This window comes from Budorcas taxicolor, chromosome 11, assembly GCF_023091745.1.
Source record: "Budorcas taxicolor isolate Tak-1 chromosome 11, Takin1.1, whole genome shotgun sequence".
Lineage (NCBI taxonomy): Eukaryota > Metazoa > Chordata > Mammalia > Artiodactyla > Bovidae > Budorcas > Budorcas taxicolor.
Window position 1 is genome coordinate 30,436,052 of NC_068920.1, and position 138,085 is coordinate 30,574,136.

The 138,085-nt window shown below is 40.8% G+C and overlaps 5 protein-coding genes, 15 non-coding genes and 1 pseudogene across 20 annotated transcripts; 7 read left to right on the forward strand and 14 right to left on the reverse strand.

Moving 5' to 3' along the window:
- Positions 1-9,479: 9,479 nt before the first annotated feature.
- ZSCAN23 (zinc finger and SCAN domain containing 23) lies at positions 9,480-11,246 on the reverse strand. The gene is made up of 3 exons (XM_052648041.1): positions 10,842-11,246; positions 10,445-10,592; positions 9,480-10,093 (listed from the first exon to the last, which is right to left on the reverse strand). Exons 1-3 carry the CDS (start codon positions 11,217-11,219, stop codon positions 9,480-9,482), a joined length of 1,140 nt encoding a protein of 379 aa, XP_052504001.1. The 5' UTR covers positions 11,220-11,246.
- An 8,656-nt stretch (positions 11,247-19,902) lies between these two features.
- Positions 19,903-19,975, reverse strand: TRNAF-GAA (transfer RNA phenylalanine (anticodon GAA)). The gene has a single exon. It is a non-coding gene; the product is annotated as a tRNA-Phe (tRNA).
- A 1,276-nt stretch (positions 19,976-21,251) lies between these two features.
- Positions 21,252-44,107, reverse strand: LOC128055557 (olfactory receptor 2B11-like). Its single transcript, XM_052648169.1, has 4 exons — positions 44,012-44,107; positions 43,316-43,555; positions 42,848-43,082; positions 21,252-22,216 (listed from the first exon to the last, which is right to left on the reverse strand). Exons 1-4 carry the CDS (start codon positions 44,105-44,107, stop codon positions 21,252-21,254), a joined length of 1,536 nt encoding a protein of 511 aa, XP_052504129.1.
- TRNAT-UGU (transfer RNA threonine (anticodon UGU)) lies at positions 28,314-28,387 on the reverse strand. Its single transcript has one exon. It is a non-coding gene; the product is annotated as a tRNA-Thr (tRNA).
- TRNAL-AAG (transfer RNA leucine (anticodon AAG)) lies at positions 32,014-32,095 on the reverse strand. The gene has a single exon. It is a non-coding gene; the product is annotated as a tRNA-Leu (tRNA).
- TRNAM-CAU (transfer RNA methionine (anticodon CAU)) lies at positions 35,967-36,039 on the forward strand. The gene has a single exon. It is a non-coding gene; the product is annotated as a tRNA-Met (tRNA).
- Positions 38,794-38,867, reverse strand: TRNAT-CGU (transfer RNA threonine (anticodon CGU)). The gene has a single exon. It is a non-coding gene; the product is annotated as a tRNA-Thr (tRNA).
- On the reverse strand, positions 39,356-39,427 carry TRNAA-AGC (transfer RNA alanine (anticodon AGC)). The gene has a single exon. It is a non-coding gene; the product is annotated as a tRNA-Ala (tRNA).
- A 3,994-nt stretch (positions 44,108-48,101) lies between the features above and the next one.
- GPX6 (glutathione peroxidase 6) lies at positions 48,102-54,860 on the reverse strand. The gene is made up of 5 exons (XM_052648039.1): positions 54,774-54,860; positions 52,283-52,436; positions 50,335-50,452; positions 49,060-49,159; positions 48,102-48,308 (listed from the first exon to the last, which is right to left on the reverse strand). The coding sequence occupies exons 1-5, from the start codon at positions 54,858-54,860 to the stop codon at positions 48,102-48,104; spliced, it is 666 nt and encodes a 221-aa protein (XP_052503999.1).
- An 18,391-nt stretch (positions 54,861-73,251) lies between these two features.
- LOC128055470 (epididymal secretory glutathione peroxidase) lies at positions 73,252-81,248 on the forward strand. Its single transcript, XM_052648040.1, has 5 exons — positions 73,252-73,332; positions 76,142-76,295; positions 79,239-79,356; positions 79,837-79,936; positions 81,042-81,248. The coding sequence occupies exons 1-5, from the start codon at positions 73,252-73,254 to the stop codon at positions 81,246-81,248; spliced, it is 660 nt and encodes a 219-aa protein (XP_052504000.1).
- A 4,224-nt stretch (positions 81,249-85,472) lies between these two features.
- Positions 85,473-85,566, forward strand: TRNAI-UAU (transfer RNA isoleucine (anticodon UAU)). The gene is made up of 2 exons: positions 85,473-85,510; positions 85,531-85,566. It is a non-coding gene; the product is annotated as a tRNA-Ile (tRNA).
- A 2,850-nt stretch (positions 85,567-88,416) lies between these two features.
- On the reverse strand, positions 88,417-88,489 carry TRNAR-UCG (transfer RNA arginine (anticodon UCG)). The gene has a single exon. It is a non-coding gene; the product is annotated as a tRNA-Arg (tRNA).
- A 5,188-nt stretch (positions 88,490-93,677) lies between these two features.
- Positions 93,678-93,751, reverse strand: TRNAT-UGU (transfer RNA threonine (anticodon UGU)). Its single transcript has one exon. It is a non-coding gene; the product is annotated as a tRNA-Thr (tRNA).
- A 3,131-nt stretch (positions 93,752-96,882) lies between these two features.
- On the reverse strand, positions 96,883-116,496 carry SCAND3 (SCAN domain containing 3). The gene is made up of 4 exons (XM_052648170.1): positions 116,077-116,496; positions 104,559-104,706; positions 100,744-102,239; positions 96,883-98,799 (listed from the first exon to the last, which is right to left on the reverse strand). The coding sequence occupies exons 1-4, from the start codon at positions 116,494-116,496 to the stop codon at positions 96,883-96,885; spliced, it is 3,981 nt and encodes a 1,326-aa protein (XP_052504130.1).
- On the forward strand, positions 111,885-111,957 carry TRNAK-UUU (transfer RNA lysine (anticodon UUU)). Its single transcript has one exon. It is a non-coding gene; the product is annotated as a tRNA-Lys (tRNA).
- Positions 116,497-119,358: 2,862 nt separating the features above from the next.
- On the forward strand, positions 119,359-119,430 carry TRNAQ-UUG (transfer RNA glutamine (anticodon UUG)). Its single transcript has one exon. It is a non-coding gene; the product is annotated as a tRNA-Gln (tRNA).
- A 6,106-nt stretch (positions 119,431-125,536) lies between these two features.
- Positions 125,537-125,618, reverse strand: TRNAS-GCU (transfer RNA serine (anticodon GCU)). The gene has a single exon. It is a non-coding gene; the product is annotated as a tRNA-Ser (tRNA).
- Positions 125,619-126,146: 528 nt separating this feature from the next.
- LOC128055467 (40S ribosomal protein SA-like) lies at positions 126,147-127,101 on the reverse strand (annotated as a pseudogene).
- A 2,688-nt stretch (positions 127,102-129,789) lies between these two features.
- Positions 129,790-129,861, forward strand: TRNAA-AGC (transfer RNA alanine (anticodon AGC)). Its single transcript has one exon. It is a non-coding gene; the product is annotated as a tRNA-Ala (tRNA).
- Positions 129,862-132,234: 2,373 nt separating this feature from the next.
- On the reverse strand, positions 132,235-132,306 carry TRNAA-UGC (transfer RNA alanine (anticodon UGC)). The gene has a single exon. It is a non-coding gene; the product is annotated as a tRNA-Ala (tRNA).
- Positions 132,307-136,028: 3,722 nt separating this feature from the next.
- On the forward strand, positions 136,029-136,100 carry TRNAA-UGC (transfer RNA alanine (anticodon UGC)). The gene has a single exon. It is a non-coding gene; the product is annotated as a tRNA-Ala (tRNA).
- The last annotated feature ends 1,985 nt before the right edge of the window (positions 136,101-138,085 follow it).

The window sequence follows — 138,085 nt, forward strand, 5'->3', positions numbered from 1 at the left end:
AAGTAAATGGCAACCCACTCCAGTATTCTTGCCTCGGAAATCCCACAGACAGGGGAGTCCGGTGGGCTGCAGTCTGTGGGGTCTCAAAGAGTTAGACAAGACCTGGCGACTAAACCACAAATGGAGCATCCAGCCTCGGGATGAACCAGGTTTCCACCTACTCCCAGTTACAGTCCAGAGTCAATCAACGAAAGGGGTGTTTAAGCCACAGCTCACACCAGGAACTGGAAATCTGTCACAATGCTCAAATGCATCTCTGTTGGTTCCTCAGCCACCTCTCTAGGAAACTTGGAGGACCTGTCATTTTGGTGGCTGGTCTTAAATTCACCCATTCCAGTCCATTTTAGTTCACTGATTCCTAGAATGTCGACATTCACTCTTGCCATCTCGTTTGACCACTTCCAATTTGCCTTGATTCATGGACCTGACATTCCAAGTTCCTATGCAATATTGCCTTTTACAGCATCAGACCTTGCTTCTATTACCAGTCGCATCCACAACTGGGTATTGTTTTTGCTTTGGCTCCATCTCTTCATTCTTTCTGGAGTTATTTCTCCACTGATCTCCAGTAGCATATCGGGCACCTACCGGCCCAGGGAGTTCCCCTTTCAGTATCCTATCATTTTGCCTTTTCATACTGTTCATGGGGTTATCAAGGCAAGAATACTTTAGTGGTTTGCCATTCCCTTCTCCAGTAGACCACATTCTGTCAGACCTCTCCACCATGACCCATCCATCTTGGGTGGCCCCACATGGCATGGCTTAGTTTCATTGAGTTAGACAAGGCTGTGGTCCGTGTGATCAGATTGGCTAGTTTTCTGTGATTATGGTTTCAGTGTGTCTGCCTTCTGATGCCCTCTTGCAACACCTACCGTCTCACTTGGGTTTCTCTTACCTTGGACGTGGGGTATCTCTCATGGCTGCTCCAGCAAAGCACAGCCGCTGCTCCTTACCTTGGAAGAGGTGTATCTCTTCATGGCCACCTCTCCTGACCTTCACCATTATATCTACTACTGTGGGCAGGAATCCCTTAGAAGAAGTGGAGTAGCCATCATAGTCAACAAAAGAGTCTGAAATGCAGTACTTGGATGCAATCTCAAAAATGACAGAATGATCTCTGTTCATTACCAAGGCAAACCATTCAATATCACAGTAATCCAAACCTATGCCCCAACCAGTAACACTGAAGAAGCTGAAGTTGAACGGTTCTATGAAGACCTATAAGACCTTTTAGAATTAACACGTAAAAAAGATGTCCTTTTCATTATAGGGGACTGGAATGCAAAAGTAGGAAGTCAAGAAACACCTGGAGTAACAGGCAAATTTGGCCTTGGAGTACAGCATGAAGCAGGGCAAAGGCTAATAGAGTTTTGCCAAGAGAACACACTGGTCATAGCAAACACCCTCTTCCAACAACACAAGAGAAGACTCTACACATGGGCATCACCAGATGGTCAACACTGAAATCAGATTGATTATATTCCTTGCAGCCAAAGATGGAGAAGTGCTATACAGTCAGCAAAAACAAGACCGGGCACTGACTGTGGCTCAGATCATGAACTCCTTATTGCCAAATTCAGACTTAAATTTAAGAAAGTGGGGAAAACCACTAGACCATTCAGGTAAGACCTAAATCAAATCCCTTATGATTATACAGTGGAAGTGAGAAATAGATTTAAGGGACTAGATCTGATAGACAGAGTGCCTGATGAACTATGGACGGAGGTTCATGACATTGTACAGGAGACAGGGATCAAGACCATCCCCATGGAAAAGAAATGCAAAAAAGCAAAATGGCTGTCTGAGGAGGCCTTACAAATAGCTGTGAAAAGAAGAGAAGCGAAAAGCAAAGGAGAAAAGGAAAGATATAAGCATCTGAATGCAGAGTTCCAAAGAATAGCAAGAAGAGATAAGAAAGCCTTTGTCAGCGATCAATGCAAAGAAACAGAGAAAAAGAACAGAATGGGAAAGACTAGAGATCTCTTCAAGAAAATTAAATATACCAAGGGAACATTTCATGAAAAGATGGGCTCGATGGACAGAAATGGTATGGACCTAACAGAAGCATAAGATGTTAAGAAGAGGTGGCAAGAATACACAGAAGAATTGTACAAAAAAGAGCTTCATGACGAAGATAATCACGATGGTGTGATCACTCACCTAGAGCCAGACATCCTGGAATTTGAAGTCAAGTGGGCCTTAGAAAGCATCACTACAAACAAAGCTAGTGGAAGTGATAGAATTCTAGTGGAGCTATTTCAAATCCTGAAAGATGATGCTGTGAAAGTGCTGCACTCAACATGTCAGCAAATTTGGAAAACTCAGCAGTGGCCACAGGACTGGAAAAGGTCAGTTTTCATTCCAATCCCAAAGAAAGGCAATGCCAAAGAATGCTCAAACTATCGCCCAATTGTACTCATCTCACATGCTAGTAAAGTAATGCTCAAAATTCTCCAAGCCAGGCTTCAGCAATATGTGAACCATGAACTTCCAGATGTTCAAGCTGGTTTCAGAAAAGGCAGAGGAACCAGAGATCAAATTGCCAACATCTGCTGGATCATCAAAAAAGCAAGAGAGTTCCAGAAAAACATCTATTTCTGCTTTATTGACGATGCCAAAGCCTTTGACTGTGTGGATCATAATATGGACAATTCTGAAAGAGATGGGAATACCAGACCACCTGACCTGCCTCTTGAGAAACCTATATGCAGATCAGGAAGCAACAGTTAGAACTGGACATGGAACAACAGACTGGTTCCAAATAGGAAAAGAAGTACGTCAAGGCTATATATTGTCACCCCTGCTTATTTAACTTCTATGCAGAGTACATCATGAGAAACGCTGGGCTGAAAGAAGCACAAGCTGGAATCAGGATTGCCAGGAGAAATATCAATATCCTCGGATATGCAGATGACACCACCCTTATGGCAGAAAGTGAAGAGGAACTAAAAAAGCCTCTTGATGAAAGTGAAAGAGGAGACTGGAAAAGCTGGCTTAAAGCTTAACATTCAGAAAACTAAGATCATGGCATCTGGTCCCATGACTTCCTGGGAAATAGATAGGGAAACAGTGGAAACAGTGGCTGACTTTATTTTTGGGGGCTCCAAGATCACTGCAGATGGTGACTGCAGCCATGAAATTAAAAGACACTTACTCCTTGGAAGGAAAGTTATGACCAACCTAGAGAGAATACTGAAAAGCAGAGACATTACTTTCCCAATTAAGGTCCGTCTAGTCAAGGCTATGGTTTTTCCGGTGGTCATGTATGGATTGGAGAGTTGGACTGTGAAGAAAGCTGAGCACCGAATAACTGATGTTTTGGAACTGTGGTGTTGGAGAAGACTCTTGAGTCCCTTGGACTGCAAGGAGATCCAACCAGTCCATCCTAAAGGAGATCAGTCCTGGGTGTTCATTGGAAGGACTGATGCTGAAGCTGAAACTTCAATACTTTGGCCACCTCATGCAAAGAGTTGACTCATTGGAGAAGACTCTGATGGTGGGAGTGATTGGGGGCAGGAGGTGAAGGGGATGAGAGAGGATGAGATGGCTGGATGGCATCACCGACTCAATGGAGGTGAATTTGACTGAACTCCGGGAGTTGGTGATGGACAGGGAGGCCTGGCATGCCGTGATTCATGGGGTCGCAAAGAGTCGGACATGACTGAGCGACTGAACTGAACTGAACTGGCAACTGACCCGACTTCGCGTGCTCAGAAAGTCAAAGTGAAAGCTGCTCAGTTGTGTCCGACTCTTTGCAACCCCATGGACTGTCCATGGAACTCTCCAGGCCAGAGTACTGGAGTGGGTAGCCTTTCCCTTCTACAAGGGATCTTCCCAACCCAGGGATCGAATACACGTCTCCCGCATTGCAGGCGGATTCTTTACCAACTGAGCTAGCAAAGTGCGTGCTCAGAGGTTTCCTCCTAATTGCTCAGGCAGGCAAGTCGAGGAGGGTTCGTTTGATCTCTGGTGTCCAGGAGCCACTCAATCTGGGCTTTTATCTTTCTACCCCAATGAGGCTACCTAGCCACTCCCACCGGATGCTGTGCAGCCCTAGGTTCCCTTCGCACCGGGTCCTCTGAGCTTCCAGCCCTTAGGATGGCTCTACCGAAGTCTCTTAAGATACCAACTGTCAGTTACCTTCACTCGGTTCCCAGGGCCAGAAGCAATAATCAACACCCACCTACGGAAAGAGCGGCAACAAAAAGGGCAGAGGACGGCTTGCCCTCCACTGTTTTAATTCTTGGAATACTTGAGTCCCTCTGAGTAACCTAACCACTGATTTTGTAGGTCTGGGGTGGGGCTGGGAAACTGCACTTCAAACAGCCCAGGTGATTGTAACACAGGTAGACACCTAGAAACAGTGGCTTCATCATAGAGCTAAGGTAGCTAGCATGGAAATCTGAATGTGGGTCCAGAGACCTAAAAACATCACAGGGTAATTTACAGACTGTGTTCTTCTCCCAGTTCTCCTTTTTATGGACATTATTAAAATAAATGAGAACCAAAGGCAGAGATTACCACTGCTTGAGACACTAGTACCTAAGACAACTTGAAACAACTGAGATGGAGGGATTTCTAATACATACTGTGAGGATGAAGAACATCACTTGGTAAAGATGTCTCTGCATCTATCTTTTTATTTTTTGCCCTTTGGACACAATTGTTGCCCAGAGTTTTAGGGTCTGATTTTGCCTTCTGATTCCTTTTTATATTCTCACATTTTGGCCATCCTTTTCCTCTTTTCATCTTTTTTTTTTTTTTTTTGCTGATGCCTAAAAGGTGTCTCAGGGCTCCAAGTCTAAGTGTTCATGAAAAGTGAAAGTGAAGTCGCTTAGTCATGTCCAACTCTTTGCGACCCCATGGACACTAGGCTCCTCCGTCCATGGGATTTTCTAGGCAAGAGTACTGGAGTGGGTTGCCATTTCCTTCTCCAGGGAACTTCCTGACCCAGGGATTGAACCCAGGTCTCCCACATTGTAGACAGACGCTTTCTGTCTGAGCCACCACTTGATCTTAGCCAAAAAGCCAAGAAGTGTTCATGAAACTACATATAATTCATAGTGATCTTTGTTCATATTTTTTTAATGTGGCTAAAAAACAGATCACCATAACCACTTGGGTTTCACTTTTCTCAACTAGTTATGAAATGAGATAAACTCCAAAATTTCTTTTCAAATCTCAGTATTTTTTGATTCTTAGAATAGGAGAATCAGAATGGCAACCCACTCCAGTATTCTTGCCCGGAGAATCCCACAGAGAGAGGGGCTGATGGACTATGGTTCATGGGGTCTCAAAGAGTCGGACACAACTCAAGCAACTTGCATGCATGTATGCGTTCTCTGACTACATACTGAAAAGCTCCTACTATGCCTTTGATGATTCTACACTGCCTATCAAAGACTCAATGCATTAGAAAAGTGTTCAAGGCCCTCAGTCTGGCCCCCACCTACAATCTCCCACTCCTGCACTTCCCTGCAGGAACTCTGTGACCCAGACAAACTGGAAACCCCCTGCCTCTTGAACATGTCTTAAATTGGAGTCTTACCTCACCCTAGTCCTTCGGCCAAAAACACTTTCCTCTATCCTCCATCTCCCTCTGCAAAGAATCTACATTTCTCTCAATTATTAACTCAATATTTAACCAATGACCCACATATGTTGGTATATATTTTATAATTCAAAATTCTAAAACAGAAAATCTTCATATTTCATAAAATTTTGACCTTAGGTATACTTTTATTTAGAATCTCTTCAGAAATAACTTGTCTTACTAGGAAAATATAAAAACAACTTCTACTAGAAGTTACTTTTTTTTAAAGGAAAGCATTGTCAGATACCGAAAATAGGAATCATTTCCAAATACAAAAATATGGACAGAGTCTTGATTCTCCTAGGGTCCTGAACTTCAACTCAAAATTATAGTGAAAGAATCTTCAGGGCTCTATCCACAACTCTAGGTAGGTTTTCATTGCAAGATACTTAGCCATTTCTTCCTCTTCTTTTTTGGTTGTACCTAAGGCATGCAGGATCCTAGTTCCCTGACCAGGGACAGAACCACGCTCCCTGCAGTGGAAGCAGAGTCAACCACTGGACCACCAAGGACATCCCACTGAGCCATTTCTTGATGTAGTGTCCACTGTCCTAACCGCTCAAAGGGGTGCTGGACTATCCTTCAAGAACCAATAAGCCTATTTAATTGGATTTGAATCAATATTTCTTATACCTTGCTCAATCATAAAACTGAATTTCTTACACCTTGCTCAAACATAAACCAAAAATCTCTTTCAGATTGGACTTTCCAAGGGCACAGGGAGGGATGGATACTGGTCCAGGGAACATTTGAAATGAGTTCAACACTAGAGACTTCACAGGTTGAGTAAAAGGAGCCAGGATGGGAAAAGAGAGAAGTGAGGGAAGTTTAGAAATGTAAAGAGACAACTAAGAACTTCTGGTCTGGAAGACTGGAATAATCACAGAAACAGCCAAGGTCTTCATGTCACTGTGTCCATGCTCAGTCGCTAAGTCATGTCCAACTCTTTGCGACCCCATTGCCTACAGGTTAAGTCAAATATTATTTCTCAAATAATGAGGAATATGGATCCTAGATAAAAGAATTAGCATAAGAGCATTAGTACAATCAGTATCAGAAAACAAGGAAAGTTAGTTTGGTGAACTGTAAGTCATTTTAATTGCGTGAACCATCATTGCATTCTAAGAGTACATCTGTCTCTACAGCATATATAACATATTTTGTTTCTTGGTGTTTTACCAGCTGTTGAGAAAATTAAGAATTTTTGAAAAGCTATAAACAAAACAAAAAACAAGCACAGAACAAATCAAACATTCAACCTTCAATTGCAAATGTAAAAACTCAGTTCATTGGAAATAATTCCTCTAAAATCCTAATCTGTTCATATTTTAAATATTTTAAAAGCTGATATAACTGAATTATCCAAACATGCTGCTTCTGCATATTGGAGAAGCATTTAAAATACTTATGAACTCAGATTATAATAGTATATATATCACTATGTGCTCAATTGCTTAGTCGTGTCCAACTCTTTGCAATCCCATAGACTGTAGCTCCTGTGTCCATGGGATTATCAAAGCAAGAATACTGGAGTGGGTTGCCACTTCCTCATCCAGGGTTCGAGCCCACATTTCCTGTGGCTCCTGCAATAGCTCTGTGGATTCTTTACCACTGAGCCACCTGAGAAGCCTATTATATCACTATATGGAGTATATATTTAACTTGAGAAGTTGATTTTATTGCAAACTTATGCTACTATATTTTCTTTAACTTCATCCTAAAATCCCTATGTATTTCTATTGGATATAATTTAAACCTCAAGACACAAGAAACTATATACTCTTGAGGAAATTTAAGTTTTTTTTTCTTTTAAGATTGTCAATAATACCTACAATTAGTCACAGGTAGTGACACTAACAGTTTGAAATGTTAGGTTTAAGAATATATAACAGAACAAAATACATGAAATCAAAAACATCACCTATCACTTCATTTCTCCACATAAGCATTATGTGCAATTCTTGTCATCCAAATCCTGTTTTCAAGCTCATGTGGAGGTTGTTAGCTTTTAAACAGAAAGAGTTTGACTTGGACCAAACTAGGGAAAAGAATAAAATAATATATAATATTTTGAAATGGCAATTTTTCGTCTGTAGGAGTACGTTGAACTACGGAACACCAACAAATGATATATCACCAACTTGTAAACAGAATAAGGAAGCTTTCTGTTATAAGGCAGAAATATCTGAAGATTACACTATTTCATGAAAACAAAAAGATGTAGAAGGGTGTGAATAGTATGCTATCATTCTGTGTAATCAAGGGAATAAAATTATATATTCATATTTTCTTGTATTTACATAAAGAAACCCTGAAAAGTAGTAAGAAACTAGTTAAATGACTACCTACAAGGAGAAAGATAGAGACCTTTTTAAATGTTGTTTTGCTACTAGAACCAGGTGCAGAATGAATTATCTTTCGTAAAAACTCCTTCTAAGTAAATTAAAATTTAAAAGTTAAAAATAATCACTCATTACAAAAATAAATTAAATGCCTCAAATGAGATATATAAATGGGAGGAATCTTTCTTGGCATTCCATTGTAAATTAAATAGGCTGTGCGTCTATTGAAACAAACAAACAGGCAGGTTTGTTGAGCTAAAAAGCAAAATTGTAATGCCTTGTAAGTCCTCTAAGTTGCATATGGCAATACAATGCTTCTGATGGCTTAGCAGAAAGAGCACTGCACTAAGAATAAGGAGAGAGGGTTCTAGTTCCAGCTGCATTAACTAGCTGTGTGATGTTACACAGTCACTTCTAGAGCTTCTGTATCCGTATGTTAAATAAGGGCATGCAGAAATGACATTGAGGTCCCTTATTGTGTTCTATTACTCTTAAGTTACCTGCTTGTGTAGATGATATTCCAATCCAGATTGTTATCACCATAGATATTTCACTTGTTTGTCTCCTGGCCTTAGTATAAGCTTCGTAACACTCAGTGTTAAGGGAAAGGAGTTTTTTAATGTATGACTTTGGTAATAATCAATAAATAGCAGTGAGAAGCATAGAGGCTATAAAAAGCAATCAGCATGGAAGACTGATCATACTTTTCTCTCTATTTTTGTATATGTCTGAAATTTTCCTTAACAAAAGGCTTAATAAAGAAAAACCCCAAAATGCTCAAAAGTCACAGGAAAAATACAGTTAGGCCTATATTTTCACAACAAAGATCTTAAGTGAGATATTAGATTTTTAAGTTAAGTATCTTAGTCTTTGTAAAATTTAAAATCATGAGCAATATTTGTTATGAGTAGACACTGAGCTAGTAATAATATATGGTTGCGTCAATTTCTTGGTTTTTAAATGAAGGCTGAATTTCTAAACCTCTATAGGGAGAAGCCTTTTGTGTATGGAAAGATCCAAGTGCCCCCTTTTGTAGGTTAAAAGGCAAATTTTCCTATCTTATGCAAATAGAAACTAATCTAATGGTTTACATTATAGATTTTACTGAAATTATTTTTAAATTAATTTTTAAATACTACCTTTGACTTTTTGTATTCAGGTTGCATATAATTTTTTTTTCAGGTTGCATATAATTTTTAAGACTTAAAATAAGTTTTAAAAAACTAGGATAAAGTTTTCCTGAAGCATATCTAGAAAATTTTTTGGACAGATATGTGTGAAATTATGAAATCAATATGATAATAGTGTTGCAAAGTTATGGATGTCACTAACCAAAGAGACTTTGACAGCTGCATTTAAGATATTATGCTTCTCTCAGCATAAAAATCAGGACATTTTCACTGGCTTTCTCTGGAGCTTCCTATTACTAGAGGATTAAATTATTAATACTATTCTTCTCTCAGGGATAAAGTAAGAACCAGGACCCTGGCTTCCTTGCCTAGTGGTCTGGCATCAGGAAATGCTGCCCTACCTGTTCCAAGGAGCTAGCTGGATTCAGCCATGGGGTGGACTTTCCGATGTTGGATGAGGTTGCAGTGGTAGATGAAGTTCTTGCCACATTCATCACATTTATAAGGTCTTTCTCCAGTGTGAATTCTCTGATGCTTAATGAGGACAGAACGTCGACTAAAGCTCTTATTACACTGATTGCACTGGTAAGGCTTTTCCCCTGTGTGGATCCTGAGATGATGAAAAAGCCCAGCATTCTGGCTAAAGGCTTTGCCACAAACGCTGCACTGGTAGCGCTTCTCCCCAGTGTGGAGTCTCTGGTGCTGGAACAGGCCTGATCGCTGGCTGAAGGCCCGCCCACACTCATCACATTCATAGGGCTTCTCGCCCGTGTGCGTTCTCTGGTGCTCGATAAGGATGGAATTCTGGGTGAAGCTTTTCCCACATTCACTACAGATATAGGGTCTTTCCCCTGAAGAGCTTCCCCGTTGCCTCTCAAATCTACCTTCATGGTCACAGGTCTCTCCATATTCAGGCCCTGGAATAGTATCACCATTCAGTTTGTCAGGTGCCTCCACAAGAGACTTTTCTTCTTTAGACAGCTCCCTCTTTGGGGCTAACTCCACATTCCAAGTTCCAGTCTCATTGTCTGAAATAATACATGGATTACATGAATGTTGTGTTCCCAAAGAAAGAAAAATACTGGTCAGGAGAGTGGGTGGAAGGGGACAAGCAACCATATTTTCTATTTACTTTCCCACTCTTAACAATTATACCTGGGCTTCAGTGAGAAGTGCCCTGTATCACAACTGCCTGTTTACTGTCTACTCTCCCCAGAATGTAAACTCCCTAAGGGCAAGGACCATGTCTACCTTGCTCATCACTGTTTTCTCCAGTTCCCAGCACAGTGCCTGGCCCACAGTAGACACCAAGTAAACGCGCTGAGTTGATGACCTTTCGGGGAATGACTTAGGCTTCCTAAGCAAATTCTAATCCTCACCAATCTCCTGAATCGGGCACACCCCTCGCAAGTTCCACTGAGGCCGCTCTTCCAAGGTTTGGAGCTGGCTGCCTGATGACTCCTGGGCTGTTCCTAGAGCTGCTTTCTCCTTCATAAGCTCCTTTTGTTCATGATCACGGGCTGGGACCTGGCAAAAATTAAGGACAATTGGGAACCAAATATCAGAGAAGACACTGCAAGGCCTTCTCAGGATCAATGGATAGGAAAAGATGGATCAAGAAACTGGCAAAGAGAAAAGGTAGAGAGATGAAAGAGTCTAGTATACCTGATCAAGTCAGGTATAAAGAAATCCATCTTTTCCTCCTCTTTCTCTCACTGCACTGAAACCCCATGCTTCACCATGCAAGCACAAATCCTTGTTCTCCTTTCTTCCCACCTGCTCTCTTGGTTCATCCAGCTCTCTCTCCAAATCCTCCAGCACAATTACCGCCTCTTCTCCACTCACTGGGCGGTGCTCTCTCACCCAGGCCTGGAGCTCCTCGGGCAGGATGGTTAGGAACTGCTCCAGCACCAGCAGCTCCAGGATCTGCTCTTTGGTGTGCATCTCCGGTCTCAGCCACTGATGGCAGAGCTCCTGGAGTCTTTGAAGAGCCTCTCGGGGCCCCGGTGTCTCCTGGTAGCAGAACTGTCTGAAGCGTCTACGAAAGATCTCTCTGGTATGAGGGTTATCTCTTGACAGGCCAGATTCTTGGACCATTCTTGTGTGGTCCCCCTTTTCCTCTTTTACTTTCACTGCTAGAAGTCCCTTGTGCATCTCTGGAGTCTGAAGGGCCAAGGCTGTGGCTATTCAGAAAAAGACTCTAATCTTGATAATTCCCTCTTGCTCTTTTCTTCTGGAAATCCCAAAATCTAAAAAATAATTTGCAGGGAAAAAAATGAAGAAAATCCTTTTTGCTGGTAGGCACTGGAAGTATTTATACCCAAATCAGTAACTCGAATGAAGAACATGAATGCATGATTAATAATAATAATGATTATGCAAATACTGGTGAAAGTAAGATAGGAAGGGAAACAAAAACAAAACAATGCCCCCTCCCTGAATTTTACTGAAGGGACTGTTTGATCATCCTGAATGAATCAGCTCAAATAAATCATTTGAACATACTAGGTTTCCATTTGAATGGCAAGATACTAGACTCAGGCAGTTTTTAGTTGAATAGAGGTATACAAACACTTTAGTTCAAAGATGTCACAGAGGACACTAAGAATCAAGGAGAAAAAGGAAAGAAAAAGGAGGAGGGAGGGGAAGTAAAGAAGATAAATAAATAGAATGAGGAACAACAAAAAAATGTGCCTGGGGAAAAGAAGCTGAATCCCTTGAAGCAGGTTAGTTGTGGAGGAAAGAGATGTCTGCTTGGAGCGGGAAACCTGGAATTGAGACTGATCCCCAGGTACCCCCTCCACAGTCTTGGGCTTCACCTTTTGTGCTTTAGTCTACTTAATCAGTAACATAGGAATCCTAAAGCCAACCTTGTCTACCTTTCTAGGTTGATGTAGAAATTAAATAAGAGCACAGATAAAGAACACAAAGAAGCAGGCAGTTTGGTAAACTCCGTCTATGGGGTCACACAGAGTCGGACACGACTGAAGCGACTTAGCAGCAGCAGCAAAGTATTATAAATTACCATAACTGTGGGGCTTCTCTGGTGGTTCAGTGGCAAAGAATTTGCCTGCCAGTGCAGGGGACATAGTTTCAATCCCAGGTCCAGAAAGATCCCACATTCTGTGGAGCAACTAAGCCCATGGGCCACAACTACTGAGCCTGTGATCTAGATCCCATGAGCAACAACTATGGAGCCCAAGTGCCACAAATACTGAAGCCCATTTCTATGCAAAAAAGAGAAACTATAGAACTGAGAAGCTTGAGCACCACAGCTACAGACCAGCCCCCTCACTCACTGTTAGAGAAAGCTTGCATGCAGCAGTGAAGACCAGAGCAGCCATAAATAAATAATCTTTTTTTAAAAATTACCACTATTACTATTTTTCTTATAAAATTTTCAAATATTTTTTCTTATAAATTTTATTGAAAGATTAAATGAATATCCTAGTGATCTAAACACAATGGCAAAAAGAATCAAAAAGTAGTCAACTGGAGTGGTCTTAGATAGTAAAATGAAGAAAATATTAGTTTTAATATTTTTAAAATACAGAATTTTAGCTCTTTTTTGCCTTTTAATTTCTTGGAAACTGTTTCTCTTTGAAGCTCCTCAAGGATGGAGAGTGGGCACCTGTATGTAAAATAAGTGCTAATAAAGAGACAAATGTCAGAATTTCCAGTGGTGCTCCAGTGACTAAGACTCCACTCTCCCAATGCACGGGGCCTGGGTTTGATTCCTGGTTGGAAAACTAGATTCCACATGACACATCTAAAGATCCTGCATGCTGAAACAAAGGTCAAAGATCATGTGTGCTGAAACTAAGACCTGGAACAGGGAAGTAAATGTAAATATTTTTTTACAAAAGAGACAAATGTCCATGACCACTTACGAACAATCTTAATCAGGACAGTAATTAAGGCAATTTTCTGAAAGAAAACTCATTATGTGACCTAGTGATTTCCAAGCACCTTTTTTGGGCATAGGCTTTCAAACTTTTTTGACCAGGGCCTTTAGTAAGAAATATTGTATATGGTGACCCAGAACACACATACATGTACATATGAGTATATGCTTATGCATGTGTGATATACACAATACAAAAATGGAAATAATTGTTTTCTTTTACAAAATACCATGTATACTTACCTTATGTGATATATACTCTTATTTTCAAAAACCTATTTTGTAAAATGAAAAAACAAAAAACCCGGGTCATAACCCACTATATAGATTACATGACCCACATACGGATTATACCTATAGTGTTTTAAACATTTCTGTTCTAATTTTACGTAAAATTACTGTAATTCACTGTAGAAATAACCCTACATCATTCATAAGTATTGGCAGGCATCACAAAATTTAAAAAACTAAGGATAGATTATTTAAGTTGTTAGTAAACATTGATCATACTACAACTAAAAGAAAAAGTTAAATTCATATTGCCATTACTGGTTATAGTCATCAAAGGAAAAAAAAAAAAAGCACATTGGTATGAGACAGCATCCTTCTGGGTAACCTGTGAACATTATCCCTTCACAAATTTCTAACACCTTTGGCTTGTTTGACTTCTATAGACCATCTCAGGAAGAATGGAGACAGTTTCTACTCAAAAGATAAGGTCCCTGAGCTCATGTTTCCCCAACTCACCACCACTCTGACTACCACATTATCTTTTTCTGTTGAACTTTTCATACACCAATTCATTCATTTAGCAAATATTTACTCAGAGCCTACCATATTCCAGGTACTCTTCTGGGCTACAAACAAAAATAGTTTTCACTTCAAGGAATTTACAATCTTATAACATAATAATAATTGACATTTATAGTGCTTTTAATGTACCAGGCACCATTTTAGATGCTTTACATAAATTAACTCAATTAATCCACAAAGCAACCATGAGTTAAGGTACTATTATTAACCCTATATTGCAGATAAGAAAACTGAGGCATAAACAGTCTATGTCATTCACCTAAAGCGTCACAAGTAGTTAGTGGTGAGGCTGCAATTCAAACCCAGAAAACCTTTAGAATTCATATTCTCAATCACTATACCACTATCTCTTCTCTATGTAGGGGGAAGAAGGGGACAGGAGGACAAAAGGGGGTCAGAGGAGTCAGATGATAATCAAATGTATGTTAAGTAGTGATAAATCCTATGCAGAACAATAAATGTAAAGGATATAGTAAGAGGGAAGAAAGGTTTCTATTTTATGTGGATTAGTCAAGGAAGGCCTTGTTGATAAACTATTATATGAGCAGAGACCTGAAGGAAGTGAGGAGCAAATCATGGAACTATCTGGAAAAAGACTGTTGCATGCACGGGAACACTGAGTTCTTGGAGGCAGGAGCATGTATGCATTTTTCAAGAAACAGTGAGTTAACCAATGTGGCTAGTAGAGAGAAGGCAAACAAGACAGGAACAGGAGATGAAGTCAGGTTACGGACAGATCATGAAAAGCCATTATAAGGGTTCTGCCTTGTACTCTAAGAGACAAGTAAAGCTACTGGAAGTTTCAAGCAAGAGGAGTGATAAACTTTTACTCAGTTTTAATATTAAAACATAACTGGCTGCTGCTACAAGAGACTATGGGGAAAAGCAGAAGCAGGAAGAGAAGCTAAAGTAATAATCCAGGGGCAAGATGATGGTAGCATGAACCAGGTCTGCTGAGCTTGTTCTAGGGTGAGAAAGTTTTAGGGTACAAATTACTCAATTAACCAAGATTGGGTTCAAAGGAATAAACAACCACTTGTTTAGTCAACTTTTCAGGCCCCTGAAAAATATCTTTTCCCTATTTGCTACCTACTCATCTTGGTTTCAAGTCAAAGTTTTTCTGTTCAAAGACAATGCAACTGAAGCTTTGAGCTCTGCCAATAGAAAACCATTTCTGATATGCGCGGGTGCTAACTTCAGTGTGTCTGACTCTTTTCGACCCTATGGATTGCAGCCTGCCAGGTTCCTTGTCCATGGGGTTCTCCAGAAAAGACTGCTGGAGTGGGTTGCCACGCCCTCCCCAGGTCATCTTTTCAACCCAAGGATCCAACCCGCGTCTCTGTCTCCTGCATTGGCAGGCAGGGTCTTTACCACTAGCGCCACCTGGTGCTATTCTGGTATATGGTGTTTCAACTCTTGATTCAGTTCCACTAAGATCAATTTCCCTCTTCTCTGTCATCTTTTCTACTGATCAAAGCGCAACACCAGCGAGTGGGTGGGAAAACAGGTGTACGCACACAAATGAAATGGCTGTTTCATCAGGTTTGCAGACGGCACACGTCCTCAAATATATTCCTCTCTCTAAACTTAAATCCTAACTAGAAGTTCAGGATTACTAAAGTGTAAAAGCGGTAGGACCATATTCAAATAAGGGAACTCACTTCCCTTACAAAAAAGCTAATACAGAAAAAAAGAGCTGAGTCAGCACGGCAAAGGGTTTAAGAAAATGGACTCTGAAGTCAGACTCCTGGATCTGAATCGTGACTACATCCCATTACCAGCTGTGGAACCCGGGGCAAGTTACTCAACTTCATTTTCTTCCTGGACCTTAAAAAAAAATGGGGGAGGGGGGAAGTAACATACTACTAGTGTCTACCTCATAAAGTTATTAGAAGTAACTAAGTTAATATTGGGAAAGTGCTTTGAACAGTGCTGGCGGACACATAAGTGCTATTTAAATATTCGTGTTTTGTTTTTTTTTAAATCAACAGTTGGCAAAAGCCTATACATTCTTGAGTGAATCAGACTAAAAGAGGCTGTGGCAATGTTATAAAACCATCGTGCTCATTGTTTAAAATAAGCCCCCAGCAGAGAATGGCAGCCGTGGGAAAATACAAACCATTCTGGCTATCGGAACCTAATCTTATCCTAGGGTGCGGGGAAAGAGAGTTCCGAAGGACACTGGTGCTAGGACCGACTGTTTGAAGGGCTCAGGAACAGACGAAGGGGATGGGGGTGGGGGCATGGACGCTGACTTTCAACTAACAAGGCCCTTCCAGGTTCCGGGGCAACCTCCTCTGCCCTCATCTTTCCAGCCAAGCCCTGGCGAAGAAGACCCGCTGCCTCCTCCCCACACCCAGTCCAGAGTCACAGCGCACAGTCCGGACTTTTCAAAGGCCCTGCGGTAGCCCGACTCCGAAGCTCACCGGGCAGCCGTGGCACCACCTCTGAATCCTTGACAACCGCAGCCTGGATAATGATAAACTACAAAGGCCGGAAGTGCGTCACACCGCGGCTCTCAGGGTGTGTTCCTTCTAGTAAGCCCGGAGGTTTTCACACCTCTGTGGTCGCCGCTCTGAATCCCCCGCTAGGCGTAGGGAGGCGCTGGCTTTCATAGTCTCTTTCAAGGGGCTGGCGTGGGGTATACAATAACTGTCCAACACAGTGTTATCTGTACACTATTTCATTTACACATACTAACTCACTTATTCTACATAACAGTCCTGTGGGTTCGGTATAATTATATCCCTTTCAGTTCAGTCGCTCAGTCGTGTCCGACTCTTTGCGACCCCATGAATCGCAGCACGCCAGGCCTCCCTGTGCATCACCAACTCCCGGAGTTCACTCAAACTCACGTCCATTTCCTTCTCCAAGAATAAGCTGGAAATCATCCTAAATATGTTGATGGAAATAGTCTTTTTCTTTTACCGTGACATGGTACTTCATTGCACTGGAAAAGGAAATGGGAACCCACTCCAGTATTCTTGACTGGGAAAATCTCATGGACAGAGGAACCTGGTGGGCTACAGTCTGTAGGGTCGCAAAGAGTCAGGCACGACTGAGCAACTAAGTGCACACACTATTGGTTTTTTAACCAATCTTTTAGGGATGGGTATTTGGATTCTTTCCAGTATTTTTCTTTAACAAATAATGCTGCAATGAACAATGAAGAGAGAAGGAAGGTGTCTTTGTAAGCATTGTATCATTTTGCACTTTCAACAACAATGTGAGATAGTGCCTGCTTTCACACAACCTCCCTAATTGTATGTTTTCAGGCTTTTGAATATTGCTGATCTGATAGGTCATTAGGTACTGTATGCAGGTCAGGAAGCAACAGTTAGAACTGGACATGGAACAACAGACTGGTTCCAAATAGGAAGAGGAGTACGTCAAGGCTGTATATTGTCACCCTGCTTATTGAACTTCTATGCAGAGTACATCATGAGAAATGCTGGGCTGGAGGAAGCACAAGCTGGAATCAAGATTGCCGGGAGAAATATCAATACCTCAGATATGCAGATGACACCACCCTTATGGCAGAAAGTGAAGAAGAACTAAAAAGCCTCATGATGAAAGTGAAAGAGGAGAGTGAATAAGTTGGCTTAAAGCTCAACATTCGGAAAACTAAGATCATGGCATCTGGTCCCATCACTTCATGGGAAATAGATGGGGAAACAGTGGTTGACTTTATTTTGGGGGGCTCTACAGTGGAAACAGTGGCTGTCTTTATTTTGGGGGGCTCTAAAATCATTGCAGATGGTGACTGCAGCCATGAAATTAAAAGATGCTTAGTCCTTGGAAGGAAAGTTATGACCAACCTAGACAGCATATTAAAAAGCAGAGACATTACTTTGTCCACAAAGGTCTATCTAGTCAAGGCTATGGTTTTTCCAGTGGTCGTGTATGGGTGTGAGAGTCGGAATATAAAGAAAGCTGAGCGCTGAAGAATTGATGCTTTTGAACTGTGGTGTTGGAGAAGACTCTTGAGAGTCCCTTGGACTGCAAGGAGATCCAACCAGTCCATCCTAAAGGAGATCAGTCCTGGTGTTCATTGGAAGGACTGATGTTGAAGCTGAAACTCCAATACTTTGGCCACCTGATACAAAGAGCTGACTCATTTGAAAAGACCCTGATGCTGACAAAGATTCAGGGCAAGAGGAGAAGGGGACGACAGAGGACGAGATGGTTGGATGGCATCACTGACTCAATGGACATGGGTTTGGGTAGATTCTGGCAGTTGGTGATGGACAGGGAGGCCTGGCGTGCTGTGGTTCATGGGGTCACAAAGAGTCAGATACAACTGAGCAACTGAACTAACCTGAAAGAATTACAAACTAAATGCTAAAATCTCTGTTAAAAATGAACTCACAGTGCCAAATGTTGCCGAGGATTATGGAGCAATGGAAATTTGCATACACTGTTGGTAAGAGTGTAAAATTGGCAACACTATTTTTGGGAAATTCTTTGGTATAGCTACTGAAGTTGAATGTGTGCATATTCTACGACACAGGAGTTTCACTTTTAGTTATATTGCTGCCAGCAGTGTATATATATTTACTTATGAAGACACACTTTAGCCGCATTTTTTATAATTCTAAACCAGAAGTGAAGTCGCTCAGTCGTGTCCAACTCTTTACGACCCCATAGACTGTAGCCCTCCAGGCTTCTCTGTCCATGAATTCTCCAGGCAAGAATACTGGAGTGGGTTGCCATTTCCTTCTCCAGGGGATCTTCCCGACCCAGGGATCGGACCCAGGGATCGGACCCAGGGATCGAACCCCAGTCTCCCGCATTGCAGGCAGATGGTTTAACCTCTGAGCCATCAGGGAAGCCCTTACAGCAATCCAAAAGTCCATTAACAGCAAGATGAATAAAAAAATGGAAGTTTATTCATAAAATGGTATGAATGACGAAAGTGAATGAACTACAGCTACAAGCCACAGTGATAACTTTCACAAACATAATGATGAATGAAAGAAACCAGACACAAAAGATGCATATTTCATGATTCCATTTATATCAAGTTTAAAACAGGGAAAACGAATCTCTGTGTTAGAAGCCACAACAGGGAGAAAGAAAGGAATAGTTTGGGAGCGAGCACAACCGGGGTCTTCTGGGGAACTGGTAATGTTCTATTTTTTGATGTTGGTGGTAGTTGTGTGGGTGATTTCACTTCAGGAATTTCATTTAGCTGTATACCTAAGATTTGTGTACTTTTAAAATAGATATACTATATTTCAATAGTTTGTATTTTTTAAAATCAAACCATTTCTACAGATGAAGAAACTGAGAAATGGATTTAAGTTATTTTTCCTCAAGGTTTTTAAATATTATTATTATTACTGAAAAATATTGTCACTACTGAAGTTTAGTGAGTTTAAGGACACTCCAACTCAGGAGTTTCATCAGTTCTCATTCTCCAGTTTCCTCTTTTCCTTCTCCTTATTCTATTCCTCCCCTCTTAATTACCACTAGACCACTGTATCTCCGGGTTCTCATTTTGTTCCTTGCACCTGTTATCATTCAGTCATCCATCGATTCACTGATCTTTTAGCACACATTCATTAAGAGCAGGTACATGCACTTTAGGACTCAAAATGCCATGACTTTATTTAGAACTGAGGCAGGCTGTTGATTGCTCACTAAGTAAGTAGCTCCTTTTTATTAGATATCAGAACTCAAATTTTTTATCTGTGTCCATTGGCACCTGGAATAAAAATTAACAGAGCAATGAAGTTTGGAGAGCTTCCTAACTGGTGACCTCACTGAGATGCAGGAAAGGCATGCCCTGAAAGTGAATGGATGCTCTGCCCACTGCTCCTCCCTGTCATATCTTGCCCTATGCATATCTTGAATTTGGCTATTCCTGAGTTATATTTTTTATAATAAATTGGTACATGTGTGCTAAGTCATGTCTGACTTTTTGAGATCTATGGACCATAGCCCTCCAGGCTCCCCTGTCCATGGGATTCTCCAAGCAAGAATTTGTTGGTTGGGTTGTTGGAGTGGGTTGCTGTGCCCTCCTGCAAGGGATCAAACCGATGTCTCTTAGGTCTCCTGCATTGGTAGGTGGGTTGTTTATCACTAGCGGCCTGGGAACCCCCCAAAAAAGTGCTTTTCTGCCAAAACCTGGGATTGAACCAGGCACCTTTAGATTTTCAGTCTAACGCTCTCTCAACTGAGCTATTTCAGCCCCAAGATAAGTTGGTAAAAGTATGTAAAATGTTTCTTTGAATTTTGTGAGCTGTTCTAGCAAATTATCAAATCTGAGGAGGGAGTTGTAGAAGCACTTGACTTTATAGTTGGCTGGTCAGAAGTACAGGTGGCCTGAATTCGTTATTGGCTTCTGAAGTGGAGGTATGAGAGCAGGCAGTTAACTAGATGTGAGCTGAGAAAGGGGGTGGGAGCAAGAGCCAGGTGACTGGAAATGGTCCATCTTGTGGCGACAGGAGTCCTAGAGGCAAAGAAAGGATGCAATAGATGGGAATTTCTGGTCTCTGAGTGTCACCTTTTGCTCATTATGCCCTCATTACAATAAAGTTAGCCTTACAGAAAAGAAGTGCCCATTATGTACTGACACCATGACACTTCTGCTCAAGACTAAAGAGGGGTGAAAAATCCCTCTTGCCCTGGGGAAGGTAGAGCTGGGATGAAAATCAAGAGATTTGACCTGAAACCCCTGCCTCTTCAATGAATATTGTCTGTGCAATCATTTTCACATTCCATATAACCAGCTTGCCAAAGAACCTCAGAGCAGCTGCTCACCTGATCCTGCCCATTCTCCCTCCTGAGAATGTACTACTGCTTAACAAATTCTCACTTTGCTGTCTTAGCTTCTCTGTCTCAACTCTGAATTCTTACTGCAACAAGAAGAGAACCTATTCTCCAAGAGTAAAATTTTGTGGAATTGAGCCCTTAATCTGTGAGATCTATGCTAACTCTGGGTAGTGTCACAATTAAATTGAGGGGGCTTTCCTGGTGGTTCAGTGGTTTAAGAGTCCACCTTGCAATGAAAGGGACACTGGTTCCATCCCTAGCGTGGGAGGACCCCACGTGTCCAGGGAAACTGAGCCAGTGCACCACAACTAATGAGCCTGTGCTCTGGAGCCTATACTGAAGCCTATGCACCCTGGATCCCATGCTCCACAACAAGAGAAGCCGCTGCAACGAGGAGACCTCTCACTGCAGCCAGAGAGAGTAGCCCCCACTTGCCGCAGCTAGAGAAAGCCTGCACTGAGCAAGAAAGACCCAGCACAACCAAAAAATAGAAGTGAACTGCAGGACATCCAGTTGGTTTTAGAGAACTGGTTATTGTGGGGAAAAAAACCCAATGTGTTTGGTATCAGAAGTGGTAAACAACACACAAAGGTTTTCTTAACTTGACTTTTGAGCATGATTTTGACAGAACATCTATTTAAAGGAGGATATATTTCACGTTATTGTTGAGCTTTCCTATTCAGAATAAAGCGTCATATTCTCTTGGACAAAATGGCCCTCCTCAGAAGTCTCCTCAAAGCTCCTTTAACATCCTTGTTCCTCAAGGTGTAGATGAATGGGTTGGCCATGGGAGTAATAACACAGTAAAACAGTGTCAGAACTTTGATAAGGTCTTGCGGGCTGTCCCCTGAAGGCTGCATATAGATGTAGATGCCAGGGCCATAAAATAAAGACACCACTAATAAGTGCGAAGAACAAGTGTTGAAGGCCTTAAGTCTCCCATCAGCAGAAGGGATTAGAAATACAGCTTGTGCAATATAACTGTAAGAGACAAGAATCATAGAGAAGGGACCCATTATCAGGAAGGTGGCCACCACCGCTAAAGTAAGCTCGTTGACTGTGGTGTCCACACAAGCCATCTTAATTAGACCAGGCAGTTCACAAAAGAAGTGGTCCAGTTCTTGGTTCCCACACAGGGGCAGCTGGACTGTGAGTGTGGACTGCAGTAGTGAATTGGCCAGACCAATGAGCCAAGCAGTGCTGGAGAGCTGTCGGCAGAGCTTGTGGTTCATGATTACAGGGTATCTCAGAGGCTTACACACAGCCACATAGCGGTCTAAGGCCATGGTGCCAAGCAGGACACATTCAGTACAGCCTAGCCAGTGAAATACATAGGCCTGGGTCATGCAGCCAATGTAAGTGATGTTCTTGTTGGGTCCACCTAAGTTGAACAACATTTGGGGTACAGTCGTGGTGGTGAAACAGAGGTCCAGAAAGGAGAGGCTTGTGAGGAAGAAATACATAGGACTTTGGAGTTGGGAATCTAGTTGGGAAACCAGAATAATAGCAATGTTTCCCAATAGTGTGAACATGTAGCAGGTTAGGAGGGCAAAGAAGAGAGGAACATCCAACCATGGATATTTGGTAAAGCCCATGAGAATGAAATCCTCTGCAAAACTTTCCTTCATGTGCTTCACTGAATTTTGATGGGAGACACCTGCTAAAATGAAGAAATAGAAGGATGACTTTAAAAACCCTGATTTGGGACCTCCCTGGTGGTCCAGTGGCTAAGACTCAGATATTCCAATGCAAGGGGCCTGAGTTCAACCCCTGATCAGGAGTTGCCACAACTAAGACCTGGCATAGCATGCAAAAATGAATGAATGAATAAAAACATATCTTTAAAAAAAAAACCCTAAGTTGGCAGAAGTTTTGATGATACCAGGGGAAAAATTATACCTTTATGGGGGAGCAATGGAGTATATCCTCAATAGAAACATTAAGGAATATAATAATTAAAATTAATATTAAAAGTCACACTTGAAAAAATCCTCTCAGTAGAGAAAGTGGCTTCATTTCCCCCCCTCCCCATATCAATGCCCTATGTGATAGGTTAGTGGACATTCATCACTTGTTTTGGCTCTTCTGTATGATTAAAGAAGCCACTGGGAGGCGGTCTTCTCCTAGCTACCTTGCAGCTAAACGAGTGTACGACCTAAGAGGTGGGGGCTTGGGCAGGTGCTTAGATCATGAAGGTAGAGCCTTCATGTAAGGGGTGCTATTATAAAAGAGAACCCACAGTGATTCCTGTTCTTTCCACCAGATGAAGTTACAGCTATAAGGTGCTATCTATTAACCCAAACGTGGGCGCTAATCAGACACTGAAACTGCCAATGCCATGATCTTGGATTTCCCAGTTTCCAGAACTGTGAGATAAATGTTGTAAATAGGTCCCCTGGTCTCTGACATTTTGTTACAGCAACCCAAATGGACTAAGACATACGTCATCAGGGAAATGCAAATTAGAACAACAATCAGATTCCACCACACACCTATTAGAGTGCATGGAATCCAGAACAGTGATACCAAATGCTGGTGTGGATGTGGTGGGAATACAAAATGGTATGGCCACTTTGGAAGACAGTCTGGCAGTTTCTTAAAAAACTAAACATACTCTTAATAATGTGATCCAGCAATCACACTCCTGGGTATTTACCCAAATGAGCTGAAAACTTATATCCACACAAAAGCCTGCACAAAGATGTTTGTAACAGCTCTGCTGATAATTGCCAAAATTTGGAAGCAACCAAGATATCCTTCAGAAGGTGAATGGGTAAATTAACTGTGGTACATCCAGACAATTCAGTGCTAAAAAGACACAAGCTGTCAAGCCACAAAAAGACATAGAACTTCGAATGCTAATTACTAACTGAAAGAAGCCATCTGAAAAGGCAACATAATATACTGTACGATTCCAACTATCATACAGTATCTTTGGAAAATGCAAACCTATGAAGATAGTAAAAAGATCAGTGGCCAGTGTTTAGAAGGAAGGGAGGGATGACTAAGTAGAACACAGAGGATTTTTAGGCAATGAAACTACTCAGTATGATATAATGGTGTATGCGTGTCATTATACATTTTTTCAAACCCACAGAATGTACAGTACCAGAGGGAACCATAACATAATTATGGATTTGGGGTGATTATGATTTCCTGGGTAAGTTCATCAGTTGTAACAATTGTACCACCCTGGTGAGAGATGTTGATAAAGGAGGAGGTTGTGCACGTGTGGGGAGTAAGGGTTATATGGGAAATCTCTGTACTCTTGCTCAGTTCTGCTGTGATATAAAACTGTTCTAAAGATAAAATCTTAAAAATGCTAATACTTCCTTACTGAGTGGGATGCAGAGTAAAAGGAACAGTTCTCCTCATGGCCCTCTCCACCAAGTAAACAGGGTTAAGATTGCTGCAGGCTCTCCCAGGGCAAGAAACACTACAAGTCCTTGCTAATTTGGGGCAGAAATTTGGAGACAGTATACGAGAATGAATTCTGAGATTGTTAGACCAAAAAAATTAGTTATGAATTTGTTATCATTGTTACCTTTACCAGAGAGGCTTGTTTCAATTTACTGCCTGGAGCCATGGGTATGATTTTAATTTTCTTTTTCCTGTTGTTTTAGTTAACACTAAAATCTGGGTTTAAAGGGTCCCACCTAAATAATGTTGACTTGTCAGAATTCCCTTAGCATATAGTAGAAGGACCCCGAAGACATGCGTGGGTTATGTAATATTTGCATTAACTTGATTGATGAAAACAGACTGGTGACGAAGACAAGATTCCTTGTAATGTCTCCAAAAACAAACAAAAACAACAGGAATTGTACAATTTTATCATCTATGAGAACTGAGAGATTTATTTTTTAGGTAACAATAGTTCATTACATGATTCCACTGTGGCTAATGTTTATAAGGTCGTGAAAGTGTATACACTCCACGGTGTAAGGTCATGAAAGTGTATACACTCCACGGTGATCAAACCAAAAAGATAAGAGGATCTGGAGAGTGAAGCATAGATCTCTCTCTCACACAGTCACTTTTGCTCTCTCTTTGTTATGTAAGGGTTAAAAGTTCTCATTTTTTGTAGTAAGTAATAAATCATATTTAAAACTAAAAATGCAGATAGAATAAAAGCATGTTATTAAGAAATATGGGTAAATAGAAGAAAACACTAAGTTATTAAAAATGTGTTACCTCAGGAGAATGGGAATTGAGAGTGAGAAATGATGAGGAAGGGAACTGCTCTTTTTCATTGTAAAATACTATTTTATTTTTTGAACTTTAAACATATATGTCTTTAATATAAAAGAAAATTGAGTATGAAGGAATGGAAGGGATCTGAATATTTACCCATGATGGTCAAGGCACTGGAGGGATATACATTATTTGAAAGCATGGAAAGCACACATCATCAATTATTGCAGCACAGGGTACACAATGTGAGGTGGTGGAAAATCAAGTTGTAAAAACAGCTTGGGTCCAGGATACAGAAAATCTTGAATACTAGGCAAGGAATCTAATCAAATTCCTTTAAAAAACAAATTTTTAAAATTCATTTTTTTTAAAAAAGAAGAGGTATGAAATGATTAGAGCAGCAGTTTAAAACATTTTTTATGACTGAATAACTAGCGACTCAAAAAGAGACCGGAAGCTGGGAGGTTACTACAAGAGTCCATGGGAGAGAGTCTGAGAATGTTAGCTCTCATAGTGGTAGTGGGAATGAAGAGCAAATTAAGAATGTCGGAGAGAGGAAAGAGCAGAAAGAACGTTTGAAGTTTCAATCTGAGGTGCTGAAAGAATGAAAATTCAGTTAACAGAAAGAAGCATGTATATGAGAATTGATAGGAATACATGATTTAACCAAGAAAAGAACTCAGAAAAAAAAAAAAATTTAAAACTTGACCTTTAACAATTGGCCCTGAGGATCTATTCACCAGAGGATGGATTCCTGCTTCACCCAGACACCTCTAGTTCAACTTGACCAACTGCCCATTTATAAAATATCATACAGCTACCTGAATTCATGACTAGGATGGTTTGTTGTAGCCATTTAACTACCAAGGACAGGGACACAGATAGAAAGAGGCAGAAGCAGAGACAATGGAGTATGTCTCCAGAAAAGATAATAGACTATATTTGCCAGGAAGTTCATACATTTGAGTATAAAATGGCTGAAAACCAAGATCCCATTGCCCCCACTCCACTTTGAAAATCCTCATTTTTTTAACCATTGGTTGTTTATATTTTTGATCCTCAAATTTATCTTCAGAGTACTGGCCTTCATTCATGCATTTTAAAGCAAAAAGATAAAAATTTTATTACTGAGAAATTCTTTCTGATCTTCACATTGGGGTGTAACAAAAATGACAGTATTGGTCTTTAGAGAATTGCTTTTTGGTGGCTTGACCTGCCTTCTGACTCCTCCCCATCTCCTAGACAATTGGATTTTGTTGGACAAAATTCTGGGATTAACATAATTTTGAACAAATGACAACCATTGGTCTGGCATAATGAGAAACCATTTAGCTCATAGAGGTATCTTATCCTGCCTGATCTTGTCCAAAACTCAGAACCTTCATTTTCTATCTCAAAACAAAACTGAACAAAACCCAATATCATCTAGGATGGTATGAATAGACAGAGACATCACTAGAACTTACCTCTTCTTATTTGAATTTGTATTTAGGAGATGTCTTTAGCTATAGAAGTTTAGTCAGGAGAAAGGTTGGAAAAGAGTTGGATCCAAACAATCCTGAGAGAGGGAAGCAAATATGATAAGGTCAGGGCTTCAGTAAAACTCACTAAGGGTCTTGATATGCAAGTAGGGTGAATGTGATTCTGGAGGCATCGAATAATCTGTATTGGTTCCAAATTTGATTTAAAAGCAGATAAAACCAGTTTGCATCCAGTGTGCCAGTGATCCCATAGGGGCTGTCATTGGTGAATTAATCTCCTTGGAGATACTGTCTATCTTTTGTTTACACTTTTGGTCGCAATTGAAGGTTGCATCAGTTCTTCCACTCATTAATTCCATCTTAATAGGGCTTCCCTGGTGACTCAGACGGTAAAGAATCTGCCTGCGATGCAGGAGACCTGCGTTTGATCCCTGAGTCAGGAAGATTCCCTGGAGAAGGGAATGGCTACTCACTCCAACCCATTCCAGTATTCTTGTCTGGAGAATTCCATGGACATAAGAGTTTGGCTAACTACAGTCCACGGGGTCACAAAGAGCTGGTCATGACTGAGACACCATCATTTTTCACTAGCTGAATAATACACTATGTTTAAATCTAAAGAATCAGGCATGAAGAGAGCATGTCCAAGGCAAAAAAACAAAAACAAACAAACAAAACCAAAACCAACCAAATAACAGAGTCTAGGAGATGGAGAAGATGAATTCAATTTGTCTATATGGCCTGCTCATTTTTTCATGGAGAACCTCCTACATAGACTTCTGAGGTTTTATATTTTCCTCCTCCCTAAGTTAAATGCATTAAGCAACTGTTCACTGGGCTGATTATCTTCCAGCAGAAAACAGAAAGTTATCTCAGGATCCCTAACCAATAGGACTAAGGATTGAGATCAGTCTAAATTGCTTAATTTTATTTAGCTCTGTGGCCAAAAACTTCATTCTTGACTCTAATGAAATTAGAAGATAGATATCATGAGAAAAGCATGGATTCCAGAATTAGATCTGAATTTGACATTTATTTTTGTCACTTTGTTACCATGAATATTATTGAATTTGTTTCCTTATCTTCAAAGAACTGATTATAACACATATTTGACAGGATTGTTGGGCTAATTAGATGACAGCATGTCTGGAATGTAGCAGACTTCCAATAATGGTAACTTGATGATAATGAGAGTAAGCAGATGTTCATGAATCAGTACAAAAGTGCTAATAGTGTACAAAAGTGACCTCACTTTCAGTTCTGTTGTGTGTGCAATATTTTAAGCTGGATACTTGCAAATGTGATTCACTTACTTCAAAATCACTTGTAGTGCTTGTGAAAAACACACATCTCTGGGACGTCCACCAAAACAGAATTAAAACCTCTGGGGATGAGTTTTAACTAGTTCCCAAGGCAATTTAAATGTATATTGGGCTTGGGAATCATTGCATTATAGAATCATTTTGTTGGTTTCTTTTTAATTATAAAATTAAAGTTCAGGTTCTAAAGGGGCCAATTTATGTATTCCCTTTGGGACTAAAGCCCTTCCATGAAGACTGAAGGAATATAAGTAAATGTAAATTACCATTATTATAATGTAGTAATATTTGGAAAATCATATATAAAACAGATAACATAATGCTGAGTTCCCTAAAATCACTAATAAGTTGCATGAGCTCAGAAATAGGCTTTAAGAGTTGGTACAGTTTTGTCACCACCCTCTACTCCCCACCTCCCAGTAAGAAATGAGAGGACAGGGAAAGATGAAAAACAAAAGGCCATTTTCTTTGTTTCCATAAAGTGACCCACCATCTTCTCTTCCAAGCTTTGTTTGTTTGTTTGCTTGTTTCTGGCTCCAACCCTGCAAGGATGAACCCTCATCTTCTGCATTGGAAGGGCAGTGTCTTGAGGCTGGAACGCCAGGAAGTCCTGCCTTTTCTTTAGAACTGAGAATTTTTGCAGTTACAGCTGCTTCTGCGTGATTGAATCAAAATTTACAATAGTACCTAGTACACTGAAGAATTAGAAGCAGTGGGGAGTTAATGAAGAATTTGGGCCCCAATGAAGGAAAAAAAGCAGAGGCCCCACTGGGATTCGAACCCAGGATCTCCTGTTTACAAGACAGGCGCTTTAACCAACTAAGCCATGGAGCCCGCACGTAAACCCGCGTTATACTCGGTCTGTCCTCACTGTGAGACTAAATATTCTTGAGGCAGTTTGTGGGATTTAGAGCAGTTTACTGTGAGAAAAGAGACAAACTTTAAGAAGACGTTTTGCTTACTTAGACGCGCTGCAGAACAAGCTGGAAAAGTTTCGGGCAGCTTGAATGTTGGAACCAACAGGACTTCAACTAATTCAATGGGAATCGTCAATAAAAGTCGGAGCTACTCACTTTTTCCAAAAGGGATAAATTCTTCTAAAAGCAAACTTTGCCGTTACTGCACCTCGACTTTTGTAACTGAGTTTCTTCATTCCAGTAACCTAAGTGACGGGCTCTAAAAATGGAACTCCACTAACGGGTCTAAGCCCGTTAGACCGCCGAGTCGGGGCACCTAGCGTTCCTACACGTTTGCACTCAGCAAGCGGTGACTTAAAGGGGAAGGACCGCGAGCGGAGAAGGCGGCTGAAGTGTAGAGTTCAGCTAGAGTCAGGCACATCGCTCTCTAAAAATCCAAAAACGCCAGCGTCAAGGTGGTTGTAAAGACTCAGATCACACAACCACAGTTGTAAAGCCCCTCGGAATGCTGAACGGGGAGAGGGCCTAACAGTCCCCTGCGGACCACAGAATGTTCACTGGATCCAGGTACCATCCTTCTTAGGTGGAGAGCCTTACAGTTCCAGAGAACCACCCACTGAATCCTACCCACCAAGGGCCCGCTTTCCAGGGCAATAGGTCCTCAAGTCGCAAAGAAGGCAACGCCTTCTTCCCTCTAACCAGGTTCCTGCACTCCGCTATGACCCGCCCTTCCTTCTCCCAAGTCGCAACCCCGGCGGGGACAGGCCGAGATCTAGGTCTGAGGTTAGTACCCTGATCGTGACTGCGGTCCACCTGAAAGTCTGGAAGGCGACAGAGGTAGCTGACTGGGGGGATCGTGGTAGGATACAGCAGGTGAGGCTAGCACATGGGCCTCTGATATTCCCAAGGGTAGGAATCAAAGCTCCTATTTTGTACAAAGGAAGCAGAAGCAGCAGTCTATTTAAACAGACTACAGAAGTTTCTTAATATGTTTTGGAAATGAGAAAAATGTTTAATTTAAAGCCCTTTTTGGAGGTAGTGTGGGAGCCCTTCTAGGATGCAGAATTAAGTCTCTCATTTCTTTAAAAACATGGGTTCAGACCCCACTGCCATATCCCAGGCCCCACAGGTCTCCAAATGGAACCTAAGTAAATAGGCTCTTCCTTAAAAGCTAAAGGAAAACTCCTGCTTCCGGAATTAGTTTAGATAAGAGTTCTTTCACCGAGGGCAAGTAGCTAAAGGTGTGGGGGTGTGTTTGTGCAGCTCAGTCGTGTCGGACTCTTTCTGACCCTATGGATTGTAGCCCACCAAGTTCCTCTGTCTATAGGATTCTCCAGGCAACAATACTGGAGTGAGTTGCCATTTCCTTCTCTAGGGTGGGAAACCTTCCTAATCCAGTCCTTTCCTCTGGTCCTAGTTCATGGAGTTTCCCAGAGACATTCAAACTAAAGAACTACAATGAAATAATATTTTCTATCAAGCAGACTAAACAAAAATAATTGTAGTAGTGTTGCCTATTAGCACTTGAAGTCATTGTATGAGTTTCCTGTGGCTCCTGTAACTAATTACCATGTCTCAGTAGCTTTAAAGAACAGAAGTGAATTTCCCCACAGTTTTGGAGGTCGGAAGTCCAAAGTCAGTATCACTGGGCAGAAATCAAGGTTCTGACAGGGTCATACTCCCTGTGGAGGCTGTAGGGGAGAATCTGTCTTTGTCTCTTCCAGCTTCTGGTGGCTACCAGCCTTCCTTGATTTGTAGTTGCATTTCCTCTGCTTTTGTATTCACATCGTCTTCTGTTCCATAATCTCCCTATGCCTCTCTCCTTTAAGAACACTTGGCATGGCATTCAAGCTCCATCTGGATAATCCAGGATAAATTCCCCATCTCAAGATCCCAAACTCAATCCCCTCTGCAAAGATACTCTCATTTTTAATTTTTTTTTTTTTTTTTGGCCATATAAGGTAATATTGACAGCTTCCAGAAATTAGGATGGAAATATTTTTTGAAGGATCATTTTTTCAGTCTGCCCTGCAGTAGTAACATCCTGATTCCTCCACCTAGAGACAAGAGGTTAACTGGTTATAACCTCAGTTTCTTTCTCCTAATAAAATAGGAATAATAATATGAACTTTCTTATATATTACTGAGAATATAAAAGAACTATGACAATATCTGGGGCTTTGTAAGAATTTAATGGCTGTTAATTCTCAATGTCACACCAATGTTCTGTGTGGGTCATGGTGTCAAGGAAACAAGCCCTTCCTTGGCTCTCTGGGGATAAATTAGTAACATTTAGGAAAGACTAAGACAAGAACCACCGAAATTACCATCACACATATTTAATTTAGCAACTGTATTTTCAGAAATTTCTATAATACACACACTTATGAAATATGGATCTTATTTTTTGTGTTGTTTATATTGTTAAATGTGGCTTGTTAAATAAAAATATATCCATATTTTTGAGACAAAAGAAAAATAAGCTATTTCTATGCTGATATGGAAATGGAGGCTTAAAACTCAACATTCAAAAAACGAAGATCACAGCATCTGGTCCTATCACTTCATGGCAAAAAGATGGTAAAACATTGGAAATGGCTCCAAAATCATTGCAGATGGTGACTGCAACCGTGAAATTTAAAGACTTTTGCTCCTTGGAAGAAAAGCTATGACCAACCTACACAGCATATTAAAAAGCAGAGACCTTACTTTGCTAACAAAGGTCCCTATAGTCAAAGGGTTTTTCCAGTAGTCAGGTATAGATGTGAAAGTTGGACCATAAAGAAAGCTGAGCACCAAAGAATTGATGCTTTTGAACTGTGGTGTTGGAGAAGACTCTTGAGAGTCCCTTGGACTGCAAGGAGATCCAACCAGTCCATTCTAAAGGAGATCAGCCCTGGGTGTTCTCTGGAAGGAATGATCAGAAGCTGAAGCTCCAATACTTTGGCCACATGATGAGAACTGACTCATTGGAAAAGACCCTGATGCTGGGAAAGATTGAACGTGGGAGGAGAAGGGGATGACAGAGGATGAGATGGTTGGATGGCATCACCGACTCAATGGACATGAGCTTGAGTAAGCTCTGGGAGTTGATGATGGACAGGGAGGCCTGACCTGCTGCAGTCCATGGGGTCACAAAGAGTCTGACACGACTGAGTGACTGAACTGAACTGAACTGAAAGGCAAGGTGCAACAGAATAGATTTGAAAAGTGCAAAATATGAGAAAAATAATAGGCTTCTTCTGGTTTGTAAGCAAAAAGCACACCTTTAACTTATCATTCCTTATACCTTTGCGTGAGGAATCAGAATCCAGTGCTGGAGTGGAATGAAGTAGGATGAAGACTGATTTTCAATTAAAACATCCTAATAACTATCAACCAACTTCTGCTTATCTAATAACTTACTATCAAAGTTCTGCTTATTTCTTATTTTTATTTCTTAAATCTGTAAGAACATTTCAAAACCAGTTGACATACTCTCTTCCGTAGAAGCTTTTAAAGGGGTCAAACGACTGCTATAAAGAAGTGAGTCTGCAATAGAGATGGCAGCGGTGGGATTCGAACCCACGCCCCCGAAGAGACTGGAGCCTTAATCCAGCGCCTTAGACCGCTCGGCCACGCTACCACGTAAGTACACTGCTCAAACTTCTTCTTAGCAGTTGAATAGACTTGCACAAGCCTGTGTTATTTTTCCTAGCGTATTTTCCCCCTCCACATACAACTCTGTCATCTCATCCACGAATAAAATCCGCAAACAGGTTCCTACTTAGGGAGATTCACATTTGCCTTCTGTGCTACTTTTCTGATACTTGAAAGTAAAGGGAGACGCAGCCAATGCATAACATCCCTCAAACTCGAAGTCATAAACTCGAATCAGTCACTAAAAAAAAAAAAAAAGAAAAAAGATTAGAAATCGCCAGCACAGCACCCACCGAAACTCGAGATGCAGAGATTAGGAGTCTCCAATTTGTCAACTGCGTTTGGGAGTCAGCAGTGGGAAGTGATTTTTTATTTCTTCACCTAGAAAACAGAGACGCTCTTCTCCCCGCTCACACGGAACTTGGGTCAGAGTTTGTGTGTCTGTGTGTGATTTTTTACTAAAGAAAACAACCGCGCAAACCGACCTGCTTTTCGCTGAATGTGATCATGGCCTTAATTTACAAAGTTCAGGGAAGGGATCAGTTTGCTTTCAGTACGTGGTGTAGCATACTCTCCAAGCCCAGAGACGACTTGTTCTACCCGCTCCAACCTCAGCTATGCGAACTTGGCGAGTCCCCGGGTCTCCTCCCCCACCTAATCACTGTCTCCAGACCGCTCATCCTCTAGCTGAACAGCCTGATCCATTATATGCTGCACCGTTTAAGTGAGCCCTACTATGATCAGGGGAAGTGGTGTGTAATTCTTCAAAAGGTCTGATTATATTCTATACAGGGAAGAAGTGGTCTTTTTTTTTTTTTTAGAAAAATGAGATTCAGTTCAGTTCAGTTCAGTCGCTCAGCCGTGTCCGACTCTTTGAGACCCCATGAATCGCACCATGCCAGGCCTCCCTGTCCATCACCAACTCCCGGAGTTTACCCAAACTCATACGCATCGAGTCGGTGATACCATCCAGCCATCTCATCCTCTGTCATCCCCTTCTCCTCCTGCCCCCAGTCCCTCCTAGCCTCAGGGCCTTTTCCAATTAGTCAACTCTTCCCATGAGGCGGCCAGAGTATTGGAGTTTCAGTCTCAGCATCAGTCCTTCCAATGAACATCCAGGACTGATCTCCTTTAGGATGGACTGGTTGGATCTCCTTGCACTCCAGGGAACTCGCAAGAGTCTTCTCCAACACCATAGTTCAAAAGCATCAATTCTTCAGTGCTCAACTTTCTTCACAGTCCAACTCTCACATCCATACATGACCACTGGAAAAACCATAGCCTTGACCAGACGGACCTTTGTTGGCAAAGTAATGTCTCTGCTTTTTAATATGCTATCTAGGTTGGTCATAAGTTTCCTTCCAAGGAGTAAGCATCTTTTAATGTCATGACTGCAATCACCATCTGCAGTGACTTTGGAGCCCCCAAAAATAGTCAGCCACTGTTTCCACTATTTCCCCATCTATTTCCCAGGAAGTCATGGGACCAGATGCCATGATCTTCGTTTTCTGAATGTGGAGCTTTAAGCCAACTTTTTCGCTCTTTCACTTTCATCAAGAGGCTTTTTAGTTTTTCACTTCTGCCATAAGGGTAGTGTCATCTCCATATCTGAGGATATTGATATTTCTCCTGGCAATTTTCATTCCAGCTTGTGCTTCTTCCAGCCCAGCGTTTCTAATGATGTACTTTGCATAGAAGTTAAATAAGCAGGGTGACAATTTACAGCCTTGACGTACTCCTTTTCCTATTTGGAACCAGTCTGTTGTTCCATGTCCAGTTCTAACTGTGGCTTCCTGATCTGCATACAGATTTCTCAAGAGGCAGGTCAAGTGGTCTGGTATTCCCATCTCTTTCAGAATTTTCCACAGTTTATTGTGATCCACAGTCAAAGGCTTTCTATATTTTTTAGTTAAAGAGAAAATGTATAGAAAAGTATCAAAGAAAAGTGCCTGAGAGCAATTTGAAAGTAGAGACTAGTTAGGATATATTCAGTCTACTACTATTGCTGACATCACTAAATCCGTGATGGAAGAACAGGGATGTTTTTTAAAAGTAACTGAAATAGTTTGTGAAATATTTGGGATCTTAGGGTAAAAAGTACAGCATTTTGAAGATAAACTTTTGTTATAAAGTGTTGCTAAATGAACTAAATTATGTAGAATTTTAATGAAGTAATCACATAACATTTTATCAATAATAAAATATTCCTGTTCAGTAGAAAATTGAAATTTTATCTGTGATTGTTAGTTCTGTAAAATCACAGATGATAACCACTCTGTCACTACACCTTACTAGCACAGGGCTTGACACATCATAGGTACTCAGTAACATTTTAGTCAGTTGTATAGTACCCATACATTAAGGTAGGGGTTTTCATCCAACAAAAACTTAACTGAAACCGTACAATGTATCAGTCACTATTTTAAGTTCTGGGACGGGAACGGTGAACAAGGAAAATACAAAGTCGATGCCCTTGTCGAGCTTATATTCTAGAAGAAAAGACAGACGATAAATAATGCAGGACGCTGGGGTTTGATCCCTGGATCAGGAAAATCCCCTGAGAAGGGAATGGCAATCCAATCCAGTATTCTTGCCTAGAAAATTCCATGGACAGAGGAGCCTGGTGGGCTATGTAGTCCATGGGGTCACAAAGAGTCGAACACGAGTGACTTCATAGTAGTCATAGTTAAGTGAGCCCAAGTTCTACTGCTTCTCATCTACTGAGTAGCCACAAGCCTATCGACAAGTCACTTAAACTTATTTGGTCTTACTTTTATCATATGTAAATGATATGACAATAATAAAAGTTGCCTACAGTGATAGATAGATGGCCACTACATGTAACATACATATAAGAGTACCTTGCCCGTAATATGCACTCAGTACAGTTTGCTATCATCATTTGTATCATTTATTAGTATTCATTGAACAACTTTCTTGTGTGTCGCATTCAGTCTTTTAAATACTGTGAAATATCCTATTTTACAGATAATGAAGTTTTAAAAAATTGACATATTCTCAGAAAAACCAAGTGAATTATTTTTCCTAACTTAATAGATGGCACACACAAGATTTACACTTCAGTCCTACAATATCTATTTTAGGACGTTTTTCACTTTGCCAGATTGAAATCCAGTGTATTGTTTCTCCATTTTCAATCATCTCACCTCATTTCTTCCACCTTATCTCGCCTCTGTTTACATTATTCTGGACTTCTAGCCAGAATAGAAAGGCCTTCAGATCATGGACTTGGTCAGACATGGATTTTAAGGGGAATACTGGCAGACGAGGAAGATGCAGAGCTAGATAAGGAGACTCCAGCTTCGCCCTCAGCAGAGCTGAGCATATTTCTGTGTCCCTCATTGTTTCAGTCTGGAAATCTTCCTGCCTGTGGACCCAACTCAGGCCCCTCGTATCTGTATGCCACTTTCTACCCACGTAGTTGTGAAGCAGGGCACAGTGAAATCTAATGAAGTCTGATGTCTGCCAGCAGTAAGTGGTATTTAAAGCATGTGTGTGTGTGTGTGTGTGTGTGTTAGTCGCTCAATAGACTGACTTTTTGGGACCCTGTGGACTGCAGCCCAGCAGGCTCCTCTGCCCATGAGATTTTCCAGGCAAGAATACTGGAGTGGGTTGCCATTTAAAGCCTTGTGGGAGAAAAAATTTCACCGTGTTGCGTATTTATTCAAGGATGAAATCCTGAAATAATTTTGACCATTGTGACATACTCAGAACAACAGTAAATATGCCACAGCACATACTCTTATCTTGCACTGTTTGAAAAATATAACTTCTCAGAAAATTTGTATAAACATGAAAGAGAATCAATACTTCTACTGAAACCTTCTTGTTTCAGAGCCTTCTTAGCGCAGTAGGCAGCGCGTCAGTCTCATAATCTGAAGGTCCTGAGTTCGAGCCTCAGAGAAGGCACAGTAGTTTTGTCACTCCTACAAACTTGCATTTGAGAAAGAGGCAGGGTAACAAACAAAATTTCCTATCCCACCAATCAAGTTCTGTGTGAAATCTAGGCCCCAGGACTACCTCCCAGTCAACATGATGCGATTATAAATGGACCTGTAGTCCTTCAAGAAGTTTAGCTGATTTCTGAGAAGGAAATGAACACTCCAGTGTTCTTGCCTGGAGAATCCCAGGGACGGGGGAGCCTGGTGGGCCGCCATCTATGGGGTCGCAGAGTTGGACACAACTGAAGCAACTTAGCAGTAGCAGCAGGTTCCTTAGGCAGCAAAGCAGTTTTTCAATATGTTGCCTATAACCATATATCTGGATTAACTGTCTCTTTGCTGCACTAGAAAATTAGCAAAAATTTATCACCTTAAAATAGCATAAATTTATTATTTTACAACTCTGGAGTTCAGAAGTCTGAAATGGGTCTTTTGGGGTTAAAATCAGGGTGTAGCAGAGCTGCCCTCTCTCTAGAGGTCTTGGGGAGAAATCACTCCTTGCTTTTTCTAGCTTCTAGAGGACGCTCCTATTCCTTGACTCATGTTTACATCATTCTGACCTCTGGTTCTGTTGTCTCATCTCCTTCTCTGACTCTGACCCAGCTACCACCCTCTTATGAGAACACTTTGATTACATAGAGCCATCCAAATATCCAAGATAATCTCCCTATCTCCAGATTCTTGATCACATTCCTTTTGCCTGGCAAGATAACATATTCACCAGGTTTTAGAGATTAGGAAATGGGCATCTCCGGGTGGGGGGTGCGAGACATAATTACACCTACCATAGTCTACCTGCTGGTCCGCAAAGATTCACACTTGTGCCACATGAAAAAAATATTCACTCCATTCCAATCTTTCCCATCTTAACTCATTTCACCATCAACATATCTAAATCTTGTCCTTTCAAAACTTCCAAATATCATCACCTAAATCACCCAGATTTGGAATGAGTGAGGCTCTGTGTATAATCAATTCTTATTTCCTTTTATTGACTGCTTCTTTATGTGCTAGATATCCTTCTAAAATATTTTATGTGTATTTACTCCACAAGTCCTCCCATTAACTCTATTAGGTAGGCTTATTACTATTTCTCTTTTATACATGAGGACAGTGATGCCCATTGAGAGAAAGCAATTTACCAAAGCTCCTGTAACTAATAACTGGAACAGTTAAGATTTGAGTACAGGCAGTGGGAACTAGTTAAATAAGTGAAGTGAAAGTGAAGTCGCTCAGTCGTGTCCGACTCTTTGCGACCCGTGGACTGTAGCCCACCAAGCTCCTCTGTCCATGGGATTCTCCAGGCAAGAATACTGGAGTGGGTTGCCATTTCCTTCTCAAAATGAACAGAAGTGAGATCCAGGCATTGTTGGGGGGAGGGGCATCAGTTTTCTATTTAATATTGCTACTCAAGTTCTTAGAGTAATAATAGTAGCCACTTCGTAACTATTTCTCATTAAAAAGTTAAAAAATTATATTTTAACATGTCAGTGATTTTATTAAAGAACAGATGACACTCTGTAGTCCAGCTCTATCCTATGTTGTCCTCATACTCTTACATTGCTTTATTCTTCTCCACAGATTTCATCAGTATCTTACATGCTTACTTATTTTATATATTAATTTCTTTATTTTTCATGTCACCCCCAGCAGAATGTGAGATCCGTGACAGCAGTGCTTTATGTTAGCTTTGTTTGCTACTGTATTTCCTGCCCTTAGAAATATTCCTGGGGTAGTTACTGGAGGCAGGGATGAGGGGTGGCAGACAAAATGAGTGAACGTGGTCAAAAAGTACAAACTTCCATTTATGAGATAAATAAGTCCTGGGGATGTAATGCACAGGTTGGTGACTATAGTTAACAATATTGAATTGCATATTTAAAAGTTGCTAAGACAGTAGATCTTAAAAGTTCCCATAATATGGGAAAAAATGTAACTGAAAATAAAAGGAAAGAAAGACAGAAATATGCCTGGTATATAAAAAACCAGCAGCTTACATTGTTGAATTAATTGATGAATCAATAGGAGACAAAAAGACAAGGAAGGTCCGTAAGTCTCTAGGGCTGAATCTAAGTTTCTTTAGATATCTGGCAGAATTCTCCAGCTTGCTCTTTTCACAGCGACTTTGTCTTAGCTCTAGGATGTTTGTATCTAGGACATTTTTCCTTCCAGTTGATCATCATTCCTGAAATACTCTAATGTTTTCCTTAAGAGAGATAGCATGGGAATATACTATTCTTCCTCATGTTCCCTTCAAAATGTCAAGCACGACCCTGCAAACATCCTATTTTCCTTTGTAGCTAGTAATAGATTCATTGTTCATTATCTTATTTAATGAAATCAATTGTAGAGCTAGAGATTGTTAAAGTCTAGAGAGATTTATACATATTTTCTGTCTGGATACTTTAAACAGTAACACACTGTAGGTGATCAAAAACATTTTAACACAGTTTAATGCAAAACCTATTTGAAAAGTGATTGAGATATAAAGTCACATGCAGTATTAGGTGGTTTGCATTTGAATTGTCATCTCCTAAGAATTTACTTCTTTTTAAAAGTAAGGAATCTGAAGCAGTTGCAATCAAACAACCTGTAACGTATCTGATAGAGTTCTAGGGCTGTTAACTTTGGTTGAGAATTTGCGGAGGATCAGTAAGAAGACACAGTTAACTAGCCAAAATAAAATTTTCAGGAATTTGCCCTACCTTCAAGCAAAAAGGCAAGGCCCTACTGGGAGTCGAACCCAGGATCTCCTGTTTACGAGACAGGCGCTTTAACCAACTAAGCCATAGAGCCACCTGAGCACCTATAGGAGAGTTAAATCTTCCTCATTTTACTTTGCTCCAGTAGGGAGCAGGGGTGGGGAGAGCCTAAGGAAAAAAAAAAAACAAAACACTACCCTATAGTTGGCTCTGAGATGAATTGAGAAAGTAGCATTGACATAGATAAACACTATCAGGAGTAAAGTGGGAAGTTGCTATATAACACAGGGAGTCCAGCCTGGAGCTCTGTGATAACCTAGAAGGATGGGGGATGGGAGGTGGAAGGCTAGGGGGAAGGGAGGGAAGTTCCAGAAGGAGGGGATACGTATATAATTACGACTGATTCACATGGTTGTACAGCAGAAACCAACAGAATATTGTAAAGCAACATTCTCCAATTACAAAAGTAAAAGGTTGACAAATAAGTTTGAGCAAATCAGCACGAGTTATGAGTGGCAAGTTTCAACAGGTAGGAAAAACAAGAAACCTGACGAATTGCTACACAAGAAGCCAAGTCCTAACTGGAGGTGCCGGGGATTGAACCCAGGGCCTCGTGCATGCTAAGCACGCGCTCTACCACTGAGCTACACCCCCTACAATGTCACCTACTTTGTGGAAAATATTTAATGGCAATAGCTATCTGCATTATTTTTCAAGAGCCCTAGTCTAGTACAATTCAGCTCTGTTCTGGAGAATCTGGTCCATGCATATGCCCTCCTCACATGAAGCTCTTGGCTCTACATGAGTATGAAGAGCTAGAAACTAGAGTAACATCTATCCACTTGCAGTGGTTTATTCTGTTCTACTCTAGGGATATAGTTGATTTAAGGAAGATTCCTTACAACCTTAAAGAAGAAACTATTGCTTTGAAGATTATAAATTTAGAGCAATGTAGTAACAAAGTAACTAGGGAGGAAATTTGTAAACTAGGAAAGGTCAGTTAAGATTTTTGTTTTACAAGTCACTGATAAATTAGAAATCTGAACAACTTGTTTCTAGACAAGATGATTGAATTACTGGGTGTGAGTGAGGAGGTGGCCAGTATAAAAAGATCCCCAGCTTTTTCTCTGAGGATGGTAAAGAGTGGTTATGATGTCTTTCAAAGACCCTGGGGACTTCCTGAGCTTAAGTTTGACTTGAGAGACCAGTGTCCAAACAAACTACTCAGACACTTATTGAATAAAAGTTCTAAAATCTCATGTATTTTGGCTAGAGTATGACTCCATACAGTCACTGTGATTTCATTCATAGAAAAATCTAGGGCCATTTTGTGATCATCAATGTTGCCTGAAAACTGGTGAGCTAGAAGATACAAGTAACCACAACATCTTAAAATAGGGCGATTATCTCTTGATTGCTGTCATGGCTCCATTGTTTGAATGGGCAGGAAACTTTGGGAGCAGTGACTGAACACCGGGAACTGATCACAGATTCTCTGCCTTGTAGAATACGGTGGGAGAAAGCTGCTGCTGCTGCTGCCAAGTCGCTTCAGTCGTGTCCGACTCTGTCTGACCCCATACACGGCAGCGCACCAGGCTCCCCCATCCCTGGGATTCTCCAGGCAAGAACACTGGAGTGGGTTGCCATTTCCTTCTCCAATGCATGAAAGTGAAAAGTGAAAGTGAAGTCACTCAGTCGTGTCTGATTCCTAGCGACCCCATGGACTGCAGCCTGCCAGGATCCTCCGTCCATGGGATTTTCCAGGCAAGAGTACTGGAGTGGAGAAAGCTAAGGGAACAAAAATGTAGCCAATGGTTTCACTGGGATGATTTTTTCTTTCATTGAAATTACCTCAAAATCCCTTGTTCTTCTCTAGAGAGAACATACATTGCTTTACCCATCAAACTAGAGGAACTGGGGTGAGTGTTTCAACTTTTTTCTTGTTTTGTGCCATTTAAGTGATTGGTTCCAAACTTTTCTCAAATCTAGGAACAAGTACACTTGAACTGAATCAAGATGTCTTCTCCCAGTGAGTAATAGATGATGCTAACAAAGTAATGCTCAAAATCCTTCAAGCTAGGCTTCAGCAGTATGTGAACTTCCAAAACTGAGGAAGTTCTGGAACTTCTGAACCAAGAACTTCCAGATGTACAAACTGGATTTAGAAAAGGCAGAGGAACCAGAGATTATATTGCCAACGTCCATTGGACCATAGAAAAAGTAAGGGAATTTCAAACAAAACATCTACTTCTGTTTCATTGACTACACTAAAACCTTTGTGTGAATCATGACCAACTGGAAAATTTTTCAAGAGATAGGGATACCACACCACCTTACTTGCCTCCTGAGACACTTGTATGCAGGATAAGAAGCAACAGTTAGAACTGGACATGGAACAATGGACTGGTTCAAAATTGGGAAAGGAGTACATTAAGACTGTATATCATCACCATGTTTAAACTTATATGCAGAGTATTTATCATGCAAAATGCCAGGCTGGATGACTCACAAGCTGGAATCAAGAAATATCAACAAAAGCTATGGAAAAAATATAGCTTTGTCTATAGGGACCTTTGTTGCCAAGGTGATGTTTCTGCTTTTTAGCAGGTTTGGTATAGGTTTGTCGTAGCTTTTCTTCCAAGGAGCAAGTGTCTTTTAATCTCATGGCTGCAGTCACCATCCACAGTGATTGTGGAGCTCAAGAAAATAAAATCCTCAGATATACAGATGATACCTCTCATGCAGAAAGCAAAGAGGAACTAAAAGCCTCTTGATGAGAGTGAAAGGAGAGTGAAATAGCTGTCTTAAAACTCAACGTTCAAAAAACTAAGATTATGGCATCCAGTCCCATCACTTCATAGCAAATAAATGGTGAAAAAGTGGAAAAAGTAACAGATTTTATTTTCTTGAGCTCCAATATCACTGTGGATGGTGACTGCAGCCACAAAATTAAAAGCTGCTTGCTCCGTGGAAGAAAAGCTATGACAAACCTACAGTGTATATTAAAAAGCAGAGAAATCACTTTGTTAACAAAGGTCCCTGTGGTCAAAGCTATGGTTTTTCCAGTAATCATGTACAGCTGTGAGAGTTGGACCATAAAGAAGGCTGAGCCATGGAGAATTGATACTCAGGAATTCTGGTGCTGGAGAAGACTCTCAAGAGTCTCTTGGACTGCAAGGAGATCAAACTAGTCAATCCTAAAGGAAATCAACCTTGAATATTCATTGGAAGGACTGATGATGAAGCTGAAGCTCCAATACTTTGGCCACCTGATGAAAAGAGCCAACTCATCGGAAAAGACCCTGATGCTGGAGAAGGGCAAGAAGAGAAGCAGGTGACAGAGGATGAGATGGTTGGATGGTCGCATGGACTCAATGGACATGAGTTCAAGCAAACTCCGGGAGATAGTGAAGGACAGGGAAGCCTGGAGAGCTGCAGTCCATGGGGTCACAAAGAGTCGGGCACCACTTAGTCACTGAACAACAACTATCTGGTTGTTGGCTCAGTGGTAAAGAATCCTCCTGGCAATGCACCAGATGGGGATTCCATCCCTGGGTCGGGAAGATTGCCTGGAGAAAGAAATGGCAACCCAGCCCACTATTCTTGCCTGGGAAATGGCAATCCACCGCAGTATTCTGGCCTGGGAAATCGCATGGACAGAGGAGTCTGGTGGGCTACAGTCCATGTGTTCGAAAAAGAGTCAGACAGGACCTAGCGTCTAAACAACAATCCAGTTGTTTTCTCTTTTGCCTTCCAAAACTATGCTGTACTATGCCAACTCTAGGGAGATGCTTCACTTTCTAGAACGTGTTGAAGGCAGAAAAATAGGACAGCAACAGTAATAGGCAGGTGGAGCATTAGACAAGGATATTCTGTTATCCCAAGGAAAAGAGTCACAGAAAGTCGCGGCTAGGAAATAAGTGATAACGACTATTAAAATATGTATTTTTAAAAATACATGTAACCTAAAAAAAAAAAAAAAAACTTCAAGGATCTGCAGGAAATAACGGGCCATATGTGATAAAGTAACTCATTTGAGGTACCTGAAGGTGCCAGACTGGTGGGAGGAGGAACCTGCATCTTTCGGGTGGAGCCCAGGGGCTGGACCCAAGGGCCATCTTCCTTCAGCTACAGGTGTCAGCCCGTGCAGTTTCTCTTCAAATCCCGCGCTGTCATTCTCAAGAGCACAGTCAAAATCTGTCGTGACACCTTTCCACCCGGAGCCTTTTGAGACGGGTGTGGAGGTGGGAGTGGGGATAGGGGTCGGCAGGAACCTCGGCAGCTTCCGCCTCAGGAAATTCGGTGAGCGCTTGAAAAAGTCCAACCCGGAAAAAGACTGTTCACTTCAGTTCCCCCCGACTTCTTGTCCTCCTCTGTTTCTCTCGGACTCAGGTAGTCTTGAAAATCAGCTCGTAGAAAAGGTAACGCCTTCTCCCCTCTAACCATCCCTGCACCCCGCGGTGAGCCCCTCCCCGTCCCCGGCGCCGTCCACCCTCGGTCGCATCCCCTCCCACTCCTGGGGGACACGAGCAGAAAGCCGGCCCAGGGGGCGCTGCGCACAGGTTCGTAGCTGCGCGTCCCCAGCGGGCCCCGGGTGGGAGCTGGGGCGGGTCTGGGGGCCCCAAGGACAGGCGGGAGCTGAGACGACTGAGGTGACGTGGGCAGGGAGGCCCGGGACAGGGGAGGAGAGACCCGAGGAGCGGTCCAGACTCCGTCCTTAGGGTGGGAACCCGCAGAGCCCGGGTGGGTACGAAGATGCGCATCACGGATCCCAGCCCTGAACTTTGGGAATTAAGGCCATGAGCGTATTCCGCGAAAAAGGGCGTCTGTCGCACAGATGTTTCTTTCCATATCTTTTACAACAGGTTCTTTAAAAGGTGGGGCCCCGAATTCCAGGTGGTTAGAGATGAGGCAATGGCACCCCACTCCAGTACTCTTGCCTGGAAAATCCCATGGGCAGAGGAGCCTGGAAGGCTGCAGTCCATGGGGTTGCTGAGGGTCGGACACGACTGAGCGACTTCACTTCACTTTCATGCATTGGAGAAGGAAATGGCAACCCACTCCAGTGTTCTTGCCTGGAGAATCCCAGGGACGGGGGAGCCTAGTGGGCTGCCGTCTCTGGGGTCGCACAGAGTCGGACACGACTGAAGCGACTTCGCAGCAGCAGCAGCAGAGATGAGGGGGCTGAGAGTGGGGAGGGGAACTCGTCTGTTTCCTGTTGCGGACAAGAAATGTAACTTCTTTTCGCTGACCCCTAAACTCCCCCGGCAAACCTGAGACTGTTCTCAGGGGCGTCACAGTTCCAAAGCCAAGTCTCATTATCCTCAGCTCCATCTTCTTCAGAGAATTTCCTTTAACCTAGGGGAGCCTGGTGGGCTGCCGTCTATGGGGTCGCAGAGTCGGACACGACTGAAGCGACTTAGCAGCAGCAGCAGGGGAGCCGTCTCACATTCGTTATTCCTCTGGGGTCGGAGGGAGAGCCCATAGCCAATGATTGATGGACATGAGTTACAAAAGTCCATCCCTCTTCCTTCACGGTGGAAATAATTATAGTGCAATTTATCTGAAGCTAAACTCCATCAGAAATTGCATCCTTACATCTCTCTTACCCCTACCCTATCTTTCTTCACTGATTCCCTTTAGACTACTCTCTCAATAAATTATGTGTACCTGAATCCTAGTCTCAGCTTCTGTCTACTGGGACCTGAAGCCAAGTCAAGGAGTATTCATGAAATCACAGAATTCAATGTGCTGTGGAAGAGACTTTGGCTACTCTTTATCAGGTTTGGGGAATCCAGCTTCCAGAACTACCGTGGGGACTTTCAAAGCCTAAGAATCACACAGTCCACAGGGAAAATACCACATCTCTGCAGCATCTCTCATGGGAGAGACTGTATTGGGGTCTTACTTCCAGGGATGGGCTGCTTAACAAACTGGGAAAGGACAGTTTGAGAAGGTCTGAGTCCTGGTTCTCTGCGACTTTAGAACACTGTCCCCAGGGACTCTCCTCAAAGGTTTTGTGATTAGCAGAGCCTTACTGATTCTAGATGCCTGCTGGATGGTGTGTTCCGGTAATAGATTCATGTGACCACACTGGTTTTAGAACCAATTAGCTCAGGTCTTTCCATTTTAGATAGTAAGAACCTCTGGTTCAAAAAAATAAAAAATTCACAGCAGTAGTAGTGCCAGTAATGAAAATGACGATCACCATGATAGTCACAGTCAAGTTTTAACTGCTGGCTGTAACAGACTAGAGTTCCTGAGACCCTCCTGGGCAGTCTGCCCCTCCCAGGGGCTTTCTCTGGGGCTAACATCTGTTACATGGATTGGTGAGGAAGGGAGAAGTGGAAAGTTGTATCTCTTGATCTTTTCTTTTTATAAAGACTACCATCATCGTCATCAGAAGCAATATTCTGATCAGGACTGCTGCTTTCATGCCTGTCTCTCACCTGCCCTCATCTCCCAGTGCAAGGGAATTTTTTTTTCATTTCTCTGGTCTTGGCTATCGCCCAAACAACCTTTTTTTCTCTTCAGGGCCAGCCACTGGAGGGCATAAGGGGTATGACATCTGGACTTTCCAGAGCAGTGGCAGGATTGAGACCTCCTAGACACTCAAGTGTAACAGACTCAGGTCAAGCCACAGTTCTCTGCCTTCATCGTTTTAGATCTTCACTGTGGAACAGGGGATGTTGCTCCCCTGGGGCATCCACTTTTGTCCAACTAGTTTCCTGGTTTGGGCTGGACCGGTATCTTGAGAGGATTTTATACATTGTGTCATCCCCTCATCCTCCACCCACTTCCTGTACCTTGAATATTCTGACCTGAAAATAGTGACAGATTTGGAACCCTTCTGAGGACTGTTCAGGTCCTTGGGGTTTCTCAAGAACTGCAGAGATTTCAAGATAACTAAGAAATGAAGCACACATTTTTCGACACCACTGGTAGCTGGTTCTGCAATCCTGTCACTGCCCTAATAACACAGTGCCCAGTAAAAGATGGATGGTGTCTCAAATCCTGTGGGTTATGACCAAGGACAGGCTTCCCAGGTGGCTCTGTGGTAAAGAATCCCCCTGACAATACAGGAGATGCCAGAGATGTGGGTTTGATCTCTGGATCAGGAAGTTCCCATGGAGTAAGAAATGGCAACCCACTCTGGTATTCTTGCCTGGAAAATTCCGTGGACAGAGGAGCCTGGTGGGCTACATTCCTTGGGATCACACATTCAGACATGTTCAAGGACATTCAGTTTTTTAAATATATATATAATTTTATATTTGGCTCTGCTGGGTCTTTGTTGCTTTGAGGGCTTTTCTCTAGTTGTGGTAAGCAGGGACTACTCTCTAGTTGCAGGACCTGGGCTTCTCATTGCTGTGGCTTCTCTGGTTGGGGAACATGGGCTCTAGGGTGCCCAGGGTTTGGTAGGTGTGGGCTCCAGGGCTCTAGAGCACAGGCTTAATAGTTGTGGCGCATTGGCTTAGTCACTCTGTGGCATGTGGGGGCATGTGAGATCCTCCTGGATCAGGGATCGAAGCTGTGTCTCCTGCATTGGCAGGTGGATTCTTTATACCACGGAACCACTAGAGAAGCCTCAGCTTTTTTTTTTTTGGCTGTACTGGGTCTTAGCTGCAGCACACAAGATCTTCAATCTTTGTGGCAGCGTGTGGGCCCTTCAGTTGGAGCATGTGGGATCTAGTTCCCTGACCAAGGATTGAACTCAGGCCCCCTATCTTGGTAGCATGGAGTCTTAGCCACTGGACCACAGGGAAGTACCCCCCAGCTTTGTTTTTTTTAATCCATTTTTTTTCTTACTAGATTTTGAGTTCAAGAAGACAAAACATCCAAATATTTTGAAAATATTTTCCATTTCTCATGTGTGTCTATCATCTATGAATATTTAGAGTCTTAAGAATCACTTTCTTGGTCATTTCTGACTTAGTCTGTCAATTTTCATGTTGCTATATAAAGATTAAGTCAGGGATCACATCTATTTAGGTACAAACCAGGATTATATTTGATATTACTCACTGATACTTATATTTTGTGTACTTTTTTTAAAAAGACCCTTTAAAGTGCAAGTAGCTGTGTTAATAGTAATCTGTGGAAAGGGAAAGAAAAAAACACCTATTTTATTCTTCATACAATCTTTTCTTTCCTGTTTCTGATATTCTGAAATTGGTCTTCATATAAAGATTGAAGTTTAATTATAAAACTGCATGGGCTAGATAGGGCTTCCAGTATATTCCTGACTCCTCTGATTAGAAGTGGGGTTTGATATGCTTTTCTTCTACTTTTATGTGTTTTTAGATTTTTAATAGCGAGCAGAAATTAATTTCATAAACAAAAATGTATGCATATTTGTTGAGAGAGAAAGAAGATTCAAGAAAGGACTCCCCAGGGGATCTGAATGAGGAGGTACAGGGGGCTGACTCCAAGAGTTCCGTGTTCGTGTCACAGCGACTCTGTGCAGCCAGGCCCACCCAGTGATTTTGGATGAGCCAACAAAAGGTCTAGAGCACTTATGAGAGAAACAAAATACTTAAGAGCTAGGTGAGCTAGATACTTAAGGAAGCAGAAATAAAGTGAGAGGAAGAAGTGGTATGACTCCACACATAATATAGGACTGGAAAAACACCACGGGAAACCAGCTGCTGCAGAATTCTTTTTAATTTGAGACAGTGATAAGGATGAGTTTAAAGGGTGAGGAGAGAAACCCATCATTTCGAATGAAGGAACATCCCTGCCCAGGTGCCATGACCTGAATGCACTAAGGGACAGGCACCAAGGAAGGTTCTGGTTGGGTCCTGCCCACAGGGGCTTTGGGACCCACCATCATGGAGATGCCCCTCCGCTCATGTGAGATGAAGTTTCTGCTCTCACTCTGCCTTCAGAGATCCTACAAGAGAACTCAGAGTGTCAGGGGACTAAATGGAAACTAACTAGGGAAAGGAAGAATTTAACAACGCATGCCTGTCTTGGAGGAGAGAAGAGGCTATTAAGGAGATGCTGAGAGTCTTGCTGCCAGTTTCTGCTTTTCTTAAACCTTCAGCCTTGGGAAAGGATGGACTTCTGGATATTGCGTTTTTAGGGCTATGGGTAGTCCCAATCTATAATATGATTTTCCTTTGGAATGGAGTGGAAAAAATTTGATATTTTGAGATCAGAGAGTTGGGAGACAGGTTTACTTTTCCTTATTTGTCTCTCTGTCTGTCTCTCTCTCTCTTACACACACACACACATATTTGGGCTGAACAGGATGGTTTGGTCAAAGATGGGATCCTTAAACATGTTCTTCAGATGGGAGGCAACTTCTGACGGTGTCTGGCCCTTCCTATTCGCTTTTGAACTGCTTCAGGTACTCCAGCATGTCTGATTTAACTGTGCTGACTGAAGCCCGGTGGTACCAACGCATGACAGGGACACCATCAGGCCCCACTAGAAACTTCTCAAAGTTCCAGCGAATGTCATGGACCTTCATGGGCTCCCAGAAGAGCTGACTTGATGAGCCCAAAAGATCAGAGGTTGGAGGGCAGGAGTTCTGGAGCAGAGATAGAGAAATTGACAATGTTTTTGCTGTTTCTGTGTGGTCTCGTCTTATCCCCACCCCTAGAATGTCTACTCAACAGTATGTATTTCAGTATATTAACTAATTGACATGCTCCTAATGAACCATAGACATTTCAATACATCATTACCAGTACAATCAACAACCAAGAGTTAGTATGATAGCAAATAGAAAAGTTTATTCCTTTCTCTGTTTCTCCCTCAATCCCATGATTATATCATAGTGCTTCAAAGAAAGACTATCTTCTGTTTTTTGTTTCTGGTAAGTCATAACACTTCTAAAGCCTCAGTTTCTTTAGCTAAAAAAAGGGGGTCCTTCTGTTCTGGGTTTCTGTGGTTCTAATACTCTGTGACACTTTCTATTACCTATTTCTGTGTTTGTCTCCCTCATTAGATATGATTTCTTTCAAGGAAAAAATTATGCCCTGTTAACATTTGTTAACTCATTGTATAGCACAGTTCTTGCATATAACTAAAGATTTGATAAATGTTGAATAAATGAATCATTACCATTCAGTAAGGAAAGTTAGTCTATATTAGAGCAATCATATTTATATGTTTCCATTACTTGAAGCTAAAGCTTCACAACAAATATTGCCACCATCCATGAACTTATCTGAGAATTTCTTTCCAAGGAGCCCAAACTCAATCCTAGACTTGAGCCCCATGCTTTCAGGGCATTGTTACCTACCTGACCAATTCTTGCCAGGTTTATCCTTACTTACCTTCAGGAAGGTAAAGACCTTCTGTTCTTTTTCTCCATTCACATCCCCTTTCTCAAAGAGCTGAAAATTAGGAACAAAGCCACCACCTGGACGTACATACCTGCAATGAAGCAGAACAATCCTGAGACCATTCAAATTAAGAAAAGGGTGGATAATAATGGCCACCACAATTTGGCCACAAAGTAAAATCAGAGATAAAGAGAGAGAGGTTGTAGACAGGGAAGATGAGGAAAGAGTGGTCCTTGGGAATCAGGACTTCATGCATGTGCTTTAAGGAGCCAATAGAGAATTCCAAGAAAATTGGAAGCAGGATATTCCTCAGCCGTAAGAAAGAATGAAATAATGCCATTTACAGCAACATGGATGGATCTAGAGATTATCACAGTGAATTAAGTGAATTAAGTCAAACAGAGAAAGACAAATATATGTTATCACTTATATATCGAATCTTTTAAAAATGGTACAAATAAACTTATTTACAAAACAGAAATCGAGTCACAGATGTGGAAAAGGATCCTATGGTCATGTGCTCAGTCCTATCAGACTAAGTGCCGCTCCATGGACTCTAGCCCACCAGGCTCCTTTGTCCATGTAATTTTCCAGGCAAGTATACTGAATCAGGTTGCCATTCCCTTCTGCAGGGGATCTTCCTGATCCAGGGATCAAACCCAGGTCTCCTGCATTGCAGACAGATTCTTTACTGTCTGAGCCACCAGGGAAGCCCAATGTTACCAAGGATAAACTGGGAGATTGGGATTGACATATACACACTACTATATATAAAATAGAAAAGTAATAAGGACCTGCTGTATAGCACAGGGAACTCTATTCAATACTCTGTAATGATCTATATGGGGAAAGGATCTAAAAGAGTGGATATATGTACATGTATAACTGATTCACTTTGCTATACATCTGAAATTAACACAATATTGTAAATCAACTATACTCCAATAAAAAGTATTTTAAAAGAAAATTGGAAAGCAATATTTTAAGGTTAAAATTCTTGATTCATCTCTATTTCCTAGGTTTTCTCCTTTTTCATGTGCTTCTTTTTCATTAGATTTCCTGTAGTCTTACCATTAAACAACTCAAAGGTAGAGAGAATTGTTGAGCACTACCAGCAGGGCGTAACTGAATTCAAGGCATCAAAATGATGTTCTTGAACCAGTTAATCTGTCAATCACCCCAGAAGTCTCCAGAATGAGAAGCTCTAGGTGGAATGTGGAAGGAAAATTCTGACACAGTCTCGCAGGGTCCCAAGCAGGCACTTACTTGAGCCCCATAAGGATCTCTGAGTTCTTTGCTGGCTCTTGTTTTCCAAATTGGTTGCAGGGAAAGCCCAACACAACTACACCGAAAGGCTTCAGCTCCTCCTGTAGTGCATTCAGTTCTGTAAGCAGAGGGAGAACAGCATGGGTAGCTCTGTCTTGAGCAGTAAAAGCAGTATCTGTCTATCGCACGAATAAGCCAAGGACTATGAAGGGAAGGGTTCAAGATCACAAAGTTGGAGGAAACAGAGCAAAAGGCTAGGACACAGATTTCCAGAACACAACCAAACAGCTGCCTTTTTTCTTTTGCAGAAGTTCCCATAAGTGGCTCCACTTCGTCATCCAATAGGAGCCCTTCTTTAAAAGCACAGATTGCTTAGACTGTTGTATTTGTGTGTGTTGGGGGCGGTCCCGTTTGATTCTGAAGAGAAGTCAGATTTGAATGCCATTGCCTGCCTTAGTTGATTGATCAAAAACTGTTTTAAGGAATGGCAAACAAAATGGACATTCTATCCCCATCCTCCCACCGTCTGCCCCATGGTGACACAATGTTACACTCCAGTCACCCTCCCAGGAGCACTCTTTGGTGCTCTAACCTGGGAGTTATAGAGGGAATCAGAGAAATGCTAAGCCTAGCTCCAGAGCATTCTTTTTGTCAGTTCCAGTGACATAAATGCTGCCATTTCCCTGAAAGACTCATTGGGATTCTAAGGCTACAAACTTCAGACTGCTCTTTCCCACTGTCAGGAAGCTTCCCAGTGTCTGTCTGGACTCGTGCCATTATTTCCAACTTCAGCGATTTTCAGTTCAGATTTACTGACTTCATGAGCAGCACCAGCCAGTCCTAATCAGACTCAGCTCTATCTGCTGGCATCTCCTCTTAGCCTTCACTCCAATTAAACAGTGCATAGATGGTAACTACGTTTCCTCTTCTCTGCCATTTGGAAGTGCCTGCAGAACCCAAGGGTATTTTTCCAGAGGCCCAAAGGTCAATATTCTCTCCTGTTACCAAAAGTTACCAGTGAGAAAGATAAAATTAGCCCCTGAAAGCTAGATTCTGGCCTGGGAGCTACAGCTAGAGCTTGTTGTTCTCCTCTTGAACATAAACAGTTTCACAGATCAGTATCATACAAGTGATCTTTTAGCAGACAAAACATGAACATTATTCAAATCACAAAAATGACGAAGTATCACCCTATTCTTACCAATCTAAGTGACTGCTGTTTGTTTATCCTTGCTTTATTCCTCCTACTCTGTAGATGTGATTCATTAAGATACCAATCACTCCACTGTGCCCGTTTCCTCATTTCCTGACAGCATCCAATCCAGAACCAAGCTTCAATCCCTTGACCCCCTCCCCAAATCACGTAACACAAGCTCAGATCCTCAAATAAGTCCTTTCTATTAATAACATCTTCTTACTGAGAAGCCCCATGGTTCCCTACAGTATATGTTTTCCCTCAGAACATTGAGCAACAAACTCAAATACAGATACATTCCTGGTGGTCTTTGCTAAATCTTTGGGAGAATCTTAGTTCTCAAATCCCAAGATAATTCTAGCATTTCAAGGAGCAGAGCAGTGACAGGATATAGAGGATAGAGTCACATGATCACCTACCTTCCCCCAGCCTCTTGTTTCCTCCCAATAACAAATGAGCAAAACCTTCTGGAGTTAGGACTTCCCTGGTGGCTCAGATGGTAGAGGGTCTGCCTACAATGCAGGAGACCTGGGTTTAATCCCTGGGTCAGGAAGATCTCCTAGAGAAGGAAATGGCAACGCACTCCAGTATTCTTGGCTGGAAAATCCCATGGACAGAGGAGCCTGGTAGGTTACAGTCCATGGAATCACAAAGAGTTGGACACAACTGAGCGACTTCACTCTCACTTTCTGGAATTAGACTATGGCCATCTGACAAAGCTAGTTCCAAGAGAGTTGAAACATGAGTTCTTACCTGGATACTGAGCTGTCAAGCCTCAATAGGTGGCCACATTGACAAACAGGACATGCTTGCCCGCATACTGCTTGAACTGGATATACTCCTCACCATTGAGGGTGAGGGCTCCATACTCATAGATGGTGCCTGTCACCCCCTTATAGCAATCCACCTGAAATATAACAAAAATAACCATAGTGATGTGATTATAAAGCAAATGATAATCTCTAACATCTGTGGACTTTTTGAAACTCTAAGAACTGAAGAAAGCTTTGGAAGTAATATTCCAAGTAATATTTTTAGTTATGGCTAATGCCACAACTGGGACTTTCCAGGTGGTTCAGTGGTAAAGAATCCGCCTGCCAAGCAGGAGACTCGGGTTTGATCCCCAAAATGGTAGGATCCCCTGGAGAAGAAAATGGCAACCCACTCCAATATTCTTGCCTCAGAAGTTCCATGGACAGAGGAGCCTGGTGGGCTATATATAGTCCGTGAGATCACAGAATTGGACACGACTTAGCGACTAAACAGCAATGCCACAACTAGAATTTATATTTTTTAATTTAAAATCTTTTTTTGCAATGGTGGGACAAGCACTTTGTAATCATCTTCCTATTCCTGGAATCTTTATACAATTTACTGCCATCCTCCGATTGACAGCTTACAGTTTACCTGCACTCTCTTCCATATCCTAACACCCCATTCCAGTCATCATATCTCTTCACAGATATTTTTAACAGATTTTGGCAGAGTTTCTCACAGCAGAAATATGTTTTACATAAATTTCTCATCCATATGTTCTCACATTGTAGTTTCCTTCCCCCAGAGCCCAGCAAATAACTTGTTTCTCCTCTAGATCCCAGAGGCATTTTCCAAAGCTTTGCCAGTAGGGCCTTATTGGTACCTACAAAATTCATCCTCAGTGCCCTTTCTTATCTCTGTGTAAAATAGGAAGCACAGGGAACAGACTTCCTACGTACAAGCATGGCAAGGGAAAAAAGCCAACAGGATCTGGAACAAAAAGCTAAAATGCCTCAACAACTTCTGGCTCTCTTTATCATGTATGGATGCCACCTTGTGAACTGGCATGTAGAATCCCAAGAATACTGCAGCTTGGAAGAGCCCGATCTTTCCTTCTTGGCTTTCAGTTCCGCTCCAATTTGCTTAGGTCTGTTTGAAGAGATCAGGGTACCCTAAAACACAGCCTTTTACTCACAAGATAATATTCTACAGCAGAAATTCCACACCCAATCAGGCAGCAGCTGCTGACACAGACGTGGATGGCCCTCAATGGATGCTTGTTTTTGTTTGTTAATTTCAGAGAAGGGAGATGATTTTACTACAGCTACCAGTCTTGATATTACATTTATAATAGAGTCATGTTATATACACCATTTTACACTTCACGTGAACCCAATAATAGAGCACTTGGAGTGTGGTTTGAGGACCTGCACAAGTATCATCTGAGAGCAAATTAGAAAAGCAAATTTGGACTCTACTAAAACCTACTGTATCAGAAGCTTTGGAGGTGTGACCCAGTAACCTGTGCTTTAACAAACTTTGTAGGTGATACTTATGTGAGTTGAAATCTGGGGATCACTGCACTAGTTTCTCCAACTTTTCGAGAGGAAAGAAAGGGGTCAATAAAAGATACCTAACTGGCTTAACGTCACAGTGAAGCTGTGTTTTTGAATGAATATGCCCGATTTTAAACTTAAAACTTGTTGCCTCAAGTCATTTACTTCAGTGGCCACTTTGCATCCTAAGACGCACAGACACACCTTTAACAGGGAGCTACTGACAGCAAATGTGGACATGTTTCCCGGGGTTGCGGGGAGCATTGGGTGATCTGCAGCAGTACCAAGACTTAAAAGCAAAGATCTTACTCTGATCTCAGCTCTTGCCACGTCACTTCCCCTGAAATTAAAATCAGCAAGCAACTCTCCTTGCCTTTTGCCTTTTATTATTCCCTGAAAGGAAAAAAAAAAAAAAAAAAGCCCCTCTTTCCTGACTCTGGAACTCCTTAGGGCACATTTCAGCACCAGCTTCTTTTTCCACCTGCCCTAGGGGTTTCAGCTTCTCCAAGAGCTGCCAGTTCAGCCTCCTTCTCAATACAGTTACTGCTTCACATCCCTCTTTCCTGGACCTGCAAGATTGACCAGTGTTCCAGACCAGGGTGGAGGGGATGGGTTGTGGGCTATCCAGCGGCCACCAGGGGCAAGTGGCAAAACAGAACGCAGGGAGAGCAGCCTTTGTCCTTCATCCACTTTTCCACTTTCTGCCCAGTGACCCACCAGGCTAAGGGGAGATGATCCACGTAAAGACAGGCAGGTTAGGAGAGCCTCTGCCTCAGAGAACAGCAGTGGCAATGGCAGATGTCAGTTAGGAAAGGCTGGGGAGATGGGTCTCGTCCTTCCTAGGAGAGAAGAAGGGAGAATTCCTGGCTTCCTTGGCAGCCTAGTTTGCCATCAGTGCTGGAATCCACCTGGGTTCCCTGCGGGACACTTACCTTCATCTGTTGCTGCTTCGGAGTCAGCTGAGCTAAGCTGACCAGGAACAGTGGGAAAAGACAGGAGGCCCAGAGCTGCAGGATCATGGCTTGAATTAGGAGTTCCAGGCAAGTCTCAGATCCCCAGGGATGTCAACCCCTTTTGAGCTCCCGGCAGGGACCAGTTTGAAGATTCGTCCTCCAATCACAGAGAAGTATTAACACACAGGCAAACCTCCCTCTACCCTGCGATCCCTCCCTCTTCCTCTTCTTCCCTCTCCCCAACATCCACCTCCCCTCTCACTGTCCCGCCCCAGACCACAAGCCCTGAAGGCTCAGTGCACCCAGTACCTCCCCCTGTCAGGCCACCCACTGGTGGTTCTGGCACCTGTATCCTAGCAGGTGAAGGTGGAGGCTTCCCCCTTCGGAACTTGAAATACTGTTTCTACCTTCTCCAAGTGCCTGGCAGTTCCCAGGTGCCAGCTCTGCACCCAAGAAGTAAAGTCACCACCACTGAATCAGAATCCGCTTTTTAAAATCAAGATTCTCATGTAATTTATACGCAAACTAAAGTTTGAAAAGCATTGTCCCACATGACTATTAATCCTTTTTCCTGTCCCCTCAAACTTTCATTACTTAGTCCACAGCACACTGTATTTTCTAACTATGAAGTCCAGCTGTGGGGGCCTGAGTGTCTCAGATACTCTTGAACCTGTCCCCTGGAGAAGGGCTTGTTAATGCAGGAGTAACACAAATGATGGGTACACATTCACAGGGCAAATTATCTAGGAGAAAGCTCTAACACATGAGTGAAAGAACTTCCCTGGAGAAGGAAATGGCAACCCACTCCAGTATTCTTGGTGGCAAAATTCCATTGACAGTGAAGTCTGGCAGGCTACAGTCCATGGGGTCGCAGAGAGTCAGACAAGACTAGGTATGTAAGCAGGAGAATCCTCCTTGGTTGCCTTGGGCTTGACTAAGCTTCATTCGCTATAAATAATCATCTCTACCCCCACTTACTCCATAAAACTATTTCCAGTAAGGCTCTAAAAAGGTAACAATCTGAAATTTGTTGGGAAGCATTAATATTTGAATTGGTGAAGAGTCAGAGTTATTTCTCCCACCCATCCTCACTCCCATTTGCTCCCCTCCAGCTTTTCTCTGACAGCCCAGCTTTACTGAATTCCCGTGTTTATTGAAGTGATACCTTCTTCCTCTCTAGTTCTAAGCCCTTTTACATCCAGTCCCTTCCATCTGCCCTGCCTCTTCCAGGTTCACACAAAAGGCTTTCTCTGCTCCTGAAACTGAAGTCTGGATGGGGTTGAATTCTCATGAACTCTGTTGGAAGATAAGCTTTCTGTTATCTCAAATTTCTTCTCTAAGACCTTTTATAATCTGTGGCCTGCTCGCTGATATCCGATCCAGCCAAGCAGGTCCTCAGGCATTTGGAGCAGCCATGCGAAAGTGTCCTCCTCTTGACACAGGCCTACACACATTCATGAGCTCCTTGGCCTCTCACCATTCTCATTTTTTAAAATGGCTAAACCTTAGACTATGATATATACTGATGATAAGGGTATTGACTAGCTCCTTATCTAAGAAAAAGTTAATGTCTCTGTACCTTAGTTTTCTCATTTGTAAAATCAGGGTAGTAGCAATGTTTACCTCCTAGCGCTGCTTTGAGAATGGAATGTGATTCTAACTGTAAAGAACTCAGCCCAAGGCCTGCAACATTTAAGCGACTATTTTTCATCCATATGTTTATCTTTTTGCATGAGAAAACAGAAGCTCACAGAGAGAGTGACATCTCAAAGGTCACAGGTTAGTAACGGTGAAATGAAAGCAAACTCTTGACTCTAACCACAGAGTCCTCTCTCTGGTTCCACATGGATCATCAATTGTTGCAACTAAATCTTCACTGTCTGAGGTGATTTATATTTGCTCTTTTTGCAATAACTAGCCCCTGAGTGGTGAGGAGACACTTCAGAAGAGACCTTATCAGTAAGTCAAATGGTCTAAAATCCCAAATGCCCAGGTTTCTATTCCAATATTCCTCATAAGCTTTTGAGCACTTTGGGTCCTGGCCTTTAACAACAAGAATCGAAGGTACAGAACACACTGAGCAGGAGGAAAGGAGGCAGACGTGGTCCAGTGGCTAAGAATCTGCTTTCTAATGCAGAGGACTTGGGTTGTATCCTGGCTGGGGAACTAAGATCCCACATGCTGTGGGGCAACTAAGCCTAGAGGCCAAAACTAGAGAGCCCACTCAGAACAACAGAACTAGAGAGCCCACTCAGAAAGATCCTGCATGCCACAACTAAGACCCAACGCAGCCAAGTAGATGAATATTTATTTTTAAAAAAGAAATGACTGATGCAAGAGCAGAGAATCTGTATAAACCAGATTTGTTACTTCCTTAATTTACTACCCCAAGCCCAAAGTCTATTTAGATTTTTCACTAATTAAGCACCTAAGCCCAAGTTTCTTTGTCCTGTCAATTTCTCACAAGTTTATTGTCTTTGTCTGAAAAGTATAAAAACTGCCTGCTTTGACCACATCTGAGGACACATTTCTATAAGACCTCCTTGCATACAAATTAAACTGCTGCTTCTCCTATCAATCTGTCTTGGGTCGCTTTATTTTATTAGTCCAGCCACAATCATTCAAGAGGGGTGGGAGGAAGGTTCCTCCTCCTCACACTTCCCAGAACTTTTCCAGTCTCTTCTTCTACACCCAGCTTTTATTCTATGACTTTTCTAAAGGTCTGTTTTGTTAACATCACTCTAATATTAAAAATAATTTGATTCCTCCCTAATTCTTACACTTACAATTTTAAATTCTCCCATGGAGCACTCACCCTTCCTGATTTGACATTAATTAAAATTTTCAGGTGTATCCTTCCCTCCATAAATGTTATGTTTCTGGCAGATTGAACTGTCTTCAACACTCAAAATCCATCTATTTAGGTATTGATTCTTGACCTTTTAGGTAAAATCAGGGATAGTACTTTGGGTAATTTTGAAAGATTTTTTTGATATATGAATTACATGTTTTTATTTAAAATGATGCAGTGCAATTATTAAGCAAGACCTCAGAGGCCTGAGTCACAAATCAGGGTTCTGGGAAGCTTGACCAGGCTTTGAATTGGACTCAAAGTCAGTCTTGCTACCTTTCTCAAATAGCCTAGGTAGGGCTAGGGCAGAAAAGACTGGGAGATTCAGATTAATTTGTCTCAACCACTATTTCTTTGACCCAGTCAGGATGAAGCAGTTTAGATGGCATAGGATTCTTAAGAAATGATTTGTACAAGGTTACAGGATGTTAAAGGCTGAGTTATATTCTCCCCAAAAGATATATTGAAATCCTTCCTTGCAGGACCTCAGAATGTGACTTTATTTGAAAATAGGATCTCTGCCAATGTAATTAGTTAAGATGAGGTCATAACTAGAGCAGGATGGGCCCCTAATCCAATATGACTGATGTCCTCATAAAAAACTTGGCTTTGAAAAAAAAAAAAAACTTGGCTTTGTAAAGGATGTCCTGTAAATGGAGACAGAGCTTGGAGTTGTGCTGCCACAAGCCAGGGGATGTTTGGGCTTAGCAAAAGCTGGACGAGGCAAGCAGGGATCCTTCCCTGCAGGTTTCACAGGGAGCATGGCCATGGTGACTCTGTGAGTTCAGACTTCTAGCCTCCAAAACTGTAAAACTATCCATTTCCATAGCTCTAAGCCACTTAGTTTATGGCACTTCCTTACGGCGGCCCTAGAAAACTAATTCTTGCAAGTAAGTTTCAGTTCAGAGATAAGAACTGAGTTTTCTCTGGTTTCTGACAAGCTTCATCCATTGCCTTATGTCTACCCCATAACAAGATTCTTTATTACTTCCACACAAGCCTTCATTTTACTTCCAGAATGAAATTACTACTTTATTAACCTGAATCTCAACTTAGACATTCAAGCCTATGCTTGATTCTGCCTGAAATATTCTTCTGATTTACTTTATCTTCCTATGTACATGGGCCTTCCTCTCAGGACTCTAGGGATTTTCTTCCCTGCTTTGCAAAGGAAAAACAAAGACTCTCATTGCAGATTTGCCACAATTTTGTAATACCATCCCTTTCGTATTGCAAATAATATTTTCATATCTACCATCTCATCTTGCCCTCACTATCAGAGTAGAAATTACATAGGGGAAGCAAACTTTCCTCAATTGATAAAAGTAAGATTTAAAAATAGAGAGTCACTTAACTTCAAATCTAACTATTTTTGTCTGTTTTAAAAATCTCCTTTGACTTCTTTAAATTCATTAACTACACATATTGGGAATTTGAGTGTGTAACAGGGAAGAACAAACGTGACTCCATATCGAATCTATTTCTTTAAGTTCTAGACTTTGCACTCTATAGCTAATTGCCTCCTGCCCAGCCTTGCTAATTCTGTACAAATGCATGTTAATCGTAAAATGAATGTGGCCTATAGCTTAAAGTATAGAGGATAGTCCCCTTCCAGAAACTCTGCCTCCCATGCCTAAACTTTAAAACTTTTGCTTAGCTTGTAGGTATACTAATCATTAGAAAGATAATTTTCCCTTGCTTGGTGACCACTCATCCACATAGAGATAAGGAGTTGCAGAACAGGAAATAACATCCATTTTGTTGAATATTTATAGTTGCAACATGGCCAGCCCTATGTTGAACAACTCAAAAACGAAGGATTACCATGTCGCCTTCAAGATCTGGCAGGCACCAAGGAGTCTGCGACAACTCATCACCTCTTGACCTCTCTTCCTCCCATTTATTCCTCTTTGTGGCATAAAAGAAGCTTTATTCAAACTGAGCAAGAAGAGTTCTTTAGCACATTAGTCTGCCATCTTCTTGGTTTGCAGACTTTCTAAATAAAGTCTTTGTTCGTTGCTCCAACACCTTATTTCTTTACGGTTTGGTCTGCTGTGTGATAAGCAGTATGAGCTTGGACATGGTAACAAGATGAATGATGGTATGCTATACTTCCCTTTTTGTTGCATTTTTATCCATATTTGTGTCTACTATTGCTCCATCCTTGAGGACACCTTGGATTGAGGCTGGCTATGGGCCTAATCCTGAGTCTTCATTAAGGCAGCTGGCCCTGAAGCAAAGTACTCCTGTAGGCTCTGCCCCTATTGTCAAAATTTCTACCTCATCTGCACCAATAAATAATTCTAGGGTCTGGTGAAACAAAAGGGATAATGTGTAAAGAAGAATGTGTACTTTCCCAGGTAAGGCCCACGTCCATTATTTCTACCTTAATGTACCAGGGAGGTGCCACTGCATCCATGCACAGCCATGGGCATCTGAGACCCCACAGCACCCACAGGAGCCAAGCAACTCCTTTGGCCTCAGAATCAGACATCCCCACAGGTGTAGTCCCAAAGCTTCTGTGACTCAGGCCTTGTTACTCCCACAGAAGGAAAGACTATGGCCATCTTATCAATACTGCAAACCACAATCCAACAGTTAACCTGGGGGTAGGGGATTGGACTAAAAAATGACTGCCTTCATACTCTTTCACATTTAATGGTCTCATCTTTTAGGAGATTCAGTTCTCTTGCTCATCTAATTGGACCAATTTTCACCTTGAGAGGACTGAGGAGTGGGAATATTGATCCAGAAAACTTTTAAAATTTTAGTGCTCAAGTACTGCAGTTTCCTTATTCATGTATGGAAAGGCAGAGGCCCAGAAACTGGAGTGATTGAAACTTCTGATCTGGGAAAGCTTCATTCAGTGGACCATGCTTGGTCAAGTGAGGGGTAACTGAAAGAAGTGGGCCAAGCTTGACTTCTCCCATTTGATTTTTTTTTTTTTTTTTTGCTTCACTGAACCCATTGGGGGGAATCTGAGAATCTGTGCCCCCTGCAGTGGAAATGAGGAGTCCTAACTGCTGTACCACCAGGGAAGTTCCTCCCATTTGTTTCTTACTTACAACTGTTCACCACTAGCTGGTAGGTTCCTGCACTTCTCAAGTGATCTCAGGACCAACTCTGTCTACTCCCTGAACAGCCTCAGGAAGAAAAGTCAGTAGAAATGAGAGATGCTAGGAGGAATTTGGTCCCAAAGATAGAATGGGGAGGGGAGGAATAAAGAGAGATGGGAGATAAAGGAAAAAAAGAGAGGGGGAAAGAACAAAGTGTGAAGGAGAACTAACATGCACTGACTCCCTTCTTACTCTGTATCAGGCATATTTATACAGATTTTCTTAATCATCACCAGTATAACCATAAGGTTAATATTTTCTCCATTTTATAAATATGGATATGAATACAGAGTAGAAATAGTTAATTTTCCTAACATTGATGCCAGATCAATGTCAAACTGGCACTCACATTCAAGTGTGTTCTGATCCCAAATCCAAACTCTGTAGTAGCCTAAATAATCAAAGCATCCAAAGATATCATATTTTAATCCCTGGAACTCGTAAATGTTATTTTACATATTTTATCAGCATAGATTTTGCTGATGTGATTAAGTAAAGGATTTTGAGATGAAGGGATTATCCTGGATTATCTGGGTAGGCCCTAAATATGATCACATGTATTCTTAAGAGGAAAGCAGATGGAGATTTTACTATAGAAGACAGAGGAGATGGAAGCTAGAGGTTGGAGTGATGCCAAATAGGAGTCACAAACCTCCTTTTCTGCTTTCTATAACATATTCCTTATTTCCTTCTGATTTTTTACCAGAAGCATACCTGAATATCATATTCCTACCAATAGTTAATTCAAAGCATTCTAGACTTTTCCCATCATGTATTTCGAAATTATTCCAGCCTCAACCCATTTGCTAATTCTAAAGCCACATCAATGTTTTTAGGTATTTGTTATAGTAGCACCCTGCTTTTAGGTACTAAAATCTGTATTAGTTCCCTTTGGCTGCTGTAAAAAGTTACCACACAGCTGATGACTTAAAAGAGCAAACCTTTGGTCTCTTATAGATTCTAGAGACCAGAAGTCCAAAGTCAGTTTCATTGGACGAAATCAAGTGGGGCCTCTGGGGGAGAATCTGTTTCTAGCTTCATCCAGTGTCTGCGGCTTCTGGCTTTCCTTGGTTTGTGGCTTGCATCACTGTAAACTTTGCCTTCATCGCCGCATTGCCTTCTCTTTTTCTGTCTGTAGTCTAATATTTGCCATAAAGCAGTTGAGAACTGGCAAGACGATAATGGACTACCAAGCCAACTGTGAAAAAAAAAAAAAAGAAACTAACACTATTAACATTTATTTTCTCAAGAAGGGCCAGTATCTCTGCAGGTAGACTTGAGTTTCTGATATGAAGCCCTCTTGTGTCTAGGGGGTCTGTGATTCTCCAGAGATCAATTTGGTGTTCACCAGTTCAATTCGATTCTGACACCAACTCCCAACTCTTCACAGTTTAAAGGTCCAGTTTCACAAGACTGCCCCTACTTCAGGGACCCATTGTAAATTCCAGCCTGGGGGCATACATCTACTAATTCAGTTCAGTTCAGTTCAGTTCAGTCGCTCAGTTGTGTCCGACTCTTTGAGACCCCATGAATCGCAGCATGCCAGGCCTCCCTGTCCATCACCAACTCCCGGAGTTCACTCAAACTCACGTCCATCGAGTCGGTGATGCCATCCAGCCATCTCATCCTCGGTCGTCCCTTTCTCCTCCTGCCCCCAATCCTTCCCAGCATCAGGGTCTTTCCCAGTGAGTCAACTCTTTGCATGAGGTAGCCAAAATATTGGAGTTTCAGCTTCAGCATCAGTCCTTCCAATTAACACCCAGGACTAATCTCCTTTAGGACTGACTGGTTGGATCTCCTTGCAGTCTGAGGGACCTGCAAGAGTCTTCTCCAGCACCACAGTTCAAAAGCATCAATTCTTCGACGCTCAGATTTCTTCACAGTCCAACTCTCACATCCATACATGACTACTGGAAAAACCGTAGCCTTGACTAGACGGACCTTTGTCGGCAAAGTAATGTCTCTGCTTTTGAATATGCTATCTAGTTTGGTCATAACTTTCCTTCCAAGGAGTAAGCGTCTTTTAATTTCATGGCTGCAATCACCATCTGCAGTGATTTTGGAGCCCCAAAAATAAAGTCTGCCACTGTTTCCATTGTTTCCCCATCTATTTCCCATGAAGTGATGGGACCAGATGCCATGATCTTCGTTTTCTGAATGTTGAGCTTTAAGCCAACTTTTTCACTCAGATCAAGAAGCAACAGTTAGAACTGGACATGGAATAACAGACTGGTTCCAAATCGGGAAAGGAGTACACCAAGGCTGTATTTTGTCACCCTGCTTATTTAACTTCTATGCAGAGTACATCATGCAAAATGCCAGGCTGGATGAAGCACAAACTGGAATCAAGATTGCCAGGAGAAATATCAATAACCTCAGATATGCAGATGACACCACCCTTATGGCAGAAAGTGAAGAGGAACTAAAGAGTCTCTTGATGAAAGTGAAAGAAGAGAGTGAAAAAGTTGGCTTAAAGCTCAACATTCAGAAAACTAAGATCATGGCATATGGTCCCATCACTTCATGGCAAATAGATGGGGAAACAATGGAAACAGTGACAGATTTTATTTTTCTGGGCTCCAAAATCACTACAGATGGTGACTGCAGGCATGAAACAAAAAGATGCTTACTCCTTGGAAGAAAAGCTATGACCAACTTAGACAGCCTATTAAAAAGCAGAGACATTACTTTGCCAACAAAGGTTTGTCTAGTCAAAGCTTTGGTTTTTCCAGTAGTAACATCTGGATGTGAGAGTTGGACCATAAAGAAAGCTTTTGACTTATGCTTTTGAACTGTGGTGTTGGAAAAGACTCTTGAGAGTCCCTTGGACTGCAAGGAGATCCAACCAGTCAATCCTAAAGGAAATCAGTCCCGAATATTCATCAGAAGGACTAATGCTGAAGCTGATACTCCAATACTTTGGCCACCTGATGCGAAGAGCTTACTCATTGGAAAAGACCCTGATGATGGGAAAGATTGAAGGCAGGAGGAGAAGGGGATGACAGAGGATGAAATGGTTGGATGGCATCACTGACTCAATGGACATGAGTTTGAGTAAGCTCTGGGAGTTGGTGATGGACAAGAAGGCCTGACGTGCTGCAGTCCATGGGGTCACAAAGATTCGGACATGCCTGAGCAACTGAACTGATATCAGGGTTTCCCTGGACCCTTTCCTCACTTTTGATAATTTACTAGAATGACTCCCAAATTTTGGGAAATTACTTTACTCAGGTTTACTAGTATATTGTAAAGGATATAACTCAGAGACAATCAAATGGAAGAAAATGCAGAGCAAGGCATGGGGGGGTATGCGGATATTCCTCTCCAGGTATGTCATCCTCCCAATACTTCCAGGGTTTATCAACCAGGAAGCTCTCAAACTCTGTCATTTAGAGTTTTTTACAGAGCTTTCCTACAAAGGCATGATTGATAAAATCAGCGACTATGAGTAGTTGAATCTGTTCTCCTGGCCTCCATTGCCTGGAGGGAGGGTGCGGCTGGACGTTCTAATTCTCTAATAACTACCTGGTCTTCCTCTCTATGACAAATATAAGCTATAACTCAGCTATGACAAACCTAGACAGCATATTAAAAAGCAAAGACATCACTTTGCCAACAAAGATCCATCTAGATAAAACTATGGTTTTTCCAGTAGGCATGTACAAATGTAAAAAGGGCTGAGTACTGAAGAACTGATGCTTGTGAACTGTGGTGCTGGAAAAGACGCTCGAGAGTCCCTTGGACTGCAAGGAGATCCAACCAGTCCATCTTAAAGGAAATCAACTCTTAATATTCATTGGAAGAACTGATGCTGAAGCTGAAGGTCCAATACTTTGGCCATCGATGCAACGAGTCAACTCATTGGCAAAAACTCTGATGCTAGGAAAGATTGAAAGCAAAAAGAGAAGGAGGTAGAAGAGGATGAGATGTTTAGATAGCATCACCAACCCAGTGGATGTGAATTTGAGCTACCTCTGGGAGCTAGTGGAGGACATAGGAGCCTGGTGTGCTGCAGTCCATTTGGTCGCAAAAAGTTGGACACAACTTAGCACCTGAACAATAACAACAAAGTAAATATATTATGAAGACTGTGTAAACAAATTTCTATTTATATATTTAGATAGTCATATCTATCTATGTTCAAATATACCAGTGATATAACATATAATTATATAATTTGTAAAAAATTAATAAACAGAAGCCTCAGTTAAATAGAGCTGGGAAACCAGAAGGGGGAGCTCTCACATTCTGTGGCCACAGCAGAGCCCAGCAGGAAGAAGAAAAACTTTTCTGGCAATTGAACTCAGCCAATGAAAAGCCATGGACTCTTCGTTTACTGTAGCCCTTTCAACTTCCTTTTCCTCGCTATAAAAATTGATCTCTTTTCCATGCCTGTGGGGACTTGCACGTGGCTTGCCATAGTTGCAGATCCTGAAATGCAATTCTTTGCTCGTCTTGAATAGACTCATCTTTGCTGGAGAAGTATCTGGCAGCCTATTTGTTTCAGAACAACTCATATTTTAAACTCACAGCAAATTAAAAAAATAAGAGACCTTCTCAACCTGATAAAGAGTATCTAACAAGTAATCATTACCCCTTGAAATAATGTTCAAGGAAAGAATCTCTGTTACTACTTTAATCCAATGTTGTATTGGCAAAACTGGACAGTGAATTGAAGGCAAAAAAAAAAAAAAAAAAAGGAAATTAAATGTACAAAGATTAGAAACAAATGAAACTACTGTTAGCATACCTTGTAAAAGTGAGAGTCAGTCAGCTGTCTCCTGCTCTAGACTCTGTCCATGCGATTCTCCAGGCCAGAATACTGGAGTGGGTAGCCATTTCCTTCTCCAGGAGATCTTCCTGACCCAGGGATTGAATCTCAGTCTACCTGCATTGCAGGCAGATTCTTTACTGTCTTAGCCACCAGAGAAGCCTACCACCTTGCAACCATATAGTTTAAAAAGAAACAAGCAATAAATTATTACGTGAAGTTAGCAAAGTTGTTAGATAAAACATCAATACAAATTTTATTTATATTTCTGTATATTTTCATAAACCATTTAAAATAAACCTAATATTTATTTATTTTAATTTAATTAAAATAACATTAAAATAATCAAATATCTACTAGTAAACTCAACAAATGGAGAAGGCCATGGCACCCTACTCCAGTACTCTTGCCTGGAAAATCCCATGGATGGAGGAGCCTGGTGGGCTGCAGTTCATGGGGTCACTGAGGGTCGGATACGACTGAGCGACTTTACTTTCACTTTTCACTTTCATGCATTGGAGAAGGAAATGGCAACCTACTCCAGTGTTCTTGCCTGGAGAATCCCAGGGATGCGGGAGCCTGGTGGGCTACCGTCTATGGGGTCACACAGAGTCGGACACGACTGAAGTGACTTAGCAGCAAACTCAACAAAAGATGTACTAGATCTTTATGATGAAAAATATGTCTCAATTGCCACAATTTTCAAGAGCTCTAGGTTAATTTTGAGGTATATCATTAGGAGAGTAAACAATGTAAAAATGTCAATTCTACCCAAACCATTTTATAGATTCAGTACAATCTCAACCAAAATCCTAACAGACATTCTTGAAGAATTTGAAAAAGATGTTTAAGAAACTTTAGTGTATTTAAAAAAAAAAAAAGAAACTGAAGTGTAAATGGTCAAAAATAGTCAAGGGATTTCCTGCGTGGTCCAGTGGTTAAGAATTCGCCTTGCAATGCCGGGATCATGGATTCCATCCGTGGTCTGGAAACTAAGATCCCACATGCTGCAGAGAGAATAAACCTGTGCACCACAACTGCTGAGCCCTCATGCTCTAGAACCTGTGCTCTGTGACGAGAAGCCACCTCATGGAGGAGGCCACGAACCCCAGTGAAGAGTAGCCTCCTCTGTCTTTAACTAGAGAAAGCCCACACACAATGATGAAGAGCCCCTGCACCACAACAAAGACCCAACATGCCAAAACATAAAACTAATAATAATAACATTTAAAAAAATAATCAATGCAAAAAAAATAGACACTTTTGAAGAGGGTGGGAGAACTTGCTTTATAAAATATCAAAATTCATTTTTAAAACTACATGTTTAAAAGCTACATTAAGCATTAGTTTAAGGATAAACAAGTAGAACAATGGGAAGAGAGAGCTCAGAAATAGATTTGTGTCTACGAGGACTCTTGATTTAGGACAAAGCATCTGCATGTGCGTGCTCAGTCGTGTCCAGCTCTTTGCAACTCCACGGACTGTGGCCCGCCAGGCTCCTCTGCCCATGGAACTTTCCAGGCAAGAACACTGGAGTGGGTTGCCATTTCCTACTTCAGGGGATCCTCCCAACCCAGGGAACAAACCTTCGTCTCCTGCATTGACAGGTGGATTCTTTACCACTGAGCCACGTGAGAAGCCCCCTATCATAAAGTACAATATAAAGTAATAGAAAAATAAAGGATGGTCTTTTAATAAGCAGTGATGATTCAATTGGATATATATAGAAAAAAAATTAGAACTTTATTTCTACCTTAAACAGGCATTCATCTGCAGTTGGTTAAATCCATAGATGTGAAACACGTGGATAAAAATGGCTGATTGTAGCAATTGTATTATGACATTTTCCATGAGGAACTTGAGCATCCGCAGATTTTGGTATTCATAGGGGCTCCTGGAACCAATCTCTGGCAGATATTCAGGGATGACTATACCATTCACAAAATTCTAGTCCATCTAAGTCTTCAACTTCACTGCCAAAACAAGAAATATAGGCACACCTTGGAGATACTGTGGGCTTGATTCCTTCCAGACCACTGCAATAAAGTGAGTCACATGAACTTTTTTGTTTGTTTTCCAGTGGGTATAAAAGATATGTTCATATTATACTGTAGTCTATTAAGTGTGTAACATAAACACTGTGTCTAAAAAAACCCAAAACCCAATTTACGTGCTTTAAAAACTAGTGTTCTTTGAAAAATGGCACCAATAGACTTCTTCAACTCAGAGTCGCCACAAACCTTCAGTTTATAAAAAATACAGTATCTGTGAAGTGCAATAAAAACAAGGTCTGCCTGTGTAAAGGAAGAACGACACTTTGAGGAAACAATGAGACAAACAAAAATGTGGGATATTTATCAGGACAACTGAACTTCCATCTTCAAAAATGCCATAAAATAGAAACTTAATGGGATTGTTCTAGACTTAAAAGATATGAAGAAGACATAATCAATATCAACACATGAACCTTGAGTGATTCTAGGTTTGAAAGAAAAGTTATTTATTCCATTTAAGAAGTATTGGATAAATTGCTTATTCTAAACCTGATCTGACTGCAACAAGGATAGAGACTGTTGTGGGGGCAGAGCTGTGGATGTGTCTAGCCTTGGCCTTGTGACTTGGAGGAGGCAATCTCTCCAATTTACTGAGCATCTTCTTTTCATGTATAGAGTTGTGGCCTGAGAAACATCACCCATAAGACACATCAGAGCTTAAAATTTGTAAAATTTCTGTTTTCCTACTCTTGTTTCCTAATAATCTAGGGGTAATAACTGATCAAATCAATTTTAAGAGTGTTCAGAATCTCTGAAAATCTAAGAAAATAAACTAAGAATGTCAGCCTTAGAAGGGACTTTGGTGATGTATTTTCTCGATGTCCCAGAGTTCTGTTGAGTTGTTGGTGATGGATTGCAGTGTGTGTTGGTGATATGGGCATATTTATCTTTTCTCTGGGAGCAGCAATGGCCTGAGACACAGACTGGAGAATTTCCAGGTAGGATGACATTTGAGTTTGAGTGGTGTGGGTTATTCCAATTCTTGTGGCTCTGCATGGACACAGAGCTCTCTCTCCCACGCCTTCCCCCGGCCCATTAAGGCAGGGGTAATAGACAAGAACATCACTCAAGGGCGTACACATCCTTCCTCTCACTGCCTCCCCATTCCAACCTCCAAGAAGCAGAGTTCTTCCTGTAGCAGGTTGGAGGAGGAAAGCTTGGCACGAGTGACAGACCCTTCAGAAGCCTGGGTGTCAGGGCCAGCTGTCTTAGTGAAGGCCCAGGGCCAGAATCAGCCTGGACCAGAGGTGAACTTCCTCTTCATGATTGAAGAAGGAGGCCAGAAGGTTAAAAGAACAGTGGTCTCTCTAGAACTTCCCTCCTTTTCCAAACATATATTTTATGGAGAATTGAACCTAGAGTGGAGAGACAAGTGGATTCAAAATAACTCAAGTTTACAGTCTAGGTCTATGCTATTAATGAGACTTCACCCAAGTCACTTTCCCTCTTAACCTCATTTTTCCACTGAAAATCTGCGCAAATAATACTTGTTCTACCTTTATAACTGGCTGATTGTGAAGGCCAGATGAAATCCTTGATGTAAAAGAGATTTGTCAACTACGAATTCCATGTAAACGTGAGCAATATAACTTTAAAATGGCAGGCTTAGGAGTAGACCCTATGCTTCACACTTGTAAGCCACACTTGCAACCCAAGAAAATCCTAGAGACCTGAATGGGGATCTCAGATGACAATGAAGATTGTCTAATTCAGGGAAAATATCCAAGTAAAGCTAAATGATGGACAAAGATCTCTAAATCATATTTGGATGGTTATAGAGGCTGTGATTGAATCTGGGTTGAAAAGGTGGACTACATCTCAAAAAAAGTTTAACTTATTTCCTCTATGATCAAAGAAGCTAACAAAGAATCCACCTGCCAGTGCAGGGGATATAGGTTCAACCCCTGGTCTGGGAAGATTGCACGTGCTGTGGAGCAAGTAAAGCCTGTGTACCACAACTACTGCGCCGGCATGCTGCAGTGACTGAAGCCCACGTGACTAGAGCCTGTGCTCCACAAAGGAGAGGCCACTGCATTGAGAAGCCTATGCACCCCGACTAAGAATAGCAACCCCCTCCCCACCACAACTAGAGAAAGCCCAGTTGTTTTACTCATGTAGCAATAAAGAGCCAGCACAACCAAATCAATAAATAATGATAAATGTTGACTCAAAAAAAATGAAACTAACATAAGAAAGTTAGTGTTGATTTTCAGGTAGGATTAAGTCATTAACACAGGCTAAGACAGAGAATCTGAAAGGCTTTATTTCAGTCTTTAAATGGCCACCCAGTAGTTGTGTGACCTTTGGCAAACAGTTATCCTCATAAGAAATCTACCTCAAGGAAATATTGGAGTCCTATTAGGAAAAATAGGCAGTTGTTGAGACGTGTTTTTTTTTTTTTAATCATATCTTATTGAGTAATTTAGAGAGATCTTATTGTGTAATTTAGATCTGGACTGGTTTTCAGACTTAATCTGTGGCTCAGGTCTAAGCATTTCTACCTAAAAATCTTGTTTGGTAAAAACAATTGAATTTGCTTTCTTGATCTTTCAATGGAAATAAATATATAGATAATTTGGGACAAGGAAAATGGAATCCCTGAGTAACTGGTCTCCAAGATCAAGAACTTAAATCCCAAGAGATATGATTCAGGGAATGGAGAGTATTTAGCTTGCCTGAAGACTGAGCTTATTGAGAGTGAAGACTGAGAAGGAGGCTGAGATCACAGGAGAATTTTGGATACCATGCTGGAGATTCTGGATTTGATTCTATAACAAATTGTTAGCCTTATTGGCTCACTATCAGTGGAGCGATATCATGAGACAAGAGTTCAGCAGCTCCAGTGGTAGCAGGGGGAAGAGGAAAAAAGCATTGAAGGGGAAGAACTTGGAAGAGGGAAGACAAATAGGAAATGGCTTCAGCATTCCAGAACGAAAATGATATTGTCAGATAGACTACGACAGGAAGTACCCCTCATGTAGTCCCGCCTGCTGAGCTTGAGCTCCTAAATTTTTCCTTCTCCTGACTGGAGCTCTTATTTCCAGGGAAACTAAAACAATGAGATACAGAGATGGGAAGGCAGAGATTTTAGGCCCCTTGCTCTGATCTGCACACTCAGGAACAATTATGACGAATGGGTCTCTTCTGCTCTAGGAATTAGTTATTGTGTGATGAGCAAAGAGAATGTAGCTAATAAAGTAAGGAATTTATAACAGCAGGAAAGAAGCAGAGTGTAATTCTACTTTGGATAAGTCAGTTTTTCTATCTGAGCATCAGTTCCATCTGTTAAATTAATGATGGGTATTTGCCTTGGGCTAAATCCAGTGCTAGCTGTGACTGGACAAAGGCAGGAGGATCTGTGGGCAGGAAGTAGGAAACCTGTATAGCTGCCCTCAAGGGCTTTAGGAGCTCAGTAGCTGGGCCAGCAGTCATTGTTTTGGGCTCCTCCCTCTAGATTAGAGGCCTCTGAGAAGAGATCAGAAATCTGGGATAACAAAAAGCCTCTGTTTTCTGAGAGAATTCTTGAATGCCCAGACTCCACCAGCAGCAAGAATTAAACCCTACTCAGACTTCAGTTTTAAGGAGGCGGAGGCAACTATTTATGGCGGGGCCTGGTTAAAAAAACAGTAAGAACTGGAAAAGAAGGCTTTTGTTGTTGTTCAGTCACTCAGTCGTGTCCAGCTGTTTGCGACCCCATGGACTGCAGCACGCCAGGCTTCCCTCTCCTTCACCATCTCCAGAGTCTGCTTTAAAGAAGACTTTATCATTTCAATAAACGTGAGAGTTAGTAAAGCTGAGCTTTCAGTGCAAATCCTATGGGAGAAGGAAGATTGGGGAGAGTGGTAAAGACAAAGCTGATCCTCTGCACCCAATCCAAATATTTTTCAGCATCTCTTTGTTAGTTATCTCCTTAGAGCACAGTTAGTTGCTAAACTCAACCTTCTAATCCCACGGCACTAGGAAACATATTGATCTTTGTTTTAGTCATTTTGCCTTCTAAGTCATCAGACAACAGTTTTACCAAATGTTTTGTTGCAACATGACAAGACTGCCAACTTTTCAGTCTGTAGTAACTGTTACCTTGCCCCTCTTCCTCTCTGAGAGGTAGGAAAATGGGATTGGATTGGGGACAAAAAATGTTTTTAATTAATATAAGAAGAGAATCATTGCACAGCCTAATGATGATATAGTGCCATAAATTTAAAGTGTGATTAATTCAACCCTTTAAATCTGAGATCCAAATTAAAAAAAATAATTTTTTAAATTTAAAAGAGGTAATATACAATATACAGATATTTCAAGAATAAAAACAATATGCATATTAAACATATTTCACCTATAGGGAGAAGGGAGAAGTTTGAGTATGAATATAAAACAAAAAGGGGGACCTTGCAAGAACAAATAATCATGAATTTAGGAGTATGATTAACTCCAACCTTAGCACTAGAGGCCCAGAAAGTAAATCCATACTGTAGATAAGAGGGAGAAAGTTATTGGTCAGCAACTCTGCCATGAGGTTTGTGGGAATTAGATATATGTTATTTATGTGAGAAACTCAGCAATTCCAAGTGCTCAAGGCCTGTTACATAAACTCATCTATTCAAAATTTTGGCTGATACTGTTGAGCAGTGTTTAGAAACTTTTGCTGAATGGATGGGGGTTCTTAGGATGGTTGAGAGGCAAAGCATTTTTATCCTTAGAGGAATGTGAGTCTCACTTCCATTATCCTTCTTGGGCCCTGAGGCTTTCAGGAGATTAACAGAAGTGTTTGCGACTTCCAGTACATTTATAATCATTTCAAAATAAAAGAATTTTTAAGTTATTTACTTAAAAAAAAAAAAAACAACATTGTATTTAAAATGGCAGATTATCCTCCAGAAATTTTGTGGCAATTACTTTCTGCCCTCACCTGGAGTATATCAGACTGACACCTAGACTGGGTACCTCCATTCCTTTGAACTTAGGCCAATCTGATAAATGCAGAATGCAACGTTTCTTGTTTCTATCTCTTTGATTATTGGCAAGGGAGAACACTGTATCCTACCACAGATTCCATTTGGTTTACTGTCTGGTGCCCAAGTTTCTCTTGGGCTGCTTGGTTTTTCTTACTGACTTATAAGCATGTGAAAACATTTACTGTATAGTGAACATATTAATGTGTAAAGATTTTTCCCTTCCTCAGGCCCAGTTTCCTTCTAACTCTCTTAGACAGATCACATGTGATCCATTCTTTGATTTTTTTTTTAAGCCAAATAATAATATTAGGAATAGTATTTGGAACATCCATGTCATGCGTTTCGCATTGACTTTACTGAGATGTCTGGGGGACTGCATCTGCACCTAGACATGGCTATCCACTCAGAAAAAATAGACAATAGTCTTGAAAGAGTGTGGAGTGCTTGCCCTCACCTTTTCATAATTCTGCCAGAATTTATGTGAGTCCTAGGTCCTCATTGCACTAGTGAGCGCTGAGTGCTCACGGGGGTGTGTGTAGGTGAGGATGTGGTTTGAATTCTATGTCCTCTTGCCCCACTCACACCCTAGAAATCCTTGCTGCCCTATGATTGGCCTACATAGGCTTGGGCTAGTCCCTGGCAGAGTATCAAAAGGTTACTGGGTGCCCAACAACCTCAGACTCTCAGATCAGTGATCTGAAGATACTATCATGACTGTACAGTTAAGGGCCTCTTGTCTTTTTCTCCTTTTCCTAGCTGGCTTTGCGCAAACAAATTACAGTCTAGAGAAGGTAAGTGACTTCCAGAGAGGGTGGGACAAGGTTCAAAGGTGGAATCTTGGGTCCTGCTCCAAGATCCCACCCTCAGCCCTTCTTGTAAGGCTCTGACCTCTGCTTCCTCCCTCTAAACATTTCTTCACTTCTCCTCGACTCTTCTTCACTTCTATGGTGTTCCTTGAGCTGAATATGGGTAAGGACAAGAGAACCCTTTTACTGTGGTCCTTTCTCCTCTTCTTCTCCAGGTAGAGGTTGCCTGGACATCCTTCTAGCCACCCATCAGTATGCATCAGAGCTGGGTCTGAGGCATGAGCTGTAGTGGGCATCACAGTGAGTGGGGATTAGGGTTTGGAGGAAAGTTTGAGTTGAGTCATCTCAGACACAGCTAAGCAGGAAACATATGAAGAGGTGGAAAAATGAATGTGGAAGTTTTAGGGATGGATAAAATCAGAGTTATCAGAGAAACATAAAACATATGGAAAAAAAAAAACTGGAGGCCAAAACAATTGGATCTGAAGTTAGAAGTCTTGAATTCTGGCCTCTAATTCATGGCTTATTGACACAATAAAAAAAGTTGCCTTATTGATAAAAATGTGTATGGCAATGGCAGGGGCAGTTTAGGAAAGAACAACAATAAACTAGAAGACCCAGAAGCAAAAAGCAATCAAAAGGTAGGGGCAAGCAAACTCTCATTCACATAATGGGTTATCATTTTTAGCCTTAGACAAGTCACTTCACCTCCATTTAGTCTCTGCTTTCTCACCATAAATGTGTGTATAAGAGAATTTACCCACTTGTTCACCCAGTTATGGGGTGGGAGGGTGAGCAAAAATTATTGTGCATATGATGTGGTCTATAATTGCAACTCTAGTAAGATCTTCCTTCCTCTTGATTAGATAACCTCTTGAGTGATTTTCTTTATTTTTGAAAGTTGAGACAGTGTTTATGCTAACTGGTGCTGGCTACTTGGGTGTGGAGACCCTTGACTGTAGAACTTGCTTAATAAAGGCCGAGTCTGGAGATATTTGAGACATATCACGCAGACCTAAATAAATGTGAAATAACAATGAATATCAGGAGTAAGCTGGACTGGACCTACAGGAGTCTTCAAGATCAGAGTCTTAAGGCCATGCATTCTCGTACCCAACATGATTTTCAGGAATTTTCAGCACAGTAGCAAAGGCAGGAAAAAGGCAAATTCTTAAAAATGTTTAGCTGGGAACCAGGCATAATGGAGATAGGAATGGATACTCTGATATAATGTTCTCTTTATATATGTCTCAGTTTTGCTGGTGTGTATTTGTGCATGCATTTAGGGAAAGGTGCAAAAGCCTGCATAGAGAACATGCCTCTCTCCCTAGGAGTAAAAGCTAAGTAGCTAAGTGTGCTAGGGATACAATCAGTGGTAGAGTTTGGTTTGGTTTTGTGTTGGATCACTCCTTTAGGTGGGGCAGATGGTGTCTGATTAAAATCTGTAATAGTCCTTGCATTTCCAGGGAGTCTAGTTTAATCCTAGTTTAAGTCTGGACCTTTCTTATTAGATTATATTCTTCCCTCCTTTCTCTGGTCACAGTACCTCTCTGCCTTTTTCTGACTGGGTGGTTTGGATGTTAGCTTTCTTTTCATACTTTGGGATTTTACATTCCCTGTATTCCAGAACCCATTTATAGCAGCTTCCCTGATATAGAGAAGGAAATCAGGATGTGCTGGTGAGCCCTGTGGAGTCAGCGTATTTTGGGTACTGCATGGACCCTGCATGGATAAAGACAGAGGAGAGATAAGATGAGATCTGCCTGTAGAGGAATTTAACCTAAGGATAGGCAATGAAAATTTCATGCTGAACTTATTTCTATTATGTGGAACTTTGCTCAAATATGTTCCATAGATTGGATAAAGATTAAGGTAGATGGAGCTGGTGGTGAAGGTAGATATTAGATAGCTAGAGCATGATGGGTAAGGAGTTGGGCATGTGATAAGTTGGATGCTGCCAGACACAGTTTGGTGACTTACTTACAGATGGATTTTTGAGCTCTGCATCTCTTTTCCTGGCAGCTACAAAAAGTTAGAATTTCATAGTGTTGGCTTACAAGACCATCATATGAGTAACCGTGCATTGAGAGAGAAAACTACTCAAGGTAGGAGTAATATTAGATTCTAGAATGTTAAACCTGGAAGCCTTTCACGATCTAATAGGAATCTAGACAAATGTCTTCATTTTTACCAGTGGAGAAACTGAGGGCCAAGGATGAGAACTTCCCAGGATCACAAGGAAATCTAACAATAGAGCAAGCTTCTGATTCCCAGGTAGAGCTCTTTCCACTCCACCATGCTGATGAGTGGGGCAGGAAGTCAGAAGACCTAGGGAAAGTTAAAGAAGTAATAAGGCTATCCTGAAATACTTGGGAATTAAAAACCTTCTCTTCACTGTGGGAATCCAGGCAAGAATGCCTTCAACCAAGAGACAAGGGGTAGCTTCATTTTCAGAGAAGCAAGAAAGGCAGTATGCTTTTCAGTTTGACTCCACTTACTTCCAGGCCATCCCATTCCAGCTCATGAATCTCTGCTTTTTTCCATTCATCCAAGCAGTTCCTGGTATTTTACCTCTGCAAAGATAATAAAGAGACTTGACTGCCTGTTCCTCAAAAATACCATTGCCTTTCAAGTCACAAGACCTAGTTTCAATCTTGTCATTGACACATTAGATGACTCGTATTTGCTTTCTGAATCTCAGTTAATATATGTATTGTTCTTTAAATGGTTTGAAAGATTATACTGACATTAGGAATTATTATTACTAAAATCATGATTTTTTAAAATCTTCCAGATGGATTGCTACAAAGATGTGAAAGGCACCATCTATGATTATGACGCTTTTACTCTTAATGGAAATGAACACATTCAGTTCAAGCAGTATGCGGGCAAACATGTCCTTTTTGTCAATGTGGCCACCTATTGTGGTCTGACAGCTCAATATCCTGGTAAGAGTTCATAGCTAAATCTCCTTGGGACTAATTTTCCAGCTTGTTATATTTTAAGTCATATTGGTATTATATTCTAATTTTAATTCTATATATCAAAACAAATACTCACGATCAAGTGACTTTATTCCCTAATGTCAGGAGTCAGCAAACTATGGTCCACAGGGCAAATCCAGTCAGCCTAATTTTGTAAATAATGTTTTATTGAACATAGCCATGACCATTCATTTGCAGATTGTCTATGGTTGATATTATGCTGCAAGAGAGAGTTGAGTAGTATGAGTGTTGGTGCCAGAGGCCATCTGAAATGACTAATCTGGAGCTTCACAGAAAATGTTTGCTGACCCTTCCTACGTCCTGCCTCTGCTTTGCTCCTGAGATTTCCAGGAGAACCAATAATGTATTTGAGAGCAGCAGCCTCTCTGAAGATTCAAGTCTTCTTGGCAAATACAGGAGGTAGGATTGATGATTTTGAGACTTTTCCAGGTAACTTACAAAGACAGGGAAGAGAAAAAAAGGCTTTATCCCTGGAGCACATTTGACTGGAGTGAGGGCTGGAGAGGCGACCGTAAGAGAGGCGAACGCTTCCTCTCCAACCTCAACACCTCCTTTAGGTGTAGATTTTTCCCCTCTCTGTGCATTATTCAGGGTAGAGTGTTATCTTTCTCATATCTTAGGCCATTTTGATTAAAAGCCAATAAATAATGAACAGGACTAATTTTTATCAGAAATAGATGCCTTTCTTATATTTGAACTAATAAGAACTTCACTTTTAGGTTTTTCATTATTTTATTTTGAATAGGTACTGAACTGAACTGAACTATATTCACAAGGCTCAAAGTTAAAGTAATAAAAAAGTATAGAGTAAAAATTCTTTTCATCTGTTTCCTTTCCCTTCTGATGACCAGTATTATCATGTTTACCAAATATATATGTATTCTTTTTTTTACTTTTCTACCAATTGATGACATATAATAAATGATGATGATGATAGTCAGTAATGTCTGACTCTTTTTGACTCACGGACTGTAACTGCCAGGCTCCCCTGTCCATGGGATTCTCTAGGCAAGAATACTGGAGTGGGTTGCCATTTCCTTCTCCAAACACAAAAAGTAATAAATGCAACCTGCCAATTTGCTTTTTAAAATTAATAAGGTACCTTGGAGTTCGGATCATTTCCTCCCTCTGTTTTAAGATTGAATAATATTCTACTGGACCATACTTCATTTTGCCAGTTATAGGGATTTTAAAAATCAATTTATTCAGTTCCAACTCTGTATGTAATAGGTGCAAGAACTGGGGAATAGTTTCTCAAGAACTGGAAGACAGGTTTCCTAATTAATAGTCTGTTTCCTAGAGGAGTTATTATCTATAGTGACTAAAGACAAGAGGGGAGGATGTGAGGAAAAGTACTTAGGAACCATGTGGAAATAGGAAAGCAATCTTATACTGCAGAGAATAAAAATGAAAGGACTTAGAGGAGATATCAGTTGACACTGTTGCCTGAGCAGACTGTTCAGTTAGGGAGTGGTTAGTGTTTGCTATGGAACTGAAGATGCTTGGCTCACAAAGGGTGAAAAGATGATTATAAAAGTCCGGGGAAACAAACTGAAAAGCTTGGGGAAGAAGGCAATTGGAAGCTTGTGTTTTGGTATATCAGTGAGGGTTTTTAGGTAGAATGTATTTTTAACATGCTGAAGATTGTTAAAGAACGCCAGAAAGCTCAACTTGAAATTTCTCTGCTTCTTTTTGCCCCTGTCAGATTTACCCCCACTCTACCCAGGGTGAACTAGCCTGTGAAGAGGAGAGAAGTCCATTCTCATTGCGCATGTCCCTCCCTTTAAAAAAAAAAAAGATTCAATCTACCAATTAACCAATCAGGGAAGGCAAACTGATAGTCAGTGATGTTTAAATGTGGTTTCGTTTAAAATTAAAATGAAATTAAAATTTTTGTTTTTAAATTGTGGTACAAAAAGACAAAATATAAAATTTACCATCTTAACCATCTTTTAAGAAGACTGTTCAGCAGTGTTAAAAATATTCATTGTTGTAAAACAAATCTCTAGAACTTTTCTGCCTTGCAAAACTGAAACTCTGTATCCATTAAATAACAGCTCCCCTTTCTCCTTTCCCCCAGCCCCTGGTAACCACTATTCTACCTTCTGTTTCTATAAATTTGACTACTTTAGATACCACATGTATCTATCTTACCTACAGTGTTTGTCTTTTCATGACTAGTTTATTTCACTTAGCATAAAGATTCATTCATGTTGTAACATGTGACAAAATTTCCTTCCATTTTAAAACTGAATAATATTCCATTGTATATGGATATACCACATTTTGTTTATGCATTCACCCATCAGTGGACATTTGGGTTGCTTCCATCTCTTGATTTTTATGTATAGTGCTCCTATGAACATGGATGTGCAAATATCTCTCTGAGACTGTTTTTCAATTCTTATGCATATATGCCCAGAATTGGGACTTCTGCTTTATGGTAGTTCTATTTTTAATTGTTTAAGAAACCTCCATATTATTTTCCATAACAGTTATACCATTTTACAATCCCACCAGCAGTGATCTGGTGAGCTTTAGAATAATAAAGATGACTGGGGAGCCACCTCAGAATAATGTGACCAGAAGAACTTCTGGAAAGGAATCTGGGCATCCTTATTTTTAAGGAAAGGTCCCATCTGATTTTGATGTGCTGCAGATTTGGGAAATACTGCATTATAACAAAGGGCTTTTGCATACATGTCTGGAGATCTAGTATCTCATTTCAGCCCTGCCATGAACAGTCTTTCTGACTTAGATATTTTTTCCCTTTTCCTGGATCTCTGTTTTTCCCTCTGTAAAATGGGTATTTCCAAGGATCACTGTCTGTATACACAAGGCAGGCTCTCTGGCCAGGCCACCATATTGTCCATTCTCTACCCATAGAACTGAATGCACTACAGGAGGAGCTGAAGCCTTTTGGCTTAGTTGTGTTGGGATTTCCCTGTAACCAATTTGGAAAGCAAGAACCAGGAGAAAACTCAGAAATCCTTCCAGGACTGAAGTAAGCGCCTACTTAAAACCCTATAGAGATCTGTCTCTGTCTACCTTTTCTCCATTTCCAGAGGCACTTCCATGTTGGGAACTTCCAGGATGGGCAGTGGGTTAATGGGCTTGGGGTACCTACTAACTGATTTTAAATTTGGCCTTCACTGATGTGAGTCTGGCTGTGTCAGAGATGCTTTCCCCTTCCCTGGGAAGTGAGACCTGGATGGATGGTGGAGGAATGGGAGCACAGAAATAGCTCCTGGTGTTGCTGGTACAGAAACAATACAGATGGGAGACAGTGACAGCATGTGGAATAGAGAAAAATCAAGTGTCAGGGAGCCCAAAGTTTACCAACAGCCTTACTTCCCCTTCTCAGCCCTGTTTTCTATATCTCCATATCTGATTCCCCTTTTTCGTAATCTCAAATCCTGGTACCCTATTATAATTTTCTCTCTTATATTCTGGAGCTTCCTGGGAACATTATGGTTCATTGCAGGTACGTCCGTCCAGGAGGAGGATACATACCTAATTTCCAGCTGTTTGAGAAAGGGGATGTGAATGGTGAAACAGAGCAGAAAGTCTTCACCTTCTTAAAGGTGAGTTAATTACTGACCTAAGCTTCTTCTTCCTTAATATTCCTAATGTAGAGTTGGTGTGGTAGAAACGGACGCAAGGGCTCCTGCCTGGAGGAGGGGTTGAACTCTTTGGAAGAGATCTCCTTATAAGCATAGGGACTAGGGTTAAATTTGTTAGTATCTGTGATGCTCTGGCTTTGTGGTACAAAGCATTGTGTAGAGTGCCACCTTTCACTGGGACCATTCTCTTTTGTTCATTGACATTCATTCATTCAAGGAACATTTGTTGAGTGTCTGCTATCTATAAGGCAGTTTGCTAAACAATAAGGGTATAAAAATAAACAGACGCTGTCCCTGTTCCTTGATGAGTTCATACTGGAGAACACCAAAAAAAAAAAGGCAGATGTAATACAATGCAATAAGTGCCTTTTATGAAACACTGGCTCTTAGACACAGAGAATGTGAGAGCTGAGAAGGGCCCTTAAAGATGATCAGAGTTCAGTGTCCTTAAATGCGGAACTGTGGGCCAAGGTTGACCCATGTTGAGATTTTTATATATACTCAGTAAACTGAAAAAACAGGGCAATGTTAGGAGGGTTTCATAAACATCAACTGATTTATAGAGTTGCCCATTATTCTAAGATTAGGACACATATGTAATTTATTCTTATAATTATCTCTTTAAAACTAAATGAAGTAATGGTGTTTTAAAATTTTTCTCTTATTTTTCAAAACAAAACACTGGAACTCCATATTGGCCCCCAAAAGGTATTTTCAAAAGATGACTGGCCCATGGAGCATCAAGATCTAGGAAACCATATTCTAATCTCTTCCCTTTGTAGAAAAGGGAATTGAAAGCTAGACAGCTGACATATCTCATTCATAGGAACAGGATTTTGTGATGGGGTCACAGGGAGAGATAGAAAGAGGAAGTAGACTTTTGCTATAATATCTACAACTTTCTTGGTAGTTAGCATGGTTGTGATTCAGAGAATATATTAAGTATCATAGGAAATGAACATATCTCAACATAAGAGGAAGCGGAGTATCTGTGGGTGAAAATAGCCTGGATCATCCATGAGCAGAAATAATTCCGTCATTTCTTTTTTCCATCTCTCTGCTGCAGCAATCCTGTCCTCACCCTTCTGAGTTTATGGGCTCAATCAAACATATATCCTGGGAACCCATCATGGTCCGTGACATCCGCTGGAATTTTGAAAAGTTCCTAGTGGGACCTGATGGCGTCCCTGTCATGCGCTGGTTTCATCGGACTCCAGTCAGTACAGTCAAGTCAGATATTCTGGCATACATGAAACAGTTCCAAACCAAATAAGAAGATCAAGTTGGGGGCAGGAGCCATCCTGCTTCTTTACCTGAAGACCTGTTTAAAAACAAAATCTTTTCTCTACATTCTCTTCACTCAGTCGTGTCCAACTCTTAGCGACCCCATGGACTACAGCCTACCAGGCTCCTCTATCCATGGGATTTTCCAGGCAAGAGTACTGGAGTGGGGTGCCATTGCCTTCTCCAATTCATCCATGAGGATAGGTCAATTTGCCATGATATCCTGAAAAAGCATGTTCCTACACATTCTGAGTCTTCCTTCTCTCTCTACCCTAAATGTGTAGAATTGACAATGCGGTGAATAGCCATACCATTTAAGTTCTACTTCATAACATTTGTCTTCCCCTAGGAGAAACATGTAAAGTCAATTTCCAAATATTTTCAGATCAGTCTTTTTCCATGACACCCCACCCATCCCTGTCTCCACTGATCTGTCACTATTTTGTAGGAGCCCTAGATAGAGTGGGAGCAAGAAATTGCCTCACATGAAGGGAAGAGTATCTCCATGATGGTGGCAGTCAGAGCCTCTTTTTAATTCAGACCCTACAAAAACTTTCCTCTGTCTGATCTTTAGTGTATTCAGAGTATGACACTTGGTCAGAGCATCCTTTGAAAGATAGGCTTTCCCTTCTCAACCCTAGAACCCTTAGCTTCAGAACCAGCCCTGCAACTATCTCCAATAAAATGTTTCCTACAGCATCTGGAATCACTGTGGTGGTTTTCAAATCCTATCCAGAGCTCAAACTCATTTTCTCTCTCTCTTCTTCCTCACTGTGACTGTCACAGATGGTGTATTGACTAAATACCTGGACCCTTTGGATAGAAGATTTACCTTCCTAGATCCTTGGAAGGTTGTTACCTGATGACTCTCAACTGTCATCCCTTTTTAGGAATTGTCTCAGGTCAAGGTCACATTTCATTTCCAAGGGCAGCCTATATCTAATTATTGGTCTATGAGAGGTATAACAGCCAAGATCTGACTTCTCAACTTGGGACACATCTAAAGGGCCATTCCAGTGGTGGAGACCCCCAGGAATAGGCAAATGCCCTTCTGCGCTTGCACTGCAGCCCAGTTTGTTCCTCTGACAGATTTTGATTCTTCATTGTTTCTCAGGTGTTCACCCTGAGATAGTGCCCCAGTAAAGTTTCTGAATGCAAATCCCCCTTTTGGAGTCTTTCCAGGGAACACAAAATACAGTAGTTGGTAAAGCATCTGAGAAAGAAAATGCCAAGATGAGTTTTTTGTTTGTTTGTTTGTTTGTTTGTTTGCAACACCCATGCAGCAAGTGGGGATATTAATTCCCTGACCAGGGATGGAACCCATACCCTTGAAGTGAAAGTGCAGTGTCTTAACCACTGGACTCCAGGGAAGTCCCTAAAATGAGATTTTTGAAGCTGGATTATCCATCTGGTTGGCAGTAAAGGGATTGGTGGAACACAGCCACTAGAACAATGTAGCAATTTTTAAAATTTTCACCCAACCTGAACTGAGATGCTATACCAATGGATATGCAAAAGCAGATGTGATGTATCAGGTGCTTGATAAATATGGGAGAGATGGTAATAATAATGTAATAGAATTCTTCAGTAGAAGAAATTGGAAAGAGATGATTAAATGCTGAGGATGATATCTCATCAAATAAAGTGAAAGTCACTCAGTTGTGTCCATCTCTCTGGGACCAAGGCCAGAATACTGGAGTGGGTAGCCTTTTCCTTCTCCAGGGGAATCTTCCCAACCCAGGGATTGAACCCAGGTCTCCCACACTGCAGGCAGATTCTTTTACCAGCTGAGTCACAAAGGAAGCCAAGTAGAGGCTAATGTGAAAGCCAGAGTCTCCATAGGAGGGTATAAAAAAACTCTTATATCCTGCAACTCAAGGGCAAAAAAAGCTAAGGTTCAGCTCCAAGATTTAATCACAGGAATAGTAGGACTCCAAAGTATGTTAAATTCCCAAACCAGATTATCTTCTGTGCCTAGGTCATGGCCTCAGTTGGAAAAGAACAGAATATTGAAACATTGGATGGAGACATCTGGTGGGATGCATTGTTGTTGCTGTTGAGTCGCTAAGTCATGTCTGACTCTGCGACCCCATGGACTGTAGCCTGCCAGGCTCTTCGGTCTATGGGACTTCCCAGGCAAGAATACTGGAGTGGGCTGCCATTTTCTTCTCCAAGGGATACATTAGAACATCTAAATCTCCAGATTTCCCAAGATCCTTTCAGCTTTTTAGAAGTAGCCCAATCCTCCTTACCAAGGGTTAGTTAGTCCTTCTTCCTTGAAGACAATGCAGAGATCTCTCCTCTGCCAAACACGTACCTCTGCCACACATTTGGCATCCTTCCATACACAACTAAATTCTAAGTGTTCTGGATCAAGAAGAGTAGAATGCAAAGTTAGTTGATGTAGAATACACTGATACTAGAGCATTCTCCCAAAGTACAGAATTTTTATACGCTGGCAAGAACTCAACGTACTGTTAGGATTCTCCTGCTTAAAACAGCAAGAGCTCTCACTAAATGTGGTAAGAATGCCAGGACTCTTGACATTGATGGCAGAAAGAGGGATCAAAAATTCAAAGAAGTGGACATGCTAGAGTGGATTTACCATGTAATATTGGAAAACCCACTGGATGAATTGGTACAGGAGAGCCAAAGGATATTCTGTTGGGGGTGGGGGGAGGCATGTGATGGGACAGGTACACTACCATTACTAAGAAGCTCCATGGTGACTGTCCTCTATTGGACTTGTGCTGGTGATACGAGATTCTGCTACAGAAGTGGCTTCACTGACAGCAATGGGAATTATAGGATCTTGAAGCAATTCAGGCCAGAAATAGCAGCACTGAGCTGGTCAGAACCTGGTCAGTGTATGCATGTACATGCACCGGGTGTGGTGGGCAAAATTCATGTAATGAAAGACAATTTCAGAGAGGTAGCCACCTTTGTAGAGTGTTGAGACAGTTAATAATATACAGCATCCCTAGAAACAAAATAGATGGGCAGCCAACAAGCATATCACTGTCTACACAGAAGAAATCAAGGATAATCAGAAGACTGAGGGTAGCTGCCCCAGTTAAAAATACAATCACAATACCTTGCCCAGTTTCTGATCATAAACCAGTTTTCAGATCTGACATCTTGGATTAAAGAGAGAAGCCAATTCCTGATGACCCTGCAGTGCCACTGAAAATATATAGAATATAATTCCCCCATTTCTTTCCTAAATGGACTTGCTAAAGAGAAAACCCCTCAAATTTCAAGGACTGTTGTAAACAAGGTCCAAGTGAATATTTATATGGAAAGACCCAAAGTGTCATCACGGCCCCTCTGTTAAAATGGAGGTAATGGGGGTCCGGTAACAAGTGAAGTTGTGGTTCACGTCTGGTTCACAGTGTGTCAACCCAGGCCATGGATCCATACGGTGGGAGTTTCTTTTGTCCCAAAATGTATAACTAGAATGAAAAATCTTGAAATGAACCACAAATATAAACAATATATTTCTCTGAGTGTGAGACTTCAGAAAATTTTCAAGTTACCACCTTTTTGTTTTTCTGCATTTCCTTAGTCTGTATTGCATTTAATATAGTTTATTTAAACTTAGTACATTTAAAACAGTGCTTTTTCTAAAGGAAATATTAGCTCTCCGAATGTTTCAGGATAGCAAAGTATTTTAACATTCTTAAGTTAAAAAACAGTGACTGGGTCGGTGTGGGACGGGTGGCATCTGAAGCAGAGGGAAAGTCGGCCGAGCGGAGGGCAGAGCCGAGGCAGAGGTGATGCGAGAAAGTAGACCGCTGAGATGATAAGTCCCCGGGAATTCGGAGCAACGAAAATGCACTGTGGTCACGCAGACGGAGTACACACTCCTGAGTGGAAAGCTTCCAGCCTTTGTGGAACCAATGTAATTTTTCCCCCATTCAAATGCTTTCAAATAAGTCTGAATTTAGAGAAGCCGTGGGAATATGAGCGGAAAATCAAGATGGAGATGACTGCGACGCTCAACAGAGGCTGCTTCTCTGTACTGTGGGGGAAACGGCGGCAGATTGGCTGATACCAACTGATCAAAGACTGCTGCTGTGAACTGCATATCAGATTCAAAGAGAAAACCCCGTATCAGAAGGCGCCATTTTATTCATAATATTGACTACCTTAAACAAGTCTTCATCTGCGAAAGTATATTCACTTACACCTCCCCAAACCCCTACCTAGCGGAGCTCCAGTGGCGCAATCGGTTAGCGCGCGGTACTTATAAGACAGTACACTTGTGAGCAATGCCGAGGTTGTGAGTTCGAGCCTCACCTGGAGCAAATTTTACTACTCTCTAGCCGTATGAGACAGGTTAAATTTGAGGTCCCCACAAAGAGATCAACGGTTGGGATTTACATACTAGAGCTTGGTTGTGGGTTGTCTTAAAATTCTGTTTACAGTCGTGCATGGTTTAAGTACCATCCCGCTGATTTCGGTGTCTTCCTTCTTCCGACACGTTGGCAATTTAACTTCTGTCTCTTGCCAAGACTGTTTCACAGTAATAAACTACGTCTGATTTGTCAGTTATGTGAAATGTGGAAGATCTTGGTTTTTAAACGTATCTCAGTAGAAATTTTCCTGTATTTGAACCTGGTTTCCTCAGTTTCTCCACTCATCGGGGCTTCCTCTAAGGTGCTTATTACTCTTTATAAGTCCATGCTGCCTGTAGATATATCAGACACTCAGGAACTCAGCCTCAGAAAAGGAGTTGAACCAGGAGTCTGTGTGTGGGTCACTTAATCTCACCCTCTCGATCTTAAACATTATCAGATTCATCCTGAGACAAGGACATGGAGTTCTCTGGCTTTACAAAAATTTGTAATTGCACATGTTTAAATGCTCAGCACTATCAGTGCTTTTTCAGGTGCTGCTACATTTTGGAGCGCTTACATTATCCCTGGCCCCACCCTGAGCTGCCCACCAGGTAAAGAAAGTGAAGTCGCTCAGTTGTGTCCGACTCTTTGCGGCCCCATGGACTGTCTGGACCCACCAGACTCCTCTGTCCATGTGATTTTCCAGGCAAGATACTGGAGTGAGTTGCCATTTCCTTCTCCAAAGGTAGGTTCAAAACAAGGTTCACAGACCAATTCAGATTAACACTGGTAAAGAAGTGGTAATGGATAATTTACTTACCAAGATATATCAATAGTGGCTATTCACAGTGTTGTTTTTAGTGTTAAATGAGATAACAAAACATTGTTCGATTGATTGATTGTTGTTGTTCAGTCACCAAGTCCTGTCACAAATTCCCACTATGCATGTCCCTTTGGAATATGATCGTGCAGCAGCTACCGTAAAGAGGTGGAGTCTATTTCCCTCCTTGTATGTGAGCTGACCTTGTGATTTGGCCAATAGAATGCTGTCCTAATGATGTTGTGGGAGTTTCAATATTAGGGTTCAAGAGCCTTATAACTTCTCCTCTTGCCATCTTGGGACCCTGAGACATCATGTGAAGAAATCCTACCTAACTTCCTGAAGAACTGAAGATCATGTGAAGAGAGAGTCCCAGTCATCCCAGCCATTCCACATGACACCCCAGACAGTGAGTGGGAACATTTTGGACCATCTAGTCCCAGTCAGGCTGCCAGAAAACTGCAATCAATGAGTGACCACAAGCAAAACCAGCAAAAGAATTGCCTAGTTGAGCACAGCCCAATAACTGACCTGCAGAATTGGAAACTAAATGTTGTTTTAAGTCACCCACAAAATTTGGGTGAGGTTTGTTACAAAGATGTAGATGACTGACATAAGCATTTAGCATGGAATTAGAATCCATAACAAGCAAACAGATTGATTTAGTGAGTAAAATTACCCATAAAGAAAAGCCCAAGTCTAGACATCTTAACTGCTAAATTCTGCCATTTTTAAAAAATTGATATTATTTCTTTACAAACTCTTATAAAAATTGGAAAAGGAAGCCATTATTACCTTGATGCGAAAGTCACACAAAGACATCATGAGATAAGAAAACTACAAACCAATATCTCTCATAAACATGGACATAAAAATTCTCAACAAAATACTAACAAACAAAATCCAGCAACAGATGAACATATTACAAAAAGGCCTGAGGAAACGTTTCAGAATGGTGTCTGTGTTCATTATCTCTTTTGTAGTGATGGTTTCATGAGTTATACATATGTCAAACTATAAGTTTAAATACATGCAGTTTAAGAAAATTTTGCCTCGATAAAGCTGTTAAAGAAGTACACTCACGGGAAAAAAATCATTACAGCATTCGGCATGAGCAGTTGTGGATTTTTTTTTTCTTTCTCTCTTTCCTATACTGTGGAAGAGCTGTGTCTGGTTAGATTTATTTCTTCTTTTAATGTTTTAAAACGGAAGGACATGTAATTTTCTCAGTAGGAAGACTTGACAACTAATTCAAAATATTTCATAGTTTAAGACCATTCAAAATTTCAATTCCTACTTGAATCTAATTTGAGCCGTCATATTGTTATATGAATGTGTCCATTACGCCTAAATATTCAAATATATTTGACCACGTTCTTTCCACTTGTGCAGAAGCTCCCTCTTCATTATAATTTGCCTGACTGGTCTCTTCTCATGGTTCCAGGTTTCTGTTTTAACCCTGGCTCCTCAGATACTGCTTAACGTTCAACTAATTCATCCTGCAACGTGTGGGAGAACCCACAGCTGGTCTCTGAGAACCCACCGAAAGACGGCGCTCCTCTCAGGTGGCATCCACGTGAATCAGGAGCCAGCTGCTTAAAATGTGGCAAGTTTTCCTGTCGAAAGGGGGCGCCATTTAAACTGACTTCCAAAAAGCAAATCAACATTTTCAGCGTCAAAGTACAGAGCGGCACCTGAAAACCAACGGAAGAGTCGTACGCTAAAATAAGATACGTCCAGACACTATCGGACGGGGAGAGCAGAATTCCTTGACATTCGTGCCTTGTGGCACCCACCTCACTCACTGGGTCCACCCAAACTCCTGGAGGAGGCTCCAAAAGACCAAGGCTGGCGCTTTTCGCAATCCCAACACCTGCGTACCTGCCTGACCAAGGACTCATAGTACAAAGAGAAGGCTGGCGCCGACCCCACTTACTGAATCACGTATAACCAAAGGGAGATACTGGGTAAAGGTAGCCGGAGTGTGAAAAATGAAACAACCACGAAGGGATTCGAACCCTCAATCTTCTGATCCGAAGTCAGACGCCTTATCCATTAGGCCACGTGGTCCTTCTCTCGTAAGATAAAATAAAAATTTACAAGTATTGAGAATCTGGGCTATTCTTGTTAACTGCAACTCATGAAAACTACCTTTCCCATCAATTTTACTTAAAAGGTGGTGTCATTGGTACAAAACCCAAGTAACTTCTTTTAAGAAGTTATGGTTAGAGACTAGGGCAAAATGGAAATTCTGTTTTTCTCCAAACTCCTACCCTTAGCCTGACACCAAATTTCTTTTCTGAACAAAATTTTACACTTGCATTGTAATACCTCTTCAGTCGGTTGATTAACCTATTTAAAAAAAAAAAGACGAAGAAGCAAAAAAGGATTGAAATGTCTTTCTGTAATCACGGCTACAAAGGCTCGATTTACCTTCAGAATGAAGACAAAGTCAAAATTAAGACCCTATGGGAATAAGTGAAAATTACAAAAAAAAAAAAAAAAAAAGACCGCTCCTGGCATCCTCTCAGACGTCTTCAATTAGGATTGAAATGAGAAGCGTCTTCCTAGGCCTGGCCCTTCTTGGAAACCGCGAAGAACAGGCCCACTGAGTACCCTCCAGGGACACCTTAGTAAAAACCCCAACGATTGTACTTACTGAGCAATGAGAAAATGTCCCTCCTTTTGTGCAGCCACTGGGTTGCGGGGTTGTGTGACTGAGAGGGAAGGAACCATTCTTCAGGTTAGAAAGGTTGGATTTTGAGCCATTTTGTTGTAGTTGTCTGTTTCCTTTCCAGCTCATTTCCCACAGCCACTCTCATCTCAGCGGATCTCGACCCCCCATTAGTGATGGTGCGGGCGAGGAAAGCACACGGGTGGTGGGAAGGCACGCTGGAGGCCTGGAGGAGTCACTCACACCGCCTGATTTGGACCCTGTTCCTGAGGGGTGGGTGGGCGCGGTGAAAGCAACTCAGCTGGAATCTGAGGCATTTGGGGGGCCTCATTCCCCATTATTAGGAACTGCGAGGGCCTGATTTTGGTCTTCATCCAACCTGCCTTCTCAGAGCATTCGGCTCCCCGCCCCAAAAAGTTGAGGCTACACAGATTTTTCACAATTTAGAGATGCTAGAGAAACAGCGTTTTCTCAAAAGCTTCAGAGCACCCTGCAAAGGCTGCTCTCCTTTGCTTTCTTTCCAGGAAAGCACCACCCCGGTTCTCTGGGCTACAGCAGGTCAAAGTGACAGACTGTCTGGGGTCTGGCCTTAACCCAGCCTCCAGTAAGCATTTAGGAACTGAAATCTAAAAATGAGAAAGGTTAGCAAAAAATAAAAAGCCAAAGAAGAGTATATCCAAAAGGTGGATCAGAATGTGCAAAGGTGTAAGAAATTTTGCCGAACTAATTTGAAGTTTTAAATGAAATCATAACAAAAAATCAATTAAATTTCACTAAAGAAAAAATGGCAAATATGAATAGTCCGAAACCATTAAATTAAACAATAAATACTCAAAAATTTTTCCCACAGAGAAAACTCCAAACCCAGATATTTTAATCTGAAAGTTCTATAAAACATTACAGGGAAAATAATTTCAGCTGGACACAAATACTTCCAAATATAGTAACAGAAAGAAGCCTCTCCATCTCATTTTATAAGCTTACTTTCATCCTAATGAAATCAAAGCCAGGAAACATGAAGAAAGTAAAGGGAAAATGTTTACCTCAGTACAGGGAGAAAGAGCATTGAATAAATTTCAGTGTCCACTAATGAAACAACAATCTGGAAATAGAAGGAAAGTTTTTTAACCTGATTTTTAAAATACAAAAATAATCTGTGGAAAACATAATACTTAAAGGCAAAAAATTCAAAACATTCTGTTTGAAATTAGGAACACATGAAGTAAACCAGAAATTACCACTTGTATTCTCTACCAGAAAAGACCCTGATGCTGGGAAAGATTGAAAGCAGGAGGAGAAGGGGACAGAAGATGAGATGGTTGGCTGGCATCACCAACTGGATGGACATGTTTGAATAACTTCCAGGAGGTGGTGATAGACAGGGAAGCCTGGTGTGCTGCAGTCCATGGGGTCGGAAAGAGTCGGACACGACTGAGGAACTGAACTGAAATGATTCTCTACTAGACAAAAGGAAAGCAAAAAAATAAAAAGCTGTGATGACTAGAAAGGAATCAACAGAACTGACTTTCTTTTTAATAGATCGTATTGCCAACCTACTCCAGTATTCTTGCCTGGAGAATCCCATGGACAGAGGAGTCTGGTGGGCTATAGTCCATGGGATCACAAAGAGTTAGACACAACTCAGTGACTGAACACACACACATACATATGCTTATGTACAAAGATCAAACAGAAAAATTATTATAAATAGTGTCAGAGTTTTACCACATTTTGATGACAGCTATAAAATTTTAGTTATATGCAATAAAGAAGTATCTAGAAATCATATAAAATGAGATATTATGATAATATTTCAATAACAAGGAAACATTCCAAAACAAATACAACATGGTTTCATCTACAGAAACTACAAACTAAGCATATTAAGTAATCTATTGTGTTAAATACACATATATTAGAAGTAAAGCTTAAAAGCAAGAGACTGAATGGGAGGGAGGCTCTAGAGGGAAGGGATACATGTATACTTAAAGCTGACTCATGTTGTACAGCAGAAGCTAATACAAAATTGTAAAGCAATTACCTCCAATTAAAAAAAAAAAAAAAAGAACTAAGGACTCAGCTATGTGCATGAAAAATCTTGGGAATAAATTATCCAGTCCCTTCAGAGGGCTGCATCCAGTTCCTGGCTGAAAATTAACTGCAATCCCATGAGAGACCTCCAAGCCAGGGCCACCCAGCTAAGCTGCTTCTAGATTTCTGATGCACAAAAATTGCTTGAGAATAAATGTTTATTGCTGTTTTAAGTTTTTTTTTTTAAAAAAGGCAAGGGAATGATAATCACAAGCATTAATGTAGTTGTTATCTCAAGTGAGAAAGAGATGTGGAGTCGGGCAAATGGAACTCATAAAATAAAGTCAATATTCTCTTTCTTAATTGGTGGCTTTTTCTTTTTAAATTATTTTTAATTGAAATGTAACAAACATGCAGGAAAGTGTACAAACAGAAGCATATACAGAATACTTACATTTATGTAGATGTATCTCTGAATATATATGTATGTGAGTGAAAGTCACTCACTAGAATACCGGAGTGGGTAGCTGTTCGCCTCCCCAAGGGATCTTCCAAACCCAGAAATCGAACCCAGGGTTCCTGCACTGCAGGTGAATTCTTTACCAGCTGAGCCACCAGGGAAGCCCTTATATATGTATATATAAATGTATGTATCACTGAATATTTACAAAGAGAACATGTCTATGAACTCTCACTCAGATCTTCTGTTCCAATTTATTGCCACTATTTCTATCAAATTGAATCAAGAATTAAGGTTTGTCACCTAGGTTATCTGTGTGAAGAAATACCAGAAGCCTCTCTCATGTGCCTTCTAACTACTTTCTTCTTAAGGGTAATCACATTTTGGACTCTGATATCATCTATTAGCTTTGCACATTTTAAATAACATATAAATAGAATTTTACAATATGTACTCTGATGTCTGGCTACTTTTGTGCAGCACTATGAGGTTCATCCATGTTGTTGTATTCAATGATGTTATTTGTATTTATATATATACAGTCATACACATATATAATCATATTGTATTAATATGCCACTATTTATCCATTCTAGTGGTTGATATATGAGTTATTTTCAGTTTGTGAAAATTGTGAATAGGGCTGTTAGGAACACTTTTATATATGCTCTTCTGTGGACTTGTATACAGATTTCTATTACAATTGTAATTTAATTTCTATTAAAACTGTAATTAAGAAATTGACCCCATTTTTTATATTTGCTGACAGCTTTCAAGACCCATCACTCTCACATTTAAGCCAGCCCATAAGAAAGTGCTTAAGCTCTCTCAGAGGGAAGATCAAACCACGCTAGTCCTGGTTCTCACTTAGGAATCTTCACTCCCCTCTCCACTCCACAGCCTGGCCCCTAACCCTGTAAAAACCAAAGCCCATCACCCCTCCTTGCTCTTATTTTTGGAGTTACCTGAGAGCCTCCCCTAGTCTCCCCAGAAAACTTCATTATGTTAAAGATAAATGTTTTCATATCTCCCTGGTACATATGTAGCATTATCGATCTTGCCATTTGAATCATTTGGGTATGGTGACCATTTCATTTCAGCTGATTGATTGCAAGATGGATGTGCACTCATGAATGGACTTACAGAGTCACAGCAAGAGACTTTACTACACTTTTTTTAGCAAGCAGCATATATGATTTCCATATATCTGTAATTACATGTAAGGGAAATGGACAAACTGAAAATGGGAAAAAATAAAATATGACAAACTAGATGAAAAGATAGATGAAAAACAATTATCCATAACCAAACAAACTCAGCTGGCGAATGCAAGACTCTATTTCAACTCTATTTCAATGCTATAGAAATGCTAGTGCCAGGTGGGCTAATGAAAAAAAATGTTATGTTGATTCAGGTTTTCTTTTGTTTACAGAAAGTTTCTTATTTTAATTGAAGTATACAGATTCTATGTTAGTTCCAGTTGCACAATATGGTGATTTGATATTTCTGTTACAAGATAATTACCATGATAACTCGAGTTACCATACAAAGATATTACAATATATATATTTTTACTGTATTCCTCATGCTGTACCTTTTACCTTAATGACTGATTTTTTTTGTAACTGGAATTTTGTGCCTCTTAATCTCCCTTACTTATTTCACTCATCCCTCCACGCCCCTCCCCTCTGACAACCACAGTCAATCCATGTTGCCGGAAGCTGTGAGAATGTGCGTATTCAAACACCTATCTGACCCCTCCCGGGATGGGGACAACCATCCCATAATGGAGGTGAAGCAGGTTTATTTACGTCCCCAGAAAATTACCTTCTCAAGTTCACTTGCCTTTTTGTGACGGAAAGAAGAGATTTACAATCATTCTTAGCGGTCTGCCTTTTTCGGGATTGGGAGGAGGCAGGGGATTGGTACTTTTGTGAGGGGAAGATAGGTTTGTGATCATTCTTAGGGTTCTACCTTTTTCGGGATCGGGAGAAGGCAGTGGGGTGGTATTGTAGTACTGAATTAGAACAGAACAGAACTGTAGTACTGAAATCTTCATCTTTTCTCAGGGAAGAAGAAGCAGCGTGCAAAATAGGCCCTACTGGGATTCGAACCCAGGATCTCCTGTTTACAAGACAGGCGCTTTAACCAACTAAGCCATAGAGCCAAACGAGATACAACCTCCGAAAGAAACTTTAAATCAATCTTCTTTGTTACTTTGAAAACTATCCAGATCTTTTCCAATCTTACTTATATACAGGTTGTGCCCATTTCAGTGACTGAACAAAGGGCTTGACAATGTGATGATTACTATGCCTCACAGCGACATAGAAGTTAAAATGAGGCCACAGACACCACATCCGAGTCCTGAATTTGAGTACAAATATTGTAATACATTAGATTTCTATAGCACTTTGGAATTTACCAAAATTTGCCTCTCTGAACATCAAAGGCAACCCCAAATACGGAGCATATTATCATTCCTATTTTATATTCAACTGCAAAAAGGTTTAAAGATTTGTTCAAGTTTGCAAAGATAGTGAAGAATTGGAGTTAAGACGAACTCATTTTCTGATGCTAATTCATTACCATCTGAGTCACCAGGGAAGCCCTCTGATGCTAATTAAACCATATTGTCAGTACAGCATTTTCTCAAGCTGCAGAAAGAAACAACCCCAAGAATCATGGCAGCTTATAGTAACACACCCTGCTCCTGCTATTTGTCTACCATGACTCCGCCCAGGATGAGGGAGCCATCTCTACCGGAAACATTGATGGTCTCTTGACAAACGAAGAAAAAAAATATGGCAAATCAAGAACTCTTTCTTGGTGCCCAAAAGTACCATGTCAATTCTGCTCACATTTTATTATCCAGAGTGAGATAAGTCAAATCTGGTATCTGTGGAGTGAGGCAGTACAATCATATCCCAGGAAGAGGCACTAAATACTTTTGAAAATAATAATTTTTCACAACTAACTACCATCCCAGAGAGTCTTTTGTGAAACTCATAACTTTTTTCTTTTAAAAAAAAATATTTGTCCATCTCTTACTTGTCTGTGTTGAAAATGTTCAATTTTGTGGCTTTTAAGTTTTTAGTTTCCATGATCCAACATCCGCTGGATCATGGAAAAAGCAAGAGAGTTCCAGAAAAACATCTATTTCTGCTTTATTGACTATGCCAAAGCCTTTGACTGTGTGGATCACAATAAACTGTGGAAAATTCTGAAAGAGATGGGAATACCAGACCACCTGATCTGCCTCTTGAGAAACCTGTATGCAGGTAAGGAAGCAACAGTTAGAACTGGACATGGAACAACAGACTGGTTCCAAATAGGAAAAGGAGTACGTCAAGGCTGTATATTGCCACCCTGCTTATTTAACTTATATACAGAGTACATCATGAGAAACGCTGGGCTGGAAGAAGCACAAGATGGAATCAAGATTGCCGGGAGAAATATCAATCACCTCAGATATGCATATGACACCACCCTTATGGCAGAAAGTGAAGAGGCGCTAAAAAGCCTCTTGATGAAAGTGAAAGAGGAGAGTGAAAAAGTTGGTTTAAAGCTCAACATTTAGAAAACGAAGATCATGGCATCTGGTCCCATCACTTCATGGGAAATAGATGGGGAAACTGGAAACAGTGTCAGACTTTGTGTTTTTTTTGGCTCCAAAATCACTGCAGATGGTGACTGCAGCCATGAAATTAAAAGATGCTTACTCCTTGGAAGGAAAGTTATGACCAACCTAGATAGCATATTCAAAAGCAGAGACATTACTTTGCCAACTAAGGTCTGTCTAGTCAAGGCTATGGTTTTTCCTGTGGTCATGTATGGATGTGAGAGTTGGACTGTGAAGAAGGCTGAGTGCCGAAGAATTGATGCTTTTGAACTGTGGTGTCGGGGAAGACTCTTGAGAGTTCCTTGGACTGCAAGGAGATCCAACCAGTCCATTCTGAAGGAGATCAACCCTGGGATTTCTTTGGAAGGAATGATGCTAAAGCTGAAGCTCCAGTACTTTGGCCACCTCATGCAAAGAGTTGATTCATTGGAAAAGACTCTGATGCTGGGAGGGATTGGGGGCAGGAGGAGAAGGGGACGACAGAGGATGTGATGGCTGGATGGCATCACGGACTCGATGGACGTGAGTCTGAGTGAACTCCGGGAGTTGGTGATGGACAGGGAGGCCTGGCGTGCTGCGATTCATGGAGTTGCAAAGAGTCGGACATGACTGAGCGACTGAACTGAACTGAACTGAAGTTTTTAGTTTGGGAAACATGAGTATCCGTTTGTAAAGATAATCTGGGCTAATGTGAGCATTGTAGAAATTCAGTCAATATAATCTATCATTGCTATGTATTTGGGGTGGGGAGTAGGAGAAAAGATGAAAGATGAAACCGCAGTTAGTTAAGAAGAGTAAGAACAAGGTAGTTCTTGACAGCAGCTGTACACCCAGATATACTCTCATCTGAGACTGTGACTGACTACTTTGCATATGGCTAATAGTAAACACTATTAATAGTGAACACTACCACAACAGATGGCAATCCACTCCAGTACTATTGCCTGGAAAATTCCATGGACAGAGGAGCCTGGTAGGCTACAGTCCATGGGGTCTCAGAGTTGGACACAACTGAGCGACTTCACTTTCACCACAACAGAAGATAGAACATTTCATCATCCCCCAGAATTCTCTCCGCAATATCTCACTTTTACTACTGTATTCAACTACTGTTGAATAACCATGATACATTTTATTCTGTGAAAGGATACATAGGTTTTTTCCCACTGAATTTTTATAAGCATTTGATGGTTTTCCCCTACTTTACCCACTTAAACACTGCATCTAAACATGCACCTACAAAACAAACTTATCATCAACTTCCAACCAAACCACCCAATATCAGTTTTACAAATTTAACATCTCACTGACACCCACCCTTGCATTCAAATTCTAATTCTCCCCCTTGAATTCACTTCACTGATCAAGTCTGCCATTTCAAAGAAATTATTCCCCATCTTGAAGTCATTCTTTAATTTTAATAAATTAATAAAATACAATGAAAATACATACAAGACCAAAAATTTTAATATTAGAATGAACAGATTTAAAATTACATCCTAATAAATATAACAAATTTGACAGGGAAAATAAGAGAAGTATAAAAACTGTACACTTTAGTGTACATATAGGCAATTTATATACAGAATTGCTAGTTTAATCAAATCTTTTCATAGTTCCATAATGCCTATATGTATACTTTGAATTAACACATTATAAATCAGTATTTAAAATTTTTAATGTGATAAGTGAGCTTGCTTCTTGCTCGTTAATTTGTCTAATCTAGGTTGGATTGATGACAATGCTACTCTCAAGGGATAATGTATATTTAAACTGTTTCTATGTTTTGTTTTAATAACACTTAAGGTAGAGAACCCAGTCTCACAGAGGTATGTTGAGGGGAACAGAAGAAGAGATTTTAAAGCAATCTCAGCAAGCTCGGGATATTCATTTTTAACTTTTATCCAAAATGAAGCAAGTGATGCTGTATTTTCAAAATTCATTTTCAATCCTTCATCAGTAGCCAGCTTCAACAACTTATCCTGTAGGATTATAGTTAAATTTAAATTATCTTTTGATGAAAGAAATGGATTTTGTATCCATGAATTTCCTATGCGTGGATCTTCTTTTGAAGGAAAGTACAATTCAAAACAATCTAACAAATTTGTAAGATGTTCACTGACAACTTTTCGTAGATGTGCAATATCAAGATCATTACCTACTTCATTGATAACTGTTGTTAAATTATGGAACATGTCATAACAATCTGTAGAAACTCTTTTTTTCCAAGCTTTTAACTTTTGTTTTTGTCCTTCAATCTTATCTGCCATTGAAAAACATGTTGCGTTCTTTCCTTGCATGCAAACATTAAGATCATTAAAAATACTGAAGATATCAGATAAATAAGCAAGTTTGGCAATCCAATTCACATCTTTGAAAAGCTGGGACCAAACTGGCTTTTTGCTTTGCAGAAATACTAAGAGTTCATTTCGTATTTCAAACAATCTTGATAGAACTTTTCCCCAGGATAACCACCGTATTTCAGCATGCAACAACAGTTGCTTATGATCAGCTTCCATATTATCACACAATAAAGAAAATAATCTTGAATTTAATGCATTAGATTTTATATAATTCACAATTTTTACTATGTCAGTAAGCACGCTGTTCAGTTCAGCTGATATTTTTTTCATAGCAAGACTTTCTCGATGAATGAAGCAATGTGTTATTTTACATTCTGGTGCAAGTTCTTTAATCTGGTTAATCACTTCAGAATGTTTTCCTGTCATTGAAGCTGCACCATCAGAACACACTCCTACACAAAACTTAAATTCCAAACCACATTTGTTGACAACATAATTCTTCAGAGCTTCATACAGTTCTGAGCTAGTTGTGTTTGTTGGTAAAGAGGCTGAAAAAAAGAATTCTTCCTTTATATCATCATCATGTTCAAACCTCACATATACTAAAAGAATTATCATGTTAGCAATATCTCTGCATTCATCAAGTTGCAATGAAAAATACTTGGCTAGTTTTATTTGTTCTATGAGTTGGTCTTCCATATCATTCGCCAATTCCTGAATACGTCGAGCTATGGTGTCATTGGAAAGTGGTACTTGAGCTACCTTCTTTGCTGCAGATTCACCCAACATTTCTAAGCAAACTTCTTTGATGCAGTCCTTCACTAGTGTCTCAGCAATTGTGTATGGTGTTTTAGACTTAGCAACCGGAAGCGCTACTTTATAAGAAGCCCTCAAAGCACTAATGTTTATGTGAGAAACATTGAACACATGCTTTGGTTGGCTTTTCAATTCATTACTCTTTCTTTCAAAGAATTCTTTTGGTTGTGAACTTATTTCTTTATGTTTTGAATATAGATGCCGCTTAAGTTTCGATGGTTTCATCGCTTCATTAGCCAGTACATCTCCACAAATAATACACTGTGGTTTCAGCACTTCACCATCAATTATGGCTATGAAACCAAACTCAATATATGAGGGATCATACTTCCGAGTAAAGCTGGTATGAACTCTTTTGGTTTTCACTCCCTCAAGATGACTTCCATTGTTACCATTCCTTTTGCTACTATTGCCATATTCAGAATAGGTGTGTCTTTTCTTCACAAAAAAGTCCAGTGAAGCTTGTTTTGTCATCTGCAAATTAGAATTAAAAATAAGCAATACAAATTTTACTTTCCTCTTTATTAATAATGTTAAACTAAAAATTGAAAACTAGGCTTGCATCATCAAAAAATCTACAAGTAATAAAAGCCGGAAAGATGTGGAGAAAAAGGAACTCTTCTTCTACACTGTTGGTAGGAATGTATATTGGTACAGCCACTACGGAGAACAGTATGGAAGTGCCTCAAAAAACAAAAAATAGAGTTAATGTATGATCCTGCAATCCCACTCATGGGCATATATTCAGAGAAAACTATAATTCAAAATGATACATACACCCCAATGTTCATTGCAGCACTATTTACAATAGCCAAGACATGGAGGCAACCTAAAGGTCCATGAACAGATGAATGGATAAAGATGATGTAGTACATATATACAATGGAATATTACTCAGCCATAAAAAAGAATGAAGTAATGCCAACTGCAGCAACATGGATGGACCTAGAAATCATCATATTCAGTGAAGTAAGCCAGAAAAAGAAAGATAAATAAATGGCATTGCTTATAAGTGGAGTCTAAAAACAAGATACAAATGAACTTATTTCCAAAACAGAAAGAGACTCACAGACATAGAAACAAATTTATGGTCAGTTACCAAAGGAGAAAGATGGGGGAGGGATAAATTAGGGGATTGGGATTAACATATATATACTACTATATATAAAATAGACAACCAACAAGGTCCTACTGTATAGCATAGGGAATATACTAAATATTTTGTAATGACCTATAAGGGAAAAGGAGCTGAAAAAAGAATGGGTGTGTGTACACAATATGTATATGCATATATGTATATATACATATATAAACTGAATCACTGTGCTGTATACTTGAAACTAACATAATATTATAAATCAACTATACTTCAATTTAAAAAGTTTTACAAAACCAGGCTTGATTAAAAACATAAAATGATTTTAAAATTAAGTTATAAAGATAAGTAAATGTTTACATTTTCTCAGTTTTACACACTTCTGGGTTACAGCTGACAAGTTAAACAGCATATCACCCATTTTAATGTGAACCTATTATACTTGACTAATTTACAACTGCTATCACATGTGATTCACCTTGAGAGTTTAACATCAAAACTGAATATTCTATTTGAAAAGATGAGTTCATTAATCATGTGCTTGGTATCAGCAATGTCATATTGTTGTGATTTCCAAGTACTCTCGATATGTGTACTTACCTCATTATGAACTAGTATGACAGTTTGCAGACCACCACTGGTCTGAAGAACAAACTCTGAATACTACTGGCCCAAATCATGTGTAACCTTCATATTTCAAAACACTAACTTGAACACATATTAGCGCTACTTTATAAAACCTAATGATTGAAAAATCTGTTTGGCCTTATTTCACACTCTGCATTTTTATCAAAAAACCAAACTTTCCCAACACAAACTCATGTCTCCCAACCAAATTTCTCATTCCCTGCCTTCTTAAATATTTCTTCACTTGACCTGAGATGCCCTTTCTTAGCTCACCTCTCCACCCAAACGTACATACATACAACTAAAACAATGTAACAGTAAGTTCATCTGTTCCCAAATTTATCCATCTGTAGAAACATACCACCAGGCATACCATTTGTCCCCTGGATCCTAGCTTTCTCATCCCCCTAAGAAATGCTTGACATCAGAAAAAAGAGATATTACTGCTGCTCACTTCAGAACAATAAACAAAGCAGCATCCAAGGTTATAACTCCCAACTTGAAAAATGAGTGGAGGGAGGACGTTAAAAGTAATTGACCTTTTTTTGGAGAAAATATATCCAAGATGGCCATCATTGTGCTTTAGTGTGCCATGCCAAAACTTTCTCACTCATCATGATCACAGTAAAGTAGAAAGAGGCTCTTGCCTTGCTTTGATCCACAACAAATTCTTTGATCTACACTCAAATTCTTACCCAGTCTCCTGCTTTGTCTGATGAAAATGGTGTCTCCGATGGCTTTAACATTTTGAAAGGTTGAACAGTCAAACTTCTTGGAACCTCATCAGGCTTCCTTTTCATTGTAGTGGTCTGGTAGCAAAGACTACGAGTTATTTTGTTACAATAACCATCAGTCTCACGTTCAGAGGGCACTCCACAGATTGCATGGATGTTTCTACAACATGATTCACAACTATTAGCACCTATGCATTCTTTTCCACAACTTACACATGATAAAAAATTCAGTCTGCCTTCAGGAACAGTGTTTTGGGCTACCTTAGGAGTAATAGAAAGAATCTCTTCAATATCACTACTATCTGTTCCAATCTCAATGTTTTCTTCATGCTGGGCTCTTACAGTATTTTCTGATTCTTTATCAGCCTGTTCCAATTCATTTTCTGTGTTCAGGCTGGCAACAAGTTCTTCAGTTGACTGGGAATGAGAGAGCCCCAGTTTAGCTTCAGAGCTACATGCACCCTCACATAGAGTCTGTTGCATGCGTCTGTGATGGGGTTGATTTTGGGTCATTTGAATAAACCACAAAAATTCAGCCCAGTGTGATGAATTATTAGTTTGCATCCAGGAGATAATCCGATTTTGGATATCCTCATTAACTTGATTTATAGAACTTAGGCTTTGACAGGCCTGAGGATTCCCATGAACAATTTTAAGTTCTGGCCAAATATTACTAAGTTCACTGACAATCTGGCTTGAAAATTCCCTCCCACTGTCAGACTGTAGAACACTGGGCGCTCCAACAATTGTAAAAATATCTAAAAGAGCACGTGCAACCTCTTCAGGCCTTTTAGATTTTAACGACCGCAAAAAACTCAAGTTTGTGCGAAAGTCTTGATAATGCATAATAAATTTATACTCTCCATCAGGATTCAACTGCATGTCTATAAGATCCACTTGGCATCTTGAGTTAACTTCCTTAATTGACTTTGATGTTAGAACTTTCTTGAGTTTTGAATTTTTCTGTTGGCATGGTTTGCAGAGTGTCAAGTATAGCATTATAACTTCTTTTGTGATGTTCTTGTATTTTGCTTGTAACTCTTTTTCCATGCGGGTACGTCCACCATGTCCAATACTGAGATGTGTATCATGCAATATGTCAAATAAGTCCTCACTATGTAAATAAAACCGTATTTTATCCGTTTCCCCATTTATAGCCTCAATTAGCTTCTCATGACCTTGTACAATGATCACATCAAATCTAGCCAAGCGCCGGTAGTCAATTGATTCTTTTTTTTCCTTAGCCTTAGCTTCTTTCACTTCCCTGATTAATTGACAGTACTTTGCTTTAGAAAATATCTTGGTGTTATTACTCTTGTTTTCTAGTAACACTGCTAAGCTTCTGAAGAACTTTTCTCTCATGTTTTCTGGTTCGATTTCTGCTTCATTAGTATCTAAACTACTAAAGTTATCATCACCCATGCTTTGAGACATCATGGAAAGCCACAAGAATGACCCTAAAACATAAATGAAAAACCAATTAGAATATTTGGGAATCTAATCTAAATACCACATTGCCCAAATAACCACGAGAGCTTGGAGTAGAAGTAGATATGAATACACAAGAGGGGCAGCACAATTTTGATTAAGAAGTCTACCTTTGGAGGAATAAAGAGAGGTAGCCAGGAACAAAAAGTTCTGATACAGAGTAGAAAGCCAGGTTATGACTTTCCAGAGCAGTATTCAGGGTTAACCTTAAAGTAAAGCACTGATTTATGTAAAACAGAAAACAAATTGATGTTATTATTTTTTCATTTATTTATTAATTATATAAAAACTGGTTTTTGGCTAGAGAAGTCTCAGAAATACAGTAATAGTTTTTTTTATATAGAATGATAGTTTCTTAATTAATTAATTTACTTATTTTGGCTGCATCCAGGTCTTAGTTACAGCGTGCAGGTGGGATCTTTTGTTGCAGCACCCCAAACCTCTAGCTATGTCACAAGGCTCTGGAGCCCACAGGTTCAGCAGTTCCTCCATGGCATAAGGGATCTTAGTTCCCACGTGGATCTTAGTTCCCTGACCTCCACTGCAAGGGGACTGGACCACCAGGGAATGGATGCTTAACTACTGAACCATCAAGGAAGTCCTAATAGGTGTTTTTGTCTTTTTTTAAGTCTCAGGCTATACCACATTTTGTTTTATTCAGTCATGTTAGCTGGTATAGCAACATCTGGGGCTTAAGTTTAAAGATCATGTATTTACATCAGCTCACTTTTGGTGCTTGTAAAGCTATAAGCCCAATATAAATACCCTTACTACTGATTTTGATAAAGAAAGAGCAGCAGATGAACCTGAAGTAGTGAAAAATCTCTGGCTTAATATAACATATTAAAATAAATGTTTAGACTATTCATAATAATAAAAACATTTAAATAAATCAAATTTGGCTAGTCTTAAGGAAACTATTTTGAAAAAATAAAAAAGAATAATTTGGAATTAGCATATAACCTTGAAAGTCCTATAGATGCTTGGAAAAAATGCTTTTTCTCAAGTTGTTTGATAATTAGCATACCAAATATTGAACTGGTAAATTGAAATAATTCTCAAATGTTCATAATTTCCAAAGCTTCAAAACTGTGTGTTTTGGCCTCATATAACTCTCAATTGTTCCAACAAGACCTTGATCATTTAAGCTTACAGTGAGTTCTCCTTTCTTGAAGATATAATTTATCAATAACATAAACTAGCACTCACTGTTTCATATGTACAACTGACAAGACTATAAGTTTCTAAAGAAGCAGGGATCACTTTTCCTTCTAGTATTTCTTCCACTATCTAACATTTTATTACAAAGAAAAGTGTTGGATAGGGAGTTCCTTGGTGGTCCAGTGATTCAGACTTGGTGCTTTCACTGCTGAGGCCTGGGTTCAATCTCTGGTCAGGCAACTAAGATTCTGCAATCAAGCCTTGGGGTGCAGCCAAAAAAAAAAAAAGTGTTGGATAAAAATTTGTTAATTAGCTTTATAATGAAGTGACAACACTCCTGAAAAGTGCTATTTCAAAATGTGACTGAAAAGACCATTATATAGATAGTATTTATTTCCACACTGATACATTTTGTATCATGCTATGGAGCCATGAACATAAAGGAAGGTAAACAAGGATAAACCCAGGAGAAGAAAGTAATATAAGGCAATGTAAATGAGAACCAAGAGAATATGAGCTTCAGAAATAAGTACAATCAATATTAGTAAGTCTATGATAAGCAGAAAATATGGAATTGCTAGGGATGTAAGAAAAGAAAACGTGATATTAATTGTACTTAGGCCTTTTGGAAAAAACAGGTGCTCCAGAACCAAGCCAGCCTGCACCACTGCCTCTACCACACATTACACTGTTAATAGTCCTTAGATCTCTAGTGGACATGAACTTCAGAAATTCCATTTTCTTCAGTCGGATTTCTAAGTAATATTTCCAATCTTAAATAGCCATATGTAACAAGAATTGGGGAGCAGAGGCTATAGAAATGGGACTCATGGCTATACTGACAAGTGATCCACATTTATATACAGAGGCATCTCTGATTTATCTATCCACAGGTACTTAATTCCATTGCAAGTTATCCATGAAAAATACTGTGTTCAATTATTTTTTACATTATTGTTTGATTGCGTAAGTCAAGTTCATTAATAGCATTACTCTACACTGGTTGACCTTTCCTTCAGCTATATTCAGTAGAAGCTTCAATGGAATAAAGTTTGATAACCTTTCAATGAATGGGCCCTTCCCTCTCCCAAATCTCATACTCTTTCCAAAGACTAAATTATCCTCACCATTATCTTGAAGGAGGCGTGACTCTGGAGATTCACATTCCATTCTATCTTCTATAGACTGGAGATGGGTACCTAAGGACTCCTTTGCAGTATCTAGGAGAGTCTTTTCTTCCATAGGAACTTCTTGCTCATATGTGCTCTGTGGGACCTGGGGATAAATAGGTACATTTGGAAATTAATATAATGTTAATACTATCACTGCATAAACCATAGCGAAACCTTAAAACATTTTTCTACTGAAATGGAAAGGATGTAAGAAGAAAAAGTCTTCACTGAATTCTTAAGAGGAGTGCTAGATAGAGTAAAAAGAGAAATAAAAAATACTAGAACAAATCAGGTCAGAGCCATACAACAGAAATTGGACAGGAGTTGATATGCAAACCTATGGTTTTTGTTTGGGGGACTAACAATGGAAGCACATTAAAGGAATATTCCCTAAACTGTGATAACTGGGAGAAAATTGTAAATGAGTTTCAGTAGGAGCAATTTAAAGTAAATATTTGGGGTGAAATTATCTAATAATGACTAATGAACTATTTAACCCAGGAAGAAATAGGACAGTTGTTTTAGACCAAATGTGGAAAACGTTAGCCCACTGTGTTATGTATGGATACAGGGAAAAAAGCCAATCAAAGTGGGTAACTGTGTTGGGTGAAAAGAAAATATTATTTTAGCCTTAACACCAATCATCTAGTACTCGTGTCATAATTAAACTCACCCTATTGTCTCCAAAATATACAGTTGATTCTTGGACAATATTGGCTTGACCCTTAGGGGGTCTATCTACAAAGGAATTTTTTTTTTCCAACAGCAAATACTACAGTACTACACAATCCTTGGTTGGTTGAATCTGCACATGCAGGAGCAGATCTGGAAGAACCGTGTATAGGGATGCAGGTCAAGAAGCAACAGTTAGAACCAGACATGGAACAACAGACTGGTTCAAAACTGGGAAAGAAGTAAGTCAAGGCAGTATACTTTCACCTTGCTTATTTAACTTATGTGCAGAGTACATCATGGAACTCCTGGACTTGATGAATCACAAGCTGGAATCAAGATTGCCGGGAGAAATATTAACAACTTCAGATATCCAGATGATACTCCTCTAATGGCAGAAAGCAAAGAGGAACTAAAAAGCCTCTTGATGAGGGTGAAAGAGGAGAGTGAAAGTTATTGCCACTGACTTTAAATAAACACTGTCTTTAATATAGAAGCATGTTTGGGAATCCCTTGGTGGTCCAGTGGTTAGGACTCAGCACTTTCACTGTAATAGCCTGAGTGTGACTCCTGGTTGAGGAATTAGGAACCAAGACACTAGGTAGATAAACACACACACACAAACACACACATATAAACATGTTTACCTCCAAGTTATCTATATGGCACTGTTTGTGACAAATTTGCACTGTTTGTGACACATTTCTTTGGAAACCAGAAGTAAGAACATATTTAAGGCTCTTCATGGGAAATAGATGGGGAAACAGTGGAAACAGTGTCAGACTTTATTTTTTTGGGCTTCAAAATCACTGCAGATGGTGACTGCAGCCATGAAATTAAAAGACGCTTACTCCTTGGAAGGAAACTTATGACCAACCTAGATAGCATATTCTAAAGCAGAGACATTACTTTGCCAACAAAGGTCTATTCAGTCAAGGCTATGGTTTTTCCTGTGGTCATGTATGGATGTGAGAGTTGGACTGTGAAGAAAGCTGAGCGCTAAAAATTTGATGCTTTTGAACTGTGGTGTTGGAGAAGACTCTTGAGAGTCCCTTGGACTGCAAGGAGATCCAACCAGTCCATCCTAAAGATCAATCCTAGGTGTTCATTGGAAGGACTGATGCTGAAGCTGAAACTCCAATACTCTGGCCACCTCATGCGAAGAGTTGACTCATTGGAAAAGACCCTGATGCTAGCAGGGATTGGGGGCAGGAGGAGAAGGGGACAACAGAGGATGAGATGGCTGGATGGCATCACTGATTCGATGGACATGAATTTGAGTGAACTCCAGGAGTTGGTGATGGACAGGGAGGCCTGGCGTGCTGTGATTCATGGGGTCTCAAAGAGTCGGACACGACTGAGCAACTGAACTGAACTGAGTGTTATTCCTCCTTCAGCCTCTATATAAGTTGATATATTAAATCTTTGTAAAATATAATTCTGTGAATCAGTTGTCATAACATTCAATAGGTATGTCTATCTGGACTGTGTTACAGTCTAATATCTGATTCTGCTAAGTCTAGAAATGATGTGGACAACAAGAAAATCTTGTAATAATCCAGGAAGGTGGTTAACAGCCAACTGTTTGGCGCAGTTTGTTATCAGTAATCTAGATTGTTTCTGTCTGGCCTTTCAATAATTTTAACATTGTTATTTGTGTTATCAGCTTACTATAGCTTATTCTTTAAATAATGTCTTTGCGTATAAATTTACCAGACGAAGTCTAAAGCTTCAGTGCCATTCACCAAAAGAAACAAAAAAAGTAATAAAACTTGTGTTACAATGTGTGATACTATTTTAGTTTAGGAGAGTTTTCATTGACTTGTAGATCTTTTACTCACTTCTACACATGGATCTTTGTTAGTCATGTAAGCAACAAGTAAACTGGGAGAGAGATGTGTTAGGTAGATTCTATTGTATTCTAACGAAAATAGGTACATGAATGAAAAGAAGTATTCAACAGCCAATAACTTCCCAAGGCTGTCTTAAAGAGAATAGCAGCCTCTGGGACTAATCACATCTCCATGGTTAACTCTAAAACTGAGTAAGAATGAAAGTTAAAAGGAGAGGAGGAGCTGTTACCTCCTAAGAACCAGAATTCTGATTTATAGTTATTTAATATACCTTAATGGAGAAGGCAATGGCAACCCACTCCAGTACTCTTGCCTGGAAAATCCCATGGATGGAGGAGCCTGGTAGGCTGCAGTCCATGGGGTTGCCAAGGGTTGGACATGACTGAGCAACTTCACTTTCACTTTTCACTTTCATGCACTGGAGAAGGAAATGGCAACCCACTCCAGTGTTCTTGCCTGGAGAATCCCAAGGGTGAGGGAGCCTGGTAGGCTACCGTCTATGGGGTAGCACAGAGTCAGACACAACCGAAGCGACTTAGCAGCAGCAGCAATATACCTTAAAGTGAAAAGAACACAAATGATTCTACAATTGGAGGCTTTGAGTATGGCACCTGACTCCAATTCTTTAAGTGTGCCACTTACAATGGAAGTAGCTTGGCCATTTCACATCCCTGCCAAAACCACTCTCTTGCAAATAGCCCTGTAGAAGCCATATTGCACTCAAATAGAACATTTCAATAGTTTGCCTTGCCAAATATTCTTAACTTGGTTAATTTTTAAAATTTCCATCACTGGGCCTTGGTTTTACAAAAATAATTTCTCATTCACATGACATGTAGAATCTAAAAATGTGCATATAATCAAGCACCCTAGCCTATTGTGCAGGAGACATCAAATGAAAAATAAATATTTTTCTGAATATGATTTTTACTGTAAGTAATATAAACTTAGAAAAAGGTGTATAACTCATAAACATAGAGCTCATTGACATCATAAAGTGAACTACTCATTTAAAAAAATAGAACTTTAACAGCGTCTCAGAAAGCTACTTGTGTCTGACCCTCTTCACTCAATGTATCTACTACTCTGACATCTATCATCCAAGATTCATTTTCCTTTTTGGACTTTACAGAAACAGAATCATATAATATATACTCACTTTTGTCTGGGTTCTTTTGTTCAGCATTATATTTGTGAAATTCATCCACATTGTTGAATGTAGCACTTGCTCATTCATTTTCATTATTGTATAGTATTCAGTTATACAAATACACCATAATATATTCATCCATGACAACTTTTAATGGACATCTGTGTTGTTTAGAGTTCTTGGCAATTATAATAATGCTGCTATAAATATTATTTTGCATGTCTTTGAATGTGTTTCTGTAAGATATATACCTTGTAGTAGGTTTGCTGGACCATGGAGTATGGTTACACTCGGTTGACATTTCCAAAACGGTCATAATAACTTATTCCTATCAGTAGTACACAGGCATTCTACTAGCTCAACATCCTTACTCAAATTTGGTCACATCAACAGTGGTTACCAAGTTCATTTTAATTTGCATTTTTCTGGTCACTGTGTGCGTTTGTGCTAAGTCACTTTAGTCATGTCTGACTCTTTGCAACTCAATGGACAATAGCCAGCCAGGCTCCCTGTCTGTGGGATTCTCCAGGCAAAAATACTGGAGTGGGTTGCCATTTCTTCCTGCAGGGGATCTTCCCAATCCAGGGACTGAATCCACATCTCTCGCGTCTCCCGCATTGGCAGATGGGTTCTTTATCACTGTGCCATCTGGGAAGCCCAAAACAGACTTGCCTCAGGTCCCACCAAAATTTGAACTTGGATTCCTGGATTCAGAGTTCCGAGGGTAAAATACTGTCAGAATTATGAACTCTAATAATTCATTTCACCAAGCAGAACAAGATGCTCAAATAAAGCCTAGTGGAAGGTGTCAGCAGATGTCAGTATTCTGTGGGATGGCTTGAAAATTTGGGTCCATGAATACTGAGCCCAAACTGCACATAAACCAGAAAATTCCCAAAGGAAACCATCGCTGATATCTGAATGAAAGCCAAGATGTATTATAACATTATGGTGGGATTTAAGGAATTTATGTGTCATGTTCCTTTTCCCCAAGCTGGACACCATGTTATAAACTTACTTCCTCTTCTTAGACAGAACAAAGTATATAAGAAATCAATTTTCTTTTAAAACAAAAATTCATAAATGGTTGAGCCATTTCCCTTTGGTAAGTTTTTCCCTTCTCTGGTCTTAAGAATAAAAGATCTTATATAGATTTCTTTATATAGTATAATAGCATGCATCTCAGTTTGCCTAAATCTTTCCATAACTGAGGTAAAGGAGGTCCTGGAGGGAAAGATATAAGTCATCTGGGAGACAGGGAAACCTATTTATAATTAAACAATTTTATCAATTCTGTAAAGTTGGTATAAGCACAACCAGAACAACTCAAGACATGAAACAAACTATAGATATGGCTTATTGTGATGCATTTATCACTGATTCCTCCTCCTCCACAACCATATACCCACACACATCTAGCGTCTTGATTCCTCTGCATTTCCATTTGAGAGACCAGTCCAAGGCAGGTGGGCCTGGTCTTAGAAGGAATGGGAGGAATTACATTCAGCATTTACCACAGAAGTGTAAAGGGTGCCTTTGGATGGCAAAAATAAATTACAAAGGTGAAATTACCTCAAACTGGTTATGACAGTCATTTGTCTTTCACTATATAACCATTGGCCTAACTCTTAGAAGAGGTACTTTAAACTTGAAAGAATATGAATCTTATATGTAGCTGACCATCATAATACACAGTTATTTAAACTTGACACCCTGCAATTAAAGTTATTTTTATAAACCAAAAATTTCAATGAGGTTAATTTTTAAAATACTTTTCAGGAATTAACAGCTTGTATCTATTTAAAATGTATAATCTTTAAATGTGTGCATGTGTCATTTTAAAATTCCAGAATAACAGATTAATACTTATACCTTCCCACTTACATGTATTTCATTAAAAGAAATTATAGATAGGTGGTGATGACCATGGCTTTCCAGGTGGTGCAATGATAAAGAACCTGCCTGCCAATGCAGGAGATGCAGGTTGATCCCTGGGTTGGAAAGATCCCCTGAAGTAGGAAATGACCACCCACTCCAGTATTCTTGCCTAAAAAATTCCTTGGACAGAGTAGCCGATAGGCTACAGCCCACGGAGATGCAAACAGCTGGACGCACCTGAACACGCGCACACGGTAATGACCTTAGGGAGGCAACTAAGAAAGAGACGAAGGTTTTCTTGATTTCTATAAGGTAATAAACGTGTTTTGGTGCTGAAAAATAGGACGTGCTCAATAAATAGTTGACTACACAGTAGAGAGTATTTTAATTGTTTTTTTAAGTCGATGGTGATCATTTGGGATTATATTTCACTTAGTTTTTCAGGCTAGTAAAATTAATTAGTAGTATATGAATGTGTGTCAGCTAATTATAAAAAAGTTGATCAGAGGTGTCCTTATAATCATGGGGGGAAAATCCTTAACATTTTTGTATAAATTATGTACATATAATTAATAAAGTTGATATATTAAGTTATGTTTTGATAATATTTAAAATACATACTCTAAATGTAAATAGCCCTTTTAAGTCATTATAAAGTGTTGTACATTGTAGTTATTTTCTATTTATAGTTTACTCAGGAATAATTTCGGAGAAGGCAATGGCACCCACCTCCAGTACTCTTGCCTGGAAAATCCCATGGACGGAGGAGCCTGGTAGGCTGCAGTCCATGGGGTCGCTAAGAGTCGGACACGACTGAGCAACTTCACTTTCACTTTTCACTTTCATCCACTGGAGAAGGAAATGGCAACCCACTCCAATGTTCTTGCCTGGAGAATCCCAGGGATGGTGGAGTCTTATGGGCTGCCGTCTATGGGGTCACACAGAGTCGGACACGACTGAAGCGACTTAGCAGCAGCAGCAGCAGCATATAATTCCTAGATTTTGTTTTTTAAATTTCTAATAAGAAATTTGGTCATAAAATAGTGGAGTAAATATGGCTGTATTCATTAGAAATGTATGCATTTCTCAATTATAACACCCAACTTACAGTGGCTTAAACAAATTGGGGTTTATTTTTGTCATATGCTAAGAAATCTAGAGGAGGGCAATTGCTGGCACTGATTCACATACCTAACAGTTGTCAGGGACCAGAGCTGTCTTCGTTCATAACATGTTGGTGGTCATCCTAACATTTGTCATCACGTCATGGTCACAAGATAGCTACCATAGCTCCAGACATCACATTTGTGTTCAAGACAGGAAGTGGGAAAAGGCAGAACTAAACACATCTGTGCCATTTTATAAGGAAAATATAAGCTTCCCCAGAAACTCCTAGAAAATATGCTTATTTCTCTTTGGCCAGAACCATATTGCATGGCCAACTCTAGTACAAGGAAAGCTGAGAAGCATTTAATTAGGTACATAGCCAACAGTTAGGTAGATAGCTTCCTCAGGGGCTCAGTGGTGAAGAAACCCTCTGCCAATGCAGGCAGGAGACACGGGGAAGATCACCTGGAATGGGAAATGGCAACCCACTCCAGTATTTTTCCTTGGAGCCTGGAGAATCCCATGGACAGAGGAGCCTGGCTGGCTATAGTCCATGGGTTTACAAAGAGTTAGACACATGAACATGAAGACTATGTCTGAGCCTCCTCTGTTCCTAAGAGAGCCTGGATAGCTCAGTCGGTAGAGCATCAGACTTTTAATCTGAGGGTCCAGGGTTCAAGTCCCTGTTCAGGCGTTGCTCTAGAGTGTTTTGGGCAGCTCAGTCAGTAGAGCATCAGACTTTTAATCTGAGAGTCCAGGGTTCAAACCCCTGTTCAGGCTTAAGTGAAAGTCCTTCAATCCTGTCCAACTCTTTACAACCCCGTGCACTGTATAGAGTCCTTAATTTTCCAGGTTAGAATACTGGACTGGGTAGTCTTTCCCTTTGGGCATAGACTTTTAGGCTCCTCAGTGGGTGGCTCAATGGTAAAGAATTTCCTGCAGGTTTGATCCCTGGATCCGGAAGATGCCCTGGAGAAGAGAATGGCAATCCACTTCAGTATTCTTGCCTGGAGAATCCAAAGGACAGAAGAGCCTGATGGGCTACAGTCCCTAGAATCACAAAGAGTTGGACATGACTGGAGCAACTTAATGTAGCCAACATGAAGTATTTTTTATGGAAGAAAGAAGGGGTGTACAATAGACACTGGACTGGCAGTTAAAAGCATTTGCAACAACAGCATTTTCCCCTTCCTTCAGAAATCACACAGAAACAAAACAAAACAAAAATAGAAAAACTTTTATGCAATTATGCAAATTTGGCATTTAACCCTGAGTCTTGTGAAAAACTTTCCAATATAATCAGAGCATAACCCTAAACATTACCCAGTATTGACCAAAGACAAAGTCCTACCAGAAGAGGAAAATTTTAAAGTAACAGGTACATATTCTGTTTGAAACAGAAAAGGTGTGATGGCTAGAAGAAAGAGACTGCCTGAATAGGAATTTATGCAATAATATATGAACCCATGAAACATGCTTTCTGTAAAAGTATACAAAAACTAACAGGATTTATGGAGAAAATAAAGTTTTAGGGTAGATTATTTAAATTCTACACAGCTTTGTCAGGAGACATTAATAAAACTACAGAAATTCCAGCAAAATTACAAGTTTAGACAAAAAGACATATTAGATAAAAAATATTAAGTATTCTAAGGATTTTTACCTTAGAAAAGTGATGGTATCTTGTTAGAGGTATAAGGAAAGGGTGAGGCAAGGGTCAAGGGATATCATCATCAGAAGTTCAGATGGACAAGCATTTGCACACTTTCCAAGAAATGTAGTGAAACTACAAAATATATAATGACAGTTCTGGCTCATCATCTTGTTTTTATTTTCTGACACTGGCTTATAAAAAGTTATTTAGTTTTTCCTGCTTAAATATTTTCCTTCTTTCATAAAGAAGCTATTTCATGGTTCCAAATAGGACTTCATGCCATGAAGTGAAATCCTGCTGCATTCTACATTGTAGTCAAGTTATCGTCTATCTACTACAACTACTGCTCTATCATACTTAGAGCAGAAGATAACTGAGAAGTAGAAAGCTCTTGTGGGGTAGATTGTCTAACTGTATCGTCATCTTACAGACTTCCATTTGAGCCTCAGCAGCTAACTGTTGGAGCTCTTGTATACAGAGAGCTTCTGAATGAGACTGCAGCAGTTCCTCAATATCTCCACTCAGCTTTTTAAAATCCAACCTCCTCAGCAAAAGTAACGTAAGTTGCTTTGATTTAGTGGAGCTCTTCTGAAGGTTCGAAGCCTTTAGAATCATAAATTAAATCAGGGAGAAAAATCTTTTTTTTTGGCCGTGTCAAGTCTTAATCGTGGCACTCTCTCTCTGTTGCAGCATGATGGCTTCTCTCTAGTTGTGGCGTGCCAGCTCCAGGGCACGTGGGCTCTGCAGTTTGCTGAAAGCGAGTTCTCTAGTTGAGGCCCGCAGACTTTGCTGCCCCGTGCATGTGAGATCCTAGTTCCTTGACTAGGGATCAAACCAATGTCCCCTTCATTGGAAGGTGGTTTCTCAACCAATGGACCACCAGGGAAGTCCCAATCAGGGAGAATCATACCATACCCCATGCAAGTAGGCTTTTGTGACATCATCTCAAGCCTCTATAATAACAGCAATTGCAAGTTTAATGCTTTATCAATTCCAGAATTCAAAAACTGTGTGTGCATCATCACCTGGTGTAGATGCAAAAAACACCTTGAATGTTATCCTTAAATAATAATCTTTAATGATTGCGATCACAACCTGATTAGAGGGCTGAAGAAAAGTAGTTATATTAGGCGGTAAAAAAGAACTTTAATAGTTGAAGAAAGTTCATCAACTGTTGGCGGATGGCTTAGTGTATTACTGAGAATTACAAGAATTTTGAAAGAAAAGTTGTTTTTTCCTCTTGCAATATTTTAAAAAATCATCTACAAAACATCACCTAGAAGATAAGTAAATATCTGCCCTGCCATCCAACCTTTCTTGTAGACTTATAGTACTCAGGCTAATCTTTACATTTATTTTTAAAGCTTGTAGGTTGGCAGAATAATAAATTACACAGGCTTTAGATTTAAATTCCTACTGGCATTTGCACCCAGCATCACCATCTTAAATACTGGACCTTCTGTTTCCCCCTTCAAGATACAGGCCCTTGAGATCACTTGCTCCAACAGAGAGTGGTTCCATCAAAATTAAAAACCTGATCTAGGTTATATACTTCTTTGTCAATCAAATTTCTTAACACTGGGGGAAATGTCTTTTCAGCTTCTTTGCACTCACAGCTTCATCAGAGAGCTAAATATTGTGGAAATCATAGCAGTTCTTGAAGCCACTAAACCAGCCACTATTTGCACTAAATGAAGGCACTTCTGCACTTTCTTCTTAAGGTCATATATATTGCTAATGTTTTCTCTTTAATTTTAAGGAAGGCTACTTCTCATTGCTTCTTTCTTTGGTATAAAATTCAAACAAGTGTTCCATTTCTTCCATTTCCTTATGCCTTGTTCTAACAAATTTTGTAGCAATTGCAGCTGTTCCAGCTAGATAACTTTCTTTTATTTTCCCAGCATTGTCTCTAATTGTTTGTAAAATTGACTCTTCTATTTCAGTTGTATGTTTTTTCATTTCTTTCAAACCATTTTATAATTTTGAGCTTTTATTTGTTAAATCTTTTCTTTCATGCTTACTAGCAAAAATTTTATCACCAGCACGTTTCTTTGGCACTTGCAACTCCCCCTTGCTTGCTCATTTTCTGGAACACAATAAAGTTGAGTAAAGATTGCACCAAAATGGGAGGAACTATGCACATAAGTATTTCTAAAACAGAGACTGGGGCCAAGAGGAAGGATGTGGAGGTGAATGGGCAATATGTACAGTACTGTATGTCTTCACAACTTGCTGTACTAGGCTATACTTTGCATTCAGCTGCTCTTACTTAGGTGGCCCAAAACATCAACTTTCACGGACAACTCATACATGAGCCGACACAATTTCAGCATTACATTGACTTATTTCCCTATTTATCAGACTCATATGAAAGATTTTGCATTCCAGAAAAACATGTTAACAGATCATAAAATGTTAAAACGTTCTATACATATATAAAATGTTCATATTAAAAAAACAGTTCAGATAAATGTGTGGATAGTATCTTACAGAAATGGGAATGTTTGGCAATACCCATAATATTCTAAAATTACTGTCATAAAAAGCAAATATATGCTCTTAAAAATAACCTCTAGTGTGTTGGACCTCACATACCAACAACTCCAAGTACTGAAAAGTATCTAGAAAATGATGCAATTAATCTCTTCATTGTACAGATGAGGTCATCAAAGTCCAGAGAAGGTGTGTACCTGAGGTTACACAGCTAATTAGTGACAGAGCCTATTATAGAACCCAGATGTTAGGATTCACCATTTCCTGATATTTCCATTAAATGAGGCTACTTCTCTATTTGTTTCTCCTAGAAGGTATTCCTTGTATTCTTACACCTATTTGCTTCCATATATGGTCAAAGTAGTGGGCATCATAAGAAGAGATAGCTACTTTTATCTCACAGTCACTAAATAAAATATACTTTCTATTCACAAGCACTGGACCAAGGTTTCCCATTTGGTATCCCATTTCCTTATTAGAATCAGCTACCACCAACATGAAAATTGTTATCCCAGAAGCATGAATCTATTCATCTATACCAGTGATCAAATGATAATGCCCAGAATTCAAATTTGCAGCAGTCAGTGTGAAGTGAACTCCACTCACTCCACTTTGGACCCACAGCACTCAAATTCTCCACAAAAGATGGCACCTCCAATTTCTCACCTGCTGTCTAGGTTCATCAAGCTCCCTCTCCAAATCCTCCAGCACAGTCACCACCTCCTCGCCACTCTCAGGATGATGCTCCCGTACCCAAGCCTGGAGCTCCTCAGGCAGGATGGTCAGGAGCTGTTCCAGCACCAACAATTCCAGGATCTGCTCCTTTGTGTGTGTCTCTGGGCTCAACCACAGACGGCAAAGTTCCCTGAGTTGGCTCAGAGCCTCCCTGGGTCCGGGAGTCTCCTGATAGCAGAACTGCCGGAAACGTTGACGAGAGAGTTCCCTGCTATAAGACAAATTCTTCTGTAGGAAGGATGCCTGATCCCAAATAGGGTCCTCTTCTTTAACCTTTATTTTGATAATCTCCCCTTGTTCCTCTGAACCCTGCCCAGCCAAGGCTGGGATGGTCCCGGGGGCTGCTGCCATCCTTAGCTTGGCCTTGCTCCAACAAGGATCTAAGGAGATGTGTGATTTGAGGTCCCCACCCAGTCTTTGATCAGGAAAGCTGTTTTTTTAATAAGAAAATCCTGTTGACACAGACAAATTACAGACGCAGCTAAATTTTTTTTTGTTTAGGTGAGAACAGGGCAGTTACTTGATCAATTCCATTGAAAGTGAAGCCATTCTCTGACAAGACCGGAAATTGTGAGTTCAGAACTATTCACTAAAGCTTCAGGAGCACAAATTGAGCGTCAGCTTGCTTGCGAGACAGAACACTGAGGAAAGTCTGGCCCTAAAGCCTGGGTCTACTATCCCCAACAAGAAACCGGCGCTCTGAGGCCCAGGCCCGGGATGGGGGGAGAGGTAAAGGGGCTCTTTCCACACCGCTAGCAGTCGGCGGGGAAGGCCCGATTGTTGCCGCGCAGACGCCCTCTGCCCTCCGCCACTTCCCCCTCAAAGGAGCTCGGACTGTCTCGAGCCAAGCCAGAGAAGTGGGCAACAGGCGACACTCCCGGGCGAGGCGGTGGCTCGTCTCACACACCCGCCTGAGGCCCCAGCTCGTTCCAGCCTGGCCCCGGGAGCTGCGCTCACTTCCGGTCCGCTCTAGGATGCCAGGTGGTGCAACCAGCTCGGTGGTCGTGGTAAATCCGAGAGGTGAACACGAGCTGTCAAGTGCTCTGTAAATTGTACAGAGCCTTAACTCCCAAGTTACCCAGTTACCGGTGAAGAGTTTCACCGTGTGAGTAGAGCTAATGAGGGGACTGCTCTGGGTTTTCTTGTCACGGTGATAATCTGTCGCTGCACTAAGACCTGCAGCACTCATCGCCGCGTCCTAAAACAAAAGCAGAAGAGCATCTCTGCGCGATTGCCCAGTTAGCGAATTCGTAGGCTCCACCTGGCCTTTTCACGTTAATGTGGGCCACTGTCTTCTTTCCCAGTAGCCATAATTTAGCTAACTCGAAAAGGAAATGTAAAATCTAGCTCCTTCTTTCCCTTTTATAGATGGGGGGGGGGGGGGGGGAATCAAGATCCATATAGGGAGCTTACCCCCTAATGACAGCAATAGCTATTCCTGCTACTTCTGGCTCTGTGAGCCATGCTGTTAACAATCCTGGAAAACAGGCCTCAGAAAACTAACAAGGAAAATCTGGACGTGTTTTCAGAGTCTAAGAAGTCGCTAGAGTTGGGCGACCAGAACATTCATACCTGGCTCAAGCTCCTTCAGACAGTGTGCTCTGCCAGGCAAGGTATTCAAAGAATGGATGTAGGTGAACAAAGAGAAAACTCTGTTTCAAGAGGAAGAGGCTGAGGCACCGGTGGATTCTGCTGGAGGTCTAAAAGCCCAGGAATCATCGCAAGTGCCAGCCTAATTCCTCTTCCACCTCCCCACTCAATCTGCCCCCCATGGCCTGGTGAAGAGCACTCAATAAATAATAGATGCCTGAGGAATATTTGTTGAATTGCTGAATGTCTTCCTTTCCCATTCTTTTTCGTTCTACTTTGATCTCTATTAGTTACTCACATTTTGGCATTTCTGATTCAAGCGACTTTTAAGAATCAGAACGTTTCTTTTAGAGATCTTGAAATCAAAACTTCTTACCCTTGAGATCTGTAAATGTCCTGAGTGAGTCGCTAAAGTCGATGAAATTGTATATGAAATTTTGTCCATGTGCCCAAGTCATCAGAACCTCAAAAGGACTGAGATCTCCCCATCTCAGTGTCTCATTTTGCTAGTCACTATTAACATGTTGCATTTATCTTTTGCAGTCAGGGGTTCTGTCTTCTGCTCTTTCATTTTCTGCATGCTCTGTTCACCACCATGCTGAGCACAGGAGGCAGTCAGCACAGAGTAAACACAACTCCTAAGTTCTCTACTGGAGGGCATTAAATTCTTTTGGTACATTTTTCACTTTTAATTACTGAAGCAATTATATCTCACAAAAGGGAACAGGAAAAAATCTTAACCTATTTAAAACTGAGTGTATAAATTCACAAACTGTGACAAAAATTGAGTCATGCTATATATTACATTTCAGCAAATTGCTGAGTTTTGCTTGGTAGTCTTAGACTAAATCTCTCCCGAAACTGCCAAGCCAACATGTGTACCTATATCAATCCTATTCTTTTTAGTATATTATTTCTATTGAATGGATAGGCATATTTTCAAGTTTCTGATACTAAAAAATATTACAGTGAGCATCTTTAGATATATTTTTAAACTTTTTATATTTTTATTTCTGTAGAATGGCTTTTTAAAAGAAAAATTGCTGAGTAGATTATTCTTATAGATAGTGCCAAATTGCTCCTTGGAGCCGTATTTAGCATGTTTCACTAAGGGCATCAAGACCCCTCTCTAAGGCCCTGGAAGGTGTCGCCCTTTATGAACATATATTTTTGTAAAACTTGTAAAAGTATATTGTAATGGAAATTAGTTAAGACTGCAGCCTCTTTTTCCTCCAGTTTTCCTTCAGATACATCATATATGTCTTGAAGTAACTGTATCTAATTTTGTGTTGAGAATGTCTATTCTCTCTCTTAAAAAAAGACCCTTGTGTTCTTCTTAAGAGACTCGTGTAAGTTTCACACTTCACAAAACCTGGATCCGCCTCTGCTGGTCTTCTGAAAGTTAATTTATGCTCCCAACCGAAGCAGAAGAGAGAGTGTGTGAATTGTCTCGAATTATATTGTGCCCATTGCTTCTTCCCCAGCAGCAATAAAGCATCAGATTTCATTCTCAGCGTGGACTCAATGAAACTTGATCTAACTCGACTGGGTTGAAGCTACTGAAAACCTACTGTGGAGGGAATATTTAACTATAATTGCGGACGGGGTCTTAACCTCTCGGTTGGTCCCATGGTGTAATGGTCAGCACTCTGGACTTTGAATCCAGCAATCCGAGTTCGAGTCTCGGTGGGACCTCCCAGGGGAACATTTTATAGTTCGCGTCGGAACTGGAGAAAAAGTGTTCGCCTGCTTTACACAAATGTGGTCGTACTGGATTCTCCTACTCTGTTCGAACCAAAGTACCGAATACTTCGCCTGGGAAGTAACAGATTCTTTAAAATCAAGCTTTCCAAGCTCACAAAGTTCAACAGCAGAAAGGCTGAGTAGAAATGGTGGCGATTCCCAGTAACCTCACGAACTTCTCAAGGGCCGGGCGGACCGGCTCCAGCAGTGCCAATTCTTTGATGCAGACAGCATCTCAAAATCTCCGAGGTACGAAGCCCTCCTCGCCGCCGCGCGGGCTCCTAAGCCGAAAACCCCGCGTACCAAGGAGCTGAGCCTCGGCCTGGAGCGCGCTTTCTTCGCTGTGACACACATGCCCGGGGTCACTTCTTATTCCCTCTTCCCTTTCCCATTTCACCCAGACAATTCACTCTCGTCTGTCTTCTCTCATTCCTTCTTCTCGTTCTCATCATCCACCCCAAATGCAAAGCCCGATGGGAAACTCCTCGAAAACTTGCAGCCGCGGAGAGCGTGGTCCCTGCAGTCCAAGCAGAAAAACTCACCTCCTGACCGGTCGCTGGCCTCACTGCGCCGGGAGCAGGCGTTCCCGATTCATTACAAAACGCCCGCATTTGAAGAGAGTAAAGTGCACAGAAAGTGTTGAACGCGGTGGAGGGGCCCGGAGCGGAGCGTAAATTCGGGTGAGAGAGACTGCAGGTGAGTGGAACGCCCTTTGCCTTCGCGGTTCTCCCCGTGTCTTCCCTCTTCCGCCTATTGGACCCGCAGGAAATGGAGCGAAGCTCTGATCCAGACCTCTTCGGAAAGTGCCAAACACCTGCATCCGAAGCACCCAGGAAACAGTTTCCTCGAGCAGAGGCTCAAGGACAAGAAATGTCCCCCTGAAAAAGTACTCCGGGTGTAGACCGGAATCAAGTTGGAGATAAAGCTAATCAAACTTGGAAAGACCGGTTAGCTTTAGGAAGACACTTACTGTGCCGTTAGAGACAGAAAGGTGGGCATTTGGGAAGAAAGATTTCCTTCAGCTGGACCGGAACTAAGTTAGGAGAAGACAGGTGTCTATGTTCTATAGAAATTAACCTCTTCTATGTCATAAGAGGCAACCCTTAAATCCAGTGATCTGTTTTCAGGTTCCTTCTTGCTTCGACATTTTAATGTTCTCATATGTTGCAAACTACCACACGATTGCACTCATTTCACACTCTAGCAAAACAATGCTCAAAATTCTCCAAACTAGGCTTCAAAGGTAGGTGAACCAAGAACTTCCAGATGTTCAAGCTAGATTTAGAAAAGGCAGAGGAACCAGAGATCAAATTGCCAACGTCTGTTGGATCACCGAAAAGCAAGAGAATTCCAGAAAAAAGCATCTAATTCTGCTTCATTGACTACACTAAAGCCTTTGACTGTGTGGATCACAACAAACTGTGGCAAATTCTTCAAGAGATGGGAATACCAGGCCACCTTACCTGCCTCCTGAAAAATCGGTATGCGGATCAAGAAGCAACAGTTAGAACTGGACATGGAACAATAGACTGGTTCCAAATAGGGAAAGGAATAGGTCAAGGCTGTATATTGTCATCCTGCTTATTTAACTTCTAGGCGGAGTACATCATGAGAAATGCTGGGCTGGATGAAGCCCAAGCTGGAATGAGGTTTGCCGGGAGAAGTATCTGTAACCTCAGATATGCAGATGATACCACCCTTATGGCAGAAAGTGAAGAGGAACTAAAGAGCCTGTTGATAAAGGTGAAAGAGGAGAGTGGAAACGTTGGCTTAAAACTCAACATTCAAAAAACTAAGATCATGGCATCTGGTCCCATCACCTCATGGCAAATAGATGCGGAGACAGTGGAAACAGTGACAGACTTTATTTTCTTGGGCTCCAAAATCACTGCAGATAGTGACTGCAGCCATGAAATTAAAAAACGCCCCTTGGAAGAAAAGTTATGACCAACATAGACAGCCTATTAAAAAGCAGAGGCATTACTTTGCCAACAAAGGCCCATCTAGTCAAAGCTGTGGTTTTTCCAGTAGTCATGTGTGGATGTGAAAGTTGGACCATAAAGAAGGCTGAGTGCTGAAGAAGTGAGGCTTTTGAACTATGGTATTGGAGAAGACTCTTAAAGGCCCTTGGACTACAAGGAGATCAAATCAGTCAATCCTAAAGGAAATCAGTCCTGAACATTCATTGGAAGGACTGATGCTGAAGCCGAAACTCCAATACCTTGGCCACCTGATGCAAAGATCTGACTCATTAGAAAAGGCCCTAATGCTGGGAAGATTGAAGGCAAGAGGAGAAGGGGACGACAGAGGACAAGATGGTTGGATGGTATCATCAACTCAATGCACATGAGTTTAAGCAAGCTCCAGGAGATGGTGAAGGACAGAGAATCCCTGCATGCTGCAGTCTACAGGGTTGCAAAGAGTCAGACATGACTGAGTACCTGAACAACAATATGTAACAAAAAATTCAAATCAAGTCCTACTCTCACCAATTACAATAACTCACTGAACTATAAATATTTCATTGACTCTTTATGAATTACTGTTGGTTATACAAGACTCTGTAACAAATTAAGGTTACTAAATTTATGAAAACAGATTCTTCTGTTTCCCACTATGGACACTTGACTGTACCTCCACTTATATGATCTGTGATGATGCTAATTACAGGGGGAAATAACATTTCTGCTTGGGGTGTGCCTTAGCAGGCATGCTTCTGTTTTCTTTCCACCTTGTTGATGCTAATATGATCAAAAGTACCCCCCTAAAATATTCTCTCTCTTCTGAATTGGCCTGATAGCCTTCCCCGTGTAGGAAGTTTCTAACTGCAGCCCCTCCAGCCTCTCCCATTTCTAGCCTGTGGTTCTCAGGCATCTACAGCAGTGACATAGTAACCCAAATAGACACCTTCCTGGAAATGACATAACAAAAGGGAGAACCACTTCATCTCAAACACTGACAGAATTTAATGATGTAATCATTATGGCCATATCTAGCATCTAGGACCCATTTGTTGTAGCTCAAATTCATTAACTCATATGTCATTCAAAGTCTGTAAATTACAAGTAATGAAAAATACCTGGCTGGAGGACCCAGACTCGAGAGAAAGCCAATTAACAGCTGCTATAGGGAGGCAGAATCAGTAACAGATACACAAGAGACTGGGAGAACACATGGATACTTCTGCGGGAATCTTACCTTCAGGAAGCTGAAGGAATCCCTGTGGATATTAACAAGAACTACCTACTTGACCAAAATTGTGTCAAGCTTCTCTGAGACCTCTTACAAACCATCCTTGGCCTTCCCAGCATTTGGGCAAGAATCTTGCTTAGGCAGTTTATCTAGAATCCCCCTCAGCATCCTTGATATCCAATCAAGCTCCCCTTCTCCACTCTTGATATTTAATCAAATTCTTTTTAGTAATTTTCCACCTAATGACTCCTTACTCTGCCCCTTCGGCTATAAATCCTCAGCTGCCTCTCTTGTATTCTAGATTGAGTTCAATCTTCCCTACTGCAACAGCCTTAAATAAAGTCTTCCTTGCCCATCTTCCTTCCTTCCTTAACTTCATCTAGTGCAATTTTTCTTTGACAGTTGCCTCAAAGAACTTATAGACATATCCTAGGAAAACTGCTCTTTCAGAAAAAAGATTTAATTCAGGATTTGAGAATACAATCAACATAGAGAATGTGTCCAATGTAGAGGACTGAATGGATTAAAGAGCCAATTTCCTGAGGATATGAAACAAAATTTTTACTTTTTCCAAGATATGAGAATGTGACTGGGAACACTGATGGCAAGAGCAGCTTTCCTCGGTTGAATATTTACAGAAATAAAGAGAATTCTGGCTGATTGAATGTAATACATATATACCTCAACCAGATACGAGGCTTTAAGATCAACATGAAAAACATCTGGGTGCTTTATTAAATTACAGATTCCAGAACACATTCTCTGACATCATAATTTAATAGGTCAAGAGTGAAGCCCAGAATTCTTCATTCGCTACACACACTTGAAGCAGCCTAGAAATCATACTTCAAATTGTCCTCACCTTAAAAAAAAATCAAAATTCAAATTAATTAAAGCAAATAATATTCTATTTTTAAAAGTATAACAAATATTTTGTTGTAATGAGAGAAATAAAAATTAAATTACACTGCAATATCACTTCCACCTACCAAAATGACAGAGAAGCCAAAGTTGGCAACATCGCATATTGGGGAGGGTGAGGGGAGCAAGGACCTCAGATATTACTGTCTGGAGTGTAGATTAATAAAATTCCTTTAAAGGGCAATTTGGAAGTATGTGTAAATATTTCAAAAGCATATATGCTAGGGCATAGCAAATGCCTTTTAAAAAATTTAATCTTACAGTGTTACAAATACACACATTCAATTTTACATATATATGAGAATAATAGAAATATCTATATATAATATTATATATTATTATATGTAAATGTACAAAGTTATTCATTTTAGCACAGCTTATAAAAACAAAAGATGGGGATGGGGAACCTAAATGTCCAACAGAGGTCTGGTTAAGTAATATATAGTAACCCATATGTTGAAATACCATACACCCTTGGAAAAGAATAAACTGTCACTTTTTGTGATGATATGGAAACCTCTCCAAGACATATTGATTAAGGGAAAGAGGAAAGGCACAGACTAGTGTGCATAGTATGTTATCATTTGTGTTATCTGAGATAAAAAGCTATATTTATTTCATGTGGTATATGGTCATATATGTTTAATATGATTCTGCTGCTGCTGCTGCTGCTAAGTTGCTTCAGTCGTGTCCGACTCTGTGTGACCCCAGAGATGGCAGCCCACCAGGCTCCTCTGTTCCTGGGATTCTCCAGGCAAGAATACTGGAGTAGGTTGCCATTTCCTTCTCCAATGATTGAGAGTGAAAAGTGAAAGCGAAGTTGCTCAGTCGTGTCCGACTTCGCGATCCCATGGACTGCAGCCCACCAGGCTCCTCCATCCATGGGATTTTGCAAGCAAGAATACTGGAGTGGGGTGCCATTGCCTTCTCTGAATATGATTCTGGAAGAGATAAAATGGCTATTTGTGGGGAATGTAATTAGGTGGTTGGAAAATAAGAATGGATGCAAAAGTTTGCTGTATAGATTTACGTATATGTATACCTTATATATTTATAAATATTTTAATAATTCTAAGTTAAACTGTATTTCATATATAAAATTAAATATAATGATTTTATAAAATAATATATTTTATATATGTATAAAAATATTTCCCCCAAAGTTATGACAAGGTGGAGATGGAGATCACAAGAGAAACTGCACAATACTCACTTTCTTCTCTGTTTTGCTAATGGAGGAATCCTTGGATCTAACAGGAAATATTCTACTGGATGTATTTTCAGTTTCGTCTCTAAGCAGGTGCATGCTCTTTTCATTAAAGCAAGAGATCCTTAGTAATGGTTAAGTAGTCTGTTGGGGAGGGAGACAGTTTAAATTAGCAAACTTTGTGAAATATTGCAGTACAGCTAAAAATAGGCTGAAAATTTCCTACAAGAACAACATATAATAATTTATTGTGTATACTTCTGTGGATGATTTTAGGCAATGTTTTTCTATATCCCTCAGTTAGCTGCTGCTGCTGCTAAGTCGCTTCAGTTGTGTCCGACTTTGTGCGACCCCATAGACGGCAGCCCACCAGGTTCCACTGTCCCTGGGATTCTCCAGGCAAGAACACTGGAGTGGGTTGCCATTTCCTTCTCCAATGCATGAAAGTGAAAAATGAGAGTGAAGTCTCTCAGTCATGTCCAACTCTTTGCGACCCCATGGACTGCAGCCTACCAGGCTCCTCCGTCCATGGGATTTTCCAGGCAAGAGTACTGGAGTGGGGTGCCATTGCCTTCTCCTCAGTTAGCTACTCTTCCTCAAAAAAGTCCCTTGAGGAAGTTGCCATTTCGGGTGATGCCAAACACCATTCACATGGCAACTAGAAAGCTACTTACACGTTACACTGTTCTCACACAGCAGATGTTCTAAAGGGACCAAAGAAGTCCAAAGAGAGCCTCACGACGAGGGTGGGATTCGAACCCACGCGTGCAGAGCACAATGGATTAGCAGTCCATCGCCTTAACCACTCGGCCACCTCGTCTATTGATAACAGAGTAAAAAAATCATGCCTTCATCACTGCAGTTCTATTCTGGAGCACTGTATCAAATTGCCTTTTTTTTTTCTTTCTCTTGGTTTAATCCTGACTCAATTCGTGTGATCAGATTTTTAAGAAACATTTCACAGCAACCATAAAATTGAAAATGACACTTAGAGTGGTCCAGTTACTTGGTATATACAAAATGACCAGGTAAAACCAGTACACTTCGGTGCTTAAACACCTAGATCCTTGTTGAACACATGAACAAATGAACATAGCCAGGATTTCAACCCTGATTTGTTGTTATGGCTCCAGTCATCTGCCATGTTTTCTCCCAGAGACTAGGGTCCCTTGGCCGCTGGACTCTGCAGTGGAAGGGCCTAATTACCTACATCCTGATTAGAACATGTCCCAGGATACCTGTTTTCTGGGAAAGAACTCGAAACAATAAAGTTTGTCTCTGTGATTCTTTTTTTCTTCTAGAAACAGTTTATTTCCATCAACCAGATTCCCATTTTGCAAGTTCTACAAGAACACCTTACGACCACTCGGTGGTGGTTCCTACCCATTCCATGGCCTGGGCAGTGGGGGCTGCAGACCAGTCTTCAGTGGAAGGCTGAGCACTCCAGTCTTCAGTGGGGAACTGCTGAATGGGCACGGAAGGCACCTGCACGCCTTCGGACCAGTCTGCCACCTCAGGCTGTGCAGCCGTGAACTCTGGAGCTGGAGCGGTCCATTCACCCTGAAACTCCTCCTTGGTCACAGCCTTCTCAGCTGCTGCCTGCTCTTCCTTATCAATCTCCTCAGGATCTCTGTAGAAGTAGAGGTCCGGCATGACCTCCCACGGGTGTTCTCAGGAGATGGTGCCACGCATGCGCAGGACATCCCAGGCGAGCATCCACCACATCAGACCCACTCAGTGCGCTCCCTTGTTGTTGCACGGGATGGCGATGTCCACGTAGCGCAGAGGAGAGTCCGTGTTGCACAGAGCAATGGTTGGCAGGTTAACATAGGAGGCTTCCGTGAGGGGCTGGTGGTCAGCCCTGGGATCGGTGACCACCAGAAGCCTCGGCTCCCTGAAGGCGGCCTGGATTTGGTTAGTGAAGGTTCCCAGAGTGAAGCGGCCAGCGATAAGAGTGGCTCCAGTGGCAGCAGCAAACTTCAGCACAGCTCGCTGGTCAGTATTCCTAGAGGATATGACACTGACATCAGCCGGGTTTTCAATGGGGACAATGGCCCGAGCGGCCAACAGAAGCTTCTCCCAGGTCCTCTTCAGATTTATGATGTAGATGCCATCACTTTTCCTTTTGTAGATGTACTGTTCCATTTGGAAGTCAAGGTTGATGCCACCTAAGTGGGTTCCTGCTGCAAGGAATTTGAGGACATCCTCCTCCTTCATTTGCAGGACATCGAGGGCTCCGGACATTGTGAAAGCTTCCCTTTAAGTTACGATGGGAATTCAGGACAACGCCGTATGTACCCCTCTCTGGGTAGCGACGAAAGCTGTCTCTGTGATTCTTATGTTTGCTTCTGAAATACGCTGGACTGCTAAAAAGTCGCCTTCATTTCTGCCTCGTTACCTTCTCTGGGGCTTGGCTTTCATCAATCTGTGACATACAGCAACCAGTGAAAAGATGGTTGGACAAAAGTAGAAAAACACAAGCGTCCTGCTGGGCCATCTTGGTTATAGAGTAGATTGGAGTCTTAGAGTGTGCAATTGATTGCGGCTGCCACAAACACCGAGAAGGGCCAGGAAGGGAAATCCTTGCTCCTGTAGGAGCCAGGACGCCTGCCTACTGGTTGTGGTTCTGTCCCACTCACCATGCGGCCTTGTGCAGGCCACTTCACCAGTTCCATACCCACTCTCTCTGTCTCACCTCCACAATTCTCCTCTTTCTCCCGCAGGAGGAAGTTGAACTTGACAACTTCAAGTAAACCAAGTATCAAGAAATGCTTCCACTCATTAGGATTCATCTTCTTTCCTATATTTAGTGCAGAATTTTGGAGATAAATTTGAAAAGACTCTCACATGCCAAAATGCTGTAGCTTTTCCTTCTCATGAAATCTCTGCTTTGGATCTTAACTTGTGCCAAGGGTTACCCTCTTCTTTCCTTCTCATGTCCCTTTACTGAATTTCATAGAATCTTCAACATACAACATATTCTGAACAAAACTACAGGTATTGGCCCATAAGGAGAAGGTCAGTTTCAGTTCCTCCACTTCTCTGCTCTTCTGATACTAAATATTCACCCCCACAGTTGTATTTCGGTTGCTACCTGGTTTCAGGATAACCTCTCCTCTGCTGATCCAGGTCAGCTTTCTGCAGTTCTTGCTCTCAAAGTCTCCAGCCCTCAGCCACTCTAGGTAAGACTCCCACATCTAGAGCTCTATGACTAATCAGCCTAACCTGCTCCCCACACAAAAGCCAATAAAGAGGCAAGGTTGGAGGAAAGAAAAGTTTTGGACGCCAGCAAACAGTGGGGTACGGTCTCCTGCTCAAAGGCCAACTCCTCACCACTCACAACTGCTGGGCAAGAGCTTTCATAGACAGAGGGAAGGGGCTACATGCAGAAACAGCACAGTCAGCTCTGACAGTCATCTTGGAATTGGTCATCAGTGGTTTGATCAGCGTCATCTTGATTGTTTTAAGTACAATTGATGTTTAGTTCTAGGGCCAGTTTGTTCCCGTTTCCTTGAAGCCAATTCTTGGAACTCTGGAAGCTTATGTCATGACTATAGTCTGGTCATCATGTAGTTAACCTCTCCACCTATTGGGGATTTCAGTATCTACAAGACAGCTCACAGGACGTGGCTTAGAATATTATCTATAGCCCTTGAGAAGGAACTAGGAGTGCCATTGCTCAGTCTTGTCTGACTCTATGCAACCCCATGGACTGTAACCTTCCAGGCTCCTCTGTCCATAGAATTCTCCAGGCAAAAATACTCGGGTAGGTTGCCATTCCCTTCTCCCTGGGATCTTCCTGACCCAGGGATTAAGGCCATTTTAATGACTAGATAATTATTATTTAGTCTTGTTGGACTCTTTCCCTTTGTTTCTGCTTTTTTTTTTTTCACTTCTCTAAACTTACTCTTTGGCTAAAGATTTTCCAAAGACAAAAGGCAGGCAGAGGACATGGGGGACAAAGACTATAGGGTCTTGTTCTGTTTCAAAGATGTATTGCAGCTTACTTTCAAATGGGAGAGAGAGGAAGCAAATGATAAACCAAATGGGGTAAAATAGTAATAGTCACTAACTCTGGATAAAAGGTATATGGTTATTTGGGGGATATTGTTTCTTTCTTTTTTTCAAAAATTTAATTAGTTTGAAATTGTTTCAGAGTGAGAGAGAAGAGAGACTGCTCTGGACGTGCCCGAGAAATCGAAGTCTGTGAATTGGGGCCGGGCTCACTCTTTAAAATATAGGAGACTCTCCCCTTTCCTAAATCATCCGAGGTACTAATAATTCTTGATAGCTCCCTGATTCCTAAAGGACTGGTCGCGGATAAACAGGAGCCAGTCCTGCCTTGCCTGCTTACCTTTTGTTCTAAGCAAAAGCCCAGCCCAGCCCAGCCCACCCTCGGCCAAGCTCGGCAAAGCAGGAGGACGCCAGAGATTTGCACGAGGTAAATGTTGCTCCTTTGGATGACCTGGGCGCCTACGTGATGCCAGGCACCCAAGCTCATGCTTCCAGTTAGTCCTAAGCGATCCGTCCAGGACACCGTGAGCTCTCTGGGATGTTCCCTGCCATCACCATGAAACGCGGGGGATATATATATATATTTGGCTTCCGGAAACGCGGATGATTTGAGGGTCATTGTTCCAAGGAAGGTGGTGCTGGCCGCGGGAGCTGGAGCTCAGCAGACGCGGACCCGCTTTGACTCCATCTCTGCTGCCTACTCCTCAGCGGGTACCCCGGCTGCCCAGGTACCTGCTTCGGTCTCCTGAAGCCTTGCAGGTGGAAAGGGCAGGAATGGAGGTTGGAGAGTAACAGATAACAGATGGTCTCTTTTCAGCCTCCTTCCTTTAGAATTTCATTCTGTTGTTTTCATCTGAGGCCGCTGCGCAGTCAGTTTCGCAAATAGGCATTTCCTAGGCAATTTACTAAATCTTTGAGAAGCAAAGGAATAATGATTATAAATCACGAAAGGAATCCAAGGAAAGCTGTTCGCAGCTGGGGGTGTAGCTCAGTGGTAGAGCGCGTGCTTAGCATGTACGAGGTCCCGGGTTCAATCCCCGGCACCTCCATCAGTTTTGAGGGAGATGTAGTTGTGATCACGCCGCTTTTCCTTTCGTCTCACCCTTTAACACCGGATATCTTCTTTCATTCAGTTTTCTATCTGTATTGCCTTTGTGGCATCCAATTTCCGCCCCGAGACTACTACTACCACCAGAAATGTCCAATCGTTTCTGAAAGATAATTGGCCTAATTTCTTTGGAATCCAAGCTGAAAGCAGAACAGAAGAAAGCAGAAAGATCAACAAGAGACTCACTTTCATTCACTTTCTCCTGAATTCTGAAGCGTTCTTAGAGCAAAACACACACTGGAGGTGGAATAGTAGAAAAATATCGTTTATTTCTTCCTAATGAGCATCTGACCACCCCCTGCTTTCTTCCTTCTCTTGAATCACTTGATGTGGAAGCAGTGGTCCTCAGTTATAACTGCAGGGTTCTATGCATAGGGAAACAATAAAGAATCTGTCATCCTATTTGGTGCCTTCCAAGCCTAAACTGAATGACAGATTGAATGGAGACTGGCTGCTTCAATGAATTCAGACCATTGCCACTTTGCTAAGATTGAGAGTGTGAGAGGTTAAGCATCTAAATAAGAAAAAATTTCAATCAAAATAAATGACATGGGCTTATTTCAGAAATAAATTTGAGTGAAACGTATTTCACTTCTACTTTCACAACACAAACAAATATCCCACTGTGTGTCTTAACCAACCTAATAATTAGGGCTGATTTGCTTAGACCAGACCTAGTCTGAAATACTGGCTGAATATATGAGAGGCAAAAAAAAAAAAAAAAAAAATCAGTTGTCCCTTTTAAACATGTTAATTTGTAGGAATTAGTTTTTATTCTTGAAAATTATTCCATACAATATTTTTTAGTAAGTTTTTATGATCTGTATCACCTATTTAAGTCTTTTTAGGTATATTTGTGGTCACATAGATTTAAGTTTTTCACAAGGATATCTACTGCCTGTACTATTTTAATGTGGTAATGGAGGTACTAATCAAGGCATTTAGCATAAAACAGTAATTAGAGGAGTAACTAGTAGATAGGAGGGGATAAAGCTCTCAGTTAGGATTATATACCTAAAAACAACTCCTCCAAACAGAAAAGCTACTACAAATGGACAATTTAGTAAAGAACCTAGTTGCAAAATTAATACACATACTAGTGTTCTTAGATCCAGGCTTTGGAGGATTTTGGTTATTGATTCATTGTTTTGAAAGCTGACAAATGAAGGAAAAGAATCAAGTATTTATACCACCTCTCTTATCTGGAGTGTACTTCAGGATAAGCATACAGTTGATGAGGGAAACTTTTTCTCTGTAGAATAATCACTGCTAATACATGCAGAAGGAATTATAAAATTAGATTCAACATTTTGCAACTGATATTGCTTTACTGTATCTAGGTCACAATCATCAATGGCTGCTACGACCATGAGATAAAATTGGATGAGGGAGCTCTAGAATGCATGGAACAGGCTGACATACCTGAAATCAATGATCAATTTCTCATCACTAAAAGTGAGACCAGTACACATCATATGCCTCTTTCTCTAAAAAATATTTGTATTATTTATTTGTTAAAAAAAGTCCAAAGTTGAAAATTAAAAATTTAGTTCTCAATATATATTTATGCTTTATATTTTATATGAAATACATTTTAATTTTTATTTTCATCAAAGAATGGCTTGTATTTCTTTTTTAAAAAAATTTTAATTGTGATAATTGGCATAAAATACGATATTAGTTTGGGTTGTATATGGCTTCTGTTTCTTGAAAATCACTGTCAAATATAGTTTTCTTTTAGCTTCATTGAGGTATAATTGACAAAATTGTAATTATACAATTACAAATTGTAAAGTTGTAAAATATATTTAAAGTGTAAAACCTGATGATATACATACAATTTTCTTAATAGGGAAGAGAGAAGTTTTGTATTGTTATTATTTCTTATAAAATTTGATCATGTCAGTAATCACTATGAAAGAGTGGAATAAAAATGCGTCATAAAAACGTAACAATGACTTTTGGTCTACTAATAGGACAACCAGAGTGGAGCAAATACGGAAGGCTAGTTTATGAATGTAGCTTTTTTTCCTTCAAAACCAGCTTCCATAATTGAAAAAATGTTCTAACCTCCCTTGAGAATTCTCTCTGCCTGTGCTAATGTCTTTTCTATGGTATATATTATTTAAAAGCAACTGTTCTTGATATATTGGAGCTACAATCCTTATTAAGCAGGGGTGGAGGCGCTTTGAGCAATACTTTCCCCGTAACTCAATACACTTAACCTTAAAAGAGTCCATTATTTATGCTTCAGCATTAAACTTCTCGAGTATTAAAGGGTGAGAAATCAGCTGAAACCGTAGTTCAGCTAAAGTGGAGATGCCGGGGATCGAACCCGGGACCTCATACATGCAAAGCATGCGCTCTACCACTGAGCTACATCCCCACACCTGAAAAAAACTTTTTCCTTTGTTGACCAATAGTGAATACGGTTTACGCTAGACGTTCCGTGTGCTCCTTCAACCTACACTTATAGAAACATAATCAGGTAGATTTAAAAAATACTTATTAAATAATACCATCCATAGATTCTCTGTACTTTCCCTTAATATTCTTAGAATTTATCACGACTAATCACGTAGATTTGTTATTTGACTAGATGTTTCCTTCTCTAGCAAGATAGCTTCAACAGGGCAGAGCCTGTACTGTTCTCTCTCGTAACTCTGTATCAAGCCCTTAGCATAGAGCCTTGCAGATAGCGGCCACTCAATAAAGAGCTGAGAGAAATAAATTACAGGCATATTCTGTTCAGGATGTATGTTACAAAACAGAGAATCTTCCAGTGAAGTGTGTGTGGGAGAGGAGGATTCACAAATATATATACAAATGATTTCAGTATGACAAGTCCTCTGGCAAGGAAATGCTTATGTAACTAAAGGCAGACACAAAGTATACCACATTCTTGGCCGGAAATTGATGGCTTCAGGAGTCTTGAAAGATAAGACTTGGCCAAGAGTTGTACTTGAGGATCAATTTGGCCTTGCAGGATAAGTGGCTGTTCTCACATTTCCACCATAGTTCTAGGCACTAGTGGAGTATGAAGGCCAAAGTGCCCAGCAGCAATTTGCTCAGGCTTGTGGTGGGACTATGTCGGCCAACAGACCTAAGGCAAGAGTTGCGGGTCTGAGATGCATTCGTTGATTTTATTGAATTTACCCTCGGCAAACAGCTACAGAAAAATGAGATCCAGTCTGTCAATGGATGGGACAGCCCCAGCCTCTCAGTGACACTGAGATATGGATAGTGGACAAGGTTCTGACACAGTGTATTTGATAATTCTGCTGGAGACTGGATGGGTTAGATCTAACACTGTGGACTTCCGAGCTTCAGGACTGCCTCTCTCTGGTGCAAATGATCACTGAGCTTGTTGGAGCAAATTGTTGAGCATTTTTCAGAATTGTTCACAGTCACACCTGCCAAAATCTGTCCTCCTGTTTTTCATCAACAAAAACATAGTCCTTGCTCTCTTTCAGAGGTTTACTGTCAGCATTCAGAGCGCATATTAGGCAGACGAACATTCCTTGCCAGGCCTGTCTACGAATTGGCTTAGGTTGCTCCATTGATTTTCTGGTGTTACTCCTAGCATTTGGAACTAGGTCACATCTCCAACTGTGCCCCTCCTGCCTCTCAACCCTGCTCTTTCCTGCCTTGACTACTGTGCAGGGCATGGGCACAACTCCTCAGCTTCCATCCCACTCTTTCCTCTTGTTGCAAGTTCCTTGGCTTCACCTGGTTTACCTCCCCATGGAGGCCGCTTCTCTACCATTGGAACAAGTCTTGTTCTGTCCCAGTCAAGGTGTTCCTGGGGCCTCTGGAGCACTGGAAATCTCCTGGGAAATACCCAGGGCAGTGATAGTGCCCTACCTCTTCCCCAAATTCCTCTGGGTCCAGCTGTGTTGGCAAGAAGGGAGGGTAGGATAACCTATACTTTCCAAGACCTTGGGAAGGTCCCAAGCAATGTGTTCACCTTGTACATTTGAAAAATTTGCATCCATGAGATTTTGCCATAATCAAGGGAGACTGATACACCGGCTGCCACATCCAAAGAGGCAGCAGGCGTGCAAACGATCCACTTCCCACCCAGGTAAGCACTGAGGAAATTATGTGTTGGATGTATCTCAGGAAGTGTGTCAGGGCCCCAGTATGGAAAGAATGGACACATTGGTGGCTCTTATTCCAATCCGTGGAGAATGGTGGTGCCAGGCCATTTTTAGTGGTAGAGTGATTTTTCTGGTGAATTGCAATAAGGAACAAGCCGCAGATGTGATAACTATTACACTATTGCCCAACAGTCAATGTTCCCAAATTCTTAGAGGACCATCCTCCCAGACTTGAGCAGCACCAGGTCTAAATGCCTAAAGGGTTCCACCTGCAGACTGCATTGACCAGCTTAGAAGGTGCTAACCTTTGTGCTTTTGAATCCAGTTTGTGATGAGTATCAGGGATTCCAATTACTCCCCACGAAAGAGGAATTCTTTGTAATTTTGTTCAAAAACAGTGATTTAGACCATTTCCCTTGTTTCTGATCTATTGGAGGCTGAATAGTTAAGTGAAGTGTTGTTGAGGTCCCTTCCTTCTTTCTTTTCTTCGTCCCTTGTTTCGATCGGTAGTAGAGCTTGTTCTCATGCATGAGATTTGGGTTCAATCTCTGGTGTGTCCAGGTGTGTCCCATTGCAAAATAGCCTTTACCTGTAGATGTGTTTTATTTAGGCTTTTTGCTTTTGTTAATCTATTCTTACTCATCTTATCTTTCTTTCTCCTTCTCTTCCTATAGCTGGTGGCTATATTCTCTAATGTTCAGAGGCTTTCAAATATCAAGAAAAATTTTCTGCTGTTTGTAATTAGTATACAACTCATTCAGTTTTAAAAATTAATACTTCAGGATATTCACATACTATTTTCACAATATATGAGAAACTAAGTTAAAAAATTTAGATACCCCATACACATTTAAACATTTAGCATCAAGCTATAAAAACTCATGCCTACTATGTTAAATTATTTTATCTGTAAATGTTTTTAAATTTTTTCTCTCATTTTATTACAATGAAGTTTAACAGTACAGAAAAGTTACATGATCTTTGTGGATTTATTTTATCTTTAAATGTTGGGAACATCTTACTACTGTGTTATTGTCATAGTATAGTAATGAAGCATTCATCAATACCTCACAACAGTGCTTCTCAAACTTTAGCATAGATCAAAATCACCTCTAGGGTTTTTAACATAGATTATTAACTCTGGACCCACATTCCCAGAGTTTCTGACTCATGGGTCTGTGGTGGGTCTTAGAATTTGTATTCTTAGCAAGATCCCAGAAGATACTGATGCTGCTGGTCCAAAGACCACACTTTGAGAAACACTGTCTCACATTGCAATCTGTTTCTAAAGTGTTGTAGCCTAGATTTACATTTGAATCTTCAGCATCTCTCTTACAATTTTTTATTTCACAGGATATAAGTAGGTTTCCTCACCCGATCTACTAAGTAGGATTTTCCTTCTTGGACCAGGCTGAGATTTATATGCATACTGACTGTGGATAATTCCAAGCCTAGAACCTGAGATTAAAAGCAGCCTGCAGGGTGGCTGTCTCACAGTTCTTCCCCAGATTACAGTTTGGCTTTGTACTTTGTTGTGTTGTTGCTATTTAGTCGCTAAGTCATGTCTGACTCTTTTACAATCCCATGTAGCCCTCCAGGCTCCTCTGCCATGGGATTTCCCAGTAGTGGGCTGCTATTTCCTTTTCCTTTGTACTACAACAAGAAATGTCCCAGTGCTTTGCTGTAGTCATCTATGGTTCTTTTTTTTTTTTTTTTTTTTAATATCAGTCTTTCCAAAAGGTCCTTGACCTGAATGACTTTTATGCATGGTCCTGCTGGGGTAAAAGCCAATTTTACAGTTGCTTGTTTTAAACTGGGCCTTGTCAGGTTCAAGAGAATCTGAAGGCTTTAATGACACTGATTTACATAAAACATCTTTCCGACATTTAAGTCCTCTAAAATACTTGCACAACAACGTAAAACACACATATATTTTTTTAATGCGGAAAGTTGACCGCATATATTCATAAAGAAAAGTACCTGGGAGCCACATCACACTTATAGGTCTGGGGATGTAGCTCAGTGGTAGAGCGTCTGCTTTGCATGCATGAGGGCCTGGGTTCAATCCCCGGCATCTCCAGTCTGTTACTGAGTGGTGTTTTTACACGCTGGATAAACAGACAAAGTCGTTCTTCGCACTTTGGATATTTCTGAGCAATTTAAAGTCTAAGTATTACTCTGCTGAAAAAAATATACCTTGCTTCGATCGCCAAAGTCCCATCGGACTGATCCTATAACTTTCTTTTGGAGGAGGTGAGAAGTGGGAGGGGTCAGAGAGCAAATCAGCCTGAGACAAAGACTAGGTTGGTTTCCACCCCTGTCTTTTTTTCCCAAAAAACTCTTTGACCTTTGTCACAAGAGCTTCTGTCTTAGTAAGTCATAAACAAACATTTTATTTCTCATTCCATTTTAAAAGAGATCATAAAAGTACACTACTGGTATCAGTGCAGTTTAGTCGCTCAGTCGTGTCCGACTCTTTGCGACCCCATGGGACTGCAGCACCCTAGGCTTCCTTGTCCATCACCATCTCCTGGAGCTTGCTCGAACTCATGTCCATTGAGTTGGTGATGCCATCCAACCATCTCATCCTCTGTCCTCCCCTTCTCCTCCCGCCTTCAATCTTTCGCATCATCAGGGTCTTTTCAAAAGAGTCAGTTCTTCACATCAGGTGGCCAAAGTATTAACGTTTCAGCTTCAACATCAGTCCTTCCAATGAATATTCAGGGTTGATTTCCTTTAGGATTGACTGGTTGGATCTCCTTGCAGTCCAAGGGACTCTCAAGAATCTCCTCCAATACCACAGTTCAAAAGCATCAATTCTTCGGTGTTCAGCTTCCTTTATAGTCCAACTCTCACATCCATACATGACTACTGGAAAAACAACAACTTTGACTAGACAGACCTTGTTGGCAAAATAATGTCTCTGTTTTTTAATATGCTGTCTAGACTGGTCATAACTTTTCTTCCAAGGAACAAGAGTCTTTTAATTTCATGGCTGCAGTCACCATCTGCAGTGATTTTGAAGCCCCCGGCCCCCTCTGTCCCCCAAAAAAGCCTGTCAGTGTTTCCACTGTTTTCCCATCTATTTGCCATGAAGTGATGGGACCAGATGCCATGATCTTAGTTTTCTGAATGTTGAGTTTTAAGCCAACTTTTTCACTCTCTTCTTTCATTTTCATCAAGAGGCTCTTTAGTTCTTCTATGAATGAAGCAGGGCAAAGGCTAATAGAGTTTTGCCAAGAAAATGCACTGGTCATAGCAAACACGGTCTTCCAACAACACAAGAGAAGACTCTACACATGGACATCACCAGATGGTCAATACTGAAATCAGATTGATTATATTCTTTATAGCCAAAGATGGAGAAGCTCTATACAGTCAGCAAAAACAAGACTGGGAGCTGACTGTGGCTCAGATCATGAACTCCTTATTGCCAAATTCAGACTTAAACTGGAGAAAGTAGGGAAAACCACTAGACCCATTCAGGTATGACCTAAATCAAATCCCTTACAATTATACAGTTGAAGTGAGAAATAGATTCAAGAGATTAGATCTGATAGAGTTCCTGAAGAACTATGGACAGAGGTTCGTGACATTGTACAAGAGACAGGGATCAAAACCATCTCAAGAAAAAGAAATGCAAAAAGGCAAAATGGTTGTCTGAGGAGGCCTTACAAATAGCTGTGAAAAGAAGAGAAGCAAAAGGCAAAGGAGAAAAGGAAAGATATACCCATTTGAATGCAGAGTTCCAAAGAATAGCAACAAGAGATAAGAAAGCCTTCCTTTGATCAATGCAAAGAAATAGAGGAAAACAACAGAATGGGAAAGACTAGAGATCTCTTCAAGAAAATAGGAGATACCAAGGGAACATTTCATGCAAAAATTAGCACAATAAAGTACAGAAATAGTATGGACCTAACAGAAGCAGAAGATATTAAGAAGAGGTGACAAGAATACACAGAAGAACTATACAAAAAAGATCTTCATGACCCAAATAATCATGATGGTGTGATCACTCACCCAAAGCCAGACATCCTGGAATGAGAAGTCAAGGGGGCCTTAGGA

Excerpts from the sequence above, each read along its gene's own strand:
- ZSCAN23 (XM_052648041.1), bottom strand. The coding sequence starts at position 11,219 with ATGCACAAGGGACTTCTAGCAGTGAAAGTAAAAGAGGAAAAGGGGGAC. Across the intron at positions 10,593-10,841 it reads TGGATGAACCAAGAGAGCAG|GTCCCAGCCCGTGATCATGA; the intron begins GTGGGAAGAAAG and ends AATTTTTGCCAG. Across the intron at positions 10,094-10,444 it reads GTGCCCGATTCAGGAGATTG|ACAATGAGACTGGAACTTGG; the intron begins GTGAGGATTAGA and ends GTATTATTTCAG.
- LOC128055557 (XM_052648169.1), bottom strand. The coding sequence starts at position 44,107 with ATGGAGCTGAGGATAATGAGACTTGGCTTTGGAACTGTGACGCCCCTG. Across the intron at positions 43,556-44,011 it reads TTAGGGGTCAGCGAAAAGAA|TTCAGGGCTGGGATCCGTGA; the intron begins GTTACATTTCTT and ends TAATTCCCAAAG. Across the intron at positions 22,217-42,847 it reads GCTCCACCCGAAAGATGCAG|GTGTCTCCCATCAAAATTCA; the intron begins GTTCCTCCTCCC and ends TCATTTTAGCAG.
- LOC128055470 (XM_052648040.1), top strand. The coding sequence starts at position 73,252 with ATGACTGTACAGTTAAGGGCCTCTTGTCTTTTTCTCCTTTTCCTAGCT. Across the intron at positions 73,333-76,141 it reads CAAATTACAGTCTAGAGAAG|ATGGATTGCTACAAAGATGT; the intron begins GTAAGTGACTTC and ends AAAATCTTCCAG. Across the intron at positions 76,296-79,238 it reads TCTGACAGCTCAATATCCTG|AACTGAATGCACTACAGGAG; the intron begins GTAAGAGTTCAT and ends CTCTACCCATAG.
- SCAND3 (XM_052648170.1), bottom strand. The coding sequence starts at position 116,496 with ATGGCAGCAGCCCCCGGGACCATCCCAGCCTTGGCTGGGCAGGGTTCA. Across the intron at positions 102,240-104,558 it reads ACGCCTCCTTCAAGATAATG|GGTCATTCTTGTGGCTTTCC; the intron begins GTGAGGATAATT and ends TTTATGTTTTAG. Across the intron at positions 98,800-100,743 it reads CAGACAAAGCAGGAGACTGG|ATGACAAAACAAGCTTCACT; the intron begins GTAAGAATTTGA and ends TCTAATTTGCAG.